We start from the raw sequence: 125,790 nt of genomic DNA, 5'->3' as shown, positions 1-125,790 counted from the left end.
TGGAGCAAAAGAGAAACACAAGGGGGAAAATGGAAAATGACCTTTTTCTACTTTCATTTGTACAATACTTACATACAAATGAGTATGAAGGAGAAGATTGGGAATCCTAAAACGGTAAAAAGGTTATAAGTCATGTTTAAGATGTATGCAAAATGAACAAGGAAGTGAAACAAGACATCCTCTTTTTGGCTCTAACAACTGCCCTGAAAAAACCCACCAATAAAATCCAGCTTTACAGCCCCATAGAGAAATGAGACAATCTCCTACTGCACCTTGAATCAAATATTAATATGTTTCTGACATCAGGTGAAGGTCTTATGACTCAAAACATATGACTGATTTACTCCTTAGCTTTAACTGGTTCACATTTCCTGCATTGTGTATAATAGTTTTTTTGCACCTTATTGGTCTTTGATGGTTACATTTGTTTTTATTTGACCCCTACCTAATGTGTACCTCAACTGCTGCACAACACATTTCACCTGGAAACATTAGGTTCTATTTTATCTTATTTTATCCCAGATTTGTGTTGCATTTTAGGGTATGAGGCAGAGAGTAAGGGGATGTAAAAGCTTCACTGGTAGAGCCGGTCGAATTAAAGAATGTATCAGACAGTATGATAATGAAAGACTTACATTAGGGATGGGGAAGGCAGTTCAGTTAGCTCTTTTAATGTGTTCTTACGGCAGACATACTGTACTGTTCAGCAGAAAGTAGCAGACCAAAACAGTTGGAGACTAGTCTGTGAAAATATTGGAGAATTTAACAAATAAATAGACTCCTCCTTCAGGAGGTGAAGACCAAACACAGGGGGCGTAAACGACAAGTAAAATGTCCTTTATTTGTCGGCTTTATATAACTTCCCTTGAGATCATTGAGTTCATCATCCAAGGCCACTTGTGGCAAGGAGCAAACTCTCATATAGCTCATAATTATTGTGGGGGACACTTAAGGTATTCAAAACGATATAAAATGATTACTTCATGTGATGCTAGGATTGCTGGCTTTTAAATAAAAATATATAGCTTGTACTTTTTTTACCTGACTGGAAGATTTAACCATGTTCAGATTCATTGTCTCTTGGCTAAAGTATACCAACATTAAATGAAGATATTTGCTGTTTAAGCAGACCTCAAACTTGTTAACCAACTTTCCTTTTTGTTTTGCACGACTCACAAAAAGCTCCAGCCATTACCTTGATCAGTATTTATTCATGATCAGGCTGTGTGTTGCTGACGGAGCGAGTTGTGTGTGCTGCATCATGGCTGTTGCTGCAGAGCTGCTGCAGTGTTGCCTGTTTGGCCAGAGTCCAATCTGCGACTTCACGTCTGTCCTCCTGCACGTTCACACAGAGGACACACACTCTGCAGCAGGAATCAGACACACCCTCTACTCTGTGCTCATCATACATAGAGAAACACAGACTGCACCCCTGCAGACCCATACAAACTCATAACTCATACAGCATGACTGTCAGCTCAAAGTCCTGTTGTTTTAATCTTTTTTTACTCGGTTGTTTTCTTTTAAATCACTTTTTTATTTGGATTAGGCCAGCAAGATAAACAATTTCTGGATTAGAAACCTATAAAGAAAAGTAAAGGGCTGAATGATGAAAGTCCTTATAACCTCATAGGATTTATAAGGAATATATTTGACGTATACTGGAATATTGAACAAAATAGGGCCTTATTAAACCTCATTAATACCAGTTCAGTATAATGCATTTTGGGCCAACTAAACCTAAAGAAAAAGTTTTGAAAGATCTTAAAAAATCGGTATAAAACTTGGGTGTCAAGCTAAATTGTCAAGCTTCTATGAGCTTAAGACGGTTGGTATTTATAAAAACATTACCGATATTAAAACATTAAATGTAGAATAACCATTGTGTGGAGTTCTTGTTCTGTAAAACTGACAGAGTATGCATTATGCTGCCTTTAATACTTCATAATGCACCAATGTAAAACTGTACAATCTGCTATTTCTGTAAAGCGTAGGTGTCAGTATTTTCCAGGTGGTGAATATAATTGTTCTTCTTCTGGTGTTTCTATTGTTAGCCAGGTGTCAGCTGTCTCTGCCTGCAGCTCATCAGTCAGAGCGAACTCGTCCCCATGTTTCCCATTTTCCGAGAAAAGCTCAATACCCTGGATGCTTCTCAATGCATCCCATGACAGACTGAGTCATACAGGCTGCACGTGCTCACAGGGAAATATAGATCTGGTTTCCTTGCTTGTTCCTCACTCAGATATGAGCTTTCTTGTGTGTTTTGTGCACTGCAAACATTCCGATGACCTTTTTACACTTACAATTCAAATGTTCGAATCTTTTTAGGTTCTTGTATCTAGGTAAGCACGCTATTACTATGAACAACAAACAGTGAGTCCCTAATCCATCTATCTTTGAACTAAAGGGGTCTTTGGCTTGAAAATATATGAAGGATTACTGATTTAAAGACAATAAGAGATACAGCAAGCATTTTTAGATAAAATACCCTGAAACCCATTGGTTTCCTTTGTTTACTTCTGTAACATAGTGACATCACTATGTAATACCTGCACTTCTATTGGCTAGCGCTCAAACACATTGTACGTGACAGTGTAAGGGGTGGGACATATCTAAGCAGTTGACCAATCACATCAGAGCAGACTGGGTTCTGGTTTCAGACAGAGGGTGAAAAGAGGTGCTGCAGCACAGGCAGCATGAGAAAAATAAAGAGCTTTTTAAACATTAAAGCGTGAAGACATGTCACAGTAGAGGCCCAAAAATCCAATGAAATGAAAATGAACATACTATGTCCTCTTTAACTACTTTCTGAGCAGCTTTCAAGCTACACTTTTATCCATAAAAGTGTTGGAAGTGTTTAAGGGCAGTGTGCGAGGATTTACTTTAGTACCCATTAATAAAGCTACAGTTGCAGTTCTTACTTGAGTCTGTTGCCCTTTATAAACAGTGTTGCACTGTTTTGTTATCACAAGGTTACTGTCAGTATGTAAAGCTCTGCAGGCAGCGATTATCTGAGCCAACACGCAGGTCTACGGGTCCTCGCCTCATATCGCACTTTTATGACGTCTAACTCTCTCAATGACAAACATGTGACATCACCTGCAGCCAATCAGAAAGCCTGAAGCCTCTAACCGGTTTTTATATCTTCCTGATAAAACTGACATTAGTTAAATGGCACATGTGGTAAAAGGTGCTGAGCATATAAAGGTCATTATCATTCCCACCATGTGTCTATGCTTTAAATAGATACTTTATGCTGATAAAAATGGGCAGAAAAAATGTCCATTCGAGGAAGTGTTTACACCTGGGATGAAACACACCTTCATCGTAAAACATCACGCAGGATCTTTGTGGAATCGTTTCGTAGAGATGGTTAATTTCTCACATTTTACAAATTAACTGCAGATTAACTCAAGAGTGTTTTACTGTTTCTTTAAATCAATGGTTTTGTAATCACAGTCACCTCTGCAGGAGTGTGATTAAAGATTAGAGCCTGCGTTCATGCAGCATATCTCTCTGCAGCTTCACATTTACTCTGTGTTCAGATTAGATACAGACGGCTGCACTACTTCTCCTTCAGCTCCTAAATGTTCAGTGAGATCACACATAATCTGCACTGATGGTTTTGTGGTTAAAATAAACTCTTTCTATCGTTCTTGTTTGTGATGGAGCAGAGGAGATAGAAACTCGGTATCTGGGAATTTGTCTGTCGTGGCGGTCTAGATTGATAGTGTAGCAGTGATTGCATAACTGGAATTTAAGATTAGTATTACATAAGGAGAGATTCAGTACGTTTTAATTTGCAGGTTTATTTGGGTCATGGGAGATCTACATGAGACATTTCAAAGCTGACATTTAGCAACTATCTTTGAATGTTGATAAAAAGTTTGGTTACCATCACAATTTTTGGTCAAATAATGTGCATTGTGTTGTAAACTTGAAAGATTATCATATAGTTATACCATATCCAAAAGAACCATTGTATGTTATATTTGTGATGTTTTACTCTGACTTGGAGTGATTTAATTGATAATACATTAAAAGGTGTTTTTCTTGTTTGTTGAAAAATGGCATAATTTTTATGGAGAAGCAAATAAAGGTATAACAGGACTATTAGAACAATTGAACATTTTACAAACTCCTAATGGTTTTATTACTGTTGTAATGTGTAATGTTGCAAATATCTTGCCAATGAGGAAGTTGGAAAAACCAGGTTAAGTTTGGCTTTAACAGCATTTAAATGACTATTTTTCATGTACATGTAGTACATGTTAAAGGGCCCATGTCATGCTTTTCCGGTTATTACCCGTCCCCTTGTGTGTTATGAAGGTTTTTATGCATGTAAACGGTCTGCAGAGTAAAAAACCCTCAAAGTACACCCTGTAGCAAGTAAAACTCTAACACAGTCTATGCTGCCCCAAAACGCCTCGTTGGAGATTTCTCATTTCCCATTGTTTACTTCCTGGGTACTGTGACGTGTGAATACCCAGAGGCCGCACCCTCTGCCAGCCTTTCACGAAACAAAGCTTCACAAACCTTTCAGCGATTCATGCCGGATATGTACAGCGTAGGGCACTGAAGAACGATGCTGTTCCTACTTTGTTTGGACCAGCGGGAGATTCGGGTACACAACCTGTAAGTATTCATTGTTTGTGTATTTATGATGTTTAAAACAAACAAGGTATCTACCACGACTGTTTAAATGGGTAAACGTTTTTCGGGCTGCTACGTTGGGATCGCGGAGAAATGCTCTCCGCAGACCCATTCTCACAGCGTTGTAAACCTTTTTCTTACTCAATATCAAGCCACACTTATTGTTTTTACTTCGGCTGTGAGTGTTTGTGTGTGCTCAGGATGAGTTTCGCTTGTTCTCGCTGTATCGCCGACCCGGAAGCCTGTCCGCTCCTCGCAGCAGATCGCAGCAACGAGCCTCGCAATGTCCCGACCAATCAGAGCACACTGGGCACACAGGGAGGGGGGGGCAGGAGCTCCAACAAGCCGTTTAGGACAGAGAGTGAATACACATACTTTACAGAGATGCTGTATGAGAAACCAATGTGAGTTTGGAAAATTGCACAATTTAAATCTATTTTAGTATACCTCAACAATGGAATTATGATCAGTAGAAATGGCCATGACATGGGCCCTTTAAAACGGTATGTCTGTCAGATAATCCCCTACAATGTCTTGTATATGTATCCCACAGGCCTGGATGAATTTCAAAATGCCAAGTAAGCACTGCATTTCTCAGAAAAACAGGATTACATTAAATGTCTACAGTGGAAAAAGATATGCATGATTTATGTGAGAAGAGTTTATAAAACATGTTACTAAAAATGTATCAGGAACATTTAATCTCATGCCCTTCTTTAAATCTCTGTCTGTGGTTTTTGCAGAACACTGGATCCATTTTTCAGAGCTGCAGAAATTGTGACAAAGACTCAGCTGACGGGTCTCTGACGTCAGAGACAAACGCCTCGGAGAAATCACACAGATAACACACACCCAGCAGCAGCCAGAGGCACAAAGACTCACACACTCTCGCTGCACACTGGTCTGTGGGTGTGAACACTTCCTGTCTGCAGATTTACATTTCAGGATTTAAATAGCTGCTGATTGTTGTCAGTTATGTTAATAAGATGTGATGGGATGCATAATTAGAATAAAAAAAAAAAATATATGCAGAATGTCCCATTTCAAAATAATATAACATATATATATATATATAATATAACATATTTGTATTTAGTGTCTCTACTGTGACATATCTCCATGCTTTATCCATTTCTGCAGCACCTCTTTTCACCCTCTGTCTGAAACCAGAGCCCAGTCTGCTCTGATTGGTTAGCTGGACGGCTCTGTTGTTATTGGTCAACAGCTTAGAGATGTCCCGCCCCTTAACCCATCACATACAATGTGTCGAAGCGCTAGCCAATAGAAGCACGAGCGTTACATAGTGATGTCATTATGTTCTGGAAGTAAACAAAGGAGTTCAATGCAGACCATTTACATGCACAAAAACCTATATAACACTCTACAGGAAGGAAGAACCTCAAAAAGCATAATAGGGCCCCTTTAACATTTCCACAAATGTTGGATATTTTGTTATTAATTTTGATTTAAAAAATGTACCACTTAAATCTGGACAAATCTTAATGTTTCTATGTGTTTTGAGCTCCGAGAGTCTGTTTTTAAATGTCCCACTGGGTCTTTTCTAGTGTGTTCCTCTTGAACAAACTCCCAAACACACTAACTCTTTTCCCAGAACCCATAATGGTCCCCAGTGTACCCGCTGCTCGGAGCCCATTTTTCAGTGGTGGACTCCTGCCAACCAGTTGGTCCATTAGGTGGAGACGAGCAGAGGAACACTGATTGACCCTCCATTGTTGTCCCGCTCAGTAGGCGAGCTCATCACCTCTGGGATGAAGGCGATTGGCTGGTGTCCAATCTGAGCCGGTGGAGGGGAGGCTGGTGGTGGGATTTAATGAGGCTGGTTCCCAGGGTAATAATGACTGCCTCCTAAAAATCAGTACAGGGGAAAACAAATCTAAACTATCCTTTAATAGCAACTCCAAACCATCAGTCTAGTTTTCAACAACTCGCTTTAGTTCTTGGACACACACAGCGAGACTTCAAATGGACCAAACCTTTGAATAATAATGAGGTGTAACTGAAGCCAATGCAGAAGGGCCAAAAAGAGAAGTCCTTTAAATGAGGCCGGCTCCAAAAGGGAGTCGATCTCCATATCCGCCCATGTTAAAAGGCCCAACTTTTAGAAGGAAAAAACATGTTTACAGCCAGGTACAAATAATGTGCTCCCTGTATCTGATTTCTCCATTTATAACAAATGTACCGGACAGGAATGATTATATAACATTTGTAACAACATTAGAGCTTAAAGGTATGCATTATGAGGGGCGTGGTAGCTTTGAATGACGGGTGGGTACCGGCTCAGTTTAGTCTGATGGTGGTGCTAAATATACATTTCCTAAACACACCAGTTAATGGTGATGTGAACACACCAAGCACACTTGCTTCACCTCTGCAAAGTCCACAGAAATAGGTACAGCTCAATTTTTACTGGGAGAACCCAGAACTCTGTCAACTCTCTCTTTATTTTATAAAATGCATTTTCCACCAGCTTGAACAAAAGCCTTTGCTTGATACTGTTGTGTAAGAGCTAGGCATCATTGATATTTCGAGCATACACCAAGTGGACAAACGGGATAGCAGCACTAGTACAAAAACGTTCCATCCAGTTGGCCAGTTGGACTCTTTGACAGTAGTCACCACTTCCTAATGCCATTTTAGACGGTATAAAGAGTCTACAGCTCTGTGAAGCAATTCTTAGAGCTAACATGAGCATCAATAAGAATGCCAACATGCCTCTGTTTAGCAGGTATTAAGCTAGCATGCTAACATTTGCTAATTAGCACTTAACACAAATAAATTGAATGAGCTAAAAATCTGAAATATTTGCTTATTGGATGTAAAGATTAGTTTTATATCACTGTGAACTGAATATATATGTTTGGGTTTTGAACTGTTGGACAAATTAAACCATTTGTTAATGTCACATTATGTTCTAGGGCATTTTTTATAAATGTCATCGTACATTTATGAATTAATCAATAATTCATTGCTATAGAAAGACTGACAATATGGAAAGTAAATTATTAATTTACATACAAAAGTAGGACGCTTAAATATCCAAATAAAAAACTGCAATTACTAACATGATTATAAAACATGGACCAGCATCTGTTTTCCATCCCAAAACTGATCGATAGTCATTTGGGAGAGGACTGGAACAGATTCAAACAAGCTGCTCATCAATATTTCATAAAGTAATTAGACCACAGAGGAGGCCTCTGGCTTTCAATGTGGAAACGCTTGTCCCTCACTGAAACTGGGTCACATTTTATATTTTATTACTACTGGTGGATCCTCAAAGGAGAAGATTACCATGTTTCTGTCAGGCTGAGCTGCAGAGAAGATCAGTTTCTGCATTTTCCCTTTTCTCACAGACTGTAAACAGCTATTTATAACACCTTTGTATATATTGTCTTGAGTCATCATATATAAAACATTATGTAAAGCACTAACGATCAAAGGGAAGTACTATTGTGTTGGTAGCAGTCAGGTTTGAGTCTCTGTGTGAGGTGTACAAATCTTGTAAAAATAATTAAGATTTATCCTCTGGAGGATTCTTTTAACTTAAAGGTCTCCTATTATACTGTTTTTCATCAATATATTATAGGTCTCAGATATATACAAAACATGTCTCTGAAGTGTTTGGCTCCAAACACCAAACAGATCATTGCAGCATCCCATAATCCCCTCTGTTTCAGCCCTGTTTCAAAAGTGCTGATTCTCTGTCTGTTACTTTAGATGAAAATAAGGAGCCACTCCCCACGCCCCTCAGAGAGATATTTGGTTAAAAAGAACTCAATGGTGCTCTAGGAGGAGATTCAGGTGATAAGGTGGGGGGGGGAGTTACCTTGGTTGGTGATTGGCTAATGGTTACTCAAGCCAAAAAATCGTTACGACATCATAAAGTGGCCAAAATCTGATCAGCTCATTTTCAAAAAAGTATAATGTCAATTTATCCCACTTGTAAAGAAGAACGCTTATTTGTCAAAGTTTATTTTTATTTTTTTACCTGTAAACATTTTGTATATACTGCTTTCAAATTCTGCTGACCTTTGACTCTGAAGGTCAGCTTTTTATAAACCTTTTACTGACATAAACACCTCATACACACTGGCTTTGAGACTGAATTTTACTTTGATGTATATATTGCTATAGATCACATTAAAACCCATTTCTATGTTCATTTTGACTGCGAGATGAAGACTTGTGTAAGAGAGCTTTAGGGTCAGAGTCTCTTTTCAGCCTCTAATCCCATCATCGCCTCTTCTTCTTCTTCCCCCCCCCCCCCCTCCCTCTCCCTCTCCACTGTTTTAGTCCCACCAGGATTAAAGGGTTAAGAAAACTCCCCGTGCCTGTACTGTCCTCTGTTGATCACGAACTGTCAGAGAAAATCCGGACTACAGAGCTCAACATATAAACTCCTGACAGGGTTCTACACAATAAACAAACAGGAATTTTGCTAATTTGACACAAAAAACGACATTAAAAACTATCTTTGCTAAGAGATTGTGCGATTTACATTATTGTTGATGTTAAACCTTGAATTAGTGTCTTATCTTAAACATAAAATGATTTTGTTTCCTCTTATTTAATTAAAACAACTTTTGAATGCTCCGATTGGTCCGCTGGCTGACTGTTGCGATTGGACGACGGCTTAGAGATGTCCCGCCCCTTAGCCTATCAAGTACTGAGTGATGAAGCACTAGCCAATAGAAGCGCAAGTGCAAGTTACCTAGTGATGTCACTGTAGTTAGTACATAGAAAGTTATTTTGAATAAAAGAATATTAGTTGATATGTTTGTCAAATGAAAATACTAATTTTGCAAAGCATGTTACGATAACTAGAAGAACGACAGAGCTTTAATTATCACGGGTCATCATGGGCAAAGAAAGCATAGGATTAGTGTCAAAGTATATTTGGATGTATAAAGAAATATTTTTAGAAACCATTTCAGATTCAGTTAATGAGATAATCTGTTAACTTTTGGTACAAAGGGGTAAAGAGGAAGGAGAGATTGATGACAACGCAATGCCGGAAAGAAAGCACTGCAGTTAAAGTAAACCAATGTTAAAAAGCTCGTAGTAAGCACACAGAGCATCATCGACAATATCTCTTCTTTCTAAAATGGCGGTGTAATCGGTGACACCAGTGTTGTCAGTAGCATATTAACCGTTCATCTGTAAGACACATTTAGCAGCTAAAGAGACAGCATTAATGTCTCTTCTTTAACCACTTAGGATCAGTGCCCTCTCCTCTGTCAGATAAAAATAGCCGAGGTTTTTCTTCTTGCTCACTGAGCACAGAGTTCTTGTTTTCACAGCCTGACACGCCCTCTCGCTGTGATCGTGTCGCGTGCCTCCATTTTGTCGCATGCTCTCCCTCCTCTCTCACGCCGATGCTTCAGGCCAGGATGTTTCAGCGCTGGGCTCAGGAGGGCAGAAGACAAGCTGATTACACGTCAGGATTTCCAGATCAGAGCTGCTATTCCTGGCCTGGGCCTCTGCAGATTAGGCCCCTCCGCCTGCTGCTGCTGCTGCTGCTGCTGCTGCAGGACGATGCTCTGAGCGCTCGGCGTTACTCCAGCTTTCACTCAATTACATGACTCAGTCATGGAAGCGCACCAGAGAAGCTCGTATTTGTTTAATGGAGGCTTGGATAACACCAGCCGACTAGTGGTGATTAAAGGTCACATGTGACGCCATCTTTATCTCCATGAAGAGCAGACAGTGTAGGCAGCTTTATCTCCAAATGCATTCCATCATTCGACAGTAAATGTGGTTTTTAGGATGCATCTCTCCTGGTGCAGCCATCCATTTATTTATTATTACAAACTCTTGAAAAATGCTCGAGATATTTTTCATCAGAATGAATATGAAGTTTCTTAATTTTTTGTCGATCGCTAAAACTGTCCCTAGAGTCGAGAGGAATTTTGTTTTGGTAATGCTCTGGTGTTAAACCTTTACAAAATCATTTAAAGAGGCCCTATTGTGCTTTTTTGGAAATGTCCCTATCCTGTAGTGTGTTATATACGTTTTTGTGCATGCCCAAAACGCCTCCATTGGATTCCTTTGTTTACTTCCTGAACATAGTGGCATCACTATGTAACGCTTGTGCTTCTGTTGGCTAGCGCTCCAACACATTGTATGTGATGGGTTAAGGGGTGGGACATCTCTAAGAGGTTGACCAATCACAACAGAGCCAACCAGCTAACCAATTAGAGCAGACTGGGCTCTGGCTTCAGACAGAGGGTGAAAAGAGGTGCTGCAGCACAGACAGTATGAGAAAAATAAAGAGCTTTTTGAACATTAAAGCATGGAAACATGTCACAGTAGAGGGACAAAATACATTATGAACCTGAAAATGAGCAGAATATTTCCCCTTTAAAATCCTTCCTAACTTTACAAACTGAATCATCTGTAAAACTCAGTTAACCTTTTCTCTGTCAACACAACAGAAAGATGAATGTGAAGATTTAATCACAACACCCTCCTACTCGACAGGGAGCGTTACTCACTTCCTGCACACACACACACCACAGACCTTGCTGATGCAAACACACATCATAAAACTCAAAAGACATTCATTAAGTTATTTAAATGAACCTCCTCCACTGTTTTTAATTTCTAAACTATGATCCAAAACAACTTCAAGTTCAAGCTGGTCGATATGGAGAAAATGAAATATGATATTTCTAATCTACTACCTCGATATTGGTATTGCAACATTGATATTGATATAGGGTTGACTATTGGTACTTGTATTAATTAATAACAAATGCATGTATGATATCATCTTCAGTTAAGTGGTAAAAATGGCTAAGTTGGTAAAGGCAAACAAAGAAACAAGTAGAAAAGTCTTCCAAGTCTCAAAATCAGATGACTTTACTGTAATGCAGCCTTTAACACCAGGAAAAGGCACTTTATGGCCATATTACGATAATTTAAGGTGAAGTATAGTCTCATATCATGATATATTGCCAATCCTACTTCAAGTGAAAGGACATTTTCGGCTGTCAAAATCTCTAGTTGATTTTGCAACTTCTACCCAGTAGATATTAGTGATATTTTGAACGTAAAAAGAGGCTTTGATTGTTTTTTTGTACAGAAGTTGAAGCTGCTCTTCCTCACACACACTCGGAAACAACCTGTCCAACACAGCAGACTGAAACAACCCCAGAGCTTTTTATAACCCGCGGTAAGCCCCACAGATTAAACCGTTAACAGGCCCGTAATGTCCCGACAGACTCTGAATGCAGCAGGAGGTTTAGACTAATAACAGCAGCAGCAGCAGTCAGGTTGGAGGAAGAAAAAACTGATTTAATAAGATATGATCAGATAAAAGAAATTGCAAAATGAAATGTTAAACACTGATAAAAACCAGGGAAGCTTAGGAAAGAAAGATGGATGAGACCCCATACATCTGAAACTGAATACAGCAGTGATGATTTCCTGTGCACTGGATCTCTTTTTTTAATCGAAGAGAGGGGAAATGGAAAAGCTCACGATGAGACGGTACAGTCAGTCAGTTTTGGTTTTAGTAATCTGTAAGGTGTGAAAAGAAGAAGCTCCCGTGTCACTGAACACATGTTGCTGCCTTGTTTGGGCTTCAGAGAAGGGAGACACTTGCATGGAACATCAAACACGTCAAAGTGTAAAAAGGTTTAATAAAATAAAAGTGTTTCAAAGACTTCAAATTGTCACTGTAGTTGGATTAAAGTTGGAGATAAGATATCTTGTGTTTCTACATTTTTGGTATTTATGTGCGTCTGAATGTTATGTGTGCCAGTTTATAGAGTCTGTATTTGGCCCTTAACTGTTGTTTTCTTGCTCATTTTGGGGATTTTCTCTGGGTTATCTTGAAAGATAAAGTTCTAGGTCATGGAGCCTTTTTTCTTCTTTTATTTCTGATTGATCTTGTGGCTGCTTTATGTCTTGCTCTTAAGCACTTCAACACATCATCAGCTGGTATAGTGATTTCACCTCTGGCTTAAAGGGGACCTATCATGCAAAATGCACTTTTTGATGTCTTTTATACATAAATATGTGTCCCCGGTGTGTCGGGGAACTCACGCAGCGTCAGAAAATAAAACCCTCTCTTTTCCTCCGTACCCTAAAAACGGGGCTACAACGGAGCTGATCCAGATTTGTGTCCGATATGACGTAATATCGGAAATGTGAACCCACGGCACTATCAGAAACGTTGCTATCAGAAACGTTGCTATCAGAAACAATGCCCGACTGTTTTGGACGTAATATTGTCGGTGCATGTTTACATTAGCATCGCTAACACTCAGAGCTAACCTGTACTGGAGAGAGCATGTGTGTGAAGAAGCAGGAAATAAAAAGGAACTCACCTTGGCTTTCTCTCGTGTATAACCGGCAAGAGAGAAAGCCTTTGAGCTCCATACTGTTTCAGAAATAATCCTTGATATGGCGTTTCATCACGGCAGTATTTAGTTTAGACAGTAGCTGCCGGGTCCCGCATGAGCTCAGACCCCTCCTTTTTTCTTTTTTACAGCTTTATACCCCAAAATCAGCACTTTTGAAACGGGAAGTGAAATAGAGGGATATGAGGCATGGCTAGAATGGGTTTGGTATTTTGAGCAAAACACTTCACATGTTTTTTATATATTTGTATATATCTGAGACCTATGCTATTGCCTAAAAATAGCATGATAGGGCCACTTTATATTGTTGCATCGAAAGCAGTAAAAATAAGTTAAAGGAAAACGAGAATCTTTTTACACATTTATTGTATTTACTTGAATACAAAAGTGCACAAAATGGAGAAAGAACATGTTGTCCCCCAACAAATGAAAGATTAAAAATGAATTGTTTTATAAAAAGTGGAGACATTAAGCATAGTCCACTCTTCTCAAAGGAAATGGATTCACTCATGCTTGATGCAAGCAACAAACCTGGTGCCAAGTGACGGTGAGGATGAAATGATGTAACACAAAGTGTAAATCCTCTCGCTGCTGCAGTGCCAGCCGGACCTGAAGGAGCCTGGTGCCTCCGCTGGATTATCACCGCCTCATTAATGTACATGAAAGCACATTAGAGCGAAGCACAGCGACCAGATTATAAAATACATCCTGTGTACTTGTGGTGTAAATAAATTATAATTAGGTCCTGGGTTTGGTAGCGAAGGTGAGGTACCCTGTGTGCCCTTGTACATCTCTGGGCGGGATGGTGGTCTTAATGGCGATGGAGGCGTGGTTTTGAGGCGGTGTTATGGTGGAGTCGGGCTGAATCTGAGCAGAGGGGTCCGGGCCGAAGTCCGGCAGCGGCAAGTAGACTGTCCGCACGTCGTGGACCCTCAGCAGGACCTCTATGGAGCTGATGTCCTCGAAACCCTGATCGGAAAACGCCTCGCACGTCTTCTGAACCTGCTCGATGCATGGAGAGAACGAACACACCCGGCCTCCTGCAGAGAAGAGAGAGAGGACAGGGGTTTAACAGCTTGTTCCTTAAAAATTCATCAGAAGATCAGTGACAAATACGTCTTCTTTACCTTCTTTTGTGCACAAACTCTTCTTTTCCATGCAAATGTTAGGCCTCACTAGAGACTAAAGGTCAGTTTTATCACCACTGAAACTCTGTCTAACCATTGGAGGTATACAATTGGAGCAAAAGAGAGCATGCATTTCAGATTTAGTTAACAGTAAATAAATCCAGATGAATCGAGAAGGTAAAAAAAAAGAAGAGGGAATAAGACTTAAACAAGAAAGGGGGTGTTTTTAAAAGTAGAAAAAACTATACAAGAGCAATTGAAGACCCAATGAGCTGCTGGTAGCGTTTCTTCATGGAAGCAAATTGGCAAAACAATCGGTCAACTTGTTCTCCACATTTTCGGGTCAAGGCCACAGAGAATAAATAGGTTGGTGGCACTTCACTGTTACAAACCATGTCTGGTATTTTTGGCAGGTATCTTTTAGTGTGAGAAATCTGTGAAAATACCAAGAACATTTCAACTGCCTGAAGGAAATGATTTCTTCAGCTGATGATAAACATACTGACCTGCGATGTTTACTTTAAAATCATCTGCTTTCAAAACTTACAAAAACCAGAAGCACTAACTTTCGGTCTCCTGGTTGTCCACAAAACCAGACTGATGTAAACCAGGAACAGAGACGGTCATAGAAACAGGAATTGCCAACAGTTGTAAATAACTCTCAGTGACGCTCTTAAAACACGCCTTATTCTCTTAGGGTGTGGAATTAAACAAATGCTTTACGCATAAAAATACTCAAAAAGATAACACTTTTTACCATCTTTGCATCCTTTATTGTGCAACATAGAGTTAAACATCTCAAAAAGGAAGATGGCAGAAGGAGTTGTCATTGTTTTTGCTTGTAAGAATTAAGCTTAAAAAAAACAGCCATGGACAAGATAAATAATCTAAACGAGATGTTTAAACTCAATATGGACTCAGGAGACATCCAGTCTACTCCAGGGAAACTTGTGATACTACTACTATTATGTGTTTATCTTATATACGAAAGAACATTTCAAAACAGACCGGTCTGAGACCTGACGGGCTGCAGTTTGTGGATCATCAGGAGATGAACCGGCGCTGTAATAAACTCAGATCACTTCTTTGAGGAGGCCTTTCATCTCTAAATGAAACCCTGCAGAGATTTCGCAGCAGGAGGTACGAGCAATAAGCCAAGGACACTTTCCACCGGCTGACCTGAAGAGCGAAGAATGTGACTCTGAACCGTGCAGCTGGAGAAGGGAGGCTTTAACGAAACGCAATGATTGTATATACATTGTATACTCTTAATCTAAAGCGCTGAGAAATAATGTTGTGTTTTCTGCAGTCTAAGATGTTTAGCTTAGCCTTGCTCAGCACTATTTATTAGTTCTTCTCATTGCAACTATGTTTAGTTTTGTTACTTTTCATTTGTTTGGTGTAATTCTCATGTATTCTGTGAAGCACTTTGTAACCTAGTTTAGATAAGTGCTCTTCAAACAAGTGTAGTATCATGAATTCCGTGCAAGTCAACTATTTCATGTAATACAATTATTGTATTTGAATGATCCTTTTTTAACTGCAGCACATTGATAGAATTATCAAAATATCAGCAAGAAGGGAATTTGCTGAATAATAAAATTGTTGTCCTTAACCTGCATGATCTAACCTTAGTACTAGTGGAAACTAATTGTAAGCACAACATTCACATATCATCAACTTTTAGGTTGACATTGTGGACTTATTTACACATCCAGTTACAAATCAACATGGTCATTTATTAGGTGTGTTTTGATGTTATAAATACGAGTACAATATTCCCTCTCTTTTGCACGTTTTTCTTCTCCACCAGCCCCTGTGCAGTTATATCTGGTATTTTAATGCTCGATTTTCATCAGCAGCCAGAGTTTTCTCTACCATTATAAGGCCTTATAAACACAACCTAAGCCAGGGGTCTCAAACTCAAGGCCCGGGGGCCAAATCCGGCCCGCGACTTCATTTTATGTGGCCCCGCAAGAGCTTGCAAAGAATATAATACGTTTATTATACGGTTACATGCCCACTTTACAGAAGCAGGTTGCCCATAAACTACATGTCCCACAATGCATCTCGTTTGTGACATGCACCTTGAAGAGACTTGCAATTATTTGCCCTGGACTTCTGCTTTCAGACGTAGTTCATTATTATCCTATCCGATAATAATCCAATTCAGAGGCAATAATGTAATATAATACATTCTTTTATATATATATATATATATTATATTAGTTACAAACCGGCCCTTTGAGTGCAACCTTTATGCGAATGTGGCCCGCGATGAAATTGAGTTTGACCTAAGCCGAATGAATATAAAACCGTATGGAGAACATCAAAATAAATAAAACAACTTCTCCCAGATCTAACGGTTCTGGTTTGTCTCCAGTGGACTTCTTTAGTTTTATCTTTGAGCTGTTTTCGGTGTTGTTCATTTATAACATCTTTTAGTTCATTTTTTGTACACACATATGGTAATAATAATAATGGTCCAAAATTATTGAAATTACATATTTATTAAGTGGATAATGTGGACTCACAATCCCACCCTAGTTCCTGCCTTTCAGCTATTTGCTGCCGAGTAGGTGCAGGTTTTCTTTCCTAATAAATCAACACTATGAGACTTTGGGAATGAGCCAGGACAGTACTTTTGCAGACAGACAGATAAATAAAGAGCTTAAACTCACATAAAAAAGGTCCATAAAGTCAATGATTCAGCTCATTATTCTCTGTATGTTCATCACTAAAGGTTTCACCTTTCACATGGTTTTCACATTTCCATTAAAAAATATATTTGATGTATAGATATTTATTTTTTTGCATGATTGTTGGTTGTATATGGTTTGAGAAATTCTTAATTTGTGGTATAAACACAAACATTTGATTTCAAACGCATTTAGTATATTTTCAAGTGCACTTTAAAGTAGTCCTTAAAGAAATCCTGCTCTGTATTCAAGGCACCACCAAGAGAGGACAGCCATTAGTATTCAAATCCTGCTTTTCTACTGCTTCCAAGCCACGACTGTGTCTGTTTCCTTCATTCTGCTCATTAAAGCTTAGCTCACACTTTGGAGGGGAATAATCTGAAGGAATAATGCGAGAGAAACTGAAATAATGGGAAACTTCATATTCCAAAAACCCCCATGCTGAGTTAGTGACTGAAATAAAGAACACGTCTGCAGAGGGCAGCCTCGTTGAAGGGTCCATTGTGTCTGACAAACACTACTATTCGGGGTTGTTGTAGATAGCAGACGTTCCTTTAGCTAACAGGAGCAGCGTTTCTCCTTGAGACCGCCATAAACACACCTCTCCTAACAACTGAACCCACAGGGAGGGGTCTGGTAGATGATTATACAAGGGCGGGTATTAATAACCCTAAATATCAACCTTACGTGCATGAATAGATTCTATACATGAGTGAAACCTATGATTCCCTTATCGGGTTGTTAATTGTTTGAGTTCATGGGGACATGTTTGCTTTATAGTTTCCTAATAAAAGAGTCTTAGAGTGAGCAGGGAGGGAGGGTTAGTCAGGATCTTTATCCCAGTCCAGGCAGGGCTGCAGGCCAAAACATCTTAGAGTTACAGCTCTTACATGCTCTCCACTGCAGCCAACTACTTTTTTTTCCTTGAGCCTGAGTGCAAATCTGTTTGTGCAGAAAAATGTACGAATGAATTCGGGCTGCGGGTGATACGTCTTGCCACTTGTCGTTGCTACTCTGCAAACAGCTAATCTGCTAATACACCGAGTAGCTGCCTGTTAGGTGGTGCTCAACACCTCAGAGCTTTTGCTTCATTTTGGTGTTTCAAAAAAAAAAAAGGTTTTTGGGGGCATTGGTGCTCAACATGCCCCTGGTTCTCCAGAGAAAACATCCAGTGAGAAAGTAAACCAAGCATTTCCTTATGGAGCCACATTCACCAGCTCTCTCTCCCTGCAGCATAACCCTGTATGGTCATGGGACTGCTTCGACAATGGCTGCACTCTATTTATCTGTATCTGTGTGAGTGTGTGTGTGTGTGCATGTGAGGGTCAACAGCTCATGAAAGGAATATGTAGCAGTGGCACCATAAAAGGGATTCAGAGAGGAGGAGGGAGAGCAGCATTCCTCTTCATATTGAGGCTTACTGTTTAAAATCATGCTGCATTTATTTGTCTCAGGAACATGAGCATGCAATCATAATTCACTGATCCTGTGCATCTTAACAGTCCCTGACTTTTCTGTCTAAAAAAGTCAGCATGCACTATTTGTATTCATTAAGACATGGTAGCGCATCACAAAAAGCCATCGCTAATATTGACTAAAAAAATAAATATATATATTCATCCAGTAGGGTATATGGGGGACAAATCTATTAATAGTCTGGGAAAACATTGGTGTCGGGAAAAGTTCTTCCTTAACAAGCAATAAAGACAAGGTAAAACACAAGATGCATAGCATTAACGCACATTTTTGCAAATCTTGTGATATCCTTTTTGAATGTACTCTGTATACTATACACAACTGGACCTTCTTTAGTCATTATTTTTGCATTTTTCATCATGATAAAAAAAAAAAAAAAAAATGAACATACTTGGTTTATTGACCCTTAAAAAACGATCGCGAGAATCATTAACTGGTTATTTGTTGAACCTATAGAATATCAACTTTGGATTTCCTTCTGACCACCTCATTAACCTGCCAACCTGTCCAGACATGCTGCAGCTTCTGGTTGCCACAGAAACACTAACATGAGTTCCTTCTGTGACTGAGAACAAACACCAACACACAAGACACACACACACACACAAAGACATGCACAAGGACAAAGTTAATAAGAGCTGTGTTGGCTCTGATCGATGGTTCGACGCGGCCGCGGGGGAAATAAAGTCACTGTCTGGTATTTTTAAAATGTGCCCAGTCATGTTCCTGCTGTGTCAGGACGAGTCACAGAAAAGTCGGGTGATGGTTCCTGGAAAACGCTCTGAATATATAAATATAGTGGCATTTTGAGTGTGGAAATATGGTGGGACATCAAATACTTTGTAAAGATGCAAAACCAGATAACAAATGATATATTACAATAATTGGGAGGGCTTGGTGAGTTGGTATGGCATAACCTGGATATGCACTTTTACCTTGTTGTCCTGCAGCTTTCATGTCTTTTAATCAACTCACAACGAATCCTGAAAGAATGTTTGTGGCTTTACCATCATCTCTGAAAAAGTATTAAAAGACAATAACTCTGACTGACATTGAGGTATTTTTACAAACAGGCTTGGGTGATTTTTCAGGTAAAGTTATGGAAGCCGTTTAACATTTGCTGCTTAGCTAAACGTCCTCATAAAAAATACTCCATGTTAAATTATTTTTACTAGAGTTTGGGCTGATAACATCCCTGGGTGGACCGAAGGTTGTGACCAGAGTTACTATCTAAATAAATACTAACAGCTGACAAATACACACCTATGACGACATCAGTTTTTGGCGAACATCAAATCAAACTGTAGTAGGGCAAAAGGCAATAAGTCCCTTCGAGACATCAAAGTTGTTTCTTCCACTGTCATTGCCAAAGGTTCTTGGCATGCACGTTGTTGTTTTAGTTCACACGGGGAAAATATTATCATGAAGGTGGGTTTTTTACCATCAGCTTGAGATCAGCTTCTCAAGCCAATTGTAAAACTGACCAATGACCTTAAATTGTTAATTAATAAAAGAAGCCAATGAGGATGTTTTTATTTAATCCATCAATAGAGAATGACGTTGCTCTCCCTGCGGCCTCTTCATTTTCCCCCCCACTTTAGATGATGGGTGTCTTTTTGGGTGTTTATCCTAGTACGCTGCAAGGGTCTAAGGACAGAGGGAGTGGTTTGCCGTAGTGGGTGAAAAGCCCTCTTAGACAAATGTGTAATTTAAGATATTGGGGCAAAGACATAAAACGAAATTGAATGATTGATATTAAATTCCTTTACAAAATGTGAAAAGTATGCAGTGTTACAGATTGCAAGTAATTATTTATTCATATAGAAGAATTTATATACCATTTAAATCAAAATGTTATGTTTAATTTGTTTGTAAATTGGGCGTTTTCTCTGCTCCAAGAAACACTTTTCTTTCTTTCTTGGTATAAACACAAACTCAGGAAAAGGAGGAAGTCTGTTTGATCTTGAAAGACTCCATTGTTTGAGTACTCGTATAAAGGACACATGCCATGTACGAGCCTTACCGTGTTTCTTCATCGCAGTCTTGGCGTGTCTCACGGCCTCCCAGGGGCTGGGGATGTCCAGGAAGACGGCGTCCGCCACCCCCGTCACGCCGAACCCGTCTTTGCACGCGTCCTGGTTCCTGACGGTGACCAGGTGATCCACGCGGTGCTCCTTGAACTCCTCCAACACCTTCTCCGATCGCTGCTGGTGGAACTCCACGGTGTGCAGGTGTCCTGTGGGGGCGATGGTTCTCAGGATGGCGTGGGAGAGGGAGCCGCTGCCCGTCCCTGAAACACAAACACAAACAGGGAGGATGAAGACAGGGGAGACTGATACACTTTGATTTCAAACAATTCAAAACAAAGGGCTTAAAACTCTGGTGCATTTATAGCAACATTTATTAATGGCCACTATCCATTTTTATTTTTTATAAATGTACTTATTTGAAATTGTTTGCTGACATACATTATTTAAACTCTGTGGTGCCAGCTTTTAAGACGTTATTATTTTCTTCTTTGATATTAAATCATAAATCTTTGGGCTCTGTACCGACTGAGAGGATTGGGGAAAACACAACCATTTTATTTTATAACCCAATTAATTGAGAAAATATTCAACATTTTGGTTTATAAGGAGAACTAACTGTTAGTTACGGCTCTAAAATGATTTATATCCATCTGTATTTTATCCTAATCTTAAAATAACAATTACTGACATGTATAAACATAAACACTGCCAATTAAACATTAAAATACTGCCTTTGTATCATTCAAATAATATCAAGGTAGAATATTAGAATAGGGGAGGGCAAAAAAATGAACATTATGGGTTGTGTCCAATTTAAAAAAAATAAAACAGAGCAGCTGATTTTGTTTCAGGTGTTTTCTAGAACCATTCTGAATGTGGCTATCAAAGGGTTAAGATCAAAGCTGTATTATACATGACCCAGTTCTCCAGCTGCAGCAACATTTCATTTGAACACATTTGAGATTATACCATCCACCACATCGTTGCTACAAGCATGTTCTTCATCAGGACAAATAAAGCACCAGTGACACATGCATCATTTTTGGATGTCTTTTGGGCATTTTGTTGCATCTAAACTGTGAAAATGAACACACTGCACCATCACATTTAGCTCCCATCACTATAAATCTGGTCTTCAAACCACATAGAAAGGTGCAACTCTGCTCAGATACAAACCAGAGTTCCCGTTAGAATATTTTTTCGCCGGTCAAAATGTCCGTTAAAGTTGAAATCTTCCGGACAAAAGTAGAAAAGTGCCGGTCAAAGGTCTTCTTTGTTATTTATTGAGCTTTAAAACAAATTGATATAATTCGATATTAAACAAACTAATTATAGATTAACTACATTATTCAAAAGTGTACAGTAATTTACAATAACACGGGAATAAAAAACGGAGTGCTCTCTCCCTCTCCTGACAGCCCGCCAATATCATGCAGCTCGCGGATCAGTAAGGACCTGACAGTAAAACTAAACATATCTATAACTAGTTTAGGTAGTTTGAGAGGTAATTAAAATAGCTACGTGTGATATTCTAACCTGAAGTGTGTGTTTTGTTCCGCTCACCGCTGCAGGTGATCATGCAGAGCTGCATGTCGACTCGTCAGCAGCAGCTGATCTCTCTCTCCCGTCAGATTAGACTTCACTCGCGTTTATGTCCATATCGATCAGATCTAGCTAGTTCTAGCTAATGATATGACTACCTGCTTATTAAAAGACACCTAAAACAATAAGCGTCGCTATTCAGAACCGGGTGAGGCCACAAAGTATAGCGCAGCATTATGCATTTGTTCCCACCGGAACCCCGAGCCATTACCAACAGATCAACGCACAATCAAACCATACAGGACATCTCTTTCTCCACATTAAGTGTTAGACATTAGAATTTACTATTCTTGTCTGTCACATAAGTGGCGCAACTGAAGCGGTATTGCGCTAAAGGGGAAATTATTTTGACCGGACATTTTGACCGGAGAGATTTAGATTTGCCGGTCTTCAGTATATTTTACCGGTCATAGTCCGGTAATTACCGGCTAACGGGAACTCTGATACAAACACAACGCTGTGAGATCTCAGAAAAACCTCAAACGTACATCTTGTTTTGTCTCAGAAATGACGCTCAGAGCTTCCCTCTGTTCTGAGACAGTCTACACAATGAGCTCACAGCTGTTCCTGCAACACACACATGCACACAAAGGCACATGCACACTTTCACACTGCTCCTCTCCACTCTGCTGATAAGTGGATGCTACATTTCTGAGTGTAACCTCTTTGTGCTGCAGCCATCTTGCTAACATGCAGGAGGTTGCTGAAGTGATGCAGATAGATACATACAAGTGGATTAATGATCACAAATAGGAACAAAATTCTTGTTATAGAAGACATCAGCCATTGTTCACGAGTAGAAAAACACAATTAAGTCAAAAATAGTAAATGTATACAAATCAACAATATATCTCTGTAGCTTCACAATACTTCATTCAAAATTATATTTTAACACATATTTAACCTATAACAAATATTGTGCTTCCTGAGCTGAGAAGGGATTTCATAATCTATGAATCATATAAAATCATTGGTTAAGATCAAATATGTAACTCTGTGGCTCCAGCCTCTGAAATGTGAATATATGTTTCTTCTTGAACAGTAAATTAAATTGGGCTCTGTAGTGTTTGACAAAGAAGCTAGAAGATTGAAGCACTAGAGGGAAGAACATGTACATTTTATAATGCAATTAACCAAGAAAATAATTCACAGTCCTCCTTGTGCATTAATTACAATAAAATGGGATTGTACTAGAGGTAACAAGACCGGCTATGTGTGCTGCAGTTAAAGCAGAGGGGAGGATTGAAGCATTGAGGGTACATCAGACAAGCCCCCCCCCCCCCCCCCCCCCCCCCCCTTCTTTCTTTCTCCTGGCATTACATCACCGCTGGCCTTTGTTCGGCTGGGCGACAAAGAGGGCAATGTTTACCCCACAGCAGCACTTCGAAATGCTAAAACCTCACACTTCTAATCCGGATGGAAACATGGATAAATGCGTAGACTGTGGATGGATGTAGTAAAGCGAAGGAATTGGGTCACTCAGATGTAGATATGCAGATAATAACGGAAGCAGCTGTACAGTACGTTACAAAACCACGGCAGCAGAGAGAGCATTTACAGTTGAGGCCTAAATGATTAGCCCCCCCAGGAGTTATGGAACATCTTCCTAAAATTCTTCCCAATGTTTCCAGCATTGATAAAACTTGATATAATCAAACATTCACCAGTGCTATTTAGTAGCTTTTGGTACATTTTGGAAAATATAATATGTTTTTAGGCTTGCTTTATATCAAATATAGTGAAAAATGGGTTGGTCAAAAATATTAGCCCCCATGTGAATTTTTGCTTTCAAAACACACCTAATCAATCAATCAGCTTTCAAACCACACCTAATCAATCAATCGGCTTTCAAACCACACCTAATCAATCAATCGGCTTTCAAACCACACCTAATCAATCAATCGGCTTTCAAGCCACACCTGAGCATTCAATCAGCATAAAAGGACTCCAAGAAACAGGCACTTGAATACCTTATTGAGAGGGACTATACTACTACTCCTACTCACCATGCCAAAGACAAAGGAAATCAGTCTTGAGCTCAGAAAGAAGATAGTGGAGGCTCATGATAAGGGGGAAGGCTATACTGCTATTTCCAAGCGCTTCACAGTGTCTAGAACTGCTGTACGTTGCATCATTGCGAAGTACAAGGAGACAAATTCTGTAAGAAACAAACCTAGGCGTGGTCGAAAGCGCAAGATTTCAAGAACTCTGGAGAGGAAAATAGTCAGAGATGTCAGCAAGAATCCCCGGACATCTGCCAAGATGATTGTTGCTGACCTGGCCTCTTCTGAAGTTGATGTTTCAAGGAACACAGTTGTGAGGGCTCTTCGTCGTGGTGGGGTTCAGGGCCATCGTCCCAGAAGAACCCCTTTACTCAAAGAGTGGCACATCAGAGCCAGACTGAGGTTTGCCAGTGAACATTTGAAAGGTAAAGATGAGTTTTGTAAGTCTGTGCTTTGGTCTGATGAGACTAAACTGGAACTGTTTGGGCACATGGATGTTGCTTATGTTTGGCGAAGAAAGGGAGAGGCCTTCAACCCTAAGAACACATCATGCTGTGGGGCTGTTTTGCAGTCTCAGGCACAGGGCATCATGAAAAATAAAAATTATGTTGACATTTTGAGGGATAATATGAAAAAATCTGCTCTTAGTCTTCGCTTAGGTCGTCGCTGGGTCTTCCAACAAGACAATGACCTAAGGCACACATCAAAATTGGTCCAACAGTTCCTAAAGGACACCAAAACCAAGGTGCTGGAGTGGCCTGCACATAGCCCAGATCTTAATCCTATTGAGAATCTGTGGCGGGTGCTCAAAGTGAATGTCCATGCTCGGAAACCACGCAATTGAGGTTGTTGTCAGTTGTGGCTCAGAAAGGGTACACTATTGACTATTAATGGCCTGGGGGCTAATATTTTTGACCAACCCATTTTTCACTATATTTGATATAAAGCAAGCCTAAAAACGTATTTTATTTTCCAAAATATACCAAAAGCTACTAAATAGCAGTGGTGAATGTTTGATTATATCAATGCTGGAAACATTGGGAAGAATTTTAGGAGAATGTTCCATAACTCCTGGGTGGCTAATAATTTAGGCCTCAACTGTATATCTCTCAGATAAGACTTTTGGTTTGAATTACATCATTGGTGATTTAAACGATGTTTTATCATTCACATGAAGGACTAACTGTGCTGATTGTCTGCCCTGACTCGACTTTATGTTGTATCCTTCAAAAATGTATTGTATACGATGCAATTTGATACATGAATCTGATTTGTTGACTGTTTTAAGGTCTGTACTCAACTTCTGATGTTGTGTTTTTTCCGATGTATGTAATGGATAGCATTGTTACCTCAAAGAACATGTTGTTATCTTTCACATTTTTCAAAATACACGTGATAGCCTTTTCATGGAATCTGGTGGAAAAATTGTAGACTTTTTCTTCACTTTTACTGCAAATGTAATCCATTTTTGGTATATTAAATCAATGGATAAGACCCAAACAAATTCAATATATACACTGTATCACACTATATATTTTTCTCTAACTTAATGCCAAATGCATTAAGAGTTAGTGTGGTCCATTTGACGAACTGCATCATGCATTTTCTACATTTATTAAGAAAAACCTATAGAGAAAGGTTGGTTTTTAATCGTCACATTTAATATAAAAAAAAGCAGTTTTTTGCGGTTACGTTTCAGCACTAATAACTCCTGCAGCATTCAATCTCAGTGCAAACATTTTAAGCCATTTCATCCATATGTGGCATTACAGGAACATGATACATTTAAAAGGCTGTTTAACACAACTGCACTACAAACTGCAGCCTCACATTGTGCTTCTGCTAATACAGTTTACTGTTGAGAGGAAGTGGTTGTGTGTCTCCAGCAGACTTGATGGGCGAGCCCAGATCTCAAAACCAATCTGAACTCGATCCGCATTAAACAGACGATCAATCAGAACTCGACTCTGGACCTCAGGCCAGCCTGCTGACAGCTTCATTTTACATCCAAGCACATTGCCAAGTCCAGCAGAAATACACTCATCAGCAGTTTTGTGTAAAATCATGTCAGAGAAGTGTACATACCATTGACATGTGTTTATAGAGCACATGCTTTAAACTTTTGTCCCAGAGTTGGCTTTTTTCAGATATACAATAACTTTTGGGGAAAGACAAATTCTTGTTGTGTGAAACTGGAGATCAATGAATACACTGAACAGGAGAGTCTTGGTTAAAGTCAAATTTTCCTCTAAATCAGGACTGCTTATAATCAGTCTGCACTCCCAAAGCTGGATCTGTTTATTATTTAGGCCAACCAGGAACATCACACTGGTTTCCTCAAGGACAATTCTATAGGATTTCTCCAATTAACACTGTGGCGAATAAAGCTGTTTTATACTACCATGTTTGTTCAGCAAGATATTCTTTATATATGAACGACACTTGTGTTTTCTGAAAAATAAACGCAAATGCCAGAATTATAAAGCAAACTACACACTGATTAGAAGAGTTTCCCTGTTGTATGTCCCTGACAACCTCTCTCAATAAGACACTTTTAGCAACCTGCAGCTCTATCTTTGCATCAGTATTGTCTGACACTCAGTCGTGCTATGTGCATTTGGTTCATGAAATGGAGAAGTGGTAACTAACCACGTGTGTTTCTGGTTGTCATGAAGAGGAAATGTTACTTTGTTTGACCCCCGCCTTAGACGTGTGTCTGCTGAAAGAGCTGGTGGTTAATGCGGCTGTCAGCTCTTCATCAATAATACACACACGCTAAACTCTCTTTCGTTTTAAGTGTACTGAAAAGTAGACTGTTACTCAATTTGATGCAGAATTTTGTTTTTCTGCACACAAAACAGAGATTTGCTTTGATGCAAAGGGTCATGGCAACCCGTGACTCATATCAGCATTTCTAATCTGCTCACAGGACAAGACGTCAAGTCTGTGGGAAGCTACTGTACAAGGGAGAAGAAGAAGAAGATGGTGGCGGTTGTGGGGGAGGGGGACTGCTGGCCTATTCAATTGTAGGTCAACTCCTACAGTACTTTCAGATACTATCGTGGTGTTTTCCCTAGACGAGACGCAAAAAACCAAGCCTGAGGTCAAAGAACTCAAAGTCGCTACAGGCATTTTGGAAAGTAAAGAGTAAAGTTCTCCAATAATTAACCCACTTCTGTCTCTGTATACTTCAGTAAACCCCTTAATGTTTGAGTCTTATGGCAATTTTTGTGTGTGTCTGTTTGCTGCTATGAAATAACCGTGATGAATGTGCATGTATTTGTACGGTGCATTTTAAAAAGGCCCTACTTCCTCTTTCCTGTTATGTGTTATATAGGTTTTTGTGCAATGAAATGGTCTGCAAAGGCCAAAATCCCTATGTTCAATCCAAAGGGAGTTTCTCTCCCACACCTCCCCCCCCCCCCTTGTCTGAAACACTTGGATTGGATTCCTTTGTTTACTTCAGTAACATCACTTTGAAACACTCGCGCTGCGATTGGCTAGGGTTCTAACATGGGCAGGACATCTCTAAGCGGTTGACCAATCACAAAAGAGCCGGCCAGCTAACCAATCAGAGCAGACTGGGCTCTGGTTTCAGACAGAGGGTGAAAAGAGGTGCTGCAGCACCTCTTTTCACCCTTGGTCAACAGCTTAGAGATGTCCGGCCCCTTAACCCATCACATACAATGTGTCGGAGCGCTAGCCAATAGAAGCACGAGCGTTACATAGTGATGTCATTATGTTCTGGAAGTAAACAAAGGAGTTCAATGCAGACCATGTCTGCAGCAGTATGAGAAAATTAAAGAGCTTTTTGAACATTAAAGCATGGAGACATGTCACAGTAGAGGGACAAAATACTAATATGAAAAATAAGCATAATGTGCTCTTTAATACAATGACTCACAAGCCCTTGACTTACAATGAGTATTTACTGAGTATACTGAAGCTCTGATACAGGTAAAAAATAAGTAAATAGTTTGCTTAAAACACTCTGCCAAGGTGACTCCTCTCCATGACTGAATGCTCCTTCAGGAAATGCTCGGCTTGTAGGCAGAACCACCGACAAATGTATCACCTCTAATCGCTGCATGTTTATACAGCTCCCTGACAGAAAGTCCTCCACAGGAGAGCACGTACTGCTTAAAGACTTTCAGCCTGAACATTATGAGTCACCACTGTGTCGTATAAAATGCTGATTAGCGCCTCATCGACTTATAACAATACTCAAGTGTGCAGCTAATAAAATGCTGCATTCAGTATTTAATAAACCGGGTCTTTTACCTGATATTCAAACCATGACTCGTCTGAATTAAAATGCGATAAGACATGCAAAGTCATGGTTTTAATATAATGCCAGTGTTAAATATGCATTAAGAGGTTGAGAGTAATGTGATACCAATGCAGACAGTGCAGCCCTGTTGCTGACTTAACAGATTTCTATTTGAGCTCATTCATCGCCCAAGAGACCTGACCAACCACGCACACAAACACACACACACATACACACACACACACACACACACACACACTGTTTCCTCTAAGTACAATCAATGAACTGACATGCGCAGGGCTGCCAGCACTAAAACATGATGGAGCACTGCACCACCGCACATATTAACATCCTTGCCCATCCCCCACCCGCTGCCCTTGGACTGGATGAGACTGCAGATAGGCCGAAAAACACACCAGCACACAGAGTGATAGCATTGTAAAAAATAAGAAGGAAATGGAAATAGACCAAGGAGCTGAAGGCGAGACAAAAGGCGACAATGTCAACACATATTGTGTTACATAATTGTGTTAGGCACATCTGTGAGCCATCACATGATGTGTAATTTCAACAGCTGAGGCTCTGTGGAAAAAAACATCAGACTCAAAAAGGTGTGAACAGCTAGAATAAAACCAGGCGCTTCTTAAAGCTGCAATGGTACAGATTTAAGGCTTTAATATAATTAAATAAAGCCTGCAGTAAAGCTAAATAACACATTCTCCATATGGAAGAAGGGGTGTAGAAGAATACAGATGCTTCATGTATGAAAAATAGCACAACATAATTAAAGCTGTATTAAAAACTTTATTTAGATGATGTTATCAGAATGGTATACAGGGCAACTAAACCCAAATATATAGACCAAAGCTTAATTCTAACATTAACACAGTTTTTTGTTAAAATGTAAATAATATTTGATCCTTTTTATTGTTATTTTTTTATCTGATTCTAATAACGTTTTTGAATAAGAAACGTACTATATTTGATATTGTTTTATTGGTATTTTAAAAACAGATTTCTGTTATTTTCCATCATTTGTTTCTAGATCAGTAATCTAACTTAACAATTGTTTTACTATTGAGAGACATGCAGTATTTGTGGCTATTTGCCATTTGGCCATCTTGTTCTCTTAAAAAAAAAAAATGGCCGGTCATTGTGGACTATCTTGTAATAATTTTTAAGTGTAATGTAAATTCGGTGAAAGCATCGAACACTTGCTTTTCGAGTAAACACATAAAAACAATTGCGAGTTAAACCCATTCACCTTAGATGAGGCCAGGTTCTCGCATTACTCAACTATTTGATCATTTTTCTAGACCTAATCCTTACTTAAGAGGTATTTTCCAATATGGCTGTTTTTAATGTTCAGTAACCCTCACCTGACTCGCAGACCACACTCCCCGGCTTCAGCTCCAGCATCATGGTGATGGTGGCGATGTCGGTGGTGTAGAGAATCTGTGTGCGGTGCGGCAGGTTGACGGTCCACAGCTCAGGTGTGGGGTGAAGCACGTACACCCAGCCACCTTTGCTGCAGGTGACCTTTGACCCGTACCGCTGACCGATCAGGTCTGTGGAGTGGCGAATGACCCCATAACGCGTTTGTGTTTGGGAGCCCCGTTTCACCTTCACTGGCGTCATGGATTCATGGCCCAGGTACACGATGGCGACGTCCCCATCCTGAATGCAATCCGAGTACTCCACAAAACTCATGGTGAGAACCGTACCTACAAAAGGGAAGAAGGAGAAAAATGCTTTATTCAAAAGTCTACATGGAAAACTAGCATTGATCTGAATCAGACTCTTTATTCATCCCAACTGGGGAACTGGATTTCTAAACAGTTGCCCCATTTGAGAATAAAATATGATAAAATAAAATGAAATCTAAATATTTGTAAAGACAGAGATCATAAAGTAAAACATAGCAGGTTGAGCTGCAATATACTAGCAATATAGGGTAACATACATGCCTGGGAAACATTGTCTTTGGATATAAAAGTAAAGACCACAGTATTAATAACCCTACAGCAATATTTAAATAAATGTGAATTCTTAAGGTAAAACAAATGTTACGTTTTTGTAGCTCAAATAAGGGTTCTTGATATTAAGATAGTTTCTGTTATGACAGTACGTAATGTATGTTATATGTCACTCTGTTTGTGGAACAGATATATTGTACATGTTTTATATAGTATTTTCTACCCATGTGTAGGCTTTTTTACTTTCATTTTTTCTTACCATGTATTTTGTTTTGCACTAAAATACTAATAAACTTAAAATGAGATGCCAAACTATACAGACATGATATTAGATATAAAAAACTGTCTAATCAATGTATTTCTGTTTTTCTTCAGTCAAATTCACTTTACATGAGTCAGTTCACAGTTATTGTTGTCATGGTAACAGCTATTTGTCTGTATTGATTTTTAAATAAAAGCATCACGTGCACCTACCGTTATTACTTTATTTAAAAACTGCATATTTCAAACTGAAGAATAACGTTTCTTTCATTTCAAAGCTACACTTCAGAGAGAGAAGCTGGGATTCACTTTTGGCTGCTTCACGAAAGACAAGAAATGTCGAACAATATGGAGAAGATGTAAGTGAGATTAATTAATTAATATTCTTACAGTTGTAATGTTCCTTAGGGTTTGTGTCGAAAATGTTTTTTCCTTTAAATATTTTTTTCTGTAACATATTGCTGTTTCGGGTAAATGTTTCGGGTTAAGTTAGATGCTTGTGTTTGGGTAAGTCAGTTAATTAGTTTGGGTTAGTTGAGGACTCGTGTTGCCTCAGTAAACCAAGGAGACATACTTTTGGGTTTGTAGCTTTTCTGTAACGTTAACTAAGCTAACCGTTAGCTAATTTAGCGATAGGTTATCCCAACGGACGCAAACGTTAGTGGTTATTGCAGTGTTAGGAACCTTAACATGAAATAATTGGTTCCCATTTTAAAGCAGCTAAATACATAACTTTAACTCCCATTTTTTAAAGAAATTAACACAGTTGCTAGCTTCAAGCATACAGCAGGGTCACAGTGCAGAATATCTGTAAGCACTCATTTACAGTGAACGACTTCTAAGTTAACAGAATTGTGGCTTTGACGTCAAACGTTGGTATAACTGGCTAACAAGCTAGCATGCTAACGTTAGCTCACCTAACGGTTAACTTCGTTCAGAACCGTTGGCGGACCCTCAACGTACCTTCTTCAGAACCCGCGTGCTCTGCAGTTTTAAACGAACACAACCGTTGCTCAGTAAACGGTAGGTCTTAATGACTTTGAATGTAGATGTGGAAAGGCTGTCAGAAACCATTCATTCCCTGCACACACGTGGTGTTGTTTTCAGAGGAAGTTGACGAGACACAACCGGATGCTGCAATGACTTCACGGATTTGTAAATTCACTTTGCGGACAAAGTAAATTCAAAGAGGAAGTCCAGATGATTTGTAAATCTACTTTTTACCTCCAGACGCAGCACATTTTTTTCTGCTAGGTACACACAAAGGTACAAAAAAAAAGAAAACTTGTTTACTAAAGGTGCCTTTTGTAAATAATAATTAAACCATGTTTATGTTGTAGCGTGAAAAATAAACCACTATATTAAATATCTAAATATATCGAATATAAGTATCACACTGTAAAAAAAACAAAACAGGTAGCAAGTTAAGGTTTTTTATTTAGAATTGTATTTCAGTTAAATTACAGGATTATTGTTATGAACATGTACGTATCAACATTGAGCAACCAACGTTGTTAGGCTTTCTTAGTTAATATTGCTCTTAATTAATATAGAAACAATTAATTTATCTTCATCAATTGTATTTATTTACCTATTTTATTTTGAAAAAGAATCCCTTTTTTAATTTGATTTTTCTGATACTGCTCAATCTCAAAATAGAACATATCTTTTAAACACATCTTTAATATCATCTGTTTTATTTATTTGAATGTAAAATACATTTGTTTGTGAAATGTAGCCTGTTACTATGGCTGTGAATTAGATCTAGATAAATAATCATGGCGTCTCTTGACGGAAGATTTCCTAGAGTTCCACGTACTTCTGGAGCATGGTGAAATAACAGGTGATTCGTTTTATAGAAAATAAACGCTGGGTCAGAACAATTCATTTGCAAATTACACTTTATGGCACAAAATAAATTATGGGTTTAATCTGTGCATGCAAGAAGGATTTCCTACTTCACACAGAGCGCGTCCAATTAAATGAATGGACTACAAATACCCACCAATGGGAGGAGAGACGGTGTCCTATAAATGACCATCTGAAATCATCATTCTGAGCGGAGATCTGCTGGGACGCTACTGTTCGTTTGTGAGCTCCTCGTTTGGAACAATTGGGATCTTTGTCTCCACTGGTACTAGTTCTAGTCCTCAAATTCGACAGCAGGTAGGCAATTTATTGAAATAAACGCGAAATTCCGTCACACAGGCGGATTATTGGAGATTTTAACCGATTAATTGATATCTGGGCGGTGGAGAGAGATTATCTCGGCCCAATGAATATGTCGTATTTTTAATGCAAGGATTTATTTAATCTGTTAGAGTCACTGTAATACAATAATATTACATTCTACGATGCAAAATATGTTTCATAGGGTTTGTGTGATGCACATTTCTGCACCTGCTAAAACGCCTTCAGGACACCGTGTTCACTGTAGGATATTTCATTGTCATTTGAGCTACAATGTAACATGAATGATAATCTCCGTACAAACTGTCGATGCTGACTGTGCACGCTCTACATTCAGTTTCATTTCGCTGCTTTTCATCGTCTCTTCCCTCCATCCTCCGCCCAGGGAGCAACCATGCCTTTCGGTAACACGCACAACACGATGAAGATGAAATACGCTTCGGATCAGGAGTATCCTGACCTCAGCAAACACAACAATCATATGGCCAAGATCCTGACTCCTGCCATGTACGAGAATCTGAGGAGCAAAGAGACGCCCAGCGGATTTACTCTGGATGATGTCATTCAGACTGGGATTGATAACCCAGGTAAAAACCAAAGAGGCTTTTCGGCGAGAACAGCCATCTGTTCCGCCTCAGCGATCGCGTTTAATGGCCGCAGCGGCTCTGTGCTTACGCCTTTCTGTACTGTGACCTTGCCAAGGGGATAAACTGTGACCAACATTTAGAAACATATGAAGGGGGGCTGAAATATTCAGAAACCTTGTAGTCATCCTCTAAATGGGCCACCATTATCACATTACGCAGTTTTATAGCAAACGTTAAAGATTAGCAGGGTTACATAATGTATGCAGGGCGGCTGATAATCCACTTCTGCTTTAACTGTTTTGTCACCTACAGTTTGCAGTGTGTATTTAATTGTAACATCTGAAGTGTTTTTCAGAGTATTCAGATGACCCTGGTCAGTGTAGCAGGTGCCTCTGCTCACCTTTTTAGACTGTGTTTATGTTTAGTTGTGACAATATGGCCAAGCTGACGCTGAAGAGGCTTTCAGCTGAGGATGAGTATCCAGACCTCAGTCAGCATAACAACCACATGGCCAAGGTCTTAACCTTGGACATCTACAAGGAGCTGAGAGAGCGGGCTACACCCAACGGCTTCACCATAGATGGTGTCATTCAGACAGGAGTTGATAATCCTGGTACAGTAATGCAGTCCCATCCAGAGAGCACATTGAGGTAGTGAGGATGTTGGTCAGTGTGTCTTCCTGTCCTGTCTCCGTTGTGACCTTTTCACCTTGTGTGTGTGTAGGCCACCCCTTCATCATGACTGTGGGCTGCGTCGCCGGAGACGAGGAGACATACGAGGTCTTCAAGGAGCTGCTGGACCCCGTCATCGAGGACAGGCATGGAGGCTACAAGCCCTCAGACAAGCACAAGACTGACATCAACCCAGATAACCTGAAGGTACCGCAGCCCTTTGCTCAGGTAAAATGGCCGACTGCAACACTGCAGAGAAGCTAACGTGTGTGCGTGTCCTCCTCAGGGCGGTGACGACCTTGACTCGGACTACGTCCTGAGCTCTCGCGTGCGAACAGGCCGCAGCGTCCGTGGCTTCTGCCTGCCACCTCACTGCAGCCGAGGAGAGAGGCGTGCTGTGGAGCAGCTCTCCATCGAGGGTAAGAGGACACTCAAACATGTTTTTGACTGTGCAGGAACTCGGCTCCTGTCCTGAGTCGCTGACAGATGGAGACAGGATGATTCTGTTGCATAAGCTGCATTAGAGTAGAGGGTTGAGGCCTAAACCCGTGATGCTTACTGAAGTCAGATGATGCTGCTGGTCGTCATTTGTGTGGCAGGGGGTTCCCTCTAGTGGTAGCAGGAGGAATAACAGAATACAGTACATGACCGCTCCAAATGCGCACCATTAATGTTCATTCATCTCCCCCTCTGCAGCTCTGGACTCTCTGAGTGGAGACCTGCAGGGGAAGTACTACGCCCTGAAGAACATGTCAGATGCTGAGCAGCAGCAGCTCATCGACGACCACTTCCTGTTTGACAAGCCAGTGTCTCCTCTGCTGCTGGCCTCCGGAATGGGCCGTGACTGGCCCGACGCCAGGGGCATCTGGTGAGACCTACAAATATTCTTGTCTCACAACCTTGTGTTTTTAGTTTGCTGAAATCTAATTTAAGATCAAAACTAAAGAATGTAAATATTTTTCTTTTCAGGCACAACGACAACAAGACCTTCCTTGTGTGGGTGAATGAGGAGGACCATCTGCGTGTTATCTCCATGCAGAAAGGTGGCAACATGAAGGAAGTGTTCAACCGCTTCTGCACCGGACTCACCAAGGTTGGCAGGAAATGCAAAGTTTATCTGTAGCGGAAGTCTGTTTTGTGTAAATGGTTCTGCATTTGATACAGCCTTGATCTTTAAAAATACCTAATCATCCTGGTTCTTGTGTTCAGATTGAGACCCTGTTCAAGGAGAGGAAACATGAATTCATGTGGAACGAGCACCTGGGCTACGTCCTCACCTGCCCATCCAACCTGGGCACCGGTCTGCGTGCCGGTGTGCACGTGAAGCTGCCCAACTTGAGCAAAAATGCCAAGTTTGAGGATATTCTCAAGAAGCTGAGGCTCCAGAAGCGTGGAACCGGTTTGTACATCTTTCATATTTGTTCAATAGTATATAGTGTCTCAACTCCAAAATCTATATTTTTCAAACCATTACAAACGCATCTCCTGCTAAAGTGTAGTCTGCATGTCATATTGACTGACATTCAGCCCACTTCTCGGCATCGTTGTAGTCTTTGGATCAGCTCGGGTAATAACATGTATTGTCTTGCCCCTCAGGTGGCGTGGACACAGCCGCTGTGGGCGGAGTGTTCGACATCTCCAACGCCGACAGGCTGGGCTTCTCCGAGGTGGAGCTGGTGCAGATGGTGGTGGATGGCGTCAGGCTGATGGTGGAGATGGAGAAGACGCTGGAGAAGGGCCAGTCCATCGACAGCATCATGCCCGCCCAGAAGTAAAAACATCCTGATGCCCATAAACCTCACACGGCCCTCCCCCTCCTGAATGATTGACTCTGTCCCTGAATGCATTCTGTATCACAGTTTGGATTTTGTTTGTGTATTTAAGATGAAACCTGTGAGGATGGCAATGAAATAAAAAAATGTTCTGGTTCAAATTCTTGTGATTCCTGCACCGAGATTTCTTATGTTGTGTAAACATTATCCGTGTTTCACAAATTTCAATGTGTAAACATTCTCAGTTTCATGATAACTTCAGATATAACGTCAAGTGTTCACTACTTGGCTTTAAACTTTAGCTGCCCTCTTCTCCCAAATCTAACAGATTCAGCTAAACCCGGGAGGGAAATGAGCTCCTGGCAGATTAACATTTAAAAAAAATCTTACCATGAGCTGGACCTACAATAACATCAGGCCATGAACTGTCAACTAAAATTATGTCTTGGTCAACACTGTCGGAACTGACGAAACTGTTTACAAGGAATTATGCAAAAGTACCATTTTATCTATACCTGAGATTTGTCATTCAGCATCAAAGATGTAGAGACATTTAAAGCAGCTTCAAAGATGTATTTACTTTGCCTGTTCAGGAGGCTTCATGTGCTAATAGGTTGCATTATGGGAAATGTAATTTCCAGTGTTTATCTAACTCATATTAGCGAAGTAATGACATGAGCCAGAAAAAGGTGCAAGGTGGACACAGGCTCTGAAAGATGTATTTGCTGCAGTAAGGTTAAATTCTTATCGATTTCCCAACTTTATGCAAGCACAATTATACATACCTAGAGCTCGTTTGTCTTTATTCTGCAGTCCATACCAAAATCATCTCTGTACTTAACGCCGCTTCAAACACATCAAGTAAACTACAGCCTGAACCAGCTGTTAAACCTGAACTCAACAGCAGTTACTTTCATTTAGAGAAAGTGGAGGATGGTGTTTGTAGTCTTAAGATACAAATCATGTTTTTGTCTGTCAAAACCAGTTTTTTTCACCCAATTGACAATATTACAAAAAATAAAAAAGTACATATTGTTTGGTAAAGTGTTAATTAACCATATTTCCAAATTGTTTTTCTCAACGCACAAAACCATATTCATTGAGGGCTTTTTATTTTTATACCTCCATATTCTTTTCCTTTTATAAATAACTAAAATGTGTGTTTCTGAAATGAAGCTCCACACAGAAGCAGCAGAATTGAAGGAAACACGTTTTTATATTTTCATGGTGTCAGGATACAAATGATCAGCGTGAGACGTTCAAGTTGACAGACACTTTTAATTGAGACATGAGTGACCCTTAAACCATGTGAGCATTTACACGGACTTACCCCATCTCTACTTTTTGAACGAAATACAAAAGAAAAACAAAATGAGTATTGCAGTGAAGCCGTCTTGAAAGAAAAGATACATTATTTACACTGAAAACAAAAAAAACAACGCTACGTAATTTTTTTCTTATTTTTATCCAGGAAAAAAAAACGAAAAAGATGAAATAAATAAAGACTAGAATTTTTTTCTTTTTTTGTCCACATTCACAGCATGACAAATCATATTCAACTCGTTAATGTTGACCCGGTGTGGCCAGAATAGACTGAGATATTAGTATCAGTGATTATTGCCAAAAGCCTTAATCTATACATTATAATATTCAATACATACTCTGTATTTTGTTTTTAAAAAAAGGAGACATTTGGAAACTGCTACTTGGATGATTGTACAGCTTAAATACTTCTAGATATATATATGTATACTTTTTTTAAACCCTTTTGTTCATAGCTTTAACTCGTTGGACACTTTGGAAGCAATGTTTTTAAAAGCGATGGATGATCCGGATATCCGTTTGAAGCGCACGCCGTTGAGCGAGAGTCTGGGCAGCTTGCAGACCTCCATCTCCCACTGCACCAGGTTCTCTGCGTGCCCGTCCCCGTGCACGCACAGAAGCAGGTAATTCTCTTGCTGTTCGAAGTCGCAGTTGTTGGCGTCGAGCACCTTGCGAATCTCCCGCATGATCTCACAAGGCTCCATGGAGCTGGTGGTCCTCATACTCCAAGTGAATCGGAGGGAGCGGGGTTTACTGTCTTTATTTTCCCCTTTTTGATCCCCAGGTACATGGCGACTGTTGGGAGAAAGAAACACAAAGGGTGTTTTAGTGTTGGCAGGTTTGATTCCCCACTTTAGGACGGTGTATTAGGGCTATTGTTGGTAAAAAAATAAAATAAACTACAGTCAGGAGAGTGGGGTATTATTACGAGAAGGACTTCATTAATAAAATCACATTTCCATTACTAAAAATGAGGGAAAAAAACTTGGATATTCTGAGATTAAAGTCAGAAAGTACAAATAAAAGTGATATTCTTTTACAATAAAGTGGAACATAAAAAAACCTTAAACATTATCGGAAAATTGCTTGAATATTCTGTCATCTTTAAGCGATGCAGCTCACAATGTTCTGAGTTTTTGCTTGTAAACCTTTTACTTATATCTAAGAGAATTGAATAGGTCTTTCTTGCAATTGCATGATTTAAACTCAGAATTCTCAAGTTTTATTCTTTTAAAAATGTGCACGTTTTTACCACTTTTATATTGCAAATGACCGTCTTAGAAAACCCCAGATTCATTCATTCAAATTCAAAATGTTTTTTTGGTTTGAGTTTATTCTCTTGTAAATTTCAATCATGGGAAAGTTACTTCCCAGAATGTAACCCCCTCGCCTGGCTCTGTTAATGTGTATCGTTTTTAACCTACAATGGACCCAATAAACCGGAAAAAAACATTGTATTCTTAAACATAGCATGCAGTGAGCACCAGTCAGAGCAGCTGGTCAAATAAGTAACAGTTGGATCTTTTGAGAGAATTCACAGAGAGTTAGATGAGAAGATTGATACCGCTCTCCAGTCCCCACAATATATAACAGCTAGCAGTCAGTTAGCTTAGCACAAAGAATGGAAACAGAGGGAAACTGCTAGCATGTCTCCTCCCAATGTTAACAGAAATGAAGCTACACATTTACTATAAATAAATATAATATCTAGTGTGTGAGAATGATATTGGCTTAGCTTCTCATCTTACTCCCAGCTTGAAAGGTTTTGTAAACTGGTGCTAGACACACCCATGCTGTGCATTTAAAACATTCATTATGCAAGAGGGGGTATTTGAAGCATTTCTCAGGTAAACAAGAACACAAATGCCATGCTAACAAAGCAACACACAAGCACAGAACCATGCAAACATAACAATAATAAACAAGCTAAATGCAACACACAGGTTTTCAGACAAAGCAGAGAGGGATTCCTGCGCAGAGGGACGAGCAACAAAGAGTTTAAAGATGGCCGACACATTTAAATGTTTCCTCACCTTGAGCCCTCAAGTCTCCCGTTTCTCTCAAACTCGGTTGAGACTCTGAGGAGCACGAGAAGATCGGACAGGGAGGAAAAAAGAAGAAAAAAATATGTGGATTGTGCACAACAAGAATATTAATACCAACAAAAAAATAATAATATGTGACGTTTATATAAGGAGTGACACAACAGGAGCCACACCGAGAACAAAAACATCACAAAAATATGATTTGACTTCCAGTGAAGAAGCATGACAAAAATAAAAACAGTGATAAATGTTCAGATGGTGATTTAAAACTTTAAAAAAAAGAAATTTAAATACAGAAATGATCAGGTTTTGCATCCAAAACAGAAAAGTAACATTGAGTACAGCAAACAGGTGGGATCAGGTGGGTTCTAAATACAATATTTAAAAGGGAAGTGATGGTGCTGGGATTTCTCTTAGATGTTTATTTTATTATACTTCTGTACTCCAGAAACACACATTTACAATCTATATTAAGGCAGAAAACAGCTCTAAAGCAAGATCATTATTCCTTATCTGTGAAAGAATTAAAAAAACTGCAAGACTCGACTTCAAACTAATAAATATCTAACAGAAATATATAAACAAATACTTTTATTTTTCTCCATTATTTATATTTTCACATTTATTTTATTAACTGGTGTATTTATTTAAATTTTATATTTTCACAGATTCAAATATTGATATGGCCCCTTATTGATAAGCACATGTACGCACAATTACTAATTTAAATGTATTCGATGAAATTTCAATATTTAACTAAAAATATAAATTTAAATCCATCTAATACATAAAAGCTGTCTTCCATTGCTACAAATTTAAAGAGGGAAAAGTCAGGTTAGAAATGTGCCAAAAACCTTAATTTGGTCATGTATTGTTGTCCATTTTAAAGAAGATGAGTTTAGTATTAATGTGATCTACATCATTTGATGAAATCCAGTTTTAAAAAAAAGGGAATAATATTGAATTATCACCCTGTTCCTTTTTAGCAATAATTAATATCTGATTGTTTTTTTTCAATGCCGGTCGTCTAACTCGATGAAGATGGGATCTTGTTTCTGACTATCCGTCTTTGCTCTCTGGTCCATTCGTAAAGAATCTATCTTGATGTTATAATATCCTCGGGGAAAGCTGAGTCCACAAAGAAAACTAGGACGCATCTTTTCTAGGTTGATGCAGAAAAAAAGGCTAGAGAGAGAAACTCGCAGACCTAAAAATAAAACCAAATGTTCCCCGACAACATTCAGCAAGTCAGCAGAAGATCATCAGGATTTCATCATACTTGATTCATTTGACTTTGACCTTATTCCAAATCTAAATATCCTATACTGCCGGGCTGCAGCTAACCGATATTAGGTCAGGAAATAGTGCAAACATGTCCAGCAGGATGTCTTTACATGTCTTCTTTTGTCAGTCCAAAACGAAAAGACTTTCCTTTAAAGGACATAAAACAGAGAAAGGGGAAAGATCTCCAGATATAAGAGGCCGAATCTCTAAAAGGAAACCGCCTCTTGGATTTCTCATCATGTTATATATTTGTCTTAAAAAGATGTGTGTCAAGCTATCACATTTATGAGGGCTGGGAAATATATTTATCAAAGTCTTTATTTGACACTAGATATCACACAAATGTATTTTCCTGGATCTGGCTGCATTGCAGTTCACGGATGTAATTGTCTGTACTGTTCTAGATACTCTATTCATTTGACTTTACCCACTTAGCAATTATAACTACAAAACTAATGATAATCCACCAAAAATGTCATTGTTTTAGTCATTTCTGAAAGCACCAATAATCAACCCTACAATATCACCACAATACGGATAGAGGTATTTGATCAAAACAACTTTATATTAGATTGAACCAGGGCCTATATCAAATCATATTCTATTTATACAAAATACAAATGTCTCTCAGTGGGCTTTCCAATCTCTACAGCATATATTACCCTCTGTCCTTAGTTTGTTGCAGATTGAACAGGAACAGGACGTCCGCAGTCTGAGTCAAATCACCAAAGATTACATTATAAAAGCTAAATAAGCAGAAAAGGCTCCTCTCACAGGACAGGGTTAACAGGCTCCCAGCATGCATTGCAGTCTGGAGAACAGAGAAAAATTAAAACAGGACGGAGAGGAGGAAGAGGAAGAGGAGGAGGAGGAAGTGACTCCATACTCCCCGACAGCTCGAGAGACAACGAGGAGACAAACGGACAAACGAGGACCGACAGAAATAAGTCCTGCATCGCTCAGAAAGACCGAGGGGAGAGAGGGGGGGGGGGGGTGAGAGAGGGGGGGGGGGGGGGGTGAGAGGGTGAGGAAATCCTCCACATAACTCAAGACTCGAGAGATTGAGGGATTGAAAAACAGCCCCTTACTCTAGATCTTCATCTTCCTACAACTCTCTATATCTTCCGCTCCTGAATCTGAAAAGAAAAAAATGGGAATCTGAAAAAAAATTCCTCAATGGTCACATGACAATAAAAAAAAATAAAAAGAGAGAGAGGGAAAGAATATTAAAATGGAAATGGACGTGGGCGTAAATAAAGATGGAGGAGGATGAGACGGCAGGAAGGACAGGCTGCAGGAGAGACTTACTAAGGGGTTTTCCTCCCGGGGTGGGGGGGGGCGGCCGGACCTGATTTGGCCGCCTGCCGTTTGGCCGGGTCAATACTGACCCTGAGAGGAAGAGCAGCAAGAGGTCAAAGGTTAAAGGACAAGGAAGGTTAGGAGGACAAGAAACACACACACTGTGAGGAAGAGGAACAGGAAGAGGAAGAGGAGGAGGAGGAAGAGGGAGGTGACTGAATCTAACAATGTCCTGAGGAAGAGGAACATGATAAAACTCGCCCGCTAAAATCCCAAAATGTTCAAATGGAAGGCGACAATTAAGTCAAATGTTACGAGAAAAGCCAAAAATATAACTGATATACAAATATATAATGTTGTTATCGTTTTACACAATTAAAATTCGAGTGCAAAAGTAAAAGCTTCCTAAATGTTCATTATAAGAAGCAAAAAGTCCTTAACTAATACTATGAAATAGAGAATAACATTTTTTTTTATTATGTTATTATATATTTATATACGTATTATTGTTATCGACTAAACTACTATCCAATAATAAAATGTGTCAGAAAATAGTAAGAAAAATATCCATCCGAGTTTCTTAACTTTCAAGCTGGTGTATTTTAATCCCCCAAATATATTGAGTATACGAGTTAAATAAAAAATAAAACTCATAAAAACAAGGAATGTTCACACCCTAGATGTTTCAAACTAAATGTTGTATGAATATTACTTCAAACTATTGATTATCAATAGTTATCGGCCCTTTAAGTTTTAGTACCTCACTTTATTTAAACATGAAGCCTCTGGACCAATCACTGCTCTGGACTCACACCGACAACTCCTTTCATTATAAAACTAGATTTTTTTTTAGTTTGGCTTAAAAGGAGACAAATTAAACAAATTCACAGATTTCTTAACATTTAAAAAATAATAATAATTAAGAAAATAATCAATAAATAAATCATTAATTAAAAACAGCTGATAGTTGCAGCGTTGACCTGACCGATGGTTGAGATTTGTAATTGTATCACCTCTTGATGCATCTAGTTATATTCTTGACTGATCTGAAAACACTTCAATAGATTTTGTCACAACCGAAAATGAAGACAAACACAAAAAAACATAAAAAAGGTGAAAAGAGTGAGATGGGAGGATGGTGATGATGAAGACGATGCCGGAGGAAGAAGACAGTTCACCAATCCGCCACCAGAGGGCGCCATGAGCCTCCAGACGGTGGCCTGCGAGGGCCAAAAACCCTCTGCTGCCCCCCAGAGGCCACAGCTCATACTGCTATATTATAAAGACGACTATAAGGGCCTGGATCTGGTATCTATTCAATAAATGTGCTTTAAAAAAAAAAACTATAGTATATAAAACGTATTGGCTTGTTAGGTTTTATTTGAAATGTCATGACATTAGTGGGAAACATTTTTGTAAAATTGACCCGGGAAACAACAGGGTTTAATGTGATAAACCTTTAAAATGATTAATGATGCACTTCTAACCATGAGAGGGTTGAAGAGGAAGTCGATCTAATGGGATTATTTGTACGTTTTCATACAATATATGTACTTATTGTTGAGTCAGATAGTACTCAACCTAGAGACAATATTAAGTAAGTAATCGGGGACAAACACGGGGATAAAATGAAGCCTTAGTGTAAATGAGAGATTCATACTTCTGAATAATGCTGGCTATGGGCTGGCTAACAACGAGCCACTAAATGCATTAAAGACATTCCTGCCACTATCTTTCAACATATTTTAGATCAAACTATTCAGCGACATTAAAGAAGATATATCATACATGAATTGAATCATTCAACTTGGTGCTGAAGCCTTGTATCAACTTGAAATAAAATAATGTATTTGTAATAAAAATGTGTGATGTGTTTAATGAACTTGTCAGTGTTGTCCTTAGATGATAAAACGATGGCGGAAATTTGAGTATAGATGAGAGTAACACCTACGTCACTTCCGGGCGAAAATTACGGCCCCGCCCACTTTTGGGGGAAAACAACGCTGTCATTTGAATGGCGGTCAATACAAATTCAGGCTTGATCGCTTCAAAATGACAGCTTTGATTTCCCCCAAAAGTGGGCGGGGCCGTAATTTTCGCCCTGAAGTGACGTAGATGTTACTCTCATCTATGGACATTGATCGCCTACTGCTATATTTAACCATATATCGAGCCCGATCGTTGATTTCCAATGGTTTAATGTAATTGTTTGCCTGACTGGCCATTGTAATCGGGCTCTTTGAAGATCCAAAAATCCACAGTTTTCTTAAATTTCTGATCGGATTGGCAAAAACTTCAGAATTTGAATTGACCGCCATTCAAATGACAGCTTACAGTCCTTTGTGATTTCTGTTAAATGCCTTATTGCAGATTCTTTTTTTAAAAAGACAGATGGATATTGTTGAGTACATTCAGTATTTATGGTGATTTACAGCTTACATAAACGGATTCATGGATTTTAATCGAAGAAAACCACCTCTGCCCCCCCCCCCCTGATGCCCGGACTGAAGCTCTCACTGGTTTTCAACTTAAAAATGGTTCTTATAGCGATCACCAAAGCACATCAATCCAGTTCAGGAACATCAAATGTTGCCCAAGAACATAAAATGAAAAAATATATTTTCCTTTGGTTGTTTTAACCAAAGTCCTACACTTATTACAATCTACACAAATGTGGTGTTTACAAAAAACAAATTGAAGCTCTTTATGACGTTGAAACTGGATCAAATCCACCTGACAAAATCACATCTGAGTCAGTGAGACTTTAAACACATAAAAAAGAAACTTTTGTTTTAAGGTGAATAAATGCAGCAGTAAGGTGTTCAAGGCTTCGTTTAAAGTGTGCAGTTTCATCAGCAGAGAGAGAGTTAGGTCGATAACAACAATCAATGTGGTGAGAAAAACAAACCACAAGTCAACAGCAGCTGTAAAGCCAGCCAGCCCGCCCGCCCACCCCCCCCCCCCCCCCCCCGTCATGCATGCATCAGCAATTGATTAGTGGCAAGATGCTGCGTTGTTGCTGTGGGTAAAATCGACTGAATGGTAAACCAGACTACCAATCAGAGACCAACCACAGCAGCACTGGATACATTTACACACACGCACTAATTCAAACCAGATTAATGCTGAACTAAGAAAAACATCTTTTGCTGGATCTTAACGGATAAAGAATAAAGAAGGAATTGTTTAGACGTTTTGGAAAATACCCTAATTCAATATCTTCCCGAGGGAAAGATAAGAATACCACTCTCATAATTCAGTGGATATGATGAAGATACAGCCAGCAGCTAGTTAGCTTAGCATAAAGACTGGAAGCAGAAGGAAACTGCTAGCCTGGCTCTATACAAATGTACGAAATCAAATGTGTCAGAAGTTATAACTTATAGTTATAACTTCTAACTAGTTTGTGGTGGTATTAAGCTTTATGTCGTTATAGAGAGAGGTGTTTCTTATATTATGCCTATACTCATTTATATAAAAAGGGGTAGACAAAATAATAGATCAATACAAAGTTCACTTAATAACCGACCTAAATAACAAAACAAAAATCAGAAGTATTGCTTTTATCTGTACATGGTTACGTCTTACAATCATTGACAGGTTTGACATATTTATTCTCAGTGTGAAAATGACTATAGAGTTGAAACATACACCTTCATTATGTTGTATTAAACTGCATTTCTGTGAGCTTTGGGAATGTGCAAATTGGTGCACTTCAGAGGCGTTTCATTGTATTAGCTTGGGACAGAGACAGGCTAGTAGTTCCCCTCTGCTTCCAGTCTTTATGCTAAGCTAAGCTAACCAACGTTAATAAATATTCGAGCTCTCGGCAAGGGAGCGAATAAGCGTATTAGCCAAAATGTAACCTATTGTAATATGACTGGAAACTTTATTTTAATCACATTAGCTGACTATAAAATGTGTGTAAATGTACCCAGAGAGAGTTTTTTTTTCCTGCCAAGCGGTGTGTTAGTTGAGTGCCAGCAGCCTCACACGTCTGCAGAGTTTCATAGAATTTCCAGTGCTTTTGTTATTTGGCACAGAGCGGAAAGAAAGGCAGTACAAGAGTCCTACCTTTTGGTAAATCTGAATGACATGTTTCTACAACAGAATCAGACAAAGAAACAGTGAAAATGGTGAAAGAAGGAGTGAGAGGAAGGAGAGGGGGTGAGGATCTGAATGAGGGAACAACAATGGGGTGATTGGAATCATCAACAGTGGAAACATTATTATTTTATTTGTATTAATGATCAAATGATTTCAATTCCTCATGTTTGTTCAGTCATTGCAGAAGTCGCTGGCCTGGCTGCCACTTTAAGAGCCTTTTAATGCAGGTTTTTCTATTGTTCTCATTGTTTGCTGATCATTTTTCTTCTTTCTGAGCAATTTTTGGGGATTAAACATGCCAGAAAATGAAATAGATATTTAAAAAAAAATGTCCTACAGCCAATAGTGGAAGAAGTATTCCGTAGAGCTGCATTTATCAATGATTTGTATTATGGATTTCTCTATTTATCTTGAAATAAATAAAAAAAAATTGCTGTAAAATGTGTTTTAAAATGTCCAGTCCACGTTTTTTCCACGTTTCCAAGTTAATGTAAAAATGTTTTAAATGGCAGGATTAATTATAAAAATGCTTAAAATGGTAGCAATTATTATTGTGGTGATAGACTTGTAACGATATGTCGATCAGATCCCTAAATTACATCAAATTAATTATACTGCTGGCTTCAAAATACACTTATTTAATTACAAGTTATGCAGAATGACCCATGTTAGAATATTACAAATATAATGGGTTTATAATTATTTAAGCATGAATGTGTTCATTTCTTTAATGTAATAACGTTATATACTGCTGATTAGTGTAGTCTGTAATATAATGATATTTATTTGTTTTTATTTTTATATTTCTTAATAATAAAAATGATCTGAAACGCTACTTAAGCCATTAAATAATGTAGAGGAGGCGAGTCTTTCCCTCTGAGATGTAGGAGCGTAGAAGTGTAAGGTAGCATACATTGAAAAAAGTTAAGTAAATGTACATTGTTATTTTCCACCGCTGACACGCGACCAAAGTAAAGGCTTAAATGTTTGGTTCAACCCACGCTCCAACACCTCCAGGTATTCAGTTTATAAGAAATCTGCCAATATTCACATTTAAGAGGCTGGTTTATTTCCTTTTTGGCTGAATAATTTCTTCAGTTATTCATTAAAAGTTATTTTGACAAGTTCCGGTTTGCTTGTGAAAAAATGGTGTGAAAAAAGAAATCCAGATTTAGACCGAACAACTCGAGGTGTTCTTTCTGAGAACATTCACGCCATGAAAAGATCTCTTCATGATTGTTAGGCAAGAAAAAGAATCAGCAAACGTTTTGTAATGAATTACAATTCCAGACTCATAGCTGTAATTGTTCAAATATCACAAATTCCTCAAAACAACAGGTCAAATTGAGGCTCGTTCAGAGTGGTTTCATGTCTCTGTGGCAGGCGTCCAGGCAGCGACGGATAAACAACATAGACTTGAGAATAAATCACATCGTACAGGACAGTGAAGGGATCCCAAAGCATGTAATCAATCATCCTAACGCTACAAGGCACTGTGTGGATTGGCTTTTCATTTGAAAAAGACAGTCACAGGAGAATAAGCAGAGGGCTGGAGTCTATCTTCTTTCTGTTTCAGGATTTAAATCAATTGAATATTTGTTTAAATGTCCGTAAATGATGTTATTAAATGTACATTTTAAAGTGAACAGAAAGAGCTAAACCCCAACCCTTAGTGCTTCAGAGTCATGAGGTGTTTTTCTTCTCGCCTACCTATTGGCTTTTATTTTGAAAAGACAGCGTCACAGGATAATAAGCAGAGGGCTTTCCATTTCAGGATTTAAATGAATTAAATATGATGGAAAATGCCCATACATTCATTTTAAAGTGAACACAGAGAGCTAAACCCTAACCCTTTGGCGCTTGCGTGTCATGAGGTGTGTTTTCTTTTTCTCGCTTACCTGCGGGTGAGTTTGGAGGTGAGTTTGGAGAACAGGTTGCTGGTTCCACGGCTGCGGGTCTGAGAGAGTGGGGTGGCGTCGTGGGAGAGTGTGGGCGAGGCGGGGGGGCCGTTGTACGTGGCCGTGCGGCGGTCTCTCAGCTGGCCGCCGTGGAAGGTGCTCCGGCTGGCCGTCCCTCGAGGGAAGCGCAGGCGGTCGGGGGTGGAGGCGTTGGCGATGCTGTTGATCGACGCCACCGGGTTCTTCTGGTCGCCGGGGGAGGCTGCAACACTGCTGAGGAGGGGGGAGGGGGTGTGAGAGTTTAAATAATAAAACAGTTGTTGCACTGCAGACGGGTTCCTCGCTGTATTGGTAGGTTATATTAGTCTTTTAGTCATTAAAGGGTATAGTAGGTGTGAAGGAGATAACACATGTTTCATATTTTATAGAGGATTCTACTAGGGTGTATTAGGGCTATTGGTGGTTAAACATTTTAAATAAAAAGGGGCTGGGGAATTGTGATAGTGAAACATCGGAATTTGTGAATTTAAAGTCATACATTTAGTAGAGAAAATCTGTGATATTTTCTGATAAAAGAGTATATGTATACGAAAAAAACGTAGCTTCCCTTCATGTCCAAACTCAAAGCGTTAAACGGGGAATGCGACACTCACATTTGATAAGTGTTTTAGTTCCTGATACACAAAAACTCATCCAAACTAGTGTGTTGTTTTCTTCTGTAAAAGCCCATTTCATAAAAGTCTTATACTCATAATCTGCTGAACCTAAGCAAGTACTTCCTTATTGCTAAATCTGTGTGCAAAGTATCATTTTATTCAGCTATCTACTGCAGGCATAATTCACAGTAAGCATCAGTTTTTAATTTTTTTCTCAGAATAACGACACTTTTATGAACTTTTTCCCCCAATTCTTTAATTAACAAAAAAATTAAAAAGGCTGAAATATGTAGTGGCGCATTTGAAATATCTTCTGCTAAATTTCCCTCCCAAAAAAAGTGACAGTAAAAACCAAAGGTTGCTTCACAGTTTGAATCATAATGATGCTACTGCTGCAACGGAAAAACCCTTATTCTTACCAGTTACATCGCATTTTCATATTATATTACATTTCTTATCATAAAAAACGGTGTAGAGTTTGTGGATTTCTAGAATTGCCATGGGTTTTAAGTGAATGATTCTTGCATGTTAGAGGTCAACAGGGTAGGAAATTAAATACAAATGCAAATCATCCAATCACATAGGCTGGTGGATTGAGTCGAAAAGTTACTACGTGAAACTGTTCACAACAGTTGAGTCACGATTTCTGGAAAGAGACATTACTGTCGAGTTTTTTAAAAGTTTTTTTATGTATGTTATGCAGTTTTGCGAAACACAAACAAAGTGCCATTTTGTTTTGGAGAGAAAGCGTCATCTCTACGGCTGATAATGCCAACATCCTGCAAGTTGTACTACAGGAAAGTGAACACAAATATGCATTTCAGATTTTATGGGGGTACTGTTCTTTTGAATAAATATTAAAGTGGGAGATTACGTACATAAATTCACCAGCCAAAGAACATTTAAGGAAAAGGCTGTAGAAGTAGGGGGATTTGAGGGATTTAATTTCCCACCCTGACCACCAAGCTCCTGTCGTGCACAATGAGAAGAGTGAGTGTAGTCCCTGATCAGTTAGAGACTAAACAGAAACAGACGATGGGGGGAGGGGCGGGGGGGGAGGGGCTCGGCTCATCGTGTCGGACACCAACAGGTGGAGGACGATCCAGACGGAGAAGATCAGGGGTCAGAGGTCACGGCAGAGGATGAGGAGGAGAGATCGTGAGCAGAGCTGCGAAGAGTTCTGTTTTTGCAAATGTCTGCAGCGAGACACGAGCTCCTCCAGTTTGTGGTTGGCAGAAGGAGAGGTGATGCAAACGTGGAAAAATATCATCACACACAGAGTTTAGGAGCTCGCTCATCAAAGCGTGGCAGCTTGATTTCAGTGTGAGGATTCATATTTTTCTCTACATGTGCCTCCACTTTAGCAGAGTCTGAAATCAACAGCCAACATGTTTACACGCAGGTGAAAGTGTTTGTTTTGGTGGATAAATTACTAAAGTTAATCTGCTACAGTAATAGATGCTGTTATGTCGTTTATACAGTTGTTTTTCATTTAATGTTTGAATTATACTGCAAAATGTGTTTGTAAACAGATGATTTTATATATTTTTGCTGTTGTTATATGCAGCCACCACTAACTTCTATTCATCAAGACTAATGGGTCTGTTTTTTTATTATGAGTCATGCTAGAAAAAAACATTTTCCTTGTGACAATGACTTCTCAACCTAAGACTTTTAAAGCATTCGCAAGAACACTCCTTTAAAATGTATTTTTCTTTCACCTGCTTGTGACCGATGAGCATACATTTCAGACACTGACAACCAGAAACTAAGTGGCCCTCCTTTCTGTTCTTTGCAGGAAATGGTGTCCATGGTTTAGTGGCGGGTTACAGAGTGAAGCTGGCTGGATGTGAGGGTTAGCGAGGGGCCGGAGAGGGGCTGAGGCATGAGACAGACGGGGGGGGGGGGGGGGGGGGGGGTTTTGGAAGCCCTGCCGTCTTACTTGGGCGAGTAGTAGTCCAGAGCGTAGTAGGAGTGGGGCAGCGTGGCCCAGCCCGCCTGGCCCATGTACAACGGGCCCACGTTCTGATACCTCAGCCGCACCGAGCTGGACGAGGCCGCGAACGCAGCGGCCGCAAAGCCAGAGGAGGAGGAGGAGGAGGGGCTAGTGGCACAAGCCATCTCGCTCATGCTGCTCATGCCACAGTGAAAACAAAACCCCCCCACCAAACCAGAAACACAGGCAGAAACGAAAAAATAAGATGATGAGAAAAGGGGAAAGTGATTACAAGAAAAAAAAGAGTTGAAATAAAAAAAGGATGAAACAAAAAGGAAATGTTTTCGTAGGATCCTGAATTCCCTTTTACAAATGAATGTGCCTCAAGTTGTGATACGCTGCTGTTAGAGTTCGGTATGAGTTGAGGAGGCTTATATGTTTGTGTATGCATATTAATTAGCATTGTAGTCGACCATTATAAGCATTGGATTCACAAAGGATCTCAAATGACAGCTCTTGAATGAAAATATGTCACCTTTCCCTCGTTAGAAAGAGAAAGCTTGAAATAAAAGTAGAAGAATACTCGCTCCAATGCAAAGGTTAAATAAAAAGCAGTTCTTGAATAAAAGATTTCAAGTGTCAGCTTTCTATACTTTGTGCCAAAAGAGATTTAGTTTGCGTGGATGAATCCGGCCCTCAAATGGCGAAATGCAGGGTTCTGTGTGAGTTAAGAAGGCTTTTGTTTGTGTTTTTCCATATTCACTAGCCTTGTTGGGTAGAAAGAGCTCTAAATAAAACATACTGGCCTCTATTTAAAAAGGTTCTACAATAACGTAAAGGGTTGATAATCTCAATAAAAACTGTTCTTTAACTAAAAGCTTTTAGGGGTCACCTTTCTGTACTCTAAGCGGACACAGATTTGATGTTGCTTTGTGATGAAACCAGGTCAAAGTCGACAAACATCCTCTCACCTGTTCTCCTTCCCGTTGGGGATGACTGAGAGGCGGTCGGCGTTGTTTCTGTCGCTGCAGACGTACGTGTTCCTCCGGGTCATTCCTGCCGACGCAGTGTTATTCTGGAGAGGAAATCAGACGAGGCACTCAATTTATATAAAAGCACATAAATGGAGGACTCTGTTTCAAGTAAGACATTTGATATAATAGGACCAACAGTTTGTTTGTAAAGTAAAAACAAGAGAGCATTTGTATACTTTACATGAGTAGAAATCCAATCGTTTAAGGTGTTGAAAAGAAAGACTTTTATAGGAAGATATTCAAAAATCAAGCATATTTATAATCTTACAAACATAACGGCTAAAATTAATCCTTTTCCAAACTATCAAGAATTTGTACAAACTCATTTCTATACATAAAAAAGGAACCATAAGCACATGACACATACAAAAACAATTCTCTAACAACAACAGTTTATTTTATATTTCACACAGTTTATAGCTTTTTGGATTATAAATATATTTCATCCAGATAGAACCGTGTGTTTGAAACATTTGAAGGTCTGAGAAGATACAACAGATCCTTTTTAGTGATACTGGAAAGATGCTTGCTCTTGGCTTGTGTTACTTATTTAACTCTGCTAGAATTAATTAGGTTTTCCACTTTAACCACAGGATAAACGAGGTCAATTAGTATTTGATCTGATAAGGTAACTCACGGCGGGGGTGATTGTGGCGCCTTTCCTGCGGTCGGGGATGTCGGCCTTGTTGGGGTTGTTGGCGTTGCCCAGCAGGGGGCTGGCGGGCGGGCGGCCCCCCGGGGTGCTGGGCTTACGCAGCTGGACGCCTCCTTCCTCCTTGGCGCTGTTCTCCGCCGTGGTGGTCTGACTCCTCTTTGGGTGAGACGTCCCCGGGGTGACGTTCTGACCGACTGAAAGGGAGGCAGATGTGAGGCGCGGTGACTCAGACAGGCTGTTTGTACCTCTGGCAAAAAACACTTCTTTAAAAATGTGTTTTTATCTAAACTGAGACGCCCTAGATTTAGAAAAAGTAATGACTCAAAGTGACTGAGGGTGTGATCATCAGAACATTCATGCAGGGTGATTTAGTTCATAGTTGAAACAAAATTCTGCAAATTAAATTAGATTTAAGCCACACCACCACAAAAAAAAGACGTGTGGCTTGAGCAGATATAACTGACTAGTCGGTCAACAGAAAACTATTCAACAACAATTTGGATGATTGCTTAAGCAAGAAAATCAGTCGTTCCAGCTTCTAAAATTTAATCTACAGTCCAAAAAACGTAAGTTATTTAACTTGGACAGTTTCACAGACATCTTAAAGACCAAAACAATTATTTTCAATTGAGAAATAATCAGCAGCTTAACTGATAATTAAAATAACCTTTGGTTGCACCTCTCAAAGTGTCGAACTGTGATTGTATTTTTTCCTGACACAACATTTTACAAATTACACACAACCATGGTATTCTTTAAAAGGCGATTCATTTCTATGATTTATGTTTCTTTAAAGCTGCGCAGTGTAGCTGTTTAAGCTGCAGATCTAACAGGAAGAGGAAAGCAGTACAAACTGGAGTTATTGACAAAGCGTTCAATCAGAGTGAGCAGCACTGAGCTGTGTAAATAAGCTGAAGGTTAAAGGGTCTCCGTCATGTGACCGTGTTTGATTTAACAGATTTGTATCAGCCAGACAAAGAGCTATTGACAGAAACAACCTTTATCAGGAGGAAGAGGCACAGCACAGGTTGTACTCTGGGCTTTTTCAATGTTTGATCATTTATTGAGGAAACTAAATGTTGTGTCCTACTAATCCCACATAAGGGGAGCCAGGCTTTGAAGCACTTTAGGCGCTTTCACACCGGAGTACTTGGTGTGAAAGCGGCTATTGTTTTTGTGGTAAAACATATGAATGACAACTTCTTAGTCAGTTATGTGATGCCATGGGGTCCAAAAACACTGTTCCCCATTGACTTACATCAGGAAAGAGACGTCAGTAAATCAGAATATCATTATTTTTTTTAGGGAAATAAACCTCCTAGTACAAACACCTGAATAGCCATACGGTCCTACAATTAGGAAAATGCTCTTATAGACAAATTTAAGTAGGGAGTTATTCGCCCCTCTCCATTTATGTGACGTCTTGTAAGAGAGGCTTAAGCAGAACACAGTGTTCAAATCCAAAAGACCCCCAGAAAGATCCTGGAAATGTTATTTATCAAAAGTCGAACGTTTTATGGCGCCGCTGAGCAACTTTTTTAAAGAATGATTAACTTGTTTAAGCCTCCACTCCTCTGTATCCAGTTAACTTCAACATCATCATCATCATCATCATCATCATCATCATTCATCCCCTCACCTTGTTCGCTGTAACGTCTCTGCTTGTGATTGGAGGAGGAGACGCTCCTCTGGATTTTGAGGTGTGACGGCGACTGTCCGTTGACCTCGCTGTTGGGCCTGGGTTTGGCCAGAGAGAGGTTACTGTTGGAGGCCGACTCACTGGGCTCCATCTGGGACAAAGAGACATGAGAGTGGTTTATTATCAGTGGTAGTTACTCAAATACATATTTAAAAGGTGCTTCCTTTACTTGACTATATATTTGACAGCGCTAGTCATTGCAGATTAAGATTACAAAACATAAATTATTTCAAATAAATTGTTGTATTTAAGGTTAAAATTACCCAGCAGTCTGACAATAGCTTCACCTTTACCAGCATTAGGAGCATTTTGTGTATCTTGATATGAATACCGTTGTACTTTTGATAAAGATTTTGATAGAACATTTTACTTTACTCCTTTGGTAGTAAGACGTTGGATATTTTGTATGATGGTATAAAAGGTGTGTGGCGCAGTGGACTAGTGCGTTGGTGTTGGGATCAGGGGAGCACAGGTTCAAACCCCACTGCAGTCAGCATGTCGTTGTGTCCCTGGGCAAGACACTTCTGGGGATTGCCCACAGTATTGAGTATGTAAGTCGCTTTGGATAAAAGCGTCTAACAAGTAACATGTAATGTAATAACATGTTGTTTCTCTTTATAGATCAGGGACATGAATCTGCTACTAAATCAGTTTGAAAAATCGCTAACTGCATTGAGTCAAAGCTAAATATGATGACTTTCCATGATATTAAATATACTTTTTTACTTTTGGTATGATAAAACAAGAACTCAAGAAGCATCTTTAAATACCTCAAAAAGCTACATTTTCATTAAATGTATTATAATGGTTATGATATGTAAAGCACTGATAAGAGGTCTGTGTTTTCACCTCGGAGGCCTTCCTGCCCAGCAGCAGGTAGGTGGCTGTGATCTCGTCGTACTTCATCTTAGCCAGAGACTCCTGGATCTCCTCCAGGTTGTAGCCCATCCCCACCATCACATCTGGAGGGGAAACCATAACACATGAGCTCATTAAATATATTACAACCAGCATTTGAAAAAAAGCAGGATTTACACCAAAAAAAATGGGAAAGTGAGTCACATTTCCTCTAGTGCTGCACATAATGTGATGATTTATGAGTTAATGTCCCGTGAAATCACCCTAAAAAGCCCTGAAATAGTCTGGTGTACGGATGAGAGAAAACTGGAGTGGCTGTTTAAGTTTGATAATTATATCTAACAAGCCTGGAAATAAAGCTAAATTGATTATTATGTTATATGATTAATATAGAATACATCGATAAGAAGTATGTTTTCTGAGCTCCTTCCTCCCAGTACTACATAGTTAATGTTTCTGTCTGAATTTTGATGTACTTAATTATGGTGTTATGCTTGACTGTGATAAATACTTTAGTAGTTTTTCTATTTTGAGAATGAATACGCTGCACTCCTGGCTTGTATGATTTATGGGGTCTGGTGTCTTTGTATATGTTATTGTGTGATAATTCGTTAAAATAATCCAACAGTTCTGACTTTATAAGTGATTGGCATTGCATTCACATCAGCAGGACTTGTTTATCTGCAGGAATCTGCTTTAAGAAGCCCAAAATACAGACTACTGCACCTTTGAGCACATTTTCTATAATTAAAATGTTGTTCAAAACACCAGAAACCCAACAAATGAAGATGACTCATGTTGTCAGACAGATTTCTCTGCATGTCGGGGGGGGGGGGTAACAGCCTCTCAGGCGGTGTGTGATCATCACGTCACATTTAAAAGTCTCTGCTAAAAGCCGCACTAATGCCATTATTCTCGGTGGGTTAGCAGCTCTCCTCTGCAGCTCTTCACTGACTGACATCTTCTAAATTAAATCTGCACACATCAACACGGAGTAATCCAGCCTGGCAGATGTGACAAATATAAGTGAACTATTAAAAGAAAAAGACATCTTAATTTAAACTAAAAGATGGTATTCTGGAAACTAACATTTAAGCCTGACTTTATATAATAATGATGATAATTTCTTGACAGTTTCACAGCATTTAAAGTTCTTGAAATCTTGTTTTATCATACCATAAGTAAAAAAGTAGATTTAATATCACAGAAAGTCATCATATTTAGCTTTCACTCAATGTAGTTAGGGATTTTTCAAACTGATTTAGTAGCAGATTAATGTCCCCGATTGATTAAGTGACATTTTTCCTGAAAATACTTAAATCAAAGTGTTTCCTGGTTTGATGAGTGGATAAAAAGCACACTTTTTGTTTATGCATTGCAGCGCTCTGGCATAATACTGGACCACTGACTGAAAAACATGTTGTCCCCATTACTCCCGTAGACACAATAACAGGGGAAAAAAGTCCAGATTGAAAAATACCCAAGAGTCCCTTCAGCCTTTTTCTTTAAAAGACTTCAAAAATATATTGTTTTTTTATTTGGGAGGAGGTTTACGTAATGTCTTAACTGCATTATTTAGGATTCAGGGATTCCTCAGAAACATTAACAAAGCTCTTCCCCAGTTTGTCGGTTTCTCTGTGAACTGACAGCAAACCCCAGCTGCTGTTACATAAGATCTCCCCCGATCACAGCCTTCATCCAGGGCACGATGGGAGGCTTTCCTCCTTCTTTCCTCCCTCTTTCCTCCCCCTTTCCTCCCCCTTTCCTCCCACTCCCTCTTTGCATGCAGCAGCTCTGCTCCGGTTTATTTATTCATCATCACGTTTCATCTTTTCTTTTAAAGCTCTACAGCGCTGATATAATGAGCGCGGCTTTGTGTTGTGGAGCCGTGACCTCGCTAAACTCATTTTCTCAAGAAATATTCACATTTTTATTGAAATACAAAAGGAAAGAGATATTTTCCTGGTCACATAACAAGGTGACACAGCTCTTAAGAGGATACAGCTTCAAAGGGAAATGCAATTATGAGATTTTACAGTCCAAATCAGAGTTTTCTTTTACCTATTCTCTTCTGATCCGTGATGTCCGTCTCTGGTTCAGTGTAAGGCTTGAGCTCGTCCTCTTCAAATCCAGCATTGATCCATCGATCCTTCATGATTTGCTGCAAAACCAAAAAGGGGCAATTACAGCCTGACTGATGCTGGATGTGTAATGTGGTATTTTAGACTTATTAAAACTATGTATATTTGGTTTATATAAGAAATTCTCTAATAACCTTTCTGAAGAAGTGTTTCGGATCGAAATATAGATTGACAGTGGGATGCGTACATACAAATAAACTCTGAGGAATGTCTTATTGACGATAGCTTTTCATGGATGGATTACTGAACTGGTCTACCACGGAAAGGCTAAAAGAAAAAGGAGCCAGGCATCAATGCGTCTTTCTTCATGTCAACTTTGCTATCTACCATCTTCACAAGTATCAGAAAGTGAGGTACAAGACATGAGAAGTCGATTTTGGTGCTTATTGTTGAATCTCCATTTGATGTGAAGTTAAATGTTTGAAGCTGCATGCATCCGAAGATCGTCGTAATGCACAACTACATATAACTATTTATAAGACTGGCTACATCTCAATAACCTTAAAGGTGGGGTAGGTAAGTTTGAGAAACCGGCTCGAGATACACTTTTTGTTATATTCCATGGAATTCCGTAGCGCTGTAAAAAGCACGACCAATCATTTGAGCCGGCCCGGCTAAAATAACTGGATGGCCTACCTGCCTGTCAGCCTTCCATCTGTGCACAAACTTATCTCGTGCCCTCATTGGTCATGTGCGCGTTCGTGTGTGTTGGAGGAGGGGCTCTGTAAGGAAGTGGCTAGGGCTGTGCAATTAATCGTATTTTAATCGCAATTACGATTTTGGCCTGCCACAATTACGAAAACAACATAATCGAAAAAAACGATTATTTTGCTTTGCTAGGTTGTGACAGTGCACTGCAACATATTTGATCTAATGTATTTGTATTTATCATATTTATATATGTTTAGTAGCTTGCGCTCCAAAATATTTGTTGATCTTGTTTATTGGTATTTATTATTTTGATATTATTTATTTAAATGTAGATATAAATGTATCATTTATTTTTGTATTGGTTTTTCAGTTGAATTATACGTTCAGGGAAATCAACAGTTAAAAAGATACTGTTCAAATTATTATTTGTATTTAAAAGTTCAATAAATGGATGTTTTCAAAGTCAATGAATAATCGTGATATCAATTATTGACCAAAATAATCGTGATTATGATTTTTGCCATAATTGCACAGCCCTAGAAGTGGCAGATTTTTTCCGGCTGTGTATTTTCAAAGTCAAGCGCACTCGAGCTGGTTTCTCCAAAATTACCTACCCCACCTTTAAGTCTAACCTTTAACTTGTCAATAAATAGAAAAGGCGGAGATTTTAGAGGATTAAAACAAAAATGTTGGTGTGTAATCAGAGTTTGATACAGTTCTTTTTTATGTATTGCTCGTTTAAAGTCTACATAAAATGAAAGGCGGATGTGATAATAGTACGCAATCCATGTGTTGCATCACCATTAGATTATTTGTCTGCCTTTCCACAGAAACATCCATATTGTTCTCATTGCATCCTTGTTTTTCATTTGCAGCTGATCAATGGATCTCTGGGGGGAGTTTTGAATGAAGCACCGAGCCAAACTAATTAATTACCGCCGGTCATGCTCCGATGTAACAGACCTTCTGTCGTAATCCAGAACAAACATGGGGCATCCGAGGTCAACACATGTGAGCCTCAGCGCTGAGCCAACAACATGTAGTTTAACTCTCCAACATTAAAGCTGCAATAAAAGTCCTGTCTCTTAAAAATATCAAGCAAAGATCAGAACCAAAACATCTTCGGTTAAATGGCCCATTTTTAAAAAGACACAAGATTGCCTTCAAACAAGTTCATAATCAATACGAGGAACTTTGAATCGAGGTTTATCTCTCAAACGTACGGTACTTTCTATTGATAGCAGTTTCAACTCCACTAAACTGGTTTTATGTGGCGCTCTGAACGCTGTGAGGAACCCTCACCTCAGAGATCGAGGCAGAACAAAAGTGAACAACACAAGAGAGACGATGTATTATTCATGGTTACAACATCAGAAAGGAGGAGAGTGTGGGCCGGGTTGCCGGGCGGAAAACAGGAGTCTGTGGGCGTCAGAGGAGGAGATGCAGGAGGAGGGGGAGAGGAGTTTGTTGATGGAGGAGAGATGACTTTCTCCGATGGTGCAGACGTGCTCGGGGGGGTGAGATAAGAACTGAAAAGGTATATTTACATTGTCTGCGTCCTCCCTCACCTCGAGAGTCCCCCGCTTGGTCGGGTTGAGAACCAGGAAGCGTTTGAGGAGGTTCTCACAGTCCGTGGACATGTAGAACGGGATGCGGTACTTCCCTCTCAGCACTCGCTCACGCAGCTCCTGCAGGGAGGAACCGGGGCGTTAGCAACACACTTTAATATGCAACGGGTCACATTTTAGTGTTGCTGACTCAACACATTAATGCTGGAAGAAAAGTTAACAGCTATGCCTCCAATAGCTTGTTTATGCCTACATTTGCTCATATTTATGAGATATACCTGACAGAAGCAGCTTAATTTGGCCAATTTTGGTTGATCACAACTGTAAAATGTTGTGAGCTCGACAGAATTGATAGAACATTATACAATTTAGACAAAACTTCCTTCATGCTTCCTCTTTTAGTGACTTACTGAAATGTTTTTTTATTTTATTATATGTTTCTCTTTGTTTCAAACTGTTAACATAGATTGAATGAAAGGAAAACCTCAGAAAAAGGAAAGCAGTCTCAAACAGAAAAAGACAAAAATATTATATTAACTTTTTGTTTTAAGACTTAGGTTGCAAAATAAACTTTTTTGTCCACTAGTCAAATGGCTAGCCAATGTTTAACAAGCCACTCAAAAGACAAATGTACCAGCCGCTCTAATATTTCTAAACAGTTTTATCCTGGCTAATTTTGTGCACTGTTGAAAGGAATAAATCATTGACACATAATATTCCATTTCCCTTCAAAAACATTATTAATATGTTTGTCCCAATAATCTTAGAATCCAATTGCAGCAATTATTTTCTCTTATTTTCTTCAACTTGTGTATTCCTTGTATAAGATAACTTACAATAAACCTGTTTCTGATTACATTTTTAAACAACCCGCAGTAAATCCAGACCCAGTCGGCCCTACCTTGAGGTTCTGTCCGTCGAAGGGCAGCGACCCGCTGACCAGCGTGTACAGGATGACCCCCAGACTCCACACGTCCACCTCCGGCCCGTCGTACTTCTTCCCCTGGAACAGCTCTGGCGCTGCGTACGGCGGGGAGCCGCAGAACGTGTCCAGCTTGTTGCCCATCGTGAACTCGTTGCTGAAACCAAAATCTGCGATCTTGATGTTCATGTCTGCGTCGAGGAGCAGGTTCTCCGCCTGAGAGCAGACACATGGAGGTCAAGGGTTAAGATCATATCTACATACAATACATCTGACCAACTAAAAAACGATATCAGTGAGTCTATTTCAAACCGGCAAACATTCAGAGGGGCTATTTTTAAATTTGATAAATCCAGGTTCCAGACCTCAAATTCAGTTTTAAATGGTTAACAGTACGGCTTATGTTAAAAACATTTAAAACAATGTCTTGCCTGAAAGTAGTCAGGGGATATTCATTAAATATTTGATGTCTTTCTGCATCTATGGTGAAAAATGTAATATTGTGCATCCCTTCTTTACATTTCTCTGACTAACAGTTTAAAACCAAAATATATTAAATACACCTATTACAAGACTGGATCAAAAAAGATTTGTCATTTTTGCTTAACCAATGACTTAAAGCAATTTTAAAAAACAGTTTCTTATACAATCATTTCTGCTCTAATTAGCACTTATTTAGAGCGATTCCTTTGATAAATATAGTCTGATCTTATAACGATAGTCTCTTTGTGAATGAAAGTGTTCAAAACGTATGCAAGGATTTCCAACATCTGCCAACACATTCAGCTGTAGGCCAAAGACTAATTAGGAAGCCGAAACTAAGAGAGCAGAAGAAGAAATCTTCCATGGAGCTCAAGGACTGAAACATGAGGGATAAACAACGCTCTTTCTAACGCGTCTGACCAGTAATCAGAAGCAAAAGAAAAGTGTCACAAGAGCAAAGTGGCCGACAACCCTGAGGAATTGTGGTTCATTTGCTGGTTAAAATGTAACCGAGTTCATTGTATGTTCTCTGCAATCACGCCTGTGACATGCTGTATGTACACCTGCCCTCATTAAACACACATGCAACACATGGAGACTCCTCTCACATCTCCTGCTCATGGATCATTCATGAAGCTCTACACAGGAAACAGATTGTAGCAAGTACACAGAGCTTCTCTCCCACTGGCGGAGAGATGAAAACACAGAAGCATCCATATTTATATTTGGATTTAAGTAAAGCAGCGTCACGTAATGACGGAAGTGAATTAACACTAATTAATGCGGTGAAATTGAACATCTAAAATATTGCTTTTTGCAGCCAGAAATGATTATTAAAACGTCATCAAACGCCCAAATACCATCAATCTGTAAGGTTTAAAGCAAAGCTATATTTAAATAAGTAACATTTATCGGCTACAAATCACAGACATCAGAGTACATGTCGTCAGTTTAACATCTACATCTGGAAGCTAGACGTTTAGTTAATGTGGGTAAACTACTTTGGTCATTTATTAGTAAGTTAGTTAAATTAGAAAAATGCAAACTATTCAGATTCTTACCATCATGGTGCAAGACAGTCATTTTGCACAACTAAAAACGATTTATTTATTTGTTGGTTTATCTTTCGTCTGTCATAAATAACCTTTACACTTGCCGAAATATTTATATATGAAATATATATGGAAGTAAAGCGGCATCACGAAATAAAGGAGGTCCATTAACACTACAATGTGGTGCATTTTAAAGAGGAACCAGCTACATTGTGCACTAAGTAAAAAGGCTGGTTGTTCAGATAAAAGGGCAGTGTAGCTCCTCATTAGCAGCATATGATCCATTGTGAGTCTTCAGTGGGAATATGGGAGTTAAGATGAGAGTCATAAAACACGCAGCTCTGACGTCAGCTGCTCACTCTGTGGCCTTTCGATCCAAGTGAGTCAGAGGTAATTAGCCTCAAAAGGTAAAGACGTTATGCACATTTTAATTCATCGTAGGATTACTGATAAACATGAACACATCTTTCTGTGTATAAAGAAACTTTTCAAAAATTCATTGAGATGTGGAATGAAAGTCTGTGTACAAAAATAAAAATGCCATGGTATTAAATATATTAGATTTAAAAATGAAATGGTGGTCCTTAGAAATTGTTGTTTAAATATGAATATATGAATATGAATAAAGACAATACTCCTGGTTCTCCGCCTATTTCTGCTTCCAACTATAATTCAAATCTTTTATCTGTGAAATTGTTGTACACTTATACTTGAATGTCTTGGGTACTTTGTACATTTATATTTCACCTATTGCATGTCTTTGGGGCGTGTTGGTTTTAAATAGTTTCTGCCACACCCTCACACCCTCACACACTTCTATAACGTGAATTTGATTTATTTATGTGTGTGAAGAGTTCAATTTAGTATCAAGTATTTGGTTTTATATCATCAGGATGTATGATAGAGGCGATATAAATATATGATAAATAAAACATTTAGATTTTTGATCCAATTTGGCACCTAGATCTGCAGACTAAGACATAATATATATAATTAAATGAAATAAAAACATCTATAAATGGTAATACAAAAATGATTACTTAGTAGCATTCACACTCATTTTCCAACTTAAATCTTGGCAAGTTAATTTCTCTACATTTGAAAAACACCTGAGAACCCAGTGATGTTGCTTTAGATAATTGCTGCACAAGTTGCTCTTTTAAACAACCCATCATGTGGTTGCAATGCATTCTGGTTTATTTAAGCTTCTGGAAATAAAAAAAGTTCATTTTGTTTTTGCTGTGGCTTCTCTGAACTCACCTTGAGGTCTCTGTGAACGATGTGCTTCTGGTGGCAGTACTGCACCGCCGATACAATCTGTACGAGGAAGAAACACAAGCAACAGTCGAGTTAGAAATCTGTTCTGAGATAAAGGATGTGGTGAAGAAAGAGGAGGAGGAGGAGATGTGGTCGACAGACAGGAAAGACAAAACATAACGCAGGTGGGGTTGAAGGAGGCTGAGAAAACAGCTTCCTGTGTGCAAAACATTTGTCTGCCTCAGTTCAGGAGACATTCTGCAGAAACAGTACAGAAAGGCTGTGAGGGATTATATAGATCAGGACACAAAGGGGGCCTACAGTCTTACATTTTCACTTTTATAGTTTCATTTGGCTTTGTTTTGCATCTTCAGCTCCAAGTTAATTTAAAGTGCACCTATCATGCTATTTTTAGGCAATAGCATAGGTCTCAGATATATAAAAATATATAAAAAACATGTCTATGAAGTGTTTTGCTCAAAATACCAAACAGATCACCCATTCTAGCCATGTTTCATATCCCTCTATTTCACTTCCTGTTTCAAAAGTGCTGATTTGGGGTATAAAGCTTTACAAAAAAAAAAAAAATTGATAAAAAAAAAAGGAGGGGGCTGAGCTCATGCGGGACCCGGCAGCTACTGTCTAAACTAAATACTGCCGTGATGAAACGCCATATCATGGATTATCAAGGATTATTTCTGAAACAGTATGGAGCTCAAAGGCTTTCTCTCTTGCCGGTTATACCACAAGGTGAGTTCCTTTTTATTTCCTGCTTCTTCACACACATGCTCTCCAGTACAGGTTAGCTCTGAGTGTTAGCGATGCTAATGTAAACATGCACCGACCATATTACGTCCAAAATAGTCGGGCATTGTTTCTGATAGCAACTTTCTGATTGGGCCGTGGGTCCACATTTCCGATATGACGTCATATCGGACGCAAATCTGGATCAGCTCCGTTGTACCCCCGTTTTTAGAGATTTGGGTACGGAGGAAAAGAGAGAGGGTTTTATTTTCTGACGCTGCGTGAGTTCCTCGACACACCGGGGACACATATTTATGTATAAAAGACATCAAAAAGTGCATTTTGCATGATAGGTCCCCTTTAAGTAGTTGTTCAGTGTGGTGATGTCCTCGACCTATTACCTTAGACTGTCTCTTTCTTTAACCGACTTTGTGTTTGTAACATCTAGAGCAGTTTTCAGGGTATGTAAAACAAAAATGTCTGGACTTTTAAAGCGTTTATGACAGTCACTGCTAGGTGACAGATGGGGACAGATGCAGATTTGGACGTTACTCATCAGTCTTTAAGACGACAGAGAGTTTCCCGTCCCAGAAGCAGGACAGAGGACGGCGACCTGTCTGAGGTGTGAAACCAGAACACTGCAGGGGGAGAAAGTACCTGTCTAAATTTAGCCCTGGCCTCCTTTTCCTTCATTCGTCCATGTGCAACCAGGTAGTCGAACACCTCTCCTGCAGAAGAGACACAAAAAGAAAGAGGTTGAGAAACGGCAAAATACAGATATAGAAGAGAGAGTGAGTCACAACTTTTAAGAATAACCCATGGAAATAACTCCACAATGAACTTTTCTTGAGCAGCTGGCCTGCACCGTCACCCATGTGCATGCTTTGAGGGTGTTTGTCGATCGTATTTAAGCTGCTTCCTCCACACTGAGCCTCTCCTGGAGGCACAAAGCTGAGCTCCTCTCCAGCTGCGGACCCTTCCCTCGGCCCACACTGCAGCACACTTCCAACCTAAAACATGACGACGCTCGTTCTAATGTAAATCGAACTCAGGCGGCTGGAGTGCATGTGTGTGACCGAGCTAGGGCCGAAAGAGGAACTAAAACAAAATAACAAGCAACAAAAATACATCCCCCTCTTTCTCTGAATCCTTGAAACCCTCCTACTCTCTCAGCGCTGGCCTGCAGAGGACGTTTCTGTGCTTCAGAGATCCAGAAAAGCAACAATTCAACGCTGCTCTCTGACTCAACTGCTAAAGACAGAATGTGGCAGCTAACACTTAGCATGTCACAGCTAAAGGGCACAGTGTGTGCAGAACAAAGGGATGAGAATAGGGAAGAACGCTAGAAAATAACAAGGACATTTTAACCTTGATGCTAAAAACATGTAGAGAGAAACCAATCTGGATCATTTTCAGCTGTGAAACAAGTTTACATTATATTGTTTTGTTAAATTCTGTTAGCATGACATTCCTGCATAATTCAATAATGCTGAGGCAACCTTTTAAGCCACGTTGCCTCACAGAGGATCTTAAAATGCCCCTGTTTGAATGAAAGTAGCCCCTGATTCAGCAATGTATGCAACATCTTCAGTCTCCTTAAAGATCATTTAAAGAAGATATGCTCTTAAAACAGTTTTTCTTGGAAGAAAGTTAAAAGCAAGCCTGAATTAATGGAAATAAACGGCCACTGGCGACTGTGAGGTAACAAGATGACCACTTAACAGCCATGCTCTTGTTTGTATTCAGTACAATCAAAGTGCAGTTGAGGCTAATGGGAATGTCTGTAGTTTTGCAGGTATTTGGATGAGAAAATGGAACTGCTGTTGGTGCTAGATGATTTAACGCAGCAGAATTATGATCATTTATAACCACTGGACCACAAATTTCATGCCAATCCATCCACAAGTTGTTGAGACTGGACTAAAATAGAGGATCGAAGGACAGACAGACACTGCCACACCTAAAAAAAACATTATTTATTCTGACAGAGAAAAGTCTCTTTCTGTAAATTCAGTACAAATATGGAAATGTAAAGAACGCACGAAGCTGCAATTTAGTTTTCAGTCACCAGTTGTATAACTGAGCATTTTAGTTTCAAGTGATAAAGCAATCGAGCAACATCTCTTGATTTTATATGTTGTGTTATAACGTTGTTAAAAAGTTATCTTTTGAAAGAAATCTATTATTGTTAGCTAATTTGATTAGCTTTTGATCAGAACTCCCCTCCTCACGGTAATGTGATTCACAATTTGTCGTCTCTTTGCTTGGCGGCCCGAATGCGACCTTTTGCAGGAAATCAATGAGAAGACGTGTCCTGTCTGTGTGTGTGTGTGTGTGTGTGTGTGTGTGTGTGTGTGTGTGTGTGTGTGTGACACCGCATTAATGAGATATTACAAGAAGCTTTCACCACATGAAAATGTAAACTCACTGTTGGAAAGCTGCTGGAGTCGTCATATTTGCAGAAAAATTAAGATTAATTTGCTTCATCTGCTTCTTTTAGCACTAAGGAATACAGACGGCTTCCTGTTATCTTGCATTTAATAACATTACAATGAAATGCCAGTTTCTATCAGTTGCTGTATATTTAAAGCATTTGTTTGTCCACTTATTAGTCCCTCAGTGGAAGTCGTTTAAATGACCATCCCTCCTTATTTTTCTTCATTTGCTGTAACTCAAAGTCACATGTGATTCTAGTTTACCTTTACAGACTGTTCACTATAAAGAAATCCAGTCACGAGTGTGCAGACTGCAGAAAAGAAGGAACTACATTGATCATGTTTCTCTCCATGGAGGAAGTGCATTTATATCTAAGCAATGCTGAAAATGCTAAAAATATAGATGAGTTACATGTAGAAATGCAGGTTTCTGTTTGAGTCGACTGACATGTTTTTCCTGCTCTGAGTCGCTTTTCACTACGTTTACAAAGGACTGATTATGTCTCTGCATCAACATCATTACTTCCTATGTTTTAACCTCCAGGCAGCAGCTTTAAAGGGTTCACACATTCTCAGGAACAATGTTTGCTTTGTCAATTATTTTATAGCTCTATATGTTCCTCATAATTTCACAATCACTTCCTTAGAAGTTTAACTGTAAAGAACTGTTTACTTTGACACTGAAACATAGGTAAACAGAGACACTAGTGTCGTTTTTAGATTTGAACCTAGTTTCCAGAATATCAGCAATAGAAAATGTGAGTTTGTGCACATTTCCATCCACTTCTGTCATGTTGAATATTAGGAGATAATGCGTCCAATTCTAGAGTGTGGTGTGAAAACACTATTGCAGGAAAGAAACAGTGCAACAAGACGAAACGACCACCAGTCTAACGAGCAGAGAACATGTGAAAACGGTCACGAACATATAGCATTTGTTTGTTTCAGATACTCATCTGAGGAAGGCGACAGGCACAAATGTTGTATTGCTCTTCAGTGGAGGTTAGTGGAGGGCTCATGTATTTTATTATTCACACTATAAGTTTCCATTGCACTGTTTTTCTCCTTACATTAACTTTTCTTTATGCAATATCTTCCAGCTTTTCCACCTGTTCTAAGGTGCATTTTCTGTTGATACACTTCAGATCTAATGCCAATTTAGGATCAAATTACAAAGTCATCTCCAGTAAATAATGAAGAAACAATGGACCTATAAAATAAAGCCTTACCTTATATCCGGTAAAAAATACGCTGATCTTATGCTTCAAGTTATGAACTCAACTTCATTTCCATACTTTCTGTGTCAACTTTCGCAGTACTCTTTACACTTATTTTCTGTAAATCCCACTCAGATTTATGTTCTTCTTCATTTGTTCTCTCAGCTGGAAGTCGAGTCTGCAGACTATAAGCAGCTCCCAGTGTGTATGAATTATTAAAAAGCACACATTTATCACACTTTGGTGTTAATAAATCATAGTTGGGACGCTGGGAGCAGCAGATAGTGAGCAGATTTCTACCGACTACATCAACTTTTCGGCGACAATTCACTCTGTTGTTTCATGTTTGCACTTCTATACGAGGACAGCAGCTTCCTTTTTCTTGTTTGAGGGTTGCATTTATGTCTAAAATGCACTTTTATTTGACTTAAGGGGGTCTGTATGTCTTAGATCGTCAGGTTTAAAGATGTTTGCACTTCAATATGAGGACGGCAGCTTCCCTTTTTGGATTGAGAGGTTTTATTCATATCTAAAATGCTCTTTTATTTGACTAAACATGTCTCTGTTTGACATGTTGGTGGTACATGGCTTTCAGTTTAAAGCAACAAAATGTTAATTGTATTTCCGTCTCACCTCCACTGGCGTACTCCATCACCAGGTACAGCGTCCTCTCCGTCTCGATCACTTCAAACAGCTTGACTAAAAGGAGAGAATGAGAAATGAAAGTGAGGAAATTACATAATCAATTATGCATAAAGATGGAGGAGATTCAGACAGAGATACCAATTAATTAATGGACACACGTTTTTTTCCAAACAGGCACGTAGAGGGAGTGGATGAATATATAAATATTTATGGGTATTTCTTGAGCATGTACTTTTAGCCGCTATTTATGAACACACAGTTATAGCCACATTTTTGTAGTTTTGTTTATTAAAGTTTTGTAGTAAAATGTGTACATTGATATTTAATTATTGCAGTGCATTGTTGTCACTTTTATAGGGGGAAGTGTGTGTGTGTGTGTGTGTGTGTGTGTGTGTGTGTGTGTGTGTGTGTGTGTGTGTGGGGTGATCAGCACAGCATCGAGCACAGCATCGAGCCGAGCTTCGCAGCACTCGATATTTACTGTACAGGCCAAAAGCTGTTGTTTTTCACCTTTTCTACTGCAGTGAGTTCGGCTGGGAGATATAAAAGAGAGGGATGTGTGATGAGCTGCGCTGCTAAATATAGACGAGGTGGGAAGGAAGACAATGAGCGAGAGATGGAGAGCGTCAGGCTGGTGAGCGCTTACTACCACTCTGTTCATTATAATCACATTTCTGCGGAGGAAATCATGCAGCGCGGGGGGAAAGGAAATAAAAAGTAATTAACGGGGAATCCCATCTCCTAAAAACCAGCCGCACCATGAGTGGTGAGCACTATCTGTCTGCTTTATGACACATGTGTGTTTCTGTGTGTGTATACTCTTTACAAATAAGCTCATGGAGCCTTGATGTGACTTTTTAAAGGGCCAGCGTCAGTCCTTATGAACATCACTTAAAGGTAGGGTAGGTAAGTTTGAGAAACCGGCTCGAGATACACATTTTGTTATATTCCATGGAATGCTCTTAACATCCCGATAGCAATGTGCTTTTGATAAAAAATCCATAAAAAAAATGTCATCTGTGGAAGCCGTAGTACTGTAAAAAGTACGACCAATTATTTTAGCCGGCCCGGCTAAAGTAACTGGATGGCCTACCTGCCTGTCAGCCTTCCATCTGTGCACAAACTTACCTCGTGCCCTCATTGGTCATGTGCGCGTTCGTGTGTGTTGGAGGAGGGGCTCTGTAAGGAAGTGGCAGATTTTCTCCGGTTGTGTATTTTCAAATTCTAGTGATCTCGAGCCGGTTTCTCCAAAATTACCTACCCCACCTTTAAGGTGAAGGGATTAGTCCATTAATCGATTAGTTGAATTGTGAGGATTTTATGCTATTCTTTGTTTAAAACAAACTTGCTTTTGCTTTCTACTTTATTTCAAACCTGCCAACAGTACTGCTTGTTTATTCATGTATTGATTGGTTGTCATTTCCTGTTAGCTGAGTGTCTTTGTGCTGCTCTCTTCATTTCAAACCGGATACATTTTGTAGTCCCAAAACATAAGATGAAATATAAAACATTACTTCGAAAAAAGGTACATACAAAATTCTATATTTTTGGCAAAGGATTTAGTTGTTAAGCTTTTTGCATACGTTGGATTGCGGCCATATTTACACAATCTTCCACATTTTCCAGGATTGTTTGATTTTAAAGAACACTCTTCTGTCTGTGAGAACAAAAACAAATAAAAAGGGAACTAAAAACGCTGAAACAGCAGCACTTATAAGACAAAACAAGCTGATGAAATTCAGGCTGGCGGCATGGGAGAGGATCATGTGACTGCAAACTCACACATGATCATTTTGAAATGTGAACTGATGTGCATCGATGCCAATTGTTCTAGAATACACTTGTTATGTGTGTAAGAGCCACTTACCTATATTGGGATGATTCAAAATCTTCATTATTCTAACTTCTCTGAAGAGCTGAAATGAAAGAGAGACAAATACATGTTTAGAGTTCACTTAGGGTTTCAGGTTGTAAGATTATATCGACATTTCAAAACAGTAAACAGCAGTATTTTTGACTTGGTGAGCTCAGGAGAGAAGTCAAATAAAAGTAAGGAGGTGGGGAAGACAAGAAAACAAGACAAAAAGGTCTGAGACACTATTCTCACATATAGTATAAAACCTTTATTAAAAACAGCAATTTTATAGTGAAATTTAAAAAAACATACAAACTGTTTGTGTATGTTTAAATAAAGCTGAGTTAACAACCCACATGAAGCGACACAAACAGACTTATTTACAAAGTAGTTCACTTTATTTGGACCCATAGCTGAATACAAAATATGATATTAAAAGATCAAATGTGACAAGAGGAGAGTTGGGACACTGTTTACACAAAATTAGCTAATTTACTTTTTAAATAAAGATGTGTCCGTCTCGAGGTGCAATTGTTTATATTTGTGTTAAATAAAATGAGTAAACAAAAAATACATTTCCAGCGTGTAAATACAGCAAAATGAGGGAATGCCATCATGATACAAATCCATCATTTAACGTGACTATTTTCCATTACACGACTCCAACAGCAATATGCACTCACTCCTCAAGTGGCATGTCCATGTCACAAAGCTCAAATATAATGTTTAATTTAAACCTAAATGGATTTTCAGATGTGCGCACACAGATTTCATACATTTTTTAGATGGTACTTCACAGTTTACTCGGCCTTGTGTCTGATATTTGTGCCACAAACACATAGTAAGGCTCCCCATCAACACTGCTTTCCTTAAAAACAGGAGATCAGGAACTAGCAGTGCTCCAACAACACAAGTCTAGGATTTTCTTATACATCCTTGCGGCCATTTACTAGCTTTAATAACACATTAATGTATCAATAATCATAATCAAAACATAACATATATATTATTCTGAAATGGACCAATCTGCATAATGAGTACTAGTATATTTTGATGCTAATACTTTTGTAATTTTACTTTGAGTAACATTTTGATTGCAGGACTTTTACTTGTAACAGAGTATTCCTACACTCTGGTACTTCTACTGAAGTACAAGACCTTCGTACTTCTCCCATCTCCTGATAATTATTTGATATTATAAGGTGATCGTTTTCAACAGGAGAATCCCCTTCAGCGTAGAGTGGGTTAAATCCAGCCTGAGAGGTCGAGAGAAGATCTGAATGACGTTAGAGATGCAGCGTCACATCTCCAGCCTGTCCTCTAATAAGAAAACCCTCAGTCAACACACACTCTCATCAGCATTCAGTGACTAGACAGGCACATTTGTAACGGCCAAAAGAGCTTTTTACTCTTCCGCTGTACGAGGCACAAAAAGAAAAAACCCAGAGTGCAATTTATTATTGATCCGCTGTTAACTACACCTCGCCCTCTTCCCTTCCATCAAAAATATAAAAAGGCATTCATGTTTCATGAGGCGGGAGTAGCCACAGTGTTCACTCACTCACAAGCAAATCTTGAGGCGGTGAAGCAAGAAAACACCCAAAATAATCATTGATAAAATGAGATTTACACCGAGCAGGTTTTTTGTTTGGACCTTTTTTTTTTTTTTATCCCACTGTTACTTTACTGAAGAGGATCACGTAAATCCTCACATTTTAAAAGTGGTATCCACCATATGCTCCACATTTTATAAAGATGAATTATTTAAACTTAAAGCTTTCCGATAGAATAGTTTCAGCAGCAAGATGTTTTTTTTTAGGCTTATAACATTTTAATACTTTCCATGTTTTTCCTTTTACTAGAAAACTATTCTCTTTGAGTGATATTTGGATCACTTGCCGTTTTAACATTGGGGTCAAGGACAAGGTACAATAATCAATTATTTTATAAAATACCCCAAAAAATGTATGGCCAAAGTTAGAGGTCAAAATGATTCATAAATTGCTCAATAAAAAAGAATTGCAAGCGATCCAGGGGGCGGGGAAATTGGATTTATAACGGTTGCTACATTTCAAAATAAATACAATAAAATAAAAATTAAATATCTTAATATACAGAGAAGCTAAAGTAAACGTGTGCACACTTTACTAAAAACAATAAATATTAATTATGTAAAATACAATAAAAACTGTAATGCTTTAATATAAGAATTTATATTATTTTCTAAAAATAAGATTATTTCTCATAATTTACAGCGCAATACAGTAATTATGCCAAAGTGAGATAGATAAGGGAGGTTAGTAATTTTAATAAGTCATCGCTATTTAGTCACAGTATCATCTTAAACATTGCGCGTTTCAACCATTAAGGGTTAGTACAAAATGGTGTTAACAGGTAAAGTCACATGACACACCACCCCTTCTACTGTAAGGAAGTTTTCCTGCTATGGAAAGGTCACAAAAGGCAACAATTATGTGTCTTGAGTTGTAAAGAACTTAAAAAGGAAACTGCAGAAATGTATTGTTCATGTTACAAAGCAGGAATGTGAGATTGCAGCACCTCAACATGACTCAAAAGCTGAGCAGGGTTCAACCTTTTTACCGGTTTGTCATCCCTGCTGTATTTAAAGAATGAGGGTAGTAAGTCTGAAAGCTGCCTCTACCAGGAACACTTCACTGTATTTCATTTCCATCCCTTCTATTGTCTCATTTCCTGTCACCTCTCTACAGTCCTCTATCAAAATAAGAGGCAAAAATGCCCACAAAAGATGTAAGATGCAAAATGTTAAACCTAGTATGTGTTAATGGTTTACAGCCTTCTGGGAATTGTAGTCAAATCACGCAGTCAAGGCAAAATGGGCTCACAAAACTAGTCCTTGCATGTTTTTTCAAAATAACAACTTTTATCCTTGGACATATGCTGAACTTGTAGCTCCATTTGTGCTAGAATAATAAGTTAAGTTGAATGAAAGTATTTGTTGTTTAATAGCAAATGAATCAATAACAGTTTTGATTAAATCAATCAATGTTTATAAATCACTTCTGATGTAGAAACACCAAATACCTCCTGTAAGATTTGCTTGCTTTTCTTTGTTTCCTATCACGGTATACTTCGATTATGGGTTTTTAAACTGATAACAAAGAAAGTTAAGACATGAATATTTTATATTTATGAGATCATTAAAACTTTTATGATTCTGTCTTTCTGTTTCTACTAATAGTGAAATGTGGTTTTTCCCCATTCTGTTTCTGTCTAGAGAGCAGCTTGAAAATAAAACAGTTGTATAAGATAATAAGTATGACTTCAAATGGTATGATAGTAATTTGAACACCCAGATCCTGCAGTGAACGCCGGCTGTGGGATGTACAGAGATAATACATCTCATTTCACAGACAACTGAAGGGTTAATTATGAACTGCAGCGAACAGCGAGGCCTTCGGGACTGAGGCGACCGGTTTGGAAGAAATGTTAACAAACCAAGCCAGGGCGAAGAGGAGGGGAAGAAGAGCCCGAGGTCTCCTCACTGTCATTACTCCGGTCCGGTCTGACTGTCGTTAAACTGAGGACTCTCTCCTGAGCGCTCATAAAGCACAGAGGGAAATATTGGAGCGTTTTTGTTTTTTTAATATGACAGAATAAAGAGGAATGAGTACTAGAGAGAAAAGGTGCTCTGAACTTGGGCTGGACTATAAGATATCAATCATTTATCACAATATTTTTGGGCAAATTACAGGTTTATATTTGTACTATGTGCCTCTATGGTGACATGTTTCCATGCTTTAATGTTCAAAAAGCTCTTTATTTTTCTCATACTGCCTTTGCTGAAGCTCCTCTTGTCACCCTCTGTTTGTAAATGTCATTTCTATAAACAAAACATTGAAAGATTCCCAATTAAAAAAATGTTGAATGAAGTCATAAAAAGTGACGACAGACGATCAAAATGTCGAAAGAAATGTCATTCGGAGCAGCTCAACTAACGTACCACAAATGTAAACAAAACATCATTAAAGATTACACAACACTAAACAATTACTAAGCCCTCAAAGAACCTTTTACGTCCATATTTGTTGCCAATGGAAAAATGGCAGCAACTCCATTACTTAAAGTGTGTACTGTCCGGCAGAGCAGATACAGTTCATTTGACATCTGGGTAAATAAACAAAAAAACGACCAGTAGATGGAAATACTTCGTCATGTATTTTGTGCAGTAAACAGAATTAGTATAAAAACACACACACCGATGATTCACGGCAGAATACAACAGGGAGGTCGAGGACGTAAACCTGCTGGAGATCCAGTCATACCGCCGCAGTGATGCAATGACGCTTACACAATCTGCGTGATCTATACAAAGCACCTTTAGGGCAAATGACACACACTTTGAGGATGTCATCATCTCACATTGTCCATCCCCACGAGAAAAAAACGGCATCATCCTGTTTGAGTCGCTTCAATTATGACTGATCTGAGGCTCGTAAACCAAAATCCCGTGGGCTCACCATTACAGAATGTACTGCATGTTTCTGGTAAACTTTGAGGTGAATCACAACAAAATCGGATTATAGGAACATCGGCTTGGAAAGAAAGATGTCTGTGCATCCTTTCTTGAGATAATTGACCCCCCATTGTTGAGATATAAAAACACCCAGACTGCAGTTTTCAGTTAGACGTGCTTCTCTTTGCAGTTATTTGTTCCCTTACAAGTACAAAAATGCAATTGTTCCCATCTGGAGAGACACACCTGAGGGAATAAACAATGTGGTTTAAATGAACTTCTGCAAGTTACAGAAAACTGGTTTATCTCAGATGTTTGAAGTTACGAGGCCAGAAATGAAGAGATGCCTCCTTCAGACTTCAAACGAACGACAAACTACAGATCCACGTTATGAGATTCTGAATATTTCTCTCTCCAGGCTTGTTTAGTACAGTGGGTCCATACCTTTCTTCACTTTTGTGGAATTTCTAATATGAAGCAGTGTCCATTTGTTAACCCTCGTCAAAGTTTCTCTATTGTAGTTGCAGTTCATTCAAAGTCAATGTAAAGGGAGAGTGCTTCATTTGAATGCTTCTGATTGGCCTGAAGCAGTAAAACCAACTAAAGTAAAAAATAATATATAATTTTAAGAATGGCTTGTGGGGTTTGGGAGTCTGGGGTTGGGCACAAATGAGTTGGTGGATTAGTTAAAACAACTAGTTTGATTTAGATGCCAATTCTTTCCATAGCGACTTCAAAACAATTATTTATTTTTCCAATCTGAAACGTTTTTGTACAACCCATGCCCCGTCACACATTTACAAATATATATACACATATTTATCAGAGCTCAATATTGTCTGTGCATTACTTGAGTTTAAACGGTCAGTCCCACCAACAACTGTCATATTCTATTTAACATTTAGGTCAAGTAAATACAAGTGAAATCTTAGATCCTCTCTTATTTCAGGATGTTCTCCTGTTCCGTCATGTATGGTTGTTAATCAAATGTATTTAAAACCAGATATATTCACGTTTTTTTTTAAACAAAACAAGCAGAAGATTAGAGGTTGTCATGAACTTGACCCTTTCCGCTGTTTCCTTACCTTTCTATGAGCTAAATAATCAAAAGCACTAGGTCAGAAACCAGAGGAGACTGTGAGGTCCACCGCAGACGGACCACTTTTGGACAAAATGTCCTCTCCATTAAAAAGGCAGCTCATTGTGGAATAGCCTCCCAACTGAGATACGGGATTGACCCACTCTCAATAGTTTTAAAGGTCAACTCAAAGAATGGTTGAGAAACAAACGGACGTGCAATCACCGCTAAATGCACTTTAACACAGGGGTATCTCCTCTTGCACTTTATATATCGTAGCTGCTACATTGTATTACCATGTGTTTAATGCTTGTGTATGCTGCTCATGCTCTTTCTGCATATCATGTATTTATTTTTTGCTATCTTTATAAATGTCATGTTCTTATAGGTTGTATGTGAGGGACTACGGATGGAAATGAGCTAAAAGCCGGCATATTTACACTTGAAGCATTATTTGTCGTAAGTGTTCATTAATGTGCATTGTCCCTATTCAAATAAACGATTAAATGAAATGAAATGGCTTCATTATTAATCAATAATGAAAATATGATTTTAGTTGCAGGCCCCAAACCAGCCATAATGTACACAAACGGGAACCATTCAAAAGATCAACTAAATCAGAATATTACAAGCAAAGAAGACTAAGAATCTGATGGTAATAATCAGTAACAGTCCGTTTGATAACCCAGTAGTATTCAAAAAGGGTATGAGCTTCAATACCATGCCCTAATTATTAAATGTCAGAGGCTGAGAGACTGCCAAATGACTTTCTCACACAATAAAAGCTGTTATTGTAGAGTGAAGAAAAGCTTCTCAAGTTTCCTTCTTCCGGTTATATTAATAATGTTGATGACGCACTGCAGAGTCCCTGCCTACGGGTGGAGAAACGCTGCTCTAAATGACGTCCAAGGCTTTTATAACCACTTAATGAAACCCTCAGCGCAGCGAGCGGAGGTTGTTCACATTTAAATCAAGACTTCAAGTGCCACACTCCCTCCATGACCTTTGACCTGGATGACAACAAGACCTTCAGCGAGAAGAAAATACTTGTACTTTTTAACACCACTAAATAAAATCATGGCTTCAGGTATTTTACAGATTCAGATTATTAATCAAATAAATGATGGCACTTTACTGTGTGTTAAGATAGTCAGCATTAAAGTCATGAATGCTTCGATGATTAAATAATAATCATATTGTTAAAAAAGGTATTCTGAAAATGGCCGTTCTGCATAATATTGGACACTTCAGTAGATTTCAGAAGAAAAATGTTTTAAATTATGATTTTAGTTGAAGGAGATAAAGATTAAGAAGATTTTAGAAACAGAAAAAGACGATTAAAGAATATAAGATTTTAGAAGAAGAAGATTTAAAAAAAACAAGAAGCAGAAGAAGAGTTTGCTTGTGACGGATGTGAATGCCGACTCAGCTCCTCTGAACTATTAAGATCGAGTCTGAAAATAAACATTTGCTCTTCAGAGACGATATCCCCCGCTCTCAGCCTCTCGCCAATTCTTGCAGTTGCATAAGAGGTTAGGTCTGAGGCAGGTTAGCCGTTACAGCTCGCAGGAGAGAGGAGAGCAAAATAAATCCCTAAAAACTCATCTGAACCTGAACGCAACATTTCATTTCCCTGGTGACGTTCAGTCAACTCTTAAAATAACAAAAGAGAACATCTTTTAAAGGATCATGCTGCCATTTTGCAACACATCCCACTAAAAGACCAAAACCAACCATGTGATATCCCCAGCATATCTACGTCTCTCAGATCCAAGAATATTGTTTCATACTTAAGATATAAATCTTTACCAACAGGTCACAAATATGTTTCATTTTTTTCTTTTTTTAAATAATAGGGATTTCTTAAAGTATTCAATGCTTTTCTTTTATTATGTTTCTCAAATGGGAGTTGCAAGAGCTTTTGATGGGGTTCTTTTTTTCTCCTAGTTGTATTATTGTTACTTTTATGTCATTTTATTCGGATATAACACAAGGTTTAATGGATTATGTTGAATTTTACTGTTGTTTAACACTTTGCTAAGATGGTTCAAAAGGTGCTATACAAATAAAATGAATTTATATTAGCTGAAGCAAGTTAATATACACATGTGGTGCAATAGTAAAAACACAATATTCCTTTAAAAACGACTGACCCTGGTAGATTAGGCAATCATATTAATGTTCATATGTTTAAAATAATCCACAATTCTTATCCATGTAAGGATTACATTTAACTCTGAATATCCAAACCATAGACAAGAGATCAAACAAGCCTATGAATAGAAACGTGCGACAGGAATAGTAGCATTTAAAGTGTCAATCCTGTAAAAGTACAAAAGAAAATTATCTTTTTGAAGTGTGTTCCAGTTCCTTAAAATAAACATCAGAAGAAATCTAACTGCCTGCAGCCGGGAAAAATAACCTGACAAATTCCTAAAAGTTTTGTGACAAAGCAGGAACCTAAAAAACAACAAGGGCTGCAGACAAAGGCCTGGCGCTTTGTGTGTTTCAGCGCCGTCATGACTCAGTGTTTTTCTGTCAGCGTCGTGTCACAGCTAACGCCAACGGGCCTCCGAGATACAAAGAACACAATCAATGGAGCTTTTGGAAAAACGGATGGAAAACCACTAGCCGATCGCTGAGAGGGGGACGAGGGAGAGAGGGGGCGAGCGACGGGCGGCGGCTGAACATCAACAAGCATCAAAAACATCATCACCGCGTCACAGACACACTTCTCCCCGTCGACTCTCCCCTGTCTGAAGAGAAAGAGTTGATATCTTTCCCCGAAAACCACTTCCAGACCGAGAGACGGGGCCAAGTTGTACAGATTACAGAATGACACAACTACATGAATCGGTTATGCTAATTATAACCATAAGCATTTTTCTCAAACCTTAATATGTTAACTTAACTATTTAAATGCTGCTACTCATTTTATTTGTCCGTATTTATTTATTTTATTGTGTGCAATAACTCTATATTTAACACGTTAGCTACTTTATTATTGTTTGTTTTTTGCTACTTTTGCTGTAACACTGTATATTTCCCCGCTGCGGGACTAATAAAGCGAAACTGAATCTGATGAATGAGCGTACACAGAATAAGAGAAACAGATTTAGGTGCGGCTTGTCCTCAGCTCACAGACTTCACACTGTAAAGTGAGAAGAGTTTCACTGGGAAGCAGAAAAGAAGCATTCACGCTCAGGCGCTTTCAATTTGCATTTTAAAAGCAAACCCCTTCCTGATTTGGAAAACAGAGCTGTCACTCCCAGGAGCATGGGTTGGAAAAAGGATGCACAGGGTATATGCAGGAATCCTGAAGTCAAATGTAAGACCTTTTAAGACCTTTATTAAGACCCTTTCCATACATTTTAAGACCTCATCGCCACTTGGAGTTTTAACCGGTTACATTGGCGACACACTTTACCTCACATTGACTATATACAGTATTGATTGTCCTTCCTCCTTATCTTCCAACCATTTGGACACAAACTTGCATTTCCCCATAACGATGTTGTTTAACAACCGGCGTAAACGGACCTTCGCGCGCTATCAAGCAGTGAGCGTGCGATGTCCTGTTCAGATGACGTCAAATCCAACGGGATGCCATAAATAAAACTACACAGAATCACACTACACACCTACGCAATGATTACATTCAGGCAAACTGTAGAATACAACCTCTTTGGACAATTTATATACTTATTGAAAACAAGCTACAAAATGTAATACCTTGGAAAATGCCGTTTAATACTTTTTAATAGCCTTCATTTTCGCTAAATTGATTTATCCACTTTTAATACTTTTTATGACCCCGCGGATGCATGAAAAAGTGTAGAAAATATTGAATTTACTGCTTTTCTTCAATATTGGCTCAACTGAAAATATGAAACGCCAAGAGATACCAGTGGTGGAAATAAGTCAGTACATTAATAAAAGTACATAATACAATTCTGAGGTACTTTTTTTTTACCATTTTATGCAATTTTTTCTACTCCGCTAACTCTCAGAGGAAAATTGTGTCCTTTTTTCCCTGTCCAATATATTTATTTCAATAACTTTAGTTACTTTACTTATTCAAAGGGATTTTAGCCTTAGCAGACCATTTACATGCACGACAACCTATAAAACACACTAACGGAAAGGCATAATAGGGCATCTTTAAAAGGTCCCATGTCATGCTTTTCTGGTTATTACCCGTCCCCTTGTGTGTTATGTAGCTTTTTATGCATGTAAACGGTCTGCAGAGTCACAAACCCTCAAAGTACACCCTGTAGCAAGTAAAACTCTAACACAGAAAAGACCTGTCTATGCTGCCCCAGAACGCCTCGTTGGAGATTTCTCTTTTTCCATTGTTTACTTCTTGGGTATAGTGACGTATTTCGGGTATAGTTACGTTACGTCCGCGGAGCCGTTACGTTTGGACCAATCCGCGGACTTCCTCACACACACACACACTCGGCGGGACGTTGCGAGGCTCGCTGCTGCGAGGAGCGGGACACTGTGAGCTGGCTCACTGGTGTAGGGTCGGCGAGACAGCGAGACACCGCGGAACTCAGCCTGGGCACACACACAAACTCCCAGCCAGGCTGCGGGTGTGTGTGTGTTTGGGGCTGGGGCTGGGTTTCGCTGTGTCTTGCTGTCTCGCAGACGGCCACTGGGCTCACAGGGAGGGGGGGGGGGCAGGAGCTCCAACAAGCCGTTTAGGACAGAGAGTGAATACACATACTATACAGAGATGCTGTATGAGAAACCAATGTGAGTTTGGAAAATTGCACAATATAAATCTATTCTAGTATACCTCAACAATGGAATTATGATCAGTAGAAATGGCCATGACATGGGACCTTTAAGTATAGTTTTAAATGCAGAACTCTTACCTGCCACAGAGTATTTGTTAATGTTATATTTGCATATTTCTGCAACCACTCATAGATACAATCTTGTTTTAAACGCCTCAGGTTAGATTTGAACAAGCTTTACAGTGCAATGTGAGAAGCATTTCAAACCAAAGTGTGAGAGCTGAATCATCTCCCCCACTGAAAAACCTCACACCTAAATAATCAAAAGCACTTAACTCTATATGGAGAAGAAGCACATGCTCATTCCCAGCATGCCCTGCTTCCCATTTACACAATTAATACTCAATCTGTTGTGCTTCATGAATTAATAAATCAATTCTGCCACAGCGTGAGAGTAATAGCAGAGCGAAGAAGATGGAAGAAGGAAGGGCGGTACATTACCTTCTGAAGGCTGTTCGGGTTCAGCTGCGTCTTGTCTATAATCTTAATTGCCACCTGTGGAATAAACAGCAGAATTGAGAGTTAACAGGATGTAACAGCAGAGGAGAAGTGTGAAAAAGAGGAAGCAGAAGATAAAAAATCAAAAAGACAACCACACAGGAAAGGAAACTGAAGTTATCTTATCATTTAAATACCGAAAAGTCAATCTGAACGAGCAATAACACTGTTTCAACTTCCTCCTTTATTAAGTAAATATATAACAACAGCATGAGGAGGGGATGGAGGGAAACACGACCTCGTTTCTTTAAAATGTCGTACGCAGCTTTAGGAAGAAGCTTGCTCTTTCTCTTCATGAATTATGAACAAATCCAAATGCTCAGTGGCTCTCCCTGAAAAACATCCATTACTGCCAACAAGAGTTACAGCAGAGACGCTTTAGAGAAGAGACGCCACGCCGAGAGACATTTCCTGTTTCTGTGTCACGTGGGGTAAAACCCTTTGACCTTTAGGACACCAGCAGCCGGACACGGTATTAACTCCAACGGGGGAATTGAACGTAACGGCAGATTATGACCGAGTCTTTAGCCCCAGATTTACTCGAGTAAATATTGGGACACGTTTTTTAAAAAGCCAGATATGTTGGGCATATTCTGACACTAGAATGACATTTTTCAGTTGAAAGAATAAGTAAGGGATAATGTGCAGCGAGGCGGTCATTATGGGGAAAAGAACACCCGACAACATGAAGCATGCAGTTTGCTTTTCGACTAAACTGTATACAGTTAAATCGACCGAACTTCTTTCTGCAGATGTGAGCGTCCTTAACAACGGTCAATAAATCCTTGACAGTGGTCTGTCTGTTCTGGATTAACAACGTGTCACGTGTTCTGAATTGACCAATCAGAATCGAGTATTCAACTAAGCCATGTAATAAGGAGCATAGTTTGAGACCAAAACTATAAGTTAACTTCAACTATTGTACTTATTGCAATATCTAAATGATCACTAGATCAAATATAAATACATGAGTTGCTAAGGATAAGCAAAACTCAGCAGGAGGACATTTAAATCTTACCATTTTCTTATTAGCTTTATTTTTATTTAAACATTTTGTATTCTTTCACCCAACAAGTATAGAAATGAGACCGTGTAATCTTTCCATTACAAATCTGTGTACACTTGAAAGATATTTACTATGTTAATAATACGACAAGACTACTTTTACCATATTTCTTCAGTGATATTTGTTTATCTAAATCAGAAAGAAATGTTGCGCAAGAGGAATTGGATATTTTTTTAACAGTTGCTACATTTTCAGACAGGTTTTTATATAAATGGATCAGGACAAAAAGAGAGAGAATCTTTTTTCCTGAAACTTTCAGACTCTCTTTCCACAGAGGGGACACATGTTGATGTAGAAAAGACATGAAAAAGTGGACTTTCATTATAGGTGACCTTTAAAATAACCAGTGTCTGTCTCACCTCTCTGCCGGTGAGGATGTGTCGGGCCAGTTTGACCTTGGCGAAGTTGCCCTTGCCGATGGTTTTGAGCAGCCGGTAGTTGCCGACGTGCGGCTGCTGCGGCTCCTCGGAGCTGCGGGTTCGAACGCCGCTCCGGGCCGAGCGAGTGCTGTTCTCCTGGCGGCCATTATTGTGAGACGTGTGCTGCGGGGGGGGAAAGAGAGACACTTTATTTTAGAGACGGTGCTGGTTATTGAATCGAACACGCTGTGAAACATCCCAGTGACTCATGTTGACCCTGTGTGACGCGTCCTCTTAGGCTCTGCAGGAAATAAACTGATATTTATAGTCCTGCTCCCAGAAGAGGAGAGATTTTCTTCCACGAGCCACAGATGGCTGAAAAACTGAGTGTTTTCAGGCAATTTCACCATTTTATATACCAGATATTAGAGCCAGCATTACATTAGAATACACTTTCAGAGGATTTAACATATTTAAATCCAGGTTAAAAACTGTTTATTTTCTCAACTTGTAATTTGCATTTATTCTTATTTGTTAAGCAATTTTGTATTAATTATGTGCATTCTGACTGCCTTGGTATTTGAAAATGTGCTACATAAATAAACTTGCCTTTGCTTGACGATAAAATCCGATTAACTGATTCATAATTTGGTCCATGAAAAGAAAATAGTGAAAAGCATTCATCACAAGTGGCCCTAGCTTGTTTTGTCCAAACAACAGTTCAATAGTACAACACCCTCACATTTAAGAGGCTTAACTCAGATTTTCTTGAAAGAAAAAGGACAATGTGGCTTTTATCAAAACTGTTACAGATTCATTTTCTCTCTATAAACTATTTATTTCAGCTCTGAAATAAATCATTAGAGGTGCAGACTGCTGAAGAAAAAGTCAAGTTACACTGACAACATTTGTACGAACTTAATTCATAATGAACAGAAACAGATGATCAATTTAGGATCATTTTCTGCTGCTTCTGGCAATTGAAAGCTGCTTACATGTTCCCACAGAGAACACACTGAAAAGACTTGTCCAGTCACCGGCTCCACATTTAAATAAAGGTCACGTTCACGCACCAGAAACGGACGACTAAATAAGATAAATGTGACTTTGTTTAGGACCAGAAATCTTCATCTCAGAGGACACATTTCTACTTGTTTCAGACATTTTGCCTCATGTCTCACTAAGGTTATTGTCCCGCATTGTCCATAACAGAAGGCACAACAAACAAACAAACTGTGTATTTCTTTCATACATTGTTGTCTATTTGTATCACATTCTGTACAATTATACTGTTTTTAAATGTTGTCTATATTCAACATTATCTGCTTAATAGTTACAGACAAACAGACAGACTATTAGAGAGCATAAACCAACAAATAAAAACAATGCTTATGAAAAGGTAAATGGGTCAATCCATACTGTCGCTGCCGTCTGGTGCAGAAACAGGAAACAAAATACTGTTTCCAGTTGAAGAAAACTGTTCAGCAGAGATCTTGATGCATCTCGCCTCTTTATCAGTTTAGCTAGAACATGACTGGGTAAACAATTTGTATCTTCCTTAATATCTAGAACATGTTGTGATCATCACATCTGTTCATATTCACTTTGAGAAGTTTCATTCATGATTATTTGAATGCTAAACTAGCTCTGGGTTTTGCTGGTCTGGTGTGAGAAGCTTTAATGAGGAAATGAAGACTTTTGATCTTAGTTATTGAGTAGGTAAATCACCACACTGTTTCTTATGTAGTATGTTCAAATTCAAGCATATTACCAAGCTTAATAAAGACATCACGTTTAACATAAAGCATTTCGCAAGACCTTTAAGGATCCTGAATATCTGTCTGTTTATGTAATATTGTTTGAGGCGGCAAAAAGGTATAAAAGGAATATTTTTAGTTGTAAATTGAATGACAAAAAGTTCAAAACTCCTCAGGAAACTTCATGCTTTAAACCAAAGACTAACTTTCTTGCGGGAAAAAAGTATGTTGTTTTAATTCTGGTGTGCACAACTCTGACAAAACCACCAATGTAGGGATTGATTGATTTGTTGGGTGCCATGTTAAAAAAAAGAAGCACCCCCTCTGTGTCCCAATACGAATGCGATAGAAACTCGGTGCGGCCTCAGTATCGACTGAGCCCATCCCCAGCCTAACCGACCCCATTCACCCGGCAGACAATTAAAAGCCCAACGATCAAAGTGAGGAACTGAATAACAAGTTTATGTAAACCTAGAAGCTTATATAAAGCCAGAGCAGAGGGCAAACATGATGCCCAACAAACATCAACTCAACAGCGAATATATCCAAAAAACCTTCACAAAAATAACTCTGTGAGGATAAGACAGCTAGCATAAGTCATCTTTATAGACACGAAAGTAAATACAAAAGGCACTTTTAAGCTAGATATTGTCCCAACAAACTTAAAATCCTCCAAAAAATATATTTGACAGATACCTCAGAAGATCTTAAATGCCGTAAACCAGTATAAGGTCACTTGAAACTATCTTGCTGAGCAGCACACACACTTTAAGTGACTAAAGGAATATTTTAGGCCTTCTACAGTGATAGCAGGGGAGATAAAAATAGGATAAGGTCACTGTTGAATACCACAGACACGCCACAAAGAAAAAGGCAGCGGGACACTTTAAACTGTGCCTTCCAATAGGGAAAGGACACCGATATATCTTAAGTTAAAACCCAATAAAAACACCCTTTTTTGGCTAACAACTTCCTGTAAGTAAACAAGAAATATGTCCCAGTTTAATTTGATCTTTTGGCTGGTTACTCACAAGGCTGCGGTGTCTCCTGGCTGCATGCGAGCCCGTCATGTTTGAAGAGGAAAACACTGCCGATGCCCATACAGATCCCACTACACCAGATTTTCCCCAACTCAGAGCCCAGATAACCACAGAGACACAAGAGAGGGAGACAAAGTGATCCCAGTCACGCCTGCTTACAGGCAGACACATAGAAACCGGAAACCGGGACATTGTCCTTTCAGAATAAAAGCATTCAGTTAGCTGCTGCAACGGTTTACTTTGGGAAGAGTGTTATGCTGCTAGTCCGGCAAAGTATGTTAGCAATAGGCCTGCAACTACAGATTATTTTCATTACTGAATAATCTGTTTATGATTTGTTCAACTTTTTGATAATGTCTTAGTCTACGAAACGTCAAAATAGTGTCAAAAAATGGCCATAAGAAACTTAATGGAGAACCTGAATGTCTTCAAATGTCCATTTTTGCTCGACCAAGAGTTTAATACCCATCAATTATTCATTTACAATAATATATGACCCAAAAAAGGGCTCATTTGGGATTTGCTTGAATCACTTTATCTGCTTGAAAATCGACTAAATAAGTTTGAAAAAAGTTGACAATTACTTTTCTATCACTCGATTTATCGTAAGCTCTGTTTTTAAACGTTCATTATCTATTGAAACTATTTTAATATGAGAAAATATATATATAAAAAGCATTATGAAACAATGAAGAATGACTATCACAACATCATAGACTCGATGACATAGAAGGTGATTTTCGCAAATGTCTTAAACACAAATAAGTCTATTCTCACATTTGAGGACCCGAACCATCATATGTGTTGTAATAAATGATGAATCGTTATAGACAGAACAACCAATACATTTTCTGTTGATCGACTAGTCAATTTAGTGTAATTTCTTCAGTTTTAAATCATTGCTTCTGCTGGATCTCGGTCCTCTTTCTCTGGCTACGGTTCCTTCACATCTGCAGCTACTGAAGCGGCCTAATTTCCCCTGACAGGGATCAATAAAGGTTCCCCACGTCTTATCGCCCACAGTGCTTTTGTTTGTGAAGGATAAGTGTTATCTGCAGCTACCGTGATGAGTCATGAGATCCTGATAATATCACATGTATCCGTTACGTGAGGCTGCAGTAACACAGTTAGGATGTGCTGGGAAATAACAGGAATGTTTGGAAAAGGATACAACAAGATGGAGTTAAGTGGAATATTAATTTACCAGCTGAATTCATGCCAAACGGAAAGATACTCTCACAAAGATTAATTATGGATTAGGAGAAAGTACAAAGCAGCTACAGATGTATTCAATTATATTTTAGATTAAGTAAATACACAGTTTACAAGTGCATCAATGTGTATGTGCAATAGCTCTCATTTCTCCATTCATGTTTAATGAGTAAATGTTCTATACAGCATTAAAAGAATAAGAATATTAACAGCAAAATAGTCCTTGGAGGGTATTTTTCAAGTTCAAATGCCAAACATTTGCTGCTTTCAGCATCTCCAATGTAAAGACTTGTTGCTTTTCTTTGCCTGTCAATGAAATGTCTGAAGTTTCTAAACCATCACTGAGAATAAGAATATTATCTTGGGTCCTAGAAACTTGAAGTGGGACATTTACCACCATTTTCTAACTTCTTAAAGCTTAAATTGATAAATGTATGCACAAAAATCAGAGCCCTTAATACATTTAATTTATTTAATCGCCATCAAATTAATCTGTCATTATTGTAATGATCAGTTAATCCTGAGCCATTTGCAGAACTATAATTCCAAGCGTGAACTGGTGGCTGACTTTAAACGCTGTTTTCTATCATTACAAAACCAATAACTTAGTGGGGGTTTTTTTTTTTTTTAGTTTTTTTTTTTTTAAACATGACGACACCACTTTGGGATATTGACAATTGTGATGGGAGATTTTCAGTAGGTTATATCCAAGCCCCCAGGAAGTGCGCCGGACTCTGAGGAAAATATTCTTGTGACGTGTTCAGTACTACATGAGTTTTACTTTTACCCATGGATGCACAATAAGAACGGATTATATGATTACTTTCGTGACGTTTCGCTCTCTCAAAAGTTGGGCCATTTTGTCTTCATGCGCCAATGAGCAACTCTCATAGGAATGAACGAGGCCCCGTCTACCCTACTTTTATAATTTTCTAATCATAAATCTATCGATCATAAATCTATCGATTAGATTTATGATTCGAAAATTATAAAAGTAGGGTAGACAAGTGGAGATTATGTGACTGAACAAAACGTGATCCGTCTCTTTATTTCGAGCTATTTTCCAAAATCCTATGGAGAAATTGCATTGCTTTTTTGTCGAGGGAACCGGAAGAAGCTTACTTCCGGGTTTTAGGACGCGTCACTGTGGCACTCTATTATACATCTATGGTTATTATATCGTGTTCTTCAGATTAATGTTGACATAAATATGTTTATTGTAATGGTATATTTTAGTGACATGCTGTGTAATTTAATTGTTATGGTCAGATACCAAGCCAACTTTCCTGCAAGTTATTAAATAAATAAAAAAGTACAGCGCCATGTAATCAAATGTTTAATATTTGTTTTTTACGTGTATCTGTTGCACCTTTTTATACAAACATTTGTCAGTAAAGAAAGATAAGAAATACAGTTAATACTTGTTTTAATTTCTGTAGGATTAAAACAACATGGATGGTTTTCATTAAGTCAACAGTGCTATTTGCCTTTATCACAAATTGGAGATTAGTTTAATTTTGAAAATCCTGACCGGAAGCTATATTATCGCTAGTTTGACAGCCCTCTTTCAGACAGTTGGTCAGGAGGGGGCGGGACTAGTGTGCCCCATATTAGGAAGCTGAGCGGTTGAAAGCTTTAAGTGACAGCTGGCAGAGCCAATAGGAAGCTAGGACAGAAACTACTGTTGCCTGCCAGAAACCAGCAGGCAAAGTACTGTAGTTTTGTTCAAGGTTTGGGCCTAAATATCTCAACTTCAGGCCAATTATAACCCACTATTACATTAAAACCCATCACAGAAATATGAATCACATGTGAATATGTGTCTATCTTAACATTATGTAACATTTAAAGGGCGTGTTTGACGTAGAGGATATGCTTGTTTACGAAAAGTGTGAAACAATTAGCTATCATGCGGTCCACTAATCAGTGGTGTAAAGTAACTAAGTACATTTACTCAAGTACAATTTGTAGGTACTTGTACTTTACTTGAGTATTTAAATGTGTTGTTACTTTGTACTTCTACCCCACTACAATTCAGAGGTAAATCATGTGCTTTTACTCCACTAGATTTATTTAATACCTTTAGTTGCTTTGCAGATTTGGATTAGTTATATGCCATGAATATAATCAACACTTAAATCAGACTTTAGTTCACAACTCATAACTCCCTGCTACCCTGCAGCATACAAAGTAACCAAAAATAGCTCCACCTTTACCAGCTTTGATTCCCACATTAATGCATCCATAATTATAATGAAAACATAAAATATATATTATTCAGCATAATGAGTACTTTTACTTTTGGTACTTTAAGTATATTTTGATGTTAATACTTTTGTACTTTTAATTGAGTTGACTTTGATTGCAGGATTCCTACACTACTGGCATTTCTACTTTTACTGAAGTACAACATATGAGCACTTCTTCCACCTATGTCAATAATGCAACATAATCAACCTCCTTCTAGAAACATTTAAATAACATTTTACAGCAATAAATACACAATAAACAACCCTTTATACTCACACTTTCCGTCACCTTCTCGTTGACTGTAGGCAGAGGAGTTTTTGTTGACATCTTTATATTCCAACAGGCAACGTTTAATGTCCCAAAAACAAAATCCAATCAAAAAAACAAACTGAAAGATTATTGCTTTGCTTTGCAGCTCTTCTCTCCGGGGGGAAACAGTCTCAGCATGGATCGTGACAATTTTTCAAACCGGACGTGTTAGTAGAGCCGAGCACCTAAAACTGTATAGGACTGCAAATACAAAATAAAAATAAACCCTCACTATAATAATCTTATTTACATGGCGCGTACAAACTCAAATCAGTGTCCGTCTGTCCGTTTGCGTGTTTGAGTCAGTGAAGCTAACTAAACTGTCGGTCGCCACTTCAGAAAAAAAAAAAAAAATACACCCCAGGCTTTTTCTCCTTTTTTTTATCGAAACTGTCTTAAAAAGAAGACATGGCGTCGTGTGTCGCCAGTCGATGATTCTCGGAGGGATTTAGAAGGTTTTGGAGGCTGAAATAATCGCCGTCGACTCGGGTTTCTTCCATCTCCGGCGGCCCAAAGTGAAGCTGCTCTGTCCGTTTTAGGTGGGACCAAAATGGCTACTCAGCGGCTGGGCTGGATTAGGCTGCCTTCAGGGACCCCTCCCCGACTCCGACGTCAGAGTGTTATGAAGATATTACACACAAAATATAACCAACAAGCACTCAATTCTTCGAACTTTCTGTAAAACTGAAAAAATACATAATTAATCTGATTAATGGGTAATTTTTGACCATATTATATATTGCTAAAAAACAACACGTACTTTTTACTGTAATTATTATTATTATTATTATTGTTGTTGTATTATCATATTTTTTATTTATATACATTTTTTATTTTACATTTATTTTTTATAATATTAAAAAATATATTTGATTTAATTTGTATTTATTTAATTTATTTTTTAATTTGTTTTAATTTGTATATTATTATTTGTCATTATAATAGTTCCTCTACTATTGTGAACTTTTAATTGTTTCATCTTTTTCTTAGGGAAAATGTTTCCTTCTGTCTTTCTTAATTGATTAAAAATAATATAGCTGATTATTTGTACATTCTTATATAATTTCTTTGTCAAGAAGTAATGAAAATAAGTATTCAGATTATTTACATAAACTAAAATATATATTCCAAATTATAAAAACATCTTAGGTTAGGTTTTAGTTAAGTTTAGTTAAGTTAAGGTCTTAAAGGGGACCTATTATGCAAAATCCACTTTTGCATGTCTTTAATACATAAACATGTGTCCCCTCTGTGGAAAGAGACTCTGAACATTTCAGGAAAAAAGATTCGCTCACTTTTTGTCCTGATCCATTTATATAAAAACCTGTCTGAAAATGAGCTGATCAGATTTTGGCACTTTATGATCTCATAACGATGTTTTGGCTTGTGTAACCCCCCCCACCTCATCACCTGAATCTCCTCCTAGAGCACCTATAGGCGCTTTCACACCAAGTACTTTGCCGTACTTAGTTCCCAGTACTCAGTTCATCAGAACTCTTTAGTTCTGATGTACTAAAGAGCAGATCGCGTTCACACCGGAATAAGTCCCTGAGGGAGGATTAGGCAAATGAAGCCGCTGACCACTTCTTCTTCTTCTGCTTTGGGTTTAGTGGCAGGCCGCAAACAACTTCACGGCGTATACTGCCACCCGAAGTCCCCGGCCGGAAGTCCCCGGAGTTGGGGACTGGCTTCAGCAGCTTCTACTGAAGCCTTCCGAGTAAATCGACAGAAACGCAGACACTCCTCATCTCCACCGCTCCCATGTTTTCTTTTGTGTTGCCATAAGTTAGTCTCTCTCCGTTTATGCGCTGGGCTAATGCTAATGCTAATAATGCTAATGCAAGGATAATAAAATGGCGGCTTCACAAAACTTTTTGGGAGTTTTACGGGGCGTGGTTTGCAATCAATTAATTAATTCCAAAACTTTAATAAATAAAGTAAAACGTTTTCTTTAATATTTGAAAACTTAGGCCAGATATTAACGTCCGGGGAATAATCAGCTTTCAGCTATTTCTGTAATTGCTCGCCAGCCTAGTCTGTGTTGGCATGTACATCTATAAACCAGCAAATGAGCCAATCTCTCCTTTGATTCAGAAACTATTAAGCCTCTTAAAATTCCTCTTTCCTACTCCTAACAGTTTCACCTTAGATGCTATTTTAGAGGCTCAGACGCTTTGTGAATAACTTACCAGGATCTAGTATTAACTGTATGGGAAATACTTACATAAAACATCATAATGCTAAATTTACTTCAAAGTTTGTCGGTGGGAGAAGCTCTTTGTACCAGGAGGCTTAATGAATACAACCTCCGTCACAAACAGGGCTTACTGTACAAGCCTGTGTGCTGACTCTATAATCAAATCCTGAAAGCCATAAAAAGCCAAGGAATGATCACTGTAATAACCCTGAAAACAATTTATTTTCCTCAATTTGAAAAAGTTCTTATTTCAATCAAGAGCATGACCCATGTTTAATGCTATTTATAATCTCGCACCTTCCTGCTTGCTATCCCCGCAGTGAGTAAGATCAAAAGGGTTCAGAAAATCAGTCTTTGTTCATTCTGCTTTCTAAAGTCAAAGTATTGTGGAATTTCATTTCCACAAATATAACAGACTCAGGAGCTTTGAATTGTTTGATACGAGCCTCAAGATTTGGCTAAAGTCAGCACAAAAATGAAGGTGCTTTTCTTGCAGTAATCATACTGATTCTATGTATTATCCCACATTGATGGACTTGTGTGGTTGTATGTAGTTTGTTAATTATTATGTGGTTGTTTTTTGTATATACACACATACTTTCTGTTATGCACTGTCCCTTAAAAAATATAAATAAAGAAACAAAAGTTCAAGTAATTATTAATGACTCCTTTATAAGTATCACAGTATAATTGAATAGTATTTTGCTAGAAATGAATGCATCATATAAGAGCATTTTAATGTTGTAGTTCTTCAATTTTAGATATTTGCGTAAAACTAGGTAAAATATTGTGGAACTGCATCATATCAAATTACAACAAAGTGCAAATATATGTAGAGTATTTCAATCTAAGATGTAGTGGAGTAGAAGTTTAAAGTAGCATAACATGGAAATACTGAAATACAAGTACAACCCCTGATTTTTTAAGTCTAACCCAAAAGTATTAGCATCAACATATATGTAAAGTAATAGGTAAACGTGGGTTTTAATGTACTTACATACAATCATTTATTAGTTGATTTGATTTAGTATTAATTATCTGAAGTAACTAAAGTATGTGACTTCATAAATGTAGGGCCATAAAAAGGACAATATAGTACAGTACTTGAGTACACTGATATTTAATTAGTATTCCATCATTTATTTTCTCTATTAGTGGATTAAAAGCTAACTATGTTATGTATAAATCCAATACGTCACATATTTAACACAATCATTAAGTTTCCCTATCGACCTATTTTTTTAATGACCAGCATTTTCACAACACCTCCAGTCAAACTGTGAGAGCCCTACTGCAAACTGTGAGGTTTACGGTGTTATAAAAGCGGTGTGTGTATTTCCGACAGCACCTGAACGCAGCCTCGGTGTATCCAGCTGAACGGGAGGAAGTGAGGAAACGGCTGACCTAAATCCTATTGGCCCAGAAAGTAGAGAGGACTGTCATCAGGAGGAACTGTGGCTCTGATGTGTCTCACACTAGAAACTGCTTTTAAATTACTTTGTTTTATGTGTACTGCTTGATTTCAATAGTTACACAAAAAAAGGGAATCTAATTTGCATAATTGTAATGTATTGGTTTGGAACTTAACTTTATGTAACCGGAAAATTCTCTCTGGGGATTAGTTTAAACTATTTTTGCACAAACATGAACTGTTCTTTAATGCTTTCTATAAACTTATCAAGTATAAAAGGTTTTTATAGGGGGGCTAGTGTATTTTATAATAAAACTGAAGAGGGTCAACAGTTTACAATGAGACCATATATCGAATAAAGCTGCTCATTATTTTCTCGATTAGTCCTTTGATTTATAAGAAATACTCCAAAATGTCCAAGGAGATGTGTTGTTTCAATCTAAAACCCAAAGATATTCAGTTTAAAATGATAAAAGTAGGAAATCTCTATATTTGAGATCTCAGAGTCAAGACTATATTTTCTGAGACTTTTAAGGACACATTATTTAAATGAATAACGGCAATTAAAATGAAAGTTAACCGATGTATCATGTGCATTATCCATTGGCTCTTCAGTTAAAAATATTTCAGGAATTATGAATGCTATTAAAGTATAATTAACACTGCAAACCTGCCCAATTGTTCCGTGTTACTACCCAATAAAACCTAAAGGAGATAACGGTGACCATCAGACACAAACAACACAGTATGGTGGATAGCAAAACATTCATTCTTTATTGACTGGAAAAATACAGGGACCAAAAACAAAAGAAAAAGAAGGTGGAGAAGAAGAATTGAGAACCAAGAACTTGCTTTGCTGATCTTCAACTTATCAATAGTTCCTCTTTTTTCTACAATAGACTCTAAATGAACAGAATTTGGACACTTGCATATTGTTGCAGTCAAAATGATCCCCAAACACCCATGATTAAAACCCCAAAGCGACTTCAATTCACCAACTGAATACATCTCAAAATTACAGAGTTAATGTGCAGCAAGTAAAGCGCTATGTTAAGTCATGCCACAAAGCAGAGGGAGGTTGGGGGAGAGGGGGTGAGTAAATGAGGGAGAGGCCAGCTGTTTAGGTGGAACACAGGGCATTGTGAGTCAAAGCCACAACACAAGGAAAGCATCGTCCGAGCCGCTTAGATCGCATCGATGTCGATGTCGTCCTCTTCTTTCTCCGGCTTGTCGGGTTTCACAGTCTCCACTTTGAGCTCGCGAGCCGAGGACGAGTACACCACCTGAGGAAGGAGGACATTAAGCAAGAGTTAGAAGTTACCAGATAATTACTTAAGTAAAATAGCAATACCAAATTGTAAAAATACTCTTGTTACAAGCAAAAGTCCTGCATTTGAAATCTTAGGTAGAAATACGAAGGTAGTAGGATCAAAAAATACATTAAGTACTACATCATGATTATAGTTGCATTGTTCATGAAAGCGGGTAAATGTGGAGCCAATTTAATATTACTTTTAAACGGCTGCTGGATATTTAAAGCTGTATTTATGAATTTAGGTGTATTTTGTATTAGCTAATACTACAAATTTGTAAAGTTTAACGTAAGCTGTTGGATAATTGAATAGGAGAAGAAAAAAAAAGTAGAATACTGGCTTCAGAAATGTAGTGAAGTATAAAGTTGTATAAAATGGAAATACTCAACAAAAATGGAGTGCAGGAGGAATTTAAAATGTTCAGTGTTTGAGATTTATAATCAAGATCAGTAAACCTTTATTCTTGTTAAAGTGCAGAACAATGAAAGTGAGTTTGGACTAATTTAAGACGTCAAAAGTGTGTAAAATATTTAAAAACTACAACCATTTAATGTATTCATTGCTATCGGGATGTTAAGAGCATTCAATGGAACACTTTTTCACCAATGATTTTCAATAGGCACATTCACACCGCAGTACTTTTCCCACAAAGGTTCATCAGAACGTAGTTCATGAGAACTCTTTAGTTCTCATGAACTAAGTACAGATCGCGTTCACACCGGAATAAGTCCCTGAGGGAGGATTAGGCAAATGAAGCCGCTGACGTCACTTCTTCTGCTTTGGGTTTACTGGCAGGCCGCAAACAACTTCACGGCGTATACTGCCACCTGAAGTCCCCGGCCGGAAGTCCCCGGAGTTGGGACTCCCAGCAGCTTCCTTCGAGTAAATCGCCAGAACGCCGACACCTCATCTCCACCGCTCCCATGTTTTCTTTTGTGTTGCCATAAGTTAGTCTCTCTGCGTTTCTGCGCTGGGCGAATGCTAATAATGCTAATGCGAGGATAATAAAATGGCGGCTTCACAAAACTTTTTGGGAGTTTTACTCAGCGGTACCACTAAAAATGGTTTATTTTAATATGGAACAGGAAAATAATGTCTGCATATGAAACATGTTGTGCCTATCTAAAACATATCGGCTTACTAGCGTCTACACGCTAAAGAAACTAAAATCTCTCACCAGCAAAATACCTCGACAGTTAAATGCCATTTTACGTTTCATTACTATACAGTATTTATTATCACTATAGTATTACTATTTTGGCAATTCGCTCAAATATAAATTATATTTGATGCAACTTTAGTTAAATTTCCATTACTTTTCCAAAACTTTGGGAAAAATATTGTTTTCCATAACTTTTCCAGGGCCTGGAATTAGCTTTTTGAATTTCCATGACTTTTCCAGGTTTTTAATGACCGCAAGAACCCTGTAAGAGCTTTCACACTCTTACTGTGTAGAGACATTTTTATTTTCTTCAAAGCCATTATTTTTCTTTGAGCACCTTTTTTTGTGGTAGTTTTGAGAAAAAGTTTGGATATTTGCTAAATATTTGACAAACCGGTTCATGTATTTGTTGAACTAAAAGCAGCTACGGTTGTTGCTTACATTTCTTCACCATCAACCATTTAGATTGAGAAAAATGCAGCCGAGTGGCCACTAGATGGACATAAACCTGTGAAACAAAGTTCATACAGTGATCTAGTTACCTCCACATTCTCATCATCCTCCACCTCCTCTTCCTCGCTGCCCCCGCTCTCCTCCTCTGCCTCCTTCAGCCATTTCACAAACGGAGCAGCCTTAGTCTGGATCTCTTTGGCGAGTTCCTTAGAGACGTACTTCTTAGAAACCTGGAGGATAAATACACAGTCAGTGGGTTAGTACTACTACGAATAAATAAAATGACAATTAATAAATGATAAAGTGATAACCCAAAAACCTCTGCTTGCGACACATTAAAGCTCGGATAGATGCTATGCAATCGGATACTGTTGGTACCTGTAAATGTCGTTAGGTATGTACATTGTAATCCCTGTAACTATGCTGTATGATGTCTTTTTGTTTTTATGTCTTCATGTGGAACCTACTTGCAGCAGGTCTCCCTTGAAAAAGAGATTGATGATCTCAATTGGATTCACCTGCTTAAATAAAGGTTTGAAATGAAATGTAATCCAGAGTAGTGGTGATGATTAAAATAATGATCTTACCTGCTACCTTACAGCAACAGCTTTACTATTGAATTATGGGCAGTGCTTGCAGTACACTTGTATAATAAGGTGACAGTAAGGCAGTTATTAAGGGGAAATGTAACCCTTTTGTCAAATTAAATGTATTAAAAAGGCATATGAATGAGGGGCATGATGAATTCCATGTCATTTATTTTAGGAATGATTATTTATAAATGTTGTGGGGGAAACTTCTGTAGCAATGGAGAGTCAGGACTCAAAGAGACACGAGGAGAGCTGGAGCTACCAAGCAAGCCTCCTCGACATTGAGAAACAGCCACCGGCGGTTTATTTGGAGCTTCGACCGGAAAGACCTGTCACAGTGGCCACGAGTTGACCACACGGTTGAGATGCCACCATCAATTCTGAAGAACTCTACCCCAGACCCGTGTATTTAGCTAGTTCTGAGAGAATAATCAACATTGTGCATAACAAGATAGAAGCATAACACCTCTATCAGCTGACGCCAACAGGCAGGAACAGGGAGACAAAACACTGAGAACACAGCAGCCAAGGTTACAGGTGCGTGTGCTCAGTCAGGACAGTTTGAACTGATAAACTGGGTCAAAGTTATGGGCAGGGTTTATACACTTTTTCAATGACTTTTCCATGACCAAAAAAATGACTCGGCAGTACCACTGAAAATGGTTTATTTTAACATGGAACAGGAAAATAAGGTCTGCATATAAAACATGTTATGCCTATCTAAAACAAATCCAATAATAGGCTTACTAGCTTCTTCACGCTAAAGCAACTAAAATCTCTCACCAGCAAAATACCTCGACAGTTAAATGCCATTTTACGTTTCATTACTATACAGTATTTATTATCATTATAGTATTACTATTTCGGCGATTAGCTCAAATATAAATTATATTTGATGCAACTTTAGTTACATTTCCATAACTTTTCCAGGGCCTGCAATTTGCATTTTGAATTCCCATGACTTTTCCAGGTTTTTAATGACCGTAAGAACCCTGTATGGGCCTTGGAAAATATTTCCCCAACAAATGTGTTTTTTGGGGATTAAGTGCCAATATATGATTTTAAGGATTAAATGTGCATAACTAGTGTAACCAAAACTGGTCATATGTTTATTTTTAGCAGGACGGGGTCAAAACAAATGATTTACCTATTCTAATGTAATTCTATTTGAGAATGTATTTATTGAAGGATAGTAGCATCTCATTTTAGAGGGGGTCGCAATAATAAGTAATTTTTTTTATTGAATTAAACACGAAGAAAAAAGCACAAAATAAATATTTGGCAATCACCATCGTTGCTTTTTAAAAAGGGTATAGAAGTTCACAACTGGTTAATATGAAGAGGGCAGAGATTTGTAAGCTTTTATAAAACTTCTGGCCAAATAAGCTTCCATTATTTATTCCCCCCCCCCCCTTATGTACTTTTAATCAATAAATGTAGATAGACACCCACCTTCTCAGCCCAGGCGAATATGACGTCTTCCTCCAGCAGGTCCGAGTCGTACATCTCTTTGAGGATGATGGGAACGCGAGCCAGCAGCTGAACTTGATGCAGCTTCACGACGCACTCAAAACCTCCCAGCAGATACTTCTGAGCCTTCTTGTTGTTGTGGCAGAACTGAGGGGAATATTTAAAATCAGAAACCACCCAACAAATATAGAAATGTGTTGAGCATTGACAGAGGAATCTTGTTCATGTTTCAATGCCATAAATAGACCAATAAAAAACGTCATTCATGCGTTATTCAACATACCCGCAGGAAGTGGCGTTTGTACTTCTTGATCTGGTCGCGGATGTTCTCGTTGAAGAGCAGCTCGCTGAGGATGAGGGGGCCCATGGCCTTCACATCCAGACGCTCTGCCTCCACCAAGATATCCTTATCGGCCGCATCGATGGTTCCCGTCTCCTTCTTATGCTGTGAATGGAAAACAGTAAAGTTAGGAGGAGGTGCTGACCACACCACAAGTTAAGGAACAGAAACTAGAATTGTCTAAAAATAACTGATGAATCCAGAGCGTTAATATCGGACAAAGTTGTGCGAGGCGATTTATATATTGCATGTATGCCATAATTACTTTTAATTTGGGAGATCATTTTGAAGACAGCCATTTTAAAACTGAGAAGGGCAGCATTTACTTAGGGGCGACGTTATAAAGTGTTCCTTTCATGTTGCCCCCAACCTTTCTGTCAATATCTGTGATGGAATTTATGGAAATACTACTTCTTAAACATTCAAGACTTTATTGTCATTTGTACATTAGCTACAGTGTAGATATGTCAATGAAAAACTTAGGTCACATGTCTATACTAAATTCTCCAGCTATTTTTTCTGTCATTAATGTAGAATAATAAGTAGACTTTAAGAGGAAGTAAAATATATTGTGAATACAGTCTAATCAAGAATGGGACCCTTACTTTCACAAAGTTGTAGAACAGGTTGACCCTCTCCTCCAGGGGTTTCTCCAGGTCCTCGCTGAGCGTCATGTTCTTGGCGTGGTTGCTGATCTCTTCCATTCGCCTCCTCTGTGCCTCCTCCGTTGTCTCCTCCGCCCAGTCTTCATCATCGTCGTCTCTGTCCTGCAGCGGGGAGGTCAAGAGGACAAAAGGATTCAAATGTGCCGACTGCGTTATTTCCTCAGGCTCTTCTTTCATACAGTAAAACAATCCTGAACGATTACACTGGGCATATTCATTCACCTGGCGCCGAGCCCTTGATGTCAACCGTGGTGTGTCATCAGCATTCACGTATATATTACATTGTTTACAAATGCCACAATATTGTTTATCTGTCCTCTTAAATGTATGCTCCTAGAGGGCACCAGATGCTGCATTTAACCTTTAAAAGGTCCCATGTCATGCTTTTCCGGTTATTACCCGTCCCCTTGTGTGTTATGTAGCTTTTTATGCATGTTAACGGTCTGCAAAGTCACAAACCCTCAAAGTACACCCTGTAGCGAGTAAAACTCTAACAGAAAAGACGTGTCTATGCTGCCCCAGAACGCCTCGTTGGAGATTTCTCTTTTTCCATTGTTTACTTCTTGGGTAGAGTGACGTAACGTAACGGCTCCGCAGATTGGTCCAAATGTACCAATCCGGAGCCGTTACGTCCGCGGAGCCGTTACGTTTGGACCAATTCGGGGACTTCCTCACACACACGGCGGGACGTTGCGAGGCTCGCTGCTGCGAGGAGCGGGACAGTGTGAGCTGGCTCACTGGTGTGGGGTCGGCGAGACAGCGAGACACCGCGGAACTCAGCCTGAGCACACACACAAACTCCCAGCCAGGCTGCGGGTGTGTGTGTGTTTCAGGCTGGGTTTCGCTGTGTCTCGCTGTCTCGCAGACGGCCACTGGGCTCATAGAGAGGGGGGGGCAGGAGCTCCAACAAGCCGTTTAGGACAGAGAGTGAATACACATACTATACAGAGATGCTGTATGAGAAACCAATGTGAGTTTGGAAAATTGCACAATAAATCTATTCTAGTAGACCTCAACAATGGAATTATGATCAGTAGAAATGGCCATGACATGGGACCTTTAAATAAGGATTGCAAACTGACAATAAAAATGTTCACCTTTAGTTAACAGTACACATCTCATCAAAAAGATATACAAATCTAGTCGATTTTAGAAATGTAAATTCAGAAAAGTGATTAGATTTCTCCTCTTGAGCTTTGGACTAAATTAAACTGACATCTGGATGTAGCACTAAGCAGCGTATTTGTTTTACGCCAATGCAAAGGTTTGTTGAGGTTGTGGGCTTCTTTTTGTTAAGTTTACCTTATCGCTTTAAAGAGTCAAATCAGGTTGGGTCAAAAAAATAGTCATTATACCCCCCACACCGACTTCACAGTTAGGGATGCTCCGATCGCCAATTTTGGGGCCGATCGCCGGAATCAGTATCGGCCGATACCGAGAGCCGATCCGATCGAGTGGGTGGGGTCTATGGGGATCTTCCATTTAAAGTGATGTTTAAAACTCTTAATGGGGCTCATTCACAAACAACAACCAACAAATTATTACATTCAAATGAAGTACATTATTCAAGTTTACATTAACTTTGGATAATAACACGGGAGAAATTAGCGGAATTAAGCGCTCTCTTTTCCTCTCTCCCCCTCTCTCTCCTGACAGCCTGTATATATATATTTATAACTAGTTTAGCTTGTTCCAGAGGTAGATAAAATAGCCAAGTGTGTTAGGTCTAACTCTTAGTGTGTATTTTGCTCCGCTCACCGGTCTGTCACAGCGGGTGGAGCTGCAGGATTTCTGCTTCACACACGTTGCATACCGCTATTTTACTGTCTTTTTCGGACACCTTAAAATACTGCCAGACTGGTGAAGCCATTTTGGCGAGCTTGTTTTGCCACGCACAGAGAAAAGTGTCATGTATTTTACGCCATGCGATCGGCATTTTTAGAAAGCACCGATCGATCGGCAGAGAGTGAGTATCGGCCGATATCGATCGGCGGCCGATCGGAGCATCCCTAATCACAGTAACACTGCACTGTGTGATAGCGAGTGAGTTTTGACTCTCCTGATCTTTGCTTTGAGTTCACAGTCAGCTGCTCACAGGGACGTTGAACTCGGCAACTACACACCGTTTAACAGTCCGCAAATAATGCCACCATGTCTGACTGGTAGGAATTATGCATTTGTGTTGGCCTAATGGGATTTAGCAAAGCCCCGTTCCCCTCGACTACAATCCAATAGGATTCTTCTGGTGGCTTTTTGATTATTGTTTAAAAAGACAAACAAAAGCCTGATGCAATATGTTTTGTTTAGCGAGATTATCTTTTTTTTTAACCATAAAAACTGTCACCTGACTAATCATTTTTTTTTTTTTTTTAAATTGCATTCACTATTTTATCACTTTTCTATCTATTTATCCATACTTGTTTGTTCATATATTTAAATTACTATAAGCATACAAAAAACAATTACTTGTATGATTATTTTTTTTTAGACAGAGACATTGTTCTTGTTGTCAGTGTTGCTCTTTGAGGCCTCTGGAAATATTCCTAATCAATAAGAAATAACTCCTAGACATACTGTAGTTGCCTGATTCTGGACTAAAACCCACCACAACTTGAGGAGCATCAAAGTTTTCGCCGCTTCCACCCTCTCCGCTGCCGGAGCCGTTCTCCTTGTCCTTCTTGCGGTTCTTTTTCTCCTTTTCTTTTTTTACAGGTGCAGATCCACCTTCAGTAGGATCTGTAATTGGAGAATCAACACGGTTATTATCGCATTTCTTTAAACCTTAGATGCATAAGTGGGTCTTTTTTGACCCGGTGAGGTGGTGTTCTTGAAGTATCTTTGTAATTACATTTTTTTATCATTTCATATTCCAGCTATTCCTAAAAAAACATGTTTTGGATATCATGCCATTCAAATTTTATACATTTTCAGAAATTGTAGTTTTTGTATTACTACCCCAAGCTTCCATAAGTGGGTCAAAAATGACACGCATGCATTTTCTATGGGATCCTATGGGAACCTTTGATTCTTATCACCTATGGCTGTCAGGAATACATTCACTGTAGACCACATCACAAGTGACACCTCTCAGGAAGATTCTTTTACACAGCAAGATCTGATACCCGTCAGTATAATAATAATACATTATATTTTTATAGGGCTTTTCAAGGACTCAAAATCGCTTTACAATATAAGGGAAGGTTAGGGTGGGGGGGGTATAGGACTATCAAACTTGATCAACCGGCATGGATTTATGGGGGTGGGCTATGAGTAGACAAGAAGAGATGAGTTTTGAAAAGGGACTGGAATACTGTGAGGGTCTCAGAATAGCGGATTGCATCAATATGTTCAAAATGTTTTTTTTCAAAATGTAAAAAAAAATTCTAAAATTCTAAATAGTGAAAAGTTAAATATAAAATATTTCTAGTGTAAACCAAAATATAATACTAAATATTATACACGTAATTTTTCTTAACTAAAATGACATAAAAACACATACGGGTCCTTGACCGACTTATGGAAGAGTGTAGGGTCCAGTCACTCGTGCATCTAAGGGTTAAGCGTTGTTTAACACAATAGGGAAATCTCACCTGGTGGGTTTTTGAGGATGAACGTGCAGAGTTTGTGTCTGGTGTCAAGCATGCCGCGGTATCCACAGGCTTTACAGGAATTGCCAATGGTTTGTTTCTTGGGATTTACATGCTATAAGAAACATTCAATCTTATTAGATCCAGAAAAGAAACACAATCAAGTCTTAATGGTGCTTGGTCTACGTTTACAGATGCTGTGAAATATTTACCAGTTCAGTTTCAGGGTTGTCGCACTCGGGACACAGAACAAATTTTCTGACGAACCCATCAAGCATGTCCTGCAACTTGTTCGCCTCGTGGGATCCGTTGACGATGTAACGGTCGTTTTTGCTATCAAACTGGGTCTGAGCACCGAGTTCACAACCAAAAAACTTGGTTGGGTCTGCAGAGGAGATCAGACATCAAAAGGTCACAATACAAAAATTGAATTACTATAACATAGACAGTCCACCTGCTCAGCTCGTTCTAAAACGCGAGTCAAAGATTTAACACACATTTTCCAGGATGAGTATTTTTTATTAGCTTTCCACGTGCTTCACACGGATCCCATGAAACCACTGATATTAAAAAGATTCAGCCAACTGTACTGTAATAATGTTGTATCATTTGTTTTGGAACCTTATATTAAAAATACACATTTGTTAGACAAAATCTAGTTTTACAGATTTGGTTGAAAAGTTAATTCAATTTAATATATGTTAAGAGGAACACATTTAAACAAAGCTTTGAAAATAGACAACAGTTTAAAAAGGCAGCTGTAAATTGCAAAATACATTTGGTTGATCTGTGTATAAATGGACTTTTCCTTGTTGAATACCAGGCAGATGTTGGGTTTATGTTTCTGCAGCTGTCATGTGTTACTTACATGTTGGAGGCCTGTTCAATGCCTTTGCAACATCTACCATGTTGACAATGACCGTCTTGATTCCATTCCCTTTGCCTTCCACCTGGATGAGATGAATACAGAAAACAGATGATCATCAACCAAAATGTCAGAATAACAGTGTTCATTCTACAACAATTTCATAAACGTCATCTCAGGCAAATGACATTCTATTAAAATTATGAATCTGACATTCTCTCAACTACTGTAGTCACGTGTAAATGTTTCAATCCAGCGAGCCTTTACCTTGGCAATCAGACGGGGCATCTTGTAGCGATAGAACTGGTCCAACACGCTGCGGTTGACGTTGACAGACATTTTGGCTGGATGTTAGCACTATCAGTACGATAAAAGGATCTTGGTTGGGGATTTTTCGGGATCTTCTGTCTGGAAAAGAGGGGATGACATAAACGACTGCAAGCGCGCTCTGTCTTTGACATGAAAAACGCTGTGCCGCTATGGCCGCAAGCTCCTTGCTTGAAGGCTAGATTTCCACCACACAGGTTCCAACGGCTGCGCAACAGCTCTGAAAGAGGAGACAAAAAAAATCTATTAATATTTTATTTAAAAAGAATTCTACAACAAACGTGGTGTATGTTTGTTCTAGCACTTGACTGAATAGAGATTAGAACAAAACTGCATTGTATTAAATGTATTTAATAGTATTCATTGCATTTTTGTTCTTGCTGGTTCAATTGTTTAAAAGCACTTATTTTTTTATTAAAAAGGTATGTTATTCTTATTTAAATGTTTAGCCTGTTTTTTTAAGTGCAAAATGGCATTTCCCAGTACCATATGTTAGCATATGCAGTTGGGTTGTTTATACATCTGTGCCAGTATTCAGGTAGTTAAAAGGAGATAATAGTAAAATATAATAATAGTAACATAAATATTTGAGGTTTTAGACTGTCAGACAAAATTAGCAATTTAAAAAAAGGTGTCAAGGGTCTGGAAAATTGTGGGCAACGGGAAAAATTGCCTTAAGAGTCGAGGATTTGACAGTAATTGCAGTGTGAAAAACTATTTAATAGTTTACCTGAATGCCACTAATAAACCAGATCAGACTGAGTTATGACAGTTCAATTAATAGAGAATCTAGAGACTCTGAGACATATGGGGGACATTATGGACTCCCTTATATAAATATGTCTCCTGTTAAGCAAGTTTGAGTATTTATATATTCATTGAAAGATAGATTACAACCATTTAAACCCTTTGAAATCAGAAAAATCTACAAACTCAAATCCAAGCAGCAAATGACCATGTGATCCAACCGTGAGCAAGCATGACAGATTAATCCAAAGGAAAAATAAAATCCTGTCACTAAACTAGACCCTTTTGTTACCATACATGTAGAAACTTTGTTTTGTAAAAGCCTTTTGTCTTACATGAGGGCCTCTGGCTTTAGTCACATAAGGCCTTCTCTTGTTATTAGGTCACAAACAGGAGGAGGCCTTAGCAGCTGCCTCACTACTCTCCCCTTACTGGCTTTAACGCCAGCTAGTCTGTAGTTTCCGAACTGCGATCTCAAATGACTCGCAAGCGGTGTGACAATGAGACGGCAATGTCCGAGACTGAGGAGTTTCAGAAAGGGGGCAGAGGTCGAGTGCCATTTCAGAAGGAGGCTAACTTAGCTTTAGCTTGGCTACTTGGTGCAGAGTGCGTCATGCAGCCACTGCACACACGAGTGGGACTGGGAGACGCCATTTTGATACAGAAAACACGTCATATTGCACAATAATACCGCTGGAAATACACCCACGCACACGTACATGTAGTCAAACATTTAAAATAACCCACAAACTGTTACTGTGACTTACCGTTTTCGCAAAACAAAGACATAAACACAACGCTGATCGTCCAAGAGCCGCAGTGAACGCTGGTCGATGGCTGGTGCTGGTGTTGTATCGATTGCAGCAGGGTTCTTAGTGTTTTTTCAGCTCCCAAAGATGCACAGTTAAACACCCTAAAGCGTCCAAACAGTGCAGTTGCCAGGCTCGGAGGTTAACTGGAAAGTCCTCGGGGGTTTTGGGGGACCTTTAGGGGAGGAGAGGCGTATTGTTATCCACACAAACTGCGGACGAATAAAAACGCTAACGTTAGCAGCATCAGGTGCTGTAGTTCATTGGGTGGGAAGCTCCATCGTCACGCACGTATCCGTTATAAAATCCCTCTAAATAATATTTTCTGAAAAGGTCTGCTTTCACAGCGTATATTGCCTGAATGGACTTTTATCTACAAAGTAGCTCCTTACAAAAAAGTCGGGACGATTGTCAAATGTTCCGCTATGTCAATGTAGTTACTTATTTGTGTCCGTAATAAAAGGAAAAGTATCATAAAATAAATAAGGTGAGGCATTAGATTAAATGGAAACATATATATATATATAAATGGGTGTAGGCTGAAGCTTATTATAACGACCATCTTTACATAACATGATTTATTCACAATTCGTTTCTACGGCAGATATGTATATATTTGTTGTCGTTTTATTATAAGATGTTTGTACTTTATTCCAACTTTTAAATATGGAAAGCCTGATGACATTGCTGCTGTAACAGAATCATTTCTAAATGTTGGATGAATAAAGTATCTATTTAATAGACTACCCTTTCACCGCTAGGTTTACCCTTTGACAGATATACATCTGTTCTTTATACGTGTCCTTATTTACCCTAGGTTTTAAAATAACTATTCGCCTGAATTCCAACTCTCCAATTTCAAACACCCTCAGAATAAACAAAGGGAAACAATTGTTTTGAGTTTTTTTTTTTTTAAATGTTCTGCGTAGTTTAAAAGATAAACTAATTGTTTTTGGTTGGTTCGTGATAATCCCATCGATTTATAATTCTTGAAGTTCTTATGTCACACAACAAATGTCTTAGTATGCTATAAGATGGTTTTACATGTTTTCCCTTACACTACAGTAATGTTGATGATATCCCATTAGTAGTAACGTAATGATGAGTGAGCGTGTTACGACATCTAGCTAACTGGCTATCATTAATATTACACGTGGTGTGTCGTCGCCAACAATCCCACAAATTACAATACATATAAAATATAATTACTCTCAAGGTGATACAATCCCATTATGCGTCTCTAAAGCAGTTACATAAACAGGCGTTCACAGTATCAGCACTCCAGGAAATAGCCAAAGCCCGTATGCTAAGCTAACTGACGTTCCGCAGCTAACGCAGTTATTAGACGAAGACGCAGTTGGGTTTTAAAGATAATAAAAACAATGTAAGAGATGTATTTAACGCTGGTTCATCTAACTTGATTTTCCTCTCTTTGTTGATTAACAACCGCCGATGCGAAATCCACGTCAGGACAAGGCCGGGGGAAATTGGGATAAAATATTCTCGCATCTTACCTCTCGAATGTTCCGCGAAACACTGCTAACTCACGTCGCTTTAACTGACGGACGTCATGCTAACTGACGCAGCGCATGACGCACGGCGTTAGCAACTTCCGGTCATGTCATTAATTTAACAATAAAAGTCCGTACTCTAATTAAGTAATATGTTGAGGACAAAATGCCCTTTACTTGAGTATGCTTTGTATTTCTACCCCACTACACTTCAGAGATAAACCGTGTACTTTTACTTCACTACATTAATTAAATACCATTACTATGCAGATTTTGAATGATGATGTGAAATATACAAAACTTAAATAAGTTACACCTGGAGTAAATACACAATCTACCCTGGAGCATACAAACTAATTAAAAGATCCACCTTTACCAGCTTTTATTACCTTTACCAACACTTTAATGCATCAATAATGATAATCAAAATCTAAAATATATATTATTCTGAAATGGGCCAATCTGCAGATTGAGTACTTTTACTTTTGTTACTTAACTATATTTTGATGGCAATACTTTTCTATTTTTACTTGAGTAACATTTGCAATGCAGGACTTTTACTTGTAACAGAGTATCCCTACACTGTGGTATTTCTACTTTTACTTAAGATATGAGTACTTCTTCCACCTCTGGTGATACTTTTCTCAATTGATTGTCTTTTTTCTTCTTATCATTATTCATTATCAAGTAGCTTTCTGCAATGTATTAAAATAAGACAGCATAACCATGAACACCTACAGAAGTAGAATGCAACAGACGCATTCACGCATCGGTAATATTAATCCAAAAACATAATATATACCCTGATGGAGTGTTATTTTAATTACCTTTGACATTAAACACGATTTACACCTGAAGTTCATTGTAACTGTATCAATTTTACATTAATTATTTATTTATTTAGTTTCTTTGTTTATGTACTTACTGAGCACGTATACAATAAAGTTATTATAACATAAAACATAAAGTAATACTTCTTCTCGTTTTATTTTGAAAGGACAATAGGAAGTGTTTTATCGCATTTGACGCGTCACGCATTCTCTCCTCTGATTGGCTGACGGCGTGACGCTGTACGTGCGTAGGCGCTTCCTCAACTTGACTGAGCAGAAACAGCAAAATAGAAGATGGTGAGTATGAAATGGCGAAAAGGCCACAATTTACCACATTTTAAGCCACCGTCTCGATCATGATTACCTCTTGGACACGTCGTCGACATGCGTGAATCGACATCATGTTGTTGGCGTGCCCGAACAGTCTGAAATTAAGGGTTTATTTAAGGGAAGCTTCATTGCGAGATGGATTTACGATCACATGACAGCTGAGCACTTTAGTCCCCCCAAAAAATGCACTGCAAAAAAGCTGCAAGCACCCTAAAAGTCACTCTCTTCATTTGCATGGGGGTCTTTTAAGTTTGTTATGTGTGTTCATTATCAATTCTTACTATCTGTATAATTGATATCAGGGCAATTTTTACTTTTTCCTGAATGCTAGCTGGGCTAACCGGCTAACAGCCACTTTATCTTATGGAGCACTTTTCCTGTGAAGCAATAATGTGATCACTCAGCGTTTAACCTGCATTTAAACTGTGACTTATTTCTAAAGGTAGGCTTAACGAGTTAGACAAAGCTGTTTTTTGCACCAGGACTAGAGTTAAATTATTCATTCATTCAGATGCAGTTTGAATCTATGTAGCAGGTTTATTATAATCAGTGGTGGAACAAGTATTCAGATCCTTTTCTTAAGTGAAAAGCAGTAATAATACCACACTGTGAAAGTACTCAACCACAAGTAAAAGTCCTATATTCAAAATCATAGTGAAATACAATTATGTATGAAAGTAAAAATAGTCAATGTTTCCTGCCAGTGTTTTACTTATTATATTTGATGATTTTGGTTAATAGTTTTATGTTGCATTTTACTGCTGTAAATGTTTAGTTTTGTGCTTATTTGACCTCCTCTATTAATATTTAGGTAGATTACAGCAATGCATCATATTCTATACAATTATCATGTTTGCAATGTATCTCTAAAAGTTAACTTTAATGAGTTGCTCAGAATCAACCCCATGTTCATCTTTGTGAAGAAGTAGGATATTTTTCCAACAATTAAACCTTCAGTTTATCACAAACATACAAAATTATAACATCTGAAAATACGTGATTTCCCATGAGTCACAACTGTAACTAAAGCTTTACCTCTGATGTGTAGCGGAGTACAAGTTGCCTTACAATTAAAATACTGAAGTACAAGTACCTCAAATGTGTACTTTTTAACAGAACTTCAGTAAATGTGTGTAGTTACATTCCACCACTGATCACTATTGATTATAACTCAATTCTAGTCAGCACTTTGATTTGCTTCCCCGATATGATTTTGCTCACATTCCGTAGGCTGAAATCTATATATGTTCTTTGTCATGATCACTAACCATCAACCATTAACAATCGATTCCACCATTCACTTTTCTGGTTTGTTTTTGAATGATTAATATCTTATTCCATTCACTTCTTAATTTCTAATTTCAGTTTTCTTGTCCCAAATCTTTCTTGTCTTTTGTTTTTCTTATGTTGCTACCGTTGATCATGCCTCATGTCATTCTCTCCGTGCACATCCTGCCTTCTTTCCTATCTCACCCACTGTCCTACTCCCACCCCTCATTGCCTGTCTCCAATCCACCAGTCTGGTCACCGGGTAAGTGCCCTCGCTTTGTGTTGGGTCCCTGTTTTTCTGCTTGCTTTTCTGCCTGCCACGCTAACATATGGGTTGGGTTTTGCACAGCTGGGGGGGGTCTGTGGTTTCTGCTGCTAATTCAGCAACTGCACTCCTGGGATATGATGCTTTAATTACACCTGCTCTCAGCTGTTCTCCTAAACAAGTAATAACTTACAACTCATTAAAACAAAAGAATCTAAAAATAATTCAAAGTAGGAAACCTTAAGCTCCCAAGTTGGATGTCTAAAACCGGTATAAAAATCTACATCTAAATCTCACAAGGTGCTGTTTACTTCCTGACCCCCTAACAATACAGTATGGGATAGATAATTAAATTACATTTTAGGGAGAATATCACTTTTCTATTAAAGGTGGGGTAGGTAATTTTGGAGAAACCCGCTCGAGTGCGCTAGAATTTGAAAATACACAACCAGAAAGAATCTGCCACTTCCTTACAGAGCCCCTCCTCCAACACACACGAACGCGCACATGACCAATGAGGGCACGAGATAAGTTTGTGCACAGATGGAAGGCTGACAGGCAGGTAGGCCATCCAGTTATTTTAGCCGGGCCGGCTAAAATGATTGGTCGTGCTTTTTACAGTACTACGGCTTCCACAGATGACATTTTTTTATGGATTTTTGGTCAAAGCACTTACAGTAAGATATTCATTGCTATCGGGATGTTAAGAGCATTCCATGGAATATAACAAAAAGTGTATCTCAAGCCGGTTTCTCAAACTTACCTACCCCACCTTTAACCTTTAGAAATATATCTTCAATAAATGTTATACTTAGTTGCTGAAATATCCGAAAAGCCAATACAACAAAATTGTATTGAGCTATCAAATGAATCAACCCATAATGTTGTTTGATTATAGCAAACCTAATAGATTATTTAAGAGATATATGTAAAAAAACTGCAAAGAAAATTAAACGGCTTTTATCCTGAGTCATGTTTTATTAGTTTAACTGTCGTCCTTAAATAAAGCACTTGAAAAAATATATAATCAGACAGGCTTTAAGGTCATGTTGCTGAAAACGTTTTACAACTTTAAACGATTCCTCTTTTAGTCACTCGTCTATTTAATAACAGGATTTCTACTTTGTTCCATGGACACATCTTAAGCCATTTTCTGTTGAGGAAATCCAATCAGGACAGTGTTTCCCGTTTTTCCGGAATGATAGTTTGCAATATGCCGTAACCAAATATAGTCATTCAACTAAATAAATACAATGTTTTTTGACAAGCATGTTTTTGAAGTGACCAAAACATTCATTTCTATAATTGTTCATCAAAGTTGTCCCATGCTTTCTCAATTAACATGAACAGCATTTATCTGCTGGTCAGTTGGGTTAAAAGGTTGTTAAAGGGTTTTATTTTTTGTAAAAACATTCAAGTTTGCTGATTTTTGATTCCTATTGACTCTTTATGTGAAAACATAATTTTCTCGCTCTCATGCCCTACATCTGTTATTGACTGTCTGAAATCCATCTGTACTGATTCAATCAATATTTTTCCAATCCATATGTGCTGTGGTTTTTCAGATTCTGTAACAAATTACATTCACAACACAGTTGGAATTCAGACACTTAATAAACCAAGCTTATTTCTGACACAAACGTTGCTTATTTACAAGTTTGAGCTTCATGAATTAAGCCTGTTTATTTGTACTGAATTATCCTTGAGATAGGTTGTTGTTTAGGTGAAATAACAGTAAAGTGGAAAGTGTTTTGTTGTGTTTTGTTAACAATATATGATAAATATTATAATTACTAACTTAGAAGTAAAGTGGTTGTGGTGGATCCCGACTAGCGGCATGCCACAGGGCTCTTTCCTCGACCCACATTGTTTTTCCAATGTTCAGAGGCTACATCCCACAGCCTGAACTCTCCCTCATTGGTGTGTGACTAACCTGTTAGTGTGTGTGTGTGTGTGTGTTCGATGCTGTCAGTTGGTCCTGGTGTTAGGTGACCTGCACATCCCCCATCGGTGCAACACCCTGCCAGCCAAGTTCAAGAAGCTGTTGGTCCCGGGGAAGATCCAGCACATCCTCTGCACGGGAAACCTCTGCACCAAGGAGAGCTATGACTACCTGAAGACCCTCGCTGGAGACGTCCACATAGTCCGAGGAGACTTTGATGAGGTCGGTTTGAAGACAAGAATAAAAAGACACACAGCCATTATCATAACACTCAAAATGTTGAATAAGGTTAAGGGATTGATTAATTCAACTAAATTACTTAGTCTGGGGGAATTGGTGCATGATTGAGTTTCCCGTTTTTTTTTACCCATATGGCCTGTGTATAATTAATGAACCATATTATGCAAATGTTTTATGCTTTAATGTTCAAAAAGCTCTTTATCTTTCTCATACTGCCTGTCCTGCAGCACTTCTTTTCACCCTCTGTCTGAAACCAGAGCCCAGTCTGCTCTGATTGGTTAGCTGGCCGGCTCTGTTGTGATTGGACAACCACTTAGAAATATCCCGCCCCTTAGCCTATTACGTACAATGTGTTGGAGCGCTAGCCAATAGGAGCATGAGTGTATGTTACAGAAGTAAACAAAGGAGTCAAATAGAGGCGTTTCAGACAGGGGGGGGGGAACTTTAGGATTTTAACCTTTGCAGACTACTTACATTCACAAAAAGATATATAACACACTACAGGAAAGGGAAAACTCCAAAAAGTATAATAGGGCTCTTTTAACAATGTTACGGGGGTTTGACAGTGTTCTTCAAAGTCCATCATAATTATTATTTTACATATATTCCAATAGAGGTTTTGAACTGAGGGTACATTTGAGGGAAAAAGCCTTAATTTATGCAGCTAAATATTTACAAGCAAGAAGGAAATGAAACGGATCTCCTGCCGGTACTGAAGACTAATAGCCGTGTAATGAAATTGTAACAGCTCCCTTCTCGCAAATTAGGTTTTAGTTCACAATTTTTAGAAACACATTGAAAAAAAGACATCATTTGAATACAGTAATAACTGCAGATTTGACTGTTAAACCATAAAGTATATAATTAAAAGAAGCACTTTTTAAATTATAAGTACTGTGATTACTTGATGACTTTTCGGATGTGTAATTAAGTAGATTATGTGTTTATTTGTTTATACATAATTTAGAATCAGTAATATTTATGTATATCTATTTGACACTGATTAATTTTGTATTGTATAATAATTCTCATGTTAAATGTTGGTATTGTTTTACACATTCGAAATACATCTAATCAAATCAAAATCAAATCAAAAATTAAACTAATTTTTATTTTTTCCTACTTAGAACCTGAACTACCCGGAGCAGAAGGTGGTGACGGTGGGTCAGTTTAAGATCGGTCTCATTCACGGCCACCAGGTGATCCCATGGGGCGACATGGCCAGCCTGGCGTTGCTCCAGAGACAGCTGGACGTCGACATCCTCATCTCCGGCCACACACACAAGTTCGAGGCGTTCGAGAACGAAAACAAGTTCTACATCAACCCTGGTTCGGCCACAGGAGCCTACAGCCCACTGGAAAGGTAGAAGAGTCATTAACACGGATTAAAACCACCTCATAATGTCACCACATAAGCTAGGAGTGGCAACTTGTTATAATGAAATCTCTTGCTCAGTTGGGGAATCTAATCAGTACTTAAGTACAATTTATAGGTACTTGTACTTAACTTGAGTATTTCAACTTTATGCTACTTATATACTTACTGTATATTGCACTGAAATTCAGAGGTATATATTATTATTTTTTTCATTACAAACCAGTCAGTTGGATATATTTAATCACTTTTTAAAACAATCATTCAATCAACTTATAATAATAATAACCATAATAATAACAATACTACCACTACTACTAACATAAATAATAAAATACAATAATAATAATATAACTAGTTATATAATATAAATTATTCTGAAATTAACACTTATATGCCACAATTGGACTACCTCTACTTTTCCTTAACTTTGTAGGACTTTTTCTTCTAAGTATTTCTTCGTTGTGGTATTTCTACTTTTATTAAAATAAAAGATCAGAAAAAAAACAACTTCACAATTTTGACAGTACATTTTTTGGCACTGCTTTCTATAAAAATAAATAGATTTTCTAAAAAGACATATAGCTGCAGATGTTCATTACACTGATGATGTCCTCCAGTGTGACACAAAACAGGTGAAACTCTAGAAACCAGACTGACTATAATTACACGCAGTCAGCAAAAGCTTTGACCTTAAACACATCTTCCTCTCTCCTTACAGCAACATCATCCCCTCTTTTGTATTAATGGACATCCAGGCTTCTACAGTGGTGACGTACGTTTATCAGCTGATCGGCGATGACGTCAAGGTGGAGAGAATCGAGTATAAGAAATCTTAAAGGTGGAGGAAGAGGAGGCGTTGGGTTTAGCGTGGCTCAGTGTATCGTTTCATTCCTTTCCACCAGGGGGCAGCAGCTCCCCTGCAGTCACCACAATGTTAATGCTGTAACAAACTGTTCAGTAACTCTAAAAGAGGAATATGTATTATATTGTTTATACGTCATCAGCATTTGCTTGTATCCCAGCTGTCATTTGGTAACTGTAGAGAATGCAATAATATCACATGTATTTGTTATCAAAAGAAATATTCGGTGCCATTTTTATTTTATTTTCTTTTGTTTTGTCAATTTTTTCGCCCTTGTCATGTTGTCCTGTAACCAACAGGCCTTTAGCTTCATGTAGTCGGCCTTTATGTCAATCATTTATTTCCCACAATAAAGATCTAATTTCACTCCACCGGTTGTTTTGACTTTAATAATACTGAAAGAAATGTGAACAGGTAGTTTATTTTGTAAGTAAATCTTGCATAGACTGGCATGTCTTAATGTCTTAAAAATAAGCCATTACGCACTCTTTAAAATATTGAATGCCATTTCAAACCAGAGTATTAATATATAACATTAAGAGAAAAATCAAGAGTTATTTTTAAAATTGGCATTTATTTGTTTAAACAAGTATGACTGAACGTTATCATTAAAAAAGGTAGTGTTGAGATTGTTATAGCATATAAATGGAAAACCTATTGATTTGTGGCACACTTATTAAATAAAATACTGTTTAATCTTTGGTTTTGGGGGAAGGTATCAAACCTATTCAAGTCAAAAGGCTTAAAACTAAGTAAAGTGTTGAAGTCAAAATTAAAGGTAGGATAGGTAAGTGTGGAGAAACCAGCTCGAGTGCGCTAGAATTTGAAAGTACGCAGCCTCATAATCAATGAGGGCACGAGATAAGTTTGTGCACGAGATGGAAGGCTGACAGGCAGGTAGGCCATCCAGTTATTTTAGCCGGGCCGGCTCAGATGATTGGTCGTGCTTTTTACAGTACTACGGCTTCCACAGATTAATTTTTGTTATGTATTTATTGTCAAAGCATTTAATATATTCATTGCTATCGGGATGTTAAGAGCATTCCATGGAATATAACAAAAAGTGTTTCTAAAGTGAATTACCTACCCCACCTTTAACTTCAAGTTTTTATTTGACTAAATCATCAAATTCTGACTCTATACTAAATCATGTGACTCTAGTCGAACCCTCTAATAATAACAAGTGAATGCGTGACTGTCATCAGAGTATTATATTACATAATTAAAATGTTGTAATATATTGCATCACTAATTGTGGCAGAAGTGAAAGAGCAGAGGGGAAACCCAGAGGATGCATTTCGATTGTTATTATTCCTTGTTAAAATTGAGAGATGCACTCCCTTATTGTGCAACAGGTTTCCCAAAAGTCCCCAACTTTATTTTCAGCTCACAGCTACAAGAATGTGCACACCTCAACTTTTCATTACGACACTATGAGTAGTACTCTGCTAAAACACCCTCCAGTGTCTGTCTTTATACCATATTTAGAAACTTGGCTGCAGGGATTACACAAGATAATTATCAGCGTTGAACACTGATGTTTGATCATGTCTATACTAGTACCTAATGGTATAATAATTTCCTGACAACATGATCAAATGTGCACTTAACCTGATAACAAATCGAATAAAACCTAGAAATGTGATCAAATATCCTTTCACTGATCGTGTTGTATCTTTCACATTGGCTCTTTTGAGGTTGGTGTTCTTTTTTTGACGGATAATGTAATATTGTAGAAAAGTATGCTTGTTTTCAGAAAAATATTAAAGTATCCAGGAATAAAAACGTATAATACAGTTAGGGTCATGTTAGCAAACTGATTACAGAAACATTAGACATGGATTTCTGGGAAATGTAAAACTTTATGCAGAGTTTGACGTTCAAAACAGACGAAAACTGATGTGTTGTTATCAGGCAAAGATGGATTACTAAAATCCCTCTGCCTGCATTGAGCCCGTTCGCACCCTTGTTGATTGGTTGTTGTGCAAGAATCATCCAGTATAAACAGACTCGATCTTAGATGAGAAACCATCAGGAATTATAACATTATTGGGTTGTATTATCCAAGAAGGTGTTGTATCGGGTTAACAGTTAAATGCAGACCAAAGTCTTCCATTTATTTATGGAGCTGGCTTTGTGCAACATATCTAAATGGCTTCAGTCCAATGTAATTAAAAAAGAATCCTGTAAATGTTGCTGTTCGCTATAGATAATCCTAACATGTAAATGATTTACTTTCAAAGAGGTCAGTCAAGGTCAGGCCATGAGATGTGATCATGTGATCCTAATATTTCACAAATTCAAGAACTGATCACGTGATTTCCTGGAAACAGAGAACAAGTGTTCTCTCTGTGCCACTAGGGGGCCCCAAAGCACAAAACCACCCGGTGCAGGTTTTAGAGACAAATACTGAGCTACTCACAAAGTGTTACGATTCTGTATTTTACTTGTATAAAATCCCCAAGTTTTATGATGATTATTTATGATTAATCAGGAGTTCAGTTGACCTTTATGTGGGGCTATACGAATGTAAATATTACTCTTATATTTTGACACAAAATGTTATTGTGACAACTCAGACTTTCAATAGAAATGTCATAAATCTGAGAAGGTGTCATCCTTCCATAGAGAGTGAACTAAAACAGTCACTCAGGAAATCTTCTGGTCCTTCCTCCTCTTCCTCATCCAAAAGCCGGATCCTGGCCCCTGTAACAAAAACTAAAACATTTAACCAACTAAACAAATATGGTTTAATATACTTAAAATAATTATATCAATTTGATTAAACAATCACCAACATTTCTGGTACAACCATCCATTTTTTAAGTCCCATCTTCCTCTAATTATATGTAAAACATTATATTAAAGATATAACAAATAAAGAAATTCACACAGTGCATAAAAGTAATGCATGTGACATCATGCTAAGTCAAATGCACGAATAAGTAAAAAATATATGCATGTCAAATTGAAAAAGGTAAAACAGACGGTAAAATGAAATACTGTTTAATATAAAATTATTACAAATATAAAGCAGTGATTTAAAACAATAGTATGGAAGCCTGTTTGCGCCACAGGAAAATCTTTTTATCAATGGTAAGCTTAATAGAGGTAGGTGAGGTAAAGGACAGGTCTGACACGGCCACTTAAACAGCAGCACTGTCAACAGTACTTACACAATAGGTCTACTGTTCTCTCTATTTGTTGTACTGTTTCAGTGTGAACATAGATTAAACAGCCAGCCAAACTCTTTTGAGAGCTGGCTGGCAGCCATGCTCCTTTATTGACTTATTTGCAGTCCACTGACATTCAAACGGAGTGAAACTATAAACAAGGCACTTAATGATCTCATACATGCAAGTGTAACATACACAGATTACTTGTAGAATATGGTCATGGAGAATAAGGCATTCATAAGTGTTTTATAATGACAAATAAAGAGCCAATATACTGCTAATATGCATGTTAATTAACAACTAGTTGATGGTGAATTTGTGTACCTTAATATTGTACCGCTTATATGATGAACATTGATGTCTATTTGCCTTATTCTGTATTTGACATAATTGTTTCAACAAAAAAAAAAATATATAACTCAATATATTGAGATAGCTAAGTCAATATATTGAGATAGCTAAGTCAATATATTTTTTTCCTGTGGCGCAAACAGGCTTCCATACAATACCCCAATTTTGCTTCTACCAATGATGTAAAAAAAAAGAAGGTATATCATGAACATTTCTGTGACTTACTTCCTGGACTGTTTCTTCTCAGTTTGGGAGATTTAGTTTTATGTTTGTTCGTCTTTGTTGGTTTTGATGCTGATTTCTTGGAAAGCCTGCAGTGTTTATAAAACAGAGGAGTACATAGACATTCTGTATAATGTTAATTTAAGGACAAAAAAAGATGAGATATCTTCCACCTGAAAAATTGCAAAGAAACATAAAATAATTGCATCTCCTTTTTATGGAAAACGTGTACATATGTTCCTTTGAAATATGTTTCTGTGTGTGTACATATCTGTTGAAAGTGGGTGTCACCTGGATTTTTTGTTTGAGGTTTTTGGATGACAGGATCTCCCAGAATTCTTTGCACCACTTTTAATCTTCTTCCTGTGTTTCGCCCTCAACTGAACTTCTGGTGGATGTTTATCTCTCTTATCAGCCACAGAAGACTCAACAAGCTCCTCTCTTTCAGGGCTGCCGTCTAGAAACAGAGTCATGTGTGGACATAAAGAAGTGAAAGACTGAAAGAACAAATTACTGTTAGTCCTGTGTTAAAGGTTAATTTAAAGTGCATTACTAACAATGGAAATAATGCCAATACCAGCAACAAGTGAAATAAGGGAATTAAAACAAACATCAGTGTTTGACAAAACTCCTGATCATCAAAGCAAATACAGTATGTACAAATTAAATTAAAAATAATATACAATATATAACTATAATGTATGCGTGCATATGCTTACAGAAACTGTACAGGAATATAGAAGGAGGTACAAGAGGTAGTGTTGAATACAGAATAAATGTGATTCATGACTTCATTGGTAAATAAAGGAACTAAAACCACAAGAATATAGGAAGTGTGATGGTGTTTCTGGTCAAATAGGATGTGAGAGGTATACCTGCAAACCCACATAGTTGCTTTCTAGGCAACGGTGTAAGATGTTCTCTTATAGACATGTTGTCAAGAATAAAGACAAACCTTGTGGTTAGTGTTTCTCACCTGCTGGTATACACCTGTGCAGCACGTTCATGTAGTGCTGGGTGATGAGCTGACGGACGTGTGCCGCGCTGTGAGAAGCTGCCACGCTGCACAGATACTTCCTCTGAGCTGGAGACAGAGCTGCATGCTGAGCGGGAACAGAGGTCAGGTTTCACTGCAGGGATTCACTTTCTATTACTTCCTCCTGCTGAATTCTACTCTAACAACCCCCTACTATTTTAGGATGAATCATTGATGTGTCCTTTGTGGAAGTTCTCTAAAATTAGGTCCAAGGAGGTGGTTGAAGCAATCTCCAGATTCTTCACTCAAGTAAAAGTCCTGCATTCAAAACCTCACTTTATAGGCCTTATTATTCATTTTTGGCGTTCCCTTCCCTGTAGTGTGTTATGAAGGTTTTGGTGTGTATAAATGTTCTTCAATGGATAAAATCCCCTAATTTCTCACCCACACACCATTCCCCCCCCTGCCTGAAACGCCTCCATTGGACTCTTTTGTTTACCTCCGCAACACAATGACATCACTATCTAACACTTGCGCTTCTATTGGCTAGTGATCCAACACATTGTACATGATAGGCTAAGGGGCGGGACATCTCTAAGCGGTTGATCAATCACAACAGAGCCGGCCAGCTAACCAATCAGAGCAGACTGGGCTCTGGTTTCAGACAGAGGGTGAAAAGAGGTGCTGCAGCACAGGCAGTATGAGAAAAATAAAGAGCTTTTTGAACATTAAAGCATGGAGACATGTCGCATTAGAGGCACAACATAGACATATGGAGATACTTACAGATAGGGGAAGAAAATGTGTAATCTGAAAAGTAAAGCTGTCAGAAAAATGTAGTGGAGAAGATTAGATTAGATCTCAGTGATTGTTCGTTTTACCTTCAGATGTGGGCCGGCAGTTAATGATTTGGGGATTTTTATGGTTGTCACATGTTGGTGTTGTGAATCACATCTTGCAATCGCTGGTCTGTTGATTTTCAAACCATTGTTGAGGTTCACATTGGGATCTTTCAATGCTGGTACCATGCAGCAGAAATGTAAATAAAAGATATGGGTTACCAGTTAGCTATAAATGTCATAATGTCATGGTTGAGTTTCCACACATGAACCAACACCAATGACTTGTATGTGGGTTAAGTTTCTAGTAAGTAAAACAACGCGAGTGAGCTTTCCTCCTGTTACTGATCAGGTTTGAATTAGGTTGAGTTCAAGTGTAGGATTTCCTCTCTTTTTTCCACAGATCTCGCTGTGTCCCAGATAGAAAACATGACTCTCAGGTTTCAAAGCAGACAGGATGCCAGACATGTTTTGTTTATTTAACGGGGATATAGAGCATGCACATCTGAAATCTGAGCCATGTTGAGTCAACTAAGTAGAATAGAAAAAACGAAATATAAAGCTGAGACATTATATAGGTTTTCTATTATTTCTGCTTGTCATTTTTTGACTTGATTGATTTTCTGACTTTTTAAACCAACGTTTTGTAGGAATAACGTACCCATTTTTGATGCATCCATCCCAAAACTCCTGCAACAGAAAGACATTCTCCGTGACATTAAGAAAACACAAGGGGTTAAAGAAAAAATAGCATTTTTAGGCATACAATAGGATGAAATCATACATTTTACCTTTGTAAAGCCTCATCCTGTTGCAGCCTGTGGATCCTCTGACTTTCTGCAAATGATACTTGTTTTCTCATGTCGGAAAACAGAGTGAAGTGTCCTCTGAATAAGCAGCACTGGCAGCAGCAGCCAGGTAAAGAAATACATCCGTCCACGCTGAAGTCCAAATAAATAAAGCAAAGATGGTGTCTGTTCTCACTAAAAACCTTAAAGTCCAGAGTGGGTGTGTCTTTCAAATAAAGCTCCAGCTTTTGCAGTAAAATGTCCTGCATGCAATACTCAAAACGTACTTTTATTCAGAGTTTGCATGCATTACTGTCAAAGGGTGAGGTTGGGACTACGTTTACAGTCAATACTAATACATTAAAGATATCATTTATAAAGTTAAAGTTTGTTTCAATTGAATCGATGTTATATGTTTTAAAGAGGCCCTATAATGCTTTTTAGTGTCTCCTTTCCTGTAGTGTGTTATGGATGCAATATCTCTGCCTGACGTGAAGTCGATAGTCGGGGAATATTTCGCAATATATACACCGTTTGTTGGGTTTCTAGGGAATAACCAGCTATCCTTATCTCGGATAATGGATTTGCTCTGTGTGTGTGTGTGTGTGTGTGTGTGTGTGTGTGTGTGTGGTGTGTGTGTGTGTGTGTGTGTGTGTGTGTGTGTGTGTGTGTGTGTGTGCATGTGTGTGTGAGATAGTGGAAATAATCCCAGATAATTAATCTTTAACGGCTTTCTCTCAAGGGGGAATTTTGGGGAAATTGTATTTAGGCACACCCAAATGTGGAACTGTTACATTTCCAGTTTCATATTTTGTGATGCATAAATCCTTCTTGATGACTGAGTACCATTTATTGTGTTTGAATCATTTCATATACAAGATTAAACACAGAAGGACCAACCATATTTCCTATTTGCAGTGTGACTAAAGTGTGTTTGACAGATAACTCTCAAGTTTGTTCAAGTGTGTGACACACACACACACAGAGAGTATCCAGAGCTGTGGGCTTTCTTCACAGAGGAAGGTCACTGATTGCTCCTAATGCCCCGATCACAGCAACATCAACCTCCATCTTCATCTCCCACATTACATCCTCTCACACTGTTCTATTTCGTATATGGCTTCGCCCTCAAGGCTATCGCTATTGGGTAATCCCCTGCGCACTCGAGCAGCACTGAAACACTTGCAGTCCACGCCCACCTGCGAGGTGGGCCCCACCCTCGGGGTCACTTCCGGTATAAATAGGAAGGAGCAGTGGCGTTTTTATATGTACAAAAGTGGTGGGGCACAAAAAACTTAGATGTCTATATATAAGCTTATGCAGTGACGTGCAGTGAGGTTCATGGCTGCTGAGACACTGGCACTGACTCTTCAGGTTTACAAATATTATATTTTGACCTAAACCAAAATATAATATTATTTTCAAAAGCTTTTTTTGTCTGATGCTTCGATTAATTTTAAACAGACAGTTCAACAAAAGGATACCCAACAAATGTAATTTTATCATTTAAATATTGAATTGTTCTCTCTTAGTAAGATCCCATTTTCAATAAAATGGCGGTCTTACCTTGACTTGAAGATGAAGTCCATTTGCCTATCCTTCTGGACAAACATTTCTATTACTTTTTTGTAAAAGTCCTCCTTATGTTCTTGTAGTTTCAAAAGTCTATCATAAATCTAATCCATAGATTTATGATAAAAAAATTATAAAAGTAGGGTAGACATGTGGATGTTATCCGGCTAATCAAAACGTGCATTTATCTAACAGGTACGTTTCCCACAGATCTTATTTCGAGCTATTTTCTAAAATCCTATGGAGAAACCTCATTGCTTTTTTGCAGCTTACTTCCTGGTTTTAGGACGCGTCACTGCAGCTCTCTCGTCTCCTCTTCACACACCACACTTTTCGCGGCACACGTACTTACAGCCAATCAGCTCTGAATGATTTGAGAAGCCGTATGGTGGGGATGGTAGCTACGTGCCCCTCTGGTCATTATTTTTTGCCACACACATTTCATTACAAAATACTCTGAGCATGCGCAGTGAAGTTTTTACAGTCACCGTTGACTTCACAGCGAGAGGAAGGGGCATAATCAGGTTTTGTCCCACATGGCTCTAAACAGCTCAATAGGCACACACTGTGACTGTAGACACACTAATTAGAAGAACACAGACTAAAACAGCAATGTACAGACGAATCAGATGATTAAACATGATCTTAAAATATATTTTATATATTTTGAGGTACGCCTTCGGTACGCGTTCTTTGGTCTCAGGTGGGTGTGTAGCGGCCTTTAAAGGCCCTGACACACCAGGCCGAAATCGGCCGTCTTCGTTAGTCGGACAACGAAGCGGGCCCTGTCGCCCAAACTCAATTTGGTGTGTCCCAAACCGTCGGCCGTGACACGCCTTATTTGGCCTTTCATGGCCGACGCATGGCCGATTCAACATGTTGAATCGGCCATGCGTCGGCAACAGGCAGTCGGACAAAGAAACCACTCTGATTGGCTGTTCAGCTAGCGAATGAGAAGCGAAACGGAAGTGAGGGACGTAAACAAACGATTTTAGAAGGCACAACACAGACGGCTATTCATTTTCATCTCATCGGTTTATTTGTCAGTATAAAGTTGCAGGATTAGTCTCAAGTACTAAGTAAATGAGATACTGTCTACTGCTGTTCATTTACCTATTGTGAGTCGCCTCGAATAAAAGCATCACATGGAAATGTAAATTTAGCAAGAAGTGGCCATTATTACATTACATACATTACTACATTGCTGACTCAATAAACTACACACCCGCCAGAACACTGCGATCATCAGATGCAGGTCTATTAACTGTGATTTTATAGTATGTCTGCACTTTATGTGCTCATTTCATCATTCATGTATTTTATATTCTACTAAAACTGAATCAAACCATAAACAATGTGGCCTGTTGGGATTACTATATATATATATATATATATATATATATATATATATATATATATATATATATATATATATATAATATATCTGCATTATTTTATCCCACTTTATGCTTTGCTCTTGCTGCTTGTTTTACACTGATTTTATGTCTTATTTCTTACTGGTGTAAAGCACTTTGAACTGCAATCCCCTGTATGAAAGGTGCTATACAAATAAAGTTATTATTATTATTATTCAGATGGATGTTTCTGCCCCTCTGTTCATTCTCCCATTATCCTCCTCAATCTGCCTAGAAGTATTTTAATGTTGTAGCTGTTACTATAACCAATACTAATTCTAGGGCTGCAACTGACAGTTATGTAGGCACATTGTTATTGTTTCTTATCGCTGTGTGATTAAAAGAATAAACACAAATAGCAGGATAGGCAATGCAAAACTTTATTTAGTACCTTCATACACACATAACACAACATTAGAATGAGCTTTTATCAACGCCTACATGATGATAACCTGTCAACATGACAGGAAAATCCACATGACATTAATACAGAGCGGGCAGAACCCAAATCTGCATTCAAAGAATACACTTTACCAAAGCTTGAGGAAAATATCTGAAATCTGGCATTTAACTCTAGCTCTCGACACAGGTTCGGGAAAGCCCCATGAGCTTCTCGCTGTAGTATCCATGATTTCACCCATTTAGTGCGGTTTCTCCTAATTCTTCGCTTCCGCCTCTTGAGAGACTGTTGCTTGAGAATGTCTTCCACAAGCAACACTCCAATGGCTTATAGCTCCAGTACCGCACGAAACATGTTTTCGATGGACGACAGTGAAAATGGAACGCACACGATATTTGTTGTTTGTTTATATCACGCGGTCTGTTCTTCTTCTCTGTCTTCCGGTTGTTGCCTATTTTGAATGACGAATACACACTACCGCCGCCTGCTGGTAAGGCTGAAGTCTTTGCGGTGTGTTCCAGTGCGACACATGGCCAAGACGCAGGAGAACACGGCGACGCAACAGTCGGCGTCGGTGTCGGCGAGTTCTCTGGTGACTGCCTGGTGTGTCAGGGCCTTTAAGGCCGCTACACACCCACCTGAGACCAAAGAAAGCGTACCGAAGGCGTCCCGACTTTTACGTCAGCTTCGTCGCCTGCGTCGGCTACGTTGCCCGCTACACCGCCCGCTACACCGCCCGCCTACGAACACACCGCAAATACGACGAGTGGCAATAACTGTCCTTACCAGCAGGCAGCGGTAGTGTGAACAGCCAATCAGAGTGATTGCTTGGGCCGACTTTCTCTGACCTCCCGCGGCCGATTCAACATGGCGTCGGGAGGTGTGAAAAGGTGCCGTAAAGAGACGACGGTGCGGGACACACAAACCTGAGTAGGGCGCCGCGAATGCCCGACTGCCTCTGACAGCCTCTGACGGCCTCTGACTCCCAAAATCGGGCTGGTGTGTCTGGGCCTTTAGAGTTTGCTCCTCATGCCAGACGAATCCTGCCTGGGGTCGGAGCACGCGCACGCAGCTCTCGCCCAGCAGGTGTCATGTGCTCATTGTCATTGTGCCCGTCTCCCTCTGGCCGACAGAGTGAGTGATGTCAGGGATCCAGCTGTGCGCTCTCCTGCCTGTCTGCACGCAGAGAGCTGCCCTTGTTCCCCCTTTTTTTGTCGCTGGGCAAAGTGTGACCTTCGTCTCCACTTTTTCACAGCGGCAGGGTTGTATTGTTCCCAGCCTTTGTCCCCTCATGGAAAATATTCATGTTATGCTATATTCCAGGGACTGTGATGCGCCATTCGCATGGCGCAATAGGCATGGCGCAATAGGCATGGGTTATTATCTGAGCAGGTGTGTCTGTGCTTCTAGTACCGGGCGGACCCAGTGGGGCGCAGACTACATCTTGCTTCACCCTTAACCCAATAGCGATAGCCTTAGAGGGCGAAGCCATATACGAAATAGAACTGAAGTTACCTACTGTAACTCCAGCTATGAGGCGTAGACCTCTAAGTTCTGGGCCCCACTGGCTCCACGAATAGCTGAAGCAAAGTTGTTTTGTGTGGGAGCAGATTGTCGGGCCTCCTTCCTATTTATACCGGAAGTGAGCCCGAGGGTGGGGCCCACCTCGCGAGTGGGCGTGAACTACAAGTGTTTCAGTGCTGCGTAGGTGCGCAGGGGATTACCCAATAGCGATAGCCTTAGAGGGCTACGCCTATACTCATAGAAGCTGGAGTTACAGTAGGTAACTTCAGTTACGTGCCGCAGTGGGTGCTTGTGTGTGTATGCTTTTGTGTGTGTGTTTCTCTCTCTCTCCCTGATTGTCTCCAGGTGCAGCCTCTCCCCCAGGTGCTCCCAATCCCCAATCAGGGCCTCCTTAAAGGACATGAGGAAGGCTGCAGTGGCCTCTCCCTCTCCTCTGGCTGCATGTGTGCAGCATGTCTCTTTCTCTGTCTCTGTCTCTGAGGCCTGTGTTTTTGTGAATTGTTAGGAGATGTGCTCCAGTTTATCTTTGTGTGTGTTGTACTATTTAGTCACTTTCTTTTAACAGAAAGTTGTTCTTAGTTACTTAAGTTTGTTTTGCAAATTGGCTGGTGAGCCTCTTTACTTTTTTATTAATTAAAACCTCACTTTGTGGATTCAGCAGTCAGTTTCCTCCCCTTTTTCTCTCGCCCGGTTGTTTTTGTGTTTTGTTACTTCCCTTTGTACCCCTAGTTTAGGAGGGAACGTAACACACACACACACCATCGTCTGCGTTTTTCAGAGAATAAATTAACCTTAACAGGAGGCGCTTTTTAACTCTTGTCATGTGTTGCTTCCATATTGCAGCATAAAAACGCAGTTACAAGGAAGCACGAGGCAAAGAAACATGCATTACCTAAGAAATTAACAAGTTATCAGTCACTCTTGTGTTTGATTAAGATGTGTTTACCGGATGTGAAGCAGAGGGCAAAAAGTTATAGATAAAATGTTGCTTGAAATGAACTTTCACACACACACACCTGAGGAGGAACGTGATTCACTTCAAGTCACAGCGCGGAGGCACAACCTGTGCAAACGTATTGAAACTGGAGATGAATAAATTCAAGGCATTCGTTGTGAAGAAAAAACGGAGAGAAAGCACGCAGCCTTTAATAGAGAATAACAACGTCATACAAGATGGTAAGACTCTTTTTGGATCATGAGTTTGCACAAGTGATCTTCTTTTATATGTAGACTATAAATAACATCTTCTACTGTTGTCTGTCTTGGTAGTATATTTGTTTTGCTACAGCTTGAAAAAAAGGCCATGTTGATTTAATATTATTTTAAGAAATATTTTCTTATGTGTGACAACTGAGAACTGAGTTATGAAAAGTGTTGCATGCTTAATCTTAAGTACAAGTACAAGCAACAAATACTTAAAGTGTACTTATTGGCATATAAATAGGGGTCTTCAATTAAAGGTGGAGCTCTTTTTCCTTTTAGCTGGGTAACTTAATTTAACATACATCATGATCAAAATCTGAATGTTTAAAGTAACTAAAGCGATAAAAACAATTATTGTAAAAATTGGAGTCAAAATGCACTTAAGTACAAAGTAGCACAAAATGGAAACATTCAAGTACAGTAACTC

At 38.7% G+C, this 125,790-nt stretch overlaps 7 protein-coding genes across 19 annotated transcripts in view; 3 read left to right on the top strand and 4 right to left on the bottom strand.

Moving 5' to 3' along the window:
• Positions 1 to 13,388: 13,388 nt before the first annotated feature.
• On the bottom strand, positions 13,389 to 31,647 carry trmt61a (tRNA methyltransferase 61A). Of its 2 annotated transcripts, none has more exons than XM_034113083.1 (4): positions 31,448 to 31,647; positions 29,627 to 29,971; positions 20,366 to 20,632; positions 13,389 to 14,080 (listed from the first exon to the last, which is right to left on the bottom strand). In XM_034113083.1, the coding sequence occupies exons 2-4, from the start codon at positions 29,955 to 29,957 to the stop codon at positions 13,779 to 13,781; spliced, it is 900 nt and encodes a 299-aa protein (XP_033968974.1). In that variant the 5' UTR covers positions 29,958 to 29,971; positions 31,448 to 31,647; the 3' UTR covers positions 13,389 to 13,778. The 2 variants fall into 2 exon arrangements, with proteins under 2 accessions (XP_033968974.1, XP_033969056.1); XM_034113165.1 differs by having other exon boundaries at positions 31,402 to 31,610.
• Positions 31,648 to 32,504: 857 nt separating this feature from the next.
• On the top strand, positions 32,505 to 35,865 carry ckba (creatine kinase, brain a). Its single transcript, XM_034112957.1, has 8 exons — positions 32,505 to 32,650; positions 33,060 to 33,261; positions 33,985 to 34,139; positions 34,219 to 34,351; positions 34,629 to 34,800; positions 34,902 to 35,025; positions 35,142 to 35,331; positions 35,529 to 35,865. The coding sequence occupies exons 2-8, from the start codon at positions 33,069 to 33,071 to the stop codon at positions 35,705 to 35,707; spliced, it is 1,146 nt and encodes a 381-aa protein (XP_033968848.1). The 5' UTR covers positions 32,505 to 32,650; positions 33,060 to 33,068; the 3' UTR covers positions 35,708 to 35,865.
• A 1,036-nt stretch (positions 35,866 to 36,901) lies between these two features.
• On the bottom strand, positions 36,902 to 88,893 carry mark3a (MAP/microtubule affinity-regulating kinase 3a). Of its 10 annotated transcripts, XR_004554499.1 has the most exons (19): positions 84,555 to 84,682; positions 81,767 to 81,949; positions 80,285 to 80,338; positions 69,481 to 69,529; positions 67,602 to 67,667; positions 63,974 to 64,044; positions 62,576 to 62,632; positions 59,760 to 59,996; positions 58,838 to 58,978; positions 56,560 to 56,659; positions 54,490 to 54,602; positions 53,581 to 53,731; positions 51,924 to 52,135; positions 51,224 to 51,327; positions 47,661 to 47,933; positions 45,730 to 45,756; positions 41,445 to 41,492; positions 39,061 to 39,105; positions 37,719 to 37,822 (listed from the first exon to the last, which is right to left on the bottom strand). XR_004554499.1 is itself a non-coding variant. In XM_034153302.1 (18 exons), the coding sequence occupies exons 1-18, from the start codon at positions 84,753 to 84,755 to the stop codon at positions 37,477 to 37,479; spliced, it is 2,409 nt and encodes an 802-aa protein (XP_034009193.1). In that variant the 5' UTR covers positions 84,756 to 84,770; the 3' UTR covers positions 36,902 to 37,476. The 10 variants fall into 10 exon arrangements, 8 of the variants coding, with proteins under 8 accessions (XP_034009193.1, XP_034009020.1, XP_034009104.1 ...); XM_034153302.1 differs by lacking the exon at positions 41,445 to 41,492 and having other exon boundaries at positions 36,902 to 37,822; positions 58,859 to 58,978; positions 84,555 to 84,770; XM_034153129.1 differs by lacking the exon at positions 41,445 to 41,492 and having other exon boundaries at positions 36,902 to 37,822; positions 84,555 to 84,680.
• Positions 88,894 to 92,690: 3,797 nt separating this feature from the next.
• eif5 (eukaryotic translation initiation factor 5) lies at positions 92,691 to 105,858 on the bottom strand. Its single transcript, XM_034153013.1, has 12 exons — positions 105,785 to 105,858; positions 104,229 to 104,445; positions 102,655 to 102,934; positions 102,391 to 102,472; positions 101,735 to 101,907; positions 101,526 to 101,637; positions 100,541 to 100,671; positions 97,876 to 98,037; positions 97,214 to 97,375; positions 96,913 to 97,077; positions 94,960 to 95,100; positions 92,691 to 93,225 (listed from the first exon to the last, which is right to left on the bottom strand). The coding sequence occupies exons 3-12, from the start codon at positions 102,724 to 102,726 to the stop codon at positions 93,127 to 93,129; spliced, it is 1,299 nt and encodes a 432-aa protein (XP_034008904.1). The 5' UTR covers positions 102,727 to 102,934; positions 104,229 to 104,445; positions 105,785 to 105,858; the 3' UTR covers positions 92,691 to 93,126.
• Positions 105,859 to 106,817: 959 nt separating this feature from the next.
• On the top strand, positions 106,818 to 113,268 carry vps29 (VPS29 retromer complex component). 2 transcript variants are annotated; one of them, XM_034123360.1, is made up of 5 exons: positions 106,840 to 106,908; positions 108,461 to 108,472; positions 110,448 to 110,639; positions 111,785 to 112,020; positions 112,754 to 113,268. In XM_034123360.1, exons 1-5 carry the CDS (start codon positions 106,906 to 106,908, stop codon positions 112,869 to 112,871), a joined length of 561 nt encoding a protein of 186 aa, XP_033979251.1. In that variant the 5' UTR covers positions 106,840 to 106,905; the 3' UTR covers positions 112,872 to 113,268. The 2 variants fall into 2 exon arrangements, with proteins under 2 accessions (XP_033979260.1, XP_033979251.1); XM_034123369.1 differs by lacking the exon at positions 108,461 to 108,472 and having other exon boundaries at positions 106,818 to 106,908.
• A 1,480-nt stretch (positions 113,269 to 114,748) lies between these two features.
• On the bottom strand, positions 114,749 to 119,390 carry LOC117477556 (protein FAM216A-like). 2 transcript variants are annotated; one of them, XM_034124244.1, is made up of 7 exons: positions 119,253 to 119,390; positions 119,123 to 119,151; positions 118,504 to 118,640; positions 117,623 to 117,749; positions 116,938 to 117,103; positions 116,650 to 116,735; positions 114,749 to 115,603 (listed from the first exon to the last, which is right to left on the bottom strand). In XM_034124244.1, the coding sequence occupies exons 1-7, from the start codon at positions 119,321 to 119,323 to the stop codon at positions 115,512 to 115,514; spliced, it is 708 nt and encodes a 235-aa protein (XP_033980135.1). In that variant the 5' UTR covers positions 119,324 to 119,390; the 3' UTR covers positions 114,749 to 115,511. The 2 variants fall into 2 exon arrangements, with proteins under 2 accessions (XP_033980135.1, XP_033980144.1); XM_034124253.1 differs by lacking the exon at positions 118,504 to 118,640 and having other exon boundaries at positions 119,253 to 119,309.
• A 5,757-nt stretch (positions 119,391 to 125,147) lies between these two features.
• LOC117477186 (exocyst complex component 3-like) overlaps positions 125,148 to 125,790 on the top strand; it is a 5,506-nt gene continuing 4,863 nt past the window's right edge. The window contains exon 1 of the mRNA XM_034123843.1: positions 125,148 to 125,336. Within this exon, the coding sequence (XP_033979734.1) occupies positions 125,249 to 125,336 (88 nt within the window). The 5' untranslated portion in view covers positions 125,148 to 125,248. The remainder of the gene's footprint in view (positions 125,337 to 125,790) is intronic.

Source organism: Trematomus bernacchii, unplaced genomic scaffold (assembly GCF_902827165.1).
Source record: "Trematomus bernacchii unplaced genomic scaffold, fTreBer1.1, whole genome shotgun sequence".
Lineage (NCBI taxonomy): Eukaryota > Metazoa > Chordata > Actinopteri > Perciformes > Nototheniidae > Trematomus > Trematomus bernacchii.
Note: the sequence above shows the minus strand (reverse complement) of the source record. Positions and strands in the feature narration are given on the sequence as shown.

What these genes read in the sequence shown, in the direction of transcription:
- trmt61a (XM_034113083.1), bottom strand. Translation starts at nt 29,957, where the DNA reads ATGAGTTTTGTGGAGTACTCGGATTGCATTCAGGATGGGGACGTCGCC. An exon ending in GAGTGTGGTCTGCGAGTCAG is followed by an intron (nt 20,633 to 29,626) that starts GTGAGGGTTACT and finishes TTTGTGTTTCAG; the next exon opens with GGACGGGCAGCGGCTCCCTC. An exon ending in GACTGCGATGAAGAAACACG is followed by an intron (nt 14,081 to 20,365) that starts GTAAGGCTCGTA and finishes TCTTCTCTGCAG; the next exon opens with GAGGCCGGGTGTGTTCGTTC.
- ckba (XM_034112957.1), top strand. Translation starts at nt 33,069, where the DNA reads ATGCCTTTCGGTAACACGCACAACACGATGAAGATGAAATACGCTTCG. An exon ending in GACTGGGATTGATAACCCAG is followed by an intron (nt 33,262 to 33,984) that starts GTAAAAACCAAA and finishes GTGTGTGTGTAG; the next exon opens with GCCACCCCTTCATCATGACT. An exon ending in GGAGCAGCTCTCCATCGAGG is followed by an intron (nt 34,352 to 34,628) that starts GTAAGAGGACAC and finishes CCCCCTCTGCAG; the next exon opens with CTCTGGACTCTCTGAGTGGA.
- mark3a (XM_034153302.1), bottom strand. Translation starts at nt 84,755, where the DNA reads ATGTCCCGGTTTCCGGTTTCTATGTGTCTGCCTGTAAGCAGGCGTGAC. An exon ending in TCGTTCACAGAGACCTCAAG is followed by an intron (nt 59,997 to 62,575) that starts GTGAGTTCAGAG and finishes GTCTGCTCTCAG; the next exon opens with GCGGAGAACCTGCTCCTCGA. An exon ending in GGGAGACTTGAGGGCTCAAG is followed by an intron (nt 37,823 to 39,060) that starts GTGAGGAAACAT and finishes TTCTCCCAACAG; the next exon opens with TCGCCATGTACCTGGGGATC.
- eif5 (XM_034153013.1), bottom strand. Translation starts at nt 102,726, where the DNA reads ATGTCTGTCAACGTCAACCGCAGCGTGTTGGACCAGTTCTATCGCTAC. An exon ending in ATTGAACAGGCCTCCAACAT is followed by an intron (nt 101,908 to 102,390) that starts GTAAGTAACACA and finishes TCTCCTCTGCAG; the next exon opens with ACCCAACCAAGTTTTTTGGT. An exon ending in ACAAACGCCACTTCCTGCGG is followed by an intron (nt 97,078 to 97,213) that starts GTATGTTGAATA and finishes TATTCCCCTCAG; the next exon opens with TTCTGCCACAACAACAAGAA.
- vps29 (XM_034123360.1), top strand. An exon ending in TCCGAGGAGACTTTGATGAG is followed by an intron (nt 110,640 to 111,784) that starts GTCGGTTTGAAG and finishes TTTCCTACTTAG; the next exon opens with AACCTGAACTACCCGGAGCA. An exon ending in GCCTACAGCCCACTGGAAAG is followed by an intron (nt 112,021 to 112,753) that starts GTAGAAGAGTCA and finishes CTCTCCTTACAG; the next exon opens with CAACATCATCCCCTCTTTTG.
- LOC117477556 (XM_034124244.1), bottom strand. Translation starts at nt 119,323, where the DNA reads ATGAGAAAACAAGTATCATTTGCAGAAAGTCAGAGGATCCACAGGCTG. An exon ending in GCACAGGTGTATACCAGCAG is followed by an intron (nt 117,104 to 117,622) that starts GTGAGAAACACT and finishes CTCTGTTTCTAG; the next exon opens with ACGGCAGCCCTGAAAGAGAG. An exon ending in GAGAAGAAACAGTCCAGGAA is followed by an intron (nt 115,604 to 116,649) that starts GTAAGTCACAGA and finishes TTTTTGTTACAG; the next exon opens with GGGCCAGGATCCGGCTTTTG.